General features: G+C 39.0%; 6 protein-coding genes and 1 long non-coding RNA gene across 13 annotated transcripts; 4 read left to right on the top strand and 3 right to left on the bottom strand.

The window, feature by feature from the left end:
- Positions 1–24,122: 24,122 nt before the first annotated feature.
- On the bottom strand, positions 24,123–28,748 carry LOC101174167 (E3 ubiquitin-protein ligase RNF128). 2 transcript variants are annotated; one of them, XM_078944271.1, is made up of 2 exons: positions 28,665–28,748; positions 24,123–26,739 (listed from the first exon to the last, which is right to left on the bottom strand). In XM_078944271.1, exon 2 carries the CDS (start codon positions 26,426–26,428, stop codon positions 25,343–25,345), a length of 1,086 nt encoding a protein of 361 aa, XP_078800397.1. In that variant the 5' UTR covers positions 26,429–26,739; positions 28,665–28,748; the 3' UTR covers positions 24,123–25,342. The 2 variants fall into 2 exon arrangements, with proteins under 2 accessions (XP_078800397.1, XP_004066953.1); XM_004066905.5 differs by lacking the exon at positions 28,665–28,748 and having other exon boundaries at positions 24,123–28,452.
- A 1,199-nt stretch (positions 28,749–29,947) lies between these two features.
- On the top strand, positions 29,948–35,418 carry slc24a5 (solute carrier family 24 member 5). Of its 2 annotated transcripts, none has more exons than XM_020712481.3 (9): positions 29,948–30,277; positions 30,969–31,148; positions 31,571–31,654; positions 31,848–31,951; positions 32,050–32,150; positions 32,504–32,787; positions 32,896–33,105; positions 34,557–34,658; positions 34,732–35,418. In XM_020712481.3, exons 1-9 carry the CDS (start codon positions 30,121–30,123, stop codon positions 35,052–35,054), a joined length of 1,545 nt encoding a protein of 514 aa, XP_020568140.1. In that variant the 5' UTR covers positions 29,948–30,120; the 3' UTR covers positions 35,055–35,418. The 2 variants fall into 2 exon arrangements, with proteins under 2 accessions (XP_020568140.1, XP_011486683.1); XM_011488381.4 differs by having other exon boundaries at positions 29,961–30,277; positions 32,899–33,105.
- Positions 35,419–35,793: 375 nt separating this feature from the next.
- myef2 (myelin expression factor 2) lies at positions 35,794–44,659 on the bottom strand. 2 transcript variants are annotated; one of them, XM_004066903.5, is made up of 17 exons: positions 44,469–44,659; positions 43,058–43,260; positions 42,276–42,328; positions 41,393–41,400; positions 41,207–41,300; positions 40,195–40,383; positions 39,923–40,076; positions 39,800–39,849; positions 39,660–39,720; positions 39,186–39,287; positions 38,840–38,884; positions 38,667–38,756; positions 38,458–38,553; positions 38,215–38,274; positions 36,765–36,949; positions 36,299–36,350; positions 35,796–36,149 (listed from the first exon to the last, which is right to left on the bottom strand). In XM_004066903.5, exons 1-17 carry the CDS (start codon positions 44,576–44,578, stop codon positions 35,986–35,988), a joined length of 1,716 nt encoding a protein of 571 aa, XP_004066951.1. In that variant the 5' UTR covers positions 44,579–44,659; the 3' UTR covers positions 35,796–35,985. The 2 variants fall into 2 exon arrangements, with proteins under 2 accessions (XP_078800396.1, XP_004066951.1); XM_078944270.1 differs by lacking the exons at positions 39,186–39,287; positions 42,276–42,328; positions 43,058–43,260; positions 44,469–44,659 and having other exon boundaries at positions 35,794–36,149; positions 41,393–41,667.
- A 4,419-nt stretch (positions 44,660–49,078) lies between these two features.
- LOC144990938 (uncharacterized) lies at positions 49,079–53,730 on the top strand. The gene is made up of 3 exons (XR_013654813.1): positions 49,079–49,233; positions 49,344–49,602; positions 49,998–53,730. It is a non-coding gene; the product is annotated as an uncharacterized LOC144990938 (long non-coding RNA).
- Positions 53,731–57,538: 3,808 nt separating this feature from the next.
- Positions 57,539–69,922, top strand: slc12a1 (solute carrier family 12 member 1). The gene is made up of 26 exons (XM_004066900.5): positions 57,539–58,091; positions 58,737–58,874; positions 58,979–59,054; positions 59,434–59,529; positions 61,144–61,283; positions 61,382–61,492; positions 61,589–61,700; positions 61,796–61,923; positions 62,082–62,166; positions 62,633–62,790; positions 62,872–62,979; positions 63,087–63,210; positions 63,763–63,864; positions 64,036–64,191; positions 64,264–64,363; positions 64,445–64,556; positions 64,722–64,862; positions 65,392–65,498; positions 65,588–65,670; positions 66,796–66,915; positions 67,397–67,522; positions 67,998–68,109; positions 68,225–68,311; positions 68,409–68,544; positions 68,661–68,728; positions 68,840–69,922. Exons 1-26 carry the CDS (start codon positions 57,834–57,836, stop codon positions 68,973–68,975), a joined length of 3,120 nt encoding a protein of 1,039 aa, XP_004066948.1. The 5' UTR covers positions 57,539–57,833; the 3' UTR covers positions 68,976–69,922.
- A 757-nt stretch (positions 69,923–70,679) lies between these two features.
- dut (deoxyuridine triphosphatase) lies at positions 70,680–72,990 on the top strand. 2 transcript variants are annotated; one of them, XM_011488366.2, is made up of 7 exons: positions 70,680–70,835; positions 71,445–71,604; positions 71,748–71,839; positions 71,929–71,973; positions 72,075–72,149; positions 72,379–72,449; positions 72,835–72,990. In XM_011488366.2, exons 1-7 carry the CDS (start codon positions 70,721–70,723, stop codon positions 72,889–72,891), a joined length of 615 nt encoding a protein of 204 aa, XP_011486668.1. In that variant the 5' UTR covers positions 70,680–70,720; the 3' UTR covers positions 72,892–72,990. The 2 variants fall into 2 exon arrangements, with proteins under 2 accessions (XP_011486668.1, XP_020568127.1); XM_020712468.3 differs by lacking the exon at positions 70,680–70,835 and having other exon boundaries at positions 71,257–71,604.
- A 359-nt stretch (positions 72,991–73,349) lies between these two features.
- fbn1 (fibrillin 1) lies at positions 73,350–141,259 on the bottom strand. 3 transcript variants are annotated; one of them, XM_078944265.1, is made up of 67 exons: positions 141,214–141,259; positions 140,952–141,045; positions 140,496–140,775; positions 138,941–139,023; positions 137,402–137,500; positions 136,329–136,424; positions 135,434–135,529; positions 124,053–124,250; positions 123,140–123,265; positions 122,279–122,404; positions 119,954–120,106; positions 119,642–119,848; positions 117,991–118,143; positions 117,800–117,919; positions 117,591–117,716; positions 117,202–117,324; positions 116,321–116,443; positions 115,798–115,950; positions 115,246–115,299; positions 115,007–115,132; positions 114,806–114,931; positions 114,584–114,703; positions 114,164–114,301; positions 113,973–114,023; positions 113,752–113,877; positions 113,442–113,669; positions 113,234–113,359; positions 112,182–112,310; positions 111,224–111,349; positions 110,267–110,392; positions 110,054–110,176; positions 109,450–109,575; positions 108,812–108,937; positions 105,661–105,783; positions 104,845–104,967; positions 104,633–104,758; positions 103,432–103,554; positions 103,182–103,304; positions 102,906–103,073; positions 98,948–99,016; positions 98,733–98,858; positions 95,791–95,913; positions 95,532–95,690; positions 95,371–95,442; positions 95,168–95,293; positions 94,913–95,035; positions 93,784–93,909; positions 93,570–93,686; positions 93,360–93,485; positions 93,158–93,277; positions 92,481–92,606; positions 87,511–87,663; positions 85,818–85,880; positions 85,620–85,739; positions 85,398–85,517; positions 85,196–85,318; positions 84,095–84,226; positions 82,904–83,029; positions 82,149–82,355; positions 81,660–81,785; positions 81,335–81,457; positions 79,372–79,488; positions 78,158–78,286; positions 77,954–78,073; positions 75,981–76,212; positions 75,709–75,892; positions 73,350–74,951 (listed from the first exon to the last, which is right to left on the bottom strand). In XM_078944265.1, the coding sequence occupies exons 3-67, from the start codon at positions 140,696–140,698 to the stop codon at positions 74,568–74,570; spliced, it is 8,694 nt and encodes a 2,897-aa protein (XP_078800391.1). In that variant the 5' UTR covers positions 140,699–140,775; positions 140,952–141,045; positions 141,214–141,259; the 3' UTR covers positions 73,350–74,567. The 3 variants fall into 3 exon arrangements, with proteins under 3 accessions (XP_078800391.1, XP_023808941.1, XP_023808942.1); XM_023953173.2 differs by having other exon boundaries at positions 140,952–141,238; XM_023953174.2 differs by having other exon boundaries at positions 73,350–74,948; positions 140,952–141,236.
- Between the last annotated feature and the right edge of the window lie 2,163 nt (positions 141,260–143,422).

Here is a 143,422-nt window from a genome sequence, read left to right as displayed (position 1 = left end):
CCTAAATGAGCTGTAGAGGAATGTGCATATGGAGTAGCACTAGTATGGCTTTAGATGCACGCAGCACAGACTTCAAGTGCATGATGTTTTTTGCAGATAGAGCTCTGATGAGATCGGTTGCAAACAACAAAGGACTGATGAAGGGATAAGGGATAATTGCTTTTCATCTACACAAATTGGCGGTGTAGTAAATAAAGGAATTGTCCACCAAGTAATTCCCAGTGATTTGGCCCTAAAAAGACTTGAACACCCACAAAATCACATGCAGCACGTGCAGTAGAACTTGGCACAATTAGGGTCAAGATAATTGGACCCACTTTATGAAATCAAACGAGGCCTTTTCACGGAAATGACATTAACTTAAACAGTTTATACCAAAGCTGGTGCCAAAAGATCAAATACCAAAAACACATTAAGCTTTTGTATCATATTTTAAGGCGACTTTAATTTGATCATGTTTTGTTACTTTCCAATGATCAACCAGAACACAAATTACTATCTGATTGTCTGCATTTGATATTTAGGTAAGTTACAAAGAATAAACGCAGAAATGTTTCAAAGTTGTATTTATGCTTAGATGGCTCCGGGTGTTGTGTGTCGTTTAAGCTTGGGATGCATCACAGAAAATTCTGTACCAGTCTGCAGGGCAGTCTGAGGGCAGTCAGTACGGAAAAAAACCTTGGTTCACACATCATGTCAAACATGTTTACATTTTTTTGGCTGAAACTGGAGCCAGTCATTGCGAAATGTTACTGACCCAAACCATTTACCAAAGTCCAACAACAAAAAACGGAAGGTGGCACACAACAAGAAGTAGGGGAAATTAAAACACAACAAACAGGGCTACATTCACACAGTGCATGTTATGTGCATTGAAAATGCCCATTCTAGAACACACTTTCAGCATACAGTGTTCACACTGGACTGCTACTACCCAATATTAGCGCATTTAGCGCATGTGAAGATGTTTTTTCTTTTACATCATATAGGAAAGACTTGGTGTCATATAGGCACAAACTCCGATTATTAATTTCTCCTCAATAATCAAATTTCAAACAATTGGCACATCCTGGGTTTGAACTGGACTGACTACATTTTCTCCTCATTTTTTGGCCAACATAGCTGTCCCTTCCAGTGGTCAACAAAGTCAACATCTCCGTACAAAAGAAACTCAGGTTTTTCCTCATAAATGTCTGTGATACTCTCCATTCTCGACTCTGATGAAGGGGCCTCACACTGGACTGTTTTGGTAAAACCTCAAGACCAGAATAAGCAAATTCAGCAACAATCACATTAGCAGATGTGCAGGGATTTCGCTGACATTTCTGTTTCCCCCTCTAATCTTTTTAACGTTCTTTTGCTCAAATAGAAATATTTAACTTTCAAAGGTGTTCCTCTGCAGTCTATTCTGCCTTTGTCTCCTCTGTCTGTTCTCCATTAGGAATTTTTTTACATGATGAAAGCATCACAAAAGTTTACACAACAGCTAAAGTGTAAACAAAAAAAAAGTAAATTTGCTTCAGTTTTTAATTTTTACTTACAAAATTCATGGGGAAAAAAAAGTCGATGAAAAAGTCTACTTTATTGTTTTAGTTTACATTGTTACAATTATGTTATCTATATTTTAGAAAAAAAGCCCAGCATTTACAGACAGTAACATAAAGATAATACAGCTACATGATAGAAAAACTACTTGTGTTAGAACACTAAAAAAAACGTACTTTTTTGCAGAGTGGTGTCACAGTTTTCAAATGTTTGGTCAGGGGGGCGTTGAGACTCATCACTGCCATCATAATGTTGACAGAAGTAAACCTTTATTTGTTGGCAGGAACTTCAGAAAAATCACAGGTCTTTGAAGCCTAAACACACACACACCCAACAGTGTGTGTGTGTTATATTTCTTGGAACGAACAAAAACCCTTTTAAATCCAGGTGGATAAGGGAGAAACTGACTCAGAATACAATTTACCTTCAAACTTTAGTCCTTAAACCGTAAACTAAACCAAATGCCAAAGTATAACAAGTTTAATTTAAAAGTTGTAGTAAACTGCTATTCTGAGACTTAGAACAACCATAGTCAAGTGGAAAAGAAGAAAAACAAGAGTTAACTGGGTGACCTTGGGAGTTTTTGTCAGGCAGACTACTCCAGCAGTGTTTTACACGGTTACTCCCGTAGGGAGGTTCAGTTAAACAACTCACCTATTCAGGGTGTCACCAGCCTTTGACCTTAAGTGGCCAGTATAGGCTCCAGCAGCCCCATGACCCTGAAAGGGAACAAACGGCTTAGAAGATGAAAGATGAATAAATAACTGTGATTGGCCAAATTACATTTTATACCATTGTAAACCTATGGCAACACTGATCGCATGACAGTGTTGCCACAGGTTTACAATGGCATAACGTGATCTTTTTGTGACGCTTTCTAGCTCATTTCACTGTAAATAAAATAAAAGTTTACAGTGAGGGCCACTGCTTCCAGGACAAGTAAAAAGAGGCTTTTTGGCTAAATATGACACAACTGTGCTAAAAGATATAATTACTTCTGAGAAATATGTTTAACAAACACTCGAGTGTCCTTCCTGGTGTTGCCACTAGTGTTATTTGGCTAATTTTTGACTTATAAATAAGGGTGAAGCTTAGAGTGATAGATTTATGTTGAAAAGACTTATCGAGCAAGGCATCAAACTCCTGTTATCAGTCACTTTGTGTGAAGAAAGCAAGAGAGTTAGGTGCAGGTGAGGAGATGAAAATCTGTCCAATGTGGTTCTTTAAGATTCACAGAACATGCTCCAGCACCTGCAACTAAAGGTGCTTATCTGTCAGATTTAATCTGTTCACTACACTTTATATGTGTGTGTTTTTGTGTGTGTGTGAGAGAGATGAAAGGAGGTGTTTTGGAGGAGAGTTGGGCGAGGAGTGCAAGCTGCAGCAAGCCTGTGAGGTGCCTATCCACACTCTGAGTCTAAGATACTATCCTTTTTAAGACTTTCATGACAAAGGTTTGGAGTGTTCATTGTCGTGGGATTATCACCTCAATGTCCATCTGATACCGACAAAACCATCAATCTGCTGTGTTCAGAAAAAAAATAATATTTCTAATCCTCTGCTCCATTTTTTTTTTGTTTTGTTTCTCTGGTGTCTTTCCCTGGCCCCCTTTGAAGCCTGACTCACATCCTTTTACAGTGTGGGTGTTCTGGGAGCTTTCCTGGTAAACCAGTGGATTATCCCAATTGCTTTATGGCTAAATCCTACCCTACTATTACGGTACTTTTTCATTGGGAAACGCATATTCCCAAACATGCACCCTTAGACACACCCCAATTCACACCCTTGCTACATAAGGGTTGACAAGAATATACATGTGCAAGCAACAGCTGTGAAATACCTAACATAGGGAAAGTATCATAAAATGTTCATACAAATGTATAAAAAAGGGCTTTCAATGTGGACTTCGTCTCAGCCTAAGGGTGTATTTAGATGGAACACATTTGGTTCACTTAAAGTGTACCAGGTTTCGTTTTATCCTGATAATCCAGAATATGTCTTCAGTCTGAATGCACCCAAGTGACTGACCCTGGTCCAGGACCAGGAACCGCTCTCTGACCTATCTTTCAAGGTGGTCTTGATTCAATTCCAATCAGAATGAGCTCCAGTTCGATCTGAGTTTTTCAGAGTCTGACTAGGCTCTGTGCTCGGAGCAGAGCAACTGAACCAAAAGCGCAAGGTTCAGGACTCAATCTGGACTAAATTAAGCAGACCCTGTCTGGACCAACAGACCCTTTCGGTCTAAATACACCTTTGATGTAATAAAGAAACCCTGATAATGATAAAAGGCTTTCACTAAAGCACAGCAAAAAAAATTGTTCGCGAAAACCTACTCTTATTGAGTTTTGGGTGTTTTCAGCATTTCTTGTGATATTATTTTAATAAAGGAGGACATTTAAAAAGAAAAATAAGATTTAAATGACATTTTTGAGTTTTTCACCGTTAAAAATCATTGTGAATTAGGAGCAGATGAAAAAAAGCCTTTAGCAGTGATGTAGGTGCAACAGTTAATGGGCCACAAGCTAGCAGTTCCGCTCCATTCTGATGCATTCACTTGTAGACAAATAGATCCATGTACATCTCCGTTTTCCTCATCTGAGCTGGCATTTGGCTCAAAACTGTACGGCTGGATAGCTCCAATATTGCTCACAATTTTTGTCACAATGTTAGGCAATGTTAGGTTGGGTTTTTGAGGGACTGTAAACTAGCAGGAGAGACTGTAAAAGATGGATGTCGGGAAGTAGGGACGGACCAACACCCCAAAGGTCCCATCCAAAGCTCATTAGCGGATTTGTAATGAACTACTGCCGCTCTGCAGAAATCATGTCCCAGAAAACAATACTCTTTTTTTTAATTATGGCTAAAAATGACAATCATAAATAAAAGATCACAGGGAATGCTTTTAAAATAGATCAAAAGATGATTGGAGTGGGACTTTAAATGCAAACATGCAGTTTAAATCAAAGCACTGAATAAACACAACGATACCACAGATGAGATTATGTGGGGCAGCTGCAAATGGATCCCTTTGCCTTTGTTGCCAGGTCTAATTGAACAGCCTGGATCTGACATTGGCTAATACTATGACGTTAGATCCCTCCCACATTAGTGCCAGAGCAAATTAATTCTCCCTTCAGATCAATGAGCATATTGTCTAAACACACCAGGGCGGAGATTTCACAAACATGTGCCTGTTGTCAATATTTTCCCCGACATCAATCTCCTAGGAAATCATGGTTAGCACTGGGAATCAACATGATCAACACATGGAGGCAGATGAAGCCCTTTTTAGCATTGGTTTAGCTGCAAACATTAACTTGCGCTACCAGAGCCTCCGAGCCAGATCAATACGTAATGGGCGTCACGCTGAGCAGATGAGCTCTCTCTTGCTGTTCCCACCCCAACGAAACACTGTCTCTTTGTGCTGTCAAGGCACTTCCACCGCCTCAGAGATTGCAAAGGACTGAAGGAGGGTAGCTGGAAGGAGAGGGAGAGGGAAAAACGGAGTGACGGAGGAAAGAGTGTGGCACGAAAAGGAGGGAAGAGCTGAGCGCCAAGATGTTGCACAACAACCCCTAGTCTTTCCAACAGGCAAAATTATCATTCAGGGCAAAAACACATCGACAAGGATCCAAAACCCTGAGCACACAGGATACAGATTAACACCACCCCCATCCCCAGCAGAAAATACCCACACAAAACCTAAAAGAAGCTTTACCTCAACTATTGTAGATAGGAAAAAGGGACTTCCTTGTGTGGCAGAGACAGAAAAGGAAATTCATCCTTTTGAAGAAAGTGTTTTTTGATTTTGGTTCACAGTTACACAAATCAAACCTTCACAAAAGCAGATTCCTATCCAGTTTTGAAGTGCATACATGTTGGACATTTTGTAGGGAACCAATAATTTTATATTACAATATGTATATATTTTTTAAAATATAAGTTGTGTTTTTTTTGCGTAGTTTGGCCAGGAGTGTGACTCATACTTAGGAGCAACTTTTCTTTATTTATTTATTTTGAAATTGTGGCTTAAATATTTGTTTAAAAAATCGGTGGTCCTTTAGCGGTTGTTTCCCATTAACAACCACTAGAGCGCAATCTAGGTGTGTATCAGTATTTGCTTCTGACAGCAACGCAGAAGAAGAAGTGCCGTCCAAAATAAACATGGAGAAACTTTATGATATTTTTGTCATTTACCAATGTTTTCGTTGAGCTCTTTGAATATAAATAGACCTAATCTCTCAACATCATCCGTGTCTTCCATGCATTGTAAATGAGATATACAGGATTGCTTTGTAAAATAAACATTTGCATCAAAATACAACAAAATAAAAAGGTTTATCATTAATTTTTACATTTAACTTCACAAGTTTATTTGTCATTTCATATGCAATCATATCACCTAGGTTGTATTCCAGAAAGCAGGTTATGCTAGCTCCCACGGTAAGTTTGAGGCTAAGGAAGTTGATAACCTCAGCTTTCGGTTCCAGAAATGGAGGTATGTTTCAGGATATGTCAAGTTGCCATAGTAACTCATGCTCTAAACATAACCTGGTTTGGAGCAGGTTTAGTTGAAGGTTAGTTTGTTTTCAGAGAGGTGAAGCAGCATGGCATGTCCATTTGAAGACGATTTAGTGGATGAAGAAGCTCAGATACTTCTTCCACCGTGAGAGGGTGATAAGACCACATATGGATGTTGGAAAAATAAACTTTTCTTCCTTTGATCTAACTTAAGTATTTGCTTAAGTTAAGATAAATCATTTTTTTGTTAAGTCAGCTTAAAAATAACACGTAGTTTTCAGACAGTTATTTTACTTTCATTCAAATTAATTCAATTAAGTAGGTGTAACTTTGGTGCTGCTGTTAGATCGGCACCGCAAGGGATTGTGGAAAACCATTCCCTTTGCCTGTCTGGACGGATTTGGGTTTAAGTTTGAGTTTTTAACCAAATGTGTTTAGTTGTTTAGCTGTTTTACTGTGTTTTGCAGAATTATTTTGTCCTACTATGCTTACGTCTCTGCACCATGAGTGAGAGTGAAGGAGAGGATGATGAGTTTAGATAGCACCCCTACTGTTAATTACTGTAATAACAATGATAGAAAGTTCTTAGATGAATTTATACACCTCGTGCATTTTTTTTCCCATCCTTTTTTTTTTGTTATAAAAATGAGTATATCTGCCGGCTCAAACTTAGACATATGAGAGTTCAAGAAATATTATTAATTAAGATGGAAAAAATATTAATTGAATTGGAGTAATATGACATTTAGTTAGATAATTACGTAAATTAGAGTTGTGTAAACAATTATTGAGTTTTATAGACGTAAAAAATTAGGTTGAATAAATTTAACTCAATTATTTGTTACCAATAGAAGTAATTCATTTAAGTTGGCAAAATTGGTTAAGTTATATATATATATATATATATATATATATATGCGTCACAAGGAAAATGGAAACAAGATCAGAAACTCGTGCGTTTACTTTGTCTGTTCTTCTACTACAAGCAGAAATTCTTTCTTTTGATGATGCAGCCGTGTTACTTTTTTGATAGACGTATAATCTTCATACGCCGTCATTTAAATCTCAGACTCCGTCTCACTGAAGTGTAGCGCTTTCTTTTTTTTCACCACGCGTTTCCATGGTGACTCCAGAAATCGGCGATCTATTGAGAACGTCTTTATGTACCTGCTGTGCACGTGCATTAACCCAGCTCAGTTTGCAGCATCAACTCATACCCGGTCTTTTGGAACCGACATACCCAGAGTAAGCAAGTTCAGGCGGATTTCAGCCAGAGTTCAGGGTTAAACTCAGGGTAGTTTAAACATACTTCCTGGAATACCCCCCTGGATTTTCCATTTATTTGTACATAAATAAAAACACTCCTGCCCTCAGTTATAAGGCTAAGTGAACTAAATGTTCAAAAAAAGGCTTTTGTTCCTGAATTAGAAGAATTCTTTTTGTGTCAACACCTAACATTATCAGTCAATTATTAAAAATTGAACTATTTTCCCACAATTGAACTATTATAGAAAGTATTCCTGTTCAGGGTATCCCGCCTTTGCCCATTAGTGGCCGGGACAGGCTCCAGCAGCCCTGCAACCCTGAAAGAGATACAGTGGGTTAAGACGATTGATGGATGGATGGATGGATGGATGGATGGATGGATGGATGGATGGATGGATGGATGGATGGATGGATGGATGGAAAGGATTTCCCTCGTAAAGTATTTTTGCTTATAATTTCTATATTCCTGCATGATTTAGCCCTTCTGCTAAAGTTAGACAAGCAGGTTAAACTACAAGACTGTACACTTTTTAATAATACAACTCTAAGAAAAAACTTATTTGCATGTTCTCATTAATAAAAGTTCTTAACCATCCAATTAAACAAACTGCAATTTCTAAAAAAAAACACTTTTTGTAAATGATATGTGAATTTTCCTGATTAATTTACTCTGCTCAGCTTCCTGACAGTACTCAATTACTCATCTGGATTTGCTGCATTTCCAAAATGTTTTTTTACAAAGATCAACAACGTCTTGCCAGTACAGAATAAACATAATATTCATCATATGATGGATGTGTCACAGTACTGGACACCCTACCTCATCATTGTCTGAAGTAAGACTATCGTCCCGCCTGTTATTCAGCTTACTGAGCTCACATTGTATCAAATAGAAAAAATATATAATTGGAGTTTTGTTAAATAATTTAGCCTTCAAATGATAAATTGGTCCAATGATTTGTTTGCTTGTGACATTAATCCCAACATAAAATAAATTACAGATCTTGCCATCCATGCTTAAATGGGAAATGAGTAAGAAAGTAAAAGAAAATAAAGGAACATTCATTTATGTTATATGTTTATTCATACAATTTCCACTCGTGCCTTTCCCAGCTACTTTAGTACAAAGGCGGAGTACACTCTTGATAACTCCCAAGTCTATCACAGGGTCAAAGACACAAATTAACACTGCTAGGCATACTACATTCAAGCAATTTGACAACAATTAACATGTTTTCGGACTGTGGAAAAGCTTAAGTGCCCCCAAAAAAGCGTGCGCACAGGGAGGACATGCAAAATACACACAGAACAGATTCAGCCAGGACATGATTAATGCGTAAAATATCCAGTATGGCTTCATGCCGAATAATTTTTGGTCAAAATGATGGACAAACATCATCCAATCAGCAATGTCCCATGGTACCTTTTTTTTTTCTTTTGTTTCATTTTTTAACATTTCATTTTATTTTTACCGAAACGTTTTTTGTTTTTTTTTAATGGAAACAAGAAATACTTCAAATGACTTATTAGATAAGTCTCAAGTCATAATCCCTAAGTCTTAAGCAAATGTGAAGTGGAGAAAATTTAACAAGTCAAGTAAATGCTCAGGTCATTCAGGTGACCCCAATAAGCAACAAGACAAGTTAAAATGACAAAATGTGACAAATTCTCTCCATTTCCAAACGTGAAGGAGTGGTAGACAGTGGGAAGTTTTACACCATAATTAGAAACAACCTAAACTACTGAAGTGTGCTTACAGTTACAGAAATTAATTAAAATCTTACTTTCTCCCCAGTGGGCTCGTGTCAGTTCTTGTTAGCACTCTAACTCTGTGCTTCTTAATAATCTAAAATTAACATTTTCTGTGGAAACGAAAACAAGCATTTCAGAATAAATGTTCAGTCATAAACATTATATCCAACTTTGAAAATGTATTCACAGATGTTTTCATGCATGCATGAGCCACTCTGAATGGTTTCCTAGTAGCAGTGACACACCTAGTGACACTCTTTTACAAATGTTTCAAGTTTAGATCTACAAGTTTAGCTGTATTTACATCACATCGCGTGTAATGACAGGGCAGTAATTTTTAATTACCAAGGACCTATAAATTCAAAAGTTTGTCAATGCTATTTAACTAATCAACTTATCAATCTTGAAACTTCTGGATGATGGTAAATAATTGGTAAATAAAGCTGACATCAATCAGGTCTTTTCAACCCCCTTTTGCATCTTTTTTTAACTTGGATGCTGATTTTATGCAGTTTTGTTGCTCTCTTCCACTGAGCATCTCTCGTGGATGCTCACTATAACTGCTTGACTCTGGAGGTGTTGGCATTAGGAGCTCCCACCATTACATCTACCCCACCTTTGATTCCTCCTTTCAGAACATACTGACCATCATCAGCCCAGGCTGACCAGCAGCACAATGGCCCAGGTACATAGGTGGGTAATTTCCGACCATCATTCAGGGCACCCCCAAAACTTTTCTTTTTCCTCTATAGTGCATGCTGTCTTCTTATTTAAACACTGCTCTATTGGCCTATTATTGATAGCAGTACTCATTAGAGATCCCAGCAAATCAGCACTAAAGCATAACTCTGTTTCCCTTTTGACAAACTCAAGTATAATCTTTGCTTGTTTCAGTGGGTATAAATGTTGGCATTCTACAGCCATAGCAAAAAACGTATTGTTTTTACTTTAAAAAAATAACTTTTTCTTTTTTAATTAGTCACTTAGTTCCCATTTGGGGAGCGCATAAAAGCCAGTTCAAATAACAGTATTGAATTGAGAAAGCCTCTCGGACAAGAGGCAAAATATCTTTTACTTAAAAAATCTAAGTCCAGGTGGCTTTTTAAAAGCTTTTTCTGCCATGGAACCATACTAGATGTGAATGAGTGTTTTTACAGATATTTTTCTACAGCCACAGTTAGGTAAACAATACAACCTTGGTGGATTTTGTGGTGATCATCACTTTTGAATAATTTTTGTGTAGTTGGCTGCTTGACTCCTGCTCCCCTGCAAACTGCTGTTTTTTCTTTCATGCAGGGTGCTTTGCAATATCAAATCATAACATGCAGCACATGTATTAAAAGAAGGTCAAGCTCCTTCAAGTCACCTGTTTCAAGTCAAGTCGTGTCTTAAATACCAAGTCAATATGATGTATGTCAAAGTTAAGTCTTTTATTGGTGTCAATTATAAAGACTCAAGTCTTTAAAGACCCGTTGATAAAAAATTGTATTTTTGGTGTTTTTTTACATGTTCTTGTGACATTTGTCTGAGGACCGAGAATGTGTATAAATAAAATGAAGCTTATATTCGCATTTCTTTATTAAGCATTTTTTTTATTAAATTGTGTGAATCAAGAGCAGATGAAAAAATGCAGTTTGAAAAAGATTGTAGCTGTGTTCTTGAAGCTAAAACGGAAAGCCACAAGTTCCCTGCTCCCCTCCATTCTGATGCATCTACCTCCAGATCCATGAACGTCTTTGTTTTCCTCATCTGAGCTGGAATCTGGATCAAAACGGTTTAGCCGCATAGAACCAATATTGGAATGTGAGGAGCTGTAAGCAAGCAGAAGGGCATGTAAACAGATGGCTAAAGGGAAGTAGGGAGCGAGCTTACTCCAACGGTCCTGCCCAAAGTTCAGAGGCAAATTTCTAATTAATTCCTGCCACTCTTCAGAAAATATGTCCTAGAAAACAATGATTTTTTGATTTTGGCTAAAAATGGCAAAGTCTTAATTAAAAGACCACTGGGAACGTTTTTCCAAAACATCAGAAGATGATCAGATTGGGACTTTACATTTATTTCTTAGTAATCAGAGATCCAAAAGCTTGAGTCTGCATGTAATTTTTCCTGTTTTGTAACCCGAATGTCCATGCAAGGAAACTGCATCCAGCTTGAGCTACTTGATTTTAAAATCTCCTTCATGCTAAATCGTCCTGCTTTAAGTGCTTTTAAGAGCTACATAATGTGGGGAAAATGACCAGGAAGCCTCAGTCCCCGACAGTCTTCCCTTGAGTGCTGGTCATACAATACAGGCAAGTTGAGTAGTAGATCTAGCCGAGCAGTCTCAGCCCTGCATGTTGGAGAAATAAAAAGGCTGTCGCCCGGCCCTAAAAACACTTCAAAAAGGCCCAAAGCAGTGTGAGCAGCAGCACAAGTGACAGACAGTCACACACGTGTGTGCGCCACTACTACACAGGTGTATGGATGTTTGCACGTGGATGCGAATGCATGTGACTGTGTGTGCGTGGGGGCAGGGGGGGAGGGGGCTGCTATTAAAAAGCTGCCTGAGGAGAGGAGTTTCAGTTGTGAATCTGTGGGGGGGAGCAGAGAGGATGGCAGGGTCATTGTGTGCCACAGATCCATCCTGAGATCTGGAATTAGAGCCTTTCTCCACTGCTCAGCGGGATGACTGTGTACCATCACCGACCCAGTATTCAATTAGAGCAGCTCCAGGGACAGATGACCGAGGAGGCAGAAGACAGGGAGGAGCGATGAAAAGTAGAGTCCAAAGTCCAAAAGTATTCCATTTTACCCCCCCCCCAAAATACACAACCATGCCGTTTTCTCTGACATAGTTCCTGTAGCAGAAAACCTCTGAGTTGTGGCTGGGACCACTGACGTAGAGCAACCTGACCCCTGCTCCCTGTTGCAAAGACCCCAGAGCAGGGATCTTGAAGACCGTCCAGATTATTTTCTACGTCACAAATACGAATTTCTTCCAACTATATTTTTTTCCTCTGCTCCTGATTCACAAAGATTTGAATAAAGAAAATCCTCAGAAAAACAAATTTGATTTAAATTTTCTTCACATATGTCCTCCATTAACAGAAAAATGCTCAAGACCATGTTAAAAACACCAAAAACACAATTTCTATCAGAGTGAGTCTTTCAGGATTACTCAAACAAACACTAGAAAAGTGCTGAATATAGTATTGTGGGCGATATGCTTCCCCTCCGCGTTGCTGACAGCCCTCTATTAACACACTTTTCCGCTAGCTAAGCTTAACCCTTAATGCAACAATACCAGTGCATCAAAAATGGCAGGCAATAATGTATTGTGTGGGAGCTATTCAGCCGTACAGTTTTGAGAAAGATGCGAGCTCAGACGAAGCTATGTTATTAAACTTGGATGCAGTATTTACGCAGTTTGGTCGCTTTCGTGCATACTCACCATGAATGCTGCACCCTGGAGGTGCTGGCATAAAGTTTTCCCACCACTACTGATCCCTCCCATCAGAAAATGACGTTCTGACGCCAGCTCAGATGAGAAAAACAAAGACTTGCGTGGATATGGTCGTCTACAAGTGGATGCATCAAAACGGAGCAGAGCCGCAATCCTGCTGGGCGGGCAACTTTCTACAAAACAAATATGCTCTTTTGCAAACTGCATTTTTTCGTTTAGTCCTGATTCACAAGGATTTGAACAAAGAAATACCCAGAAATGCAATTTTAAGCTTAAATTTCTTCATATATGTCCTCCATCATCAGAAAATGTCACAAGAACATGTTAAAAAACACCAAAAACACTATTTTTTTAATCGCAGAGGCTCTTTCAGGATAAACCCTAGAAAAGTCCTGAATATGCATATAGAGGTTAGAGTCCAATCAGATGAGACAAACAAACATTAGTGGATGGTAATAAATGTGAGCGTTATCTCATTATAGAGTTGCCATTAATATTGATGAGTGCTTTTATTCCATTGCATTAAAACAAAAAAACAAAGCAGCGTTAATAATTGTTAGAGCAAACCAAAACAAGGATGTAGACTTAGGAATGACTGGATGGCTAAATAGATAAACGGGGCAGATAAACACGCCCTGGCTGTTATCTCCATTCCTGATTATCCATCCCTTTAGGCGTGTAAAGTTAATTTATGTTTGACAGCTTGACTGTCATGGTTAACAATAATACTCTGGTGCAGCTCGCTCTGCCAAACTCTAAATGCAAGTAAAGCCAGCTGTTGAAACAAGTCTCTAAAATAACTACTGGTTAGGGGTACCCGAAATAAAAATGCAATTTTGGTTCAGCAAAAATTATCGCATTTTAGCAAAACAGTTAAATAAAATGAAAGGAGATCCCCAGCTCACACAAACAAAAACAGCATACTAGGATGTGTCCTGCTCCGAGCTATGTTTGGGCTTTCCCTCTCCAGTGTATTTTAATCCTACTGTCTGCCGTGTTCCACCTGATTAGTCTGATCAGTCACTTCTGACAGGCCCTATTTCTTAAGACTCTACAGGCTGCAGGCGCACCAACACGAAGACGCACACACCACACATCACATGCAGACAGTCATGCTCTAAGGGGGGCAGCTCAGCATGGGAGAAGGAAAATGTCCCATCATAGCCTGCAGCTATTATTGTCACACATCAGTTCACAATGCCAGCAACAAAGCCTGTGTAAATGCAGGGTGCTCCCTCTCCAAAACACACAGGCAGGCATGATTAAGAGTGATCGATATGCTCTTTAACAGCTTTTTAGACCAAAAATCTTTTTTTTTTAATCTGAGAAGCAACTCTGAGTACAGCTGTGGGTTTAAAGCTACCTTAAACTAATACTCATCTATAAGCAGCTCTCCTCATTACTTCGTCAAAACAAATTGAGATTTTCTTTTTTAATTCTTTTTTTTTGTTGTTAAATATTCTTTGTTTAATTTTCTCTTATAAAATAAATAATTATCACTTCTTAAAAAAAAGAAATGATAAAGAATGCAGGAAAACTCAATCTGAATCAGCTGAAGCTTGAATTTATTTCAATCTATAAAAAAAAATTACGTACATTTTTTCTCTTAAGTGGGTACCAGATTAAGTTAATTTTGGAGGCAGAGTGGTTTAATGCATATTTATATCAATAGGTTTCAAGGGGTTAAAAACAATCAAAGACAAGATAACAGACATATTTTTTTTTACTGTAAATATCTGTTAGGAGCAGGATAAGTCTGCTGTAATTGTTAGTTTGTTACCATCAGGAACCTACACCAGGAGTTGTCAAAGATTTACAGTCACAGATAAGATGCTCTCATTTCTGGCGTGGTAGGTTAATGGATGTTATTAGATAGTAAAAAGTTTACGTACTAATAGTTGGCAGGAAGTGTTTGTTAAGTCTACAATTATAAATGTGGATCATTTATTATTAGCATTTGAGAGTAGTTAAAGAACCGTACATAATTTTTAAAAAAATACACATTTTTGGCAGAAAGCTTTTTCATTTTAACAACTGCAACTTCATTCTAAACAAAGTGAACGACTGTATCAAATTTATTAAGGATGTTTAAGTGTTAAATGATAAAATCTGTTAATTAAATATGTTAATTATTTAAATGTGTTGCAAATGTATGGGATCTGGACCCGGTATCAGCACATACTCTAAATTAAATGATTCGGAATTAGATCGAAGCCAAAAAAACCTGCTTGGGACATCACTAAAGTTTATTTCTGACAGACCAATGTTGAATATTTTTATAAAACGCAGATCCCAGTACAGTCCAGTCAACATGTTATTCAATCAGGGCTGTGGCTGTGTCTTAGAGAAAGTGAGCCCAAACAAACAATGCAAAAGGGACTCCTTCCTTTTGTCTCATCGGCTGTAACAAGTCCATACTAGCTTGAGGCCAAGATCTCCTTTGTTAATGTAACATGCACCAGATGACCTGACCTGAAACTATCTATTTTCAAAATCTTCCTGCTTATCCCTTCCCCTGCTTCAGCTTCAACAAGAAATTCCTGTTGGAACGAAGGGTTTCCCAGAATGCTTTGGAAAATGGAAAATCACTACTAGTACCTCAAACCCTTCTCTAGTAACAACATTTCTCTAACAATGCAAAAACACAGAGAGGAAGCGACAGTGTTAGATGCAAACAGGGATTTAGCTCAGTGGAAAAGATACCCTTCATGAGTCAGAGCGTCAGAAGTCTAACTTTAGTCTCAGACAAATCCAGTTTGCTGCAATATAGATGTGAGCGAAAACTTTAATATAATTTAAGTCTATAAAAAACATGTTGAAGCACAGACTGCAGCTGTGTATATTATTAGAACACTGACTTAACAGAAGCAAATATGCAAGCTCTCTTTTTAATAATGGATGAGGGTCTTTTTTCTCCTTTTAAACCTTTGTGAACCTTGTGTGTGTGAAAATGTTTCCCAAAATTCAAATGGTATGAATGAAAATAACAATACAGGACATAAGATTAAAATGCATATGTCTAATTTACAGAAACACAAAAACATATACCTTCAATTCATAAAAACCTGTTAAACTCACCGGTACATCCTGCTGTCAAACCCTGGAGTTTGTATAACGATCCTGCGTTTTTAATCAAATAGGACGACTCTCCATAGCAAATAATTTTCCCGGAATTTCATTTTGTCTTGCAATCTGCTGGACATACTAATATAAATTACCCAGCTTGGCATGCTGACCAAGCATGAATGTCAATGCAGAGAAACCTGAAATTGCATTTAGAAAGCCATGGCACATGCAGAGTAAACAGACAGGACTGCAGAGTGATGGTTTTGTGGATGCATACTGCACACTAATTGCAGTCCCACCTTACCGCTTCACCTTAAGCACTGCACTGATAGTTAAATCAGTCACAAACAAGCATGTTTTGATCTTATTGAACTCCAAAACTGCACAAACTTGATTGTGACTGGTTCATTATCATTTACTGATGACCTTAAAATTTACATTTGCAACAGGAAAAAGCTTAAATTGTTAAATACTCCGGCAGGTATGTACTTCTAATGGATTGGAAAAATTACCTTTTAGCAAAAAATTTGGAAAATAAAAAAAGATAAATGCAAAAAAACGTAAGATTTGAGATTACATGTGAATGTTTGTTCACCACAAACGTTCTTTGCTTGATGTTCCTAAAGGACACCACTTGATTTGATTTTACATGCCTTAAAGATTTTGCACTTCTTTTCATCCATATAGAAAAACAAACGGCATTCTATTCAGCTTGACTCTCTTGTTTTTATTGTTTTGTGCATTATAGTATTAGCCAAGCGACATCTGACTAAGATCAGTCATCATGATACCTTTTCAGAGCATAAAAACAGACTTGTTTGTTCTTGTTTACTAAGTGCATGTTAAACACGAGTCCTTCCAAGTGCAGAGGAATAACCGACATGACTTGAAGTGGATCAAGCCTGACGTGTGTGCCTTTGAAGACCCACTCCAATGAAAATTATGCTTCTGGTGTTCTTGGAGCCTTTTTCTCATGATGGAGGAAATATTTAAAAGAATTTAGGCTTAAAACTGGATTTCTAAGTATTTCTTTATTCAAATTGGGGTGAATCCGGAGTAGATAAAAAAATGCTGTTTGAAAAAGCTCTCAGTTGTGATGCAGCTACTGAAATGGGCGGGGCACAAGCTCCCTGTTCTGTTACATTCTGACGCATCCATTTGCAGACAAAGAGATCCGTGTACGTCTTTGTTTTCCTTGTCGGAGCTGGCATCTGGCTCGAAACTACAGTTACGACATTATTCCCTTTTTGTTGCTCCATTAATGTTAGTGTGGGGTTGTGAGGGGCTGTAAGCTGAACGATGGGCATGACAGGAAATCAACAGAAGCTTACTTCCATGCCATCAATCCTGCCCATAACTCAGAGACAAGTTTCTGAAAAACTATTGCCGCACTGCAGAAACTATGGCCTAGAAAACGACTGGAGTGGGAATTTAACAAAGAACTCAGTCAGTGCAGTTTGAATAAACCTTTTTCTTAGATTTTTTTAAGCCAATAATTCACTATGTGACGTGTGTAACGGAAAAAAAACTTACATTTAACCTTCAGGTTTGTTTATGTAGAATTATTTGATTTTACATTGATTTGGTCTTGTATGTTTTTTTTTACCATTTTAATAATAATTAATTTAAAGGCATAAAGAAAAATGAGTTTTGTACATCGTTTTGACTGAACTGGAGCTTTTCAAAACAGCAAAATTTAAAGGATCATTTGAGAAGAAGCAGATTGCTAAAAAGCAGTAATGTCATGAATTTTGCAATACTTAAAAACATGTTTTAAAAAATAAACTTCATACATGCATTACAAAAGTAAATGCCGCATTAAAACATGTCTTCTTACAGTCTCGGAATCCTTATGAGGCAAAATAATTTTCACACTCCTAAAGGACACACTTTGTATGATTTATTTATCCCTTTAATTTTATTTATGGACCTTTAAAAGACCTGACAGTCACTTTATCTAAATAGAAGAATATCCCATTCCTATTAACGCTAATTCATAAATAATACTTTTTACAAAATTTGTCTTTATTACTAAACTTTATTTTTCCATTTTTTAATAGCAAAAAAAATCCTTCTGGAAATCCAGAAAAGGTTCTAGACTTCTGTAAGTAAAACCTAAAATCCCAATTCTTTCAGTCTAAAATCATCTTAATTGGATCATAAAACTTAACCAAAAAGAGGGTCACATTTGTTAAAGCAATAACATCAATGACTCTATAGGTCCCAGATGTTTTTTTATATTTTACATTTATTAAAATAATATAGGAAAAAAAACAGACTTAGACAGTGTGGCCTAATTCTTATTTTCTGTAATGGCAACATATTGTTTCAGGAAAAAAAAAGTATTTTACTGATTGCTTTCGGCAAAGAGTTCAGTCAACGTTTCAGCGCAGACCCTTCATGAATAAAAGACAAAGAAAAACCTTAAAGGGACTTTTTTTTTCCATTGTTGAACCAAATAGCAGCCACAGCTTGTGGACAAACTACGGGGAAGCCTGGAAAGGCTTTTGACAGATGGTCAGAGGGAACTGATGACCTTTGACAACGTGGAAGAACACACTCAGCACAATGTCACACAAAAGGACAAACAAGTACCTGAAGCTTTTGCAGTGTCCCAACAGGGAATGCCACACTCTGCATTGAAGAAGACAAGCAGAAACCCAGTTTGAGGGACTGATATATCTTCATGCGCCCAGGAAAAACTCTGCAGGCATTTGCTGATTTACAACCTTTTTCCATTTTTTTTCTGTTTGGCAAATGTGAGTTTGAGTTTTTACTTCAACACAGTTTCCTGCTCTGTCCTTTACATCCAAACCCTAAGACAAACATTACACATCCACTCCCCACACAGCAAACCCCTTACTTTCCTCTGCGTCCTGCTGGTTCTTTGCAATTAAGCAAATGGGTCATTAATTAATCGCTGCAGGCAACAGGACACACGAGAAGTTAATCAGACTGGATGGATGGACTGTGGGGGAAAGACAGTGACACACATTAGCTGGCACAACCATGCAGTCGCACAAACAACTGACATTTTGAAAAAGTAAACTTTCAGAGATGTGCATGATTGAAATAGCAGGAGCTGGTGAAATACAACTCCATCACTGGGGTATTGTTTCAAACTGGGGTAGCGGTTTCCAGTGACTTTTCCTCCTTTTGTATGGAAAATTTCATAGCTGAGAGTTCCTAATAAATAATGCTTAACTGTAATTTTTAAAAAGCAATTAGGGGTAATGATGGGGGGTCTACAGTGGATCAATGGTGCAGAAACTAGAAGGATAATAGGTTTGCAGGCAAACAGATGCACTGTCAGTGCTGACATATCACTTTTAGGTAAGAAGAGTTTTTTTGGCAGAGAAGATTTCTTAAAACTTTGTTTTTTAACTTCTTTAGATACGTTCAAACCTTTTATTTTTTTGCTCTTTTCCCCTTTTTTCTGCCTCAAGTGTGCATTTGCGCAACACGTGTTTGATGAGCACAGAGGTTATAACACAAATGTATGGAATGTTCGGAATCTGCCTCAGAAAAAGTCTGATTTTCTGTACCACACACGGGTAAACATTTACTTTTTGGAAACTAACTAAAGTGTGGCTGCAGTTATCGACGCCCCAGTTCCAAGAATCGTGAAAATATGAAATATAAATAAAACGCAAACATAAGGAATAACTTTTATCACATAAAATATGTATTATTTGTTAAGAAATACCAATACGATAAGTTAAGAAAATAGTTTCTCTCTGAATTTCTATGTTGACAAGTCTAGGCGGGACACTGCATTGCTCTAGTCTACCATCATGTCTGACAAACATCCAAACACACCTCAGAGGCTCATTCCTCAATGTAGACGGCCTTACTTTATCCAAAAATGAAATAGCATAAAAAAAATATATAAACATTCACTCTCAGGCCATTTTTAGGCACACCTGTCCAACTGCTCATTCATGCAAATTCTGAATCAGCCAATCACATGGCAGCAAATCAATGCATTTAGGCATGTAGACATGGTCAAGATGATCTGCTGCAGTTCAAACCAAGCATCAGAATGGAGAAGGAAGGGGATTTAAGTGACTTTGGACGTGGCATGGTTGTTGGTGCCAGATGGGCTGGTCTAAAGATTTCAGAAGCTGCTGATCTACTGGGATTTTCACCCACAACCATCTCGCGGGTTTACAGAGAATAGTCCAAAAAATGAAAATGTACAGTGAGCGGCAGTTCTGTGGGCGGGAATACCTTGTTGATGCCAAAGGTCAGAGGATGGTCACACAAAGTTGGGAGATTGAAAATTGGAAAAACCTTGTGTGGTCTGATGAGTCTCCATTTCTGCTACAACATTTGGATGGTATGGTCAGAATTTGGCATCAAAAACATGGATCCATTCTGCCTTGCATCAATGGTTAAGGCTGGTGGTGGTGATGTAATGGTGTGGGGGATATTTTCTTGGCACATTTTGGACCCCTTAATGTTAGCATTGTTACAACTTCACAGTCTACCTGAGTATTGTTGCTAATCAGGTCCATCCCTTTATAACCACAGTGTACCATCTTCTGATGGCTACATCCAGCAGGATAACACGCCATGTCATGAAGCTGGAATCATCTCAGACTGGTTTCTTGAACATGACAATGAGTTCACTGGACTCAAATGGCCTCCACAGTCACCAGATCTCAACCCAATAGAAAACCTTTGGGATGTAGTGGAATGGAAGATTGGCATTATGGAAGTTCACCCAACAAATCTGCAGCAAGTGTGTGATGCTATCATGTCAATATGGACCAAGCTGTCTAAGAAAGGTTTCCAGAACCTTGTTGACACCAAGGATTAAGGCAGTTCTGAAAGTCAATGGGGATCCAACCCAGTACTAGCAAGATGGACCTAATAAAGTGGCTGGTGGGTGTATACCAGACAGTGTGACTGCAATTGATTAGATATAAGGTCCAGAGGGTTTCACGTTTTATCAAGATGCAGAAAACCAGGAGCGAAAAAAAGTGGCTATGCATTGGCTTCAAGCAAACTAGTGAGTCCTGTGAGACCACCTGCTTTCTACACAATAGAAAACGGTTAATAATGCTGTAAAATGAATGGTGTTTTTCTCAAACACGAAACATTCATAGCATTTTTGCTTATAGCATTTTTGCTTGTTACATCACAGTTTTGATATGACCTGTTCGTGCGTTTGACATTTGTGTTAACTAAATCCCATTAAGACTACTTATTACCAAAAAGAATTCAAGAAGGATCTTCATTTTCTGGTAATTAACCTTTTTTTTTTTATTTGACCTCTTCAATTAATACACTTGAAGAAGACTTAAGAGGCAGGCATCGTCAATAGATTAATGGACAGGAAGGAAAAACTGGGAAAGCAGTTCTTTACTTCATAAAAGCATGGAGAAAGTGGATCATGCATGGCAGAAACATGTGTTGAAGACCCCACCTCAATCTGTCACTGATATTACAGGCATGAAGGGAAACCCACCAGCCTTCACCAAATAGAAGCAGCTGGACTTCTCTCGAAACCAGTCTTGAGGGCCCTTTGCAACAACATCCCAACAGAATCTAAAAGCTGACAGCCAGGAATTTTTTTAGCAATACTTATATTTGTTTAATTCCAACAATAAATCCAGAACAAAGGGTTTCTTTTATAGGGAACTTTGTGTAAATGAGTTGGTATAAATTGCATGGATTCTGAATTATTCTAGATATGAAATATAAATAGTTAGATGAGTTTATGACTGTAAAAAAATCAAGACAGTTCACAGCTTCTCCTATGGTTTCAGTTGATATATCATGCACAATCACTTTTATACTATTTCTCCAGCAGAGGGCAGTCTTTTTAACCCAAACAGCCTCTTCGGCACCAGGGCACATATTTAACAAACTATTCTAAAAGGGGAAAAAAAGATACAGAAGAAATGACAGTTTTTGTCCGGTTTTAACTGATGATACAGTAATCTTGGAATGCTTCCATCCAGCAAGTCAAACAGAAATAAAAACATTTCAGAAAAAGGGATTTTGTCCATGGACATCCTGTTTCCCTCCAGCTTTTCCGATATCCCTGCTGATGTCAGCTGGAAAGTAAAGAAGAAGAGGATGAGCGTGGCAAACACGTCAAAGGACAAACAGGGAGTGGGAAGTCACAATGATGACACAGGATGGTGTTTGTTTAGTCCAGAAAATTGAAAAAGAGTTTAAACTGTTCAGCCCGTCTTTTTTTATTTTTATCTTTTTGGACAAATCCAAAACACGATTGCTGTGGTCGGTTCTAATGAAACAACACATTTGTACCAAACAACTGAGGGCTGTATTTCACTTTTCTATGGAGGGAGGCAGTTCAAGACTAATTTAATTTCTCCACTTAATTAATAAAAAAAACCTTAGAAGTGATGGGACAATAGAGTCTGGGGATTTTATTTAAGGACATTCTCCTCCAATATGTTTACAGCTGCAACATGGACAGGGAGACATGGATTGAGTTTGTGTGACTCAGTAAAAGGCCAGCTGCAATAAAGTTTTATGAGAGATCGAAGTCAAAGAAGATCAGTGAACTTCCCCAACTGTGCCATAAAGGTTTACAGCGAATGACATCTTTGATTTTATCATGGAAGAAAAAGTTCCTCTATAAGTTCCAGTTAGGAAAGAAGTGCCTACATAAAAAAAGAGCTGAAAGTCCAAAAAAAAAAAAAAAGAGGCCCATGCACCACCATCTCCAGCAGATGGTGCTCCAGGGCAATCATACATGTTGAATATGTTAGGTAAGCATGCACTTTTAAGTTCAATGAACGATGTGTTTACTGAACCAAAAGCTGGGCCTCAGCACTTGATTTTACTTTTCACTTACAAGCTTCCAGCAAAGTCTATTCGCTGCCACAGAGAACTTTTCACATTTCCTCTGGCTCCACGCTGCAGGAGTGGGTTGGCTCGCACATGATTACTGTTGTTAACTCCTCTTTGGTTCCTATCCTGCACTGAAGGTCAAGTGTGGCACTAAGAGCACAGCACTGACTGGCAATCCATTAAATGAAAACCGTCTGACTCAATTCTCTCTGAAACAACTGCAATAAATCAGAGAAGCGCCACCGCAGAGAGGAGCGCACTTTTGAACGCAGGGCGGGCCAGCTGTTCCCAGCCAGGCCAATTAGTTCATTATTGATCGTCTGTCTTACTGTTATGCCACTGTAACTACGTAACCTATAAACGCTGGGCTGGGAGCACAGGTCTGAGAGTTAATGTATGTTGTAACACTCACCCTCTGTGATCTTAAAAATAGTGTTTTAGCCAGGAACACCTTGTTGGATTAATCTGTAACCTTTACAGCCGATCACTGGTAAGTCTTTACAAGGAAATATTCCTCTTAAATCAACACAATAATCAATTCCCAGAACATGGAAGATTAAAGCTGGTGGGGCTGGGGGCCTCAGGCCAAACCAGTTCCCTGCAGGCACACAATACAATTTTTAAGGAAATGACAAAAACGAACAAATGACTCATTCATGCCAGTCACGTGACAGCATCCCTGACCCAGGGTTACAGAAATGCCCATACGGGTGGATGGTCACCCTGGTTTCTAATTTGATTCCAAAAGGCCTGTGAGCATTCATAGCCACCGGCCAATCATCAAACATCGAGCCGGGGCCCCATGATTTAGCAGGTGTTTGACATTGGTAACCCATTCGCCAGCCCCTGCACCCACAACCCATCTCAGATGTTAACCAGGCTTCTCCTCTGATCCAGATGCTTTGTGGGCCAGAGAAGCCCTTGATCAGTCCCAGGACAACCCAAAGTGCTTGAACATGTCCTGGCTTGAAGGTTTCTTCATCTTCATCTCTGCCATCATCAATCTATTAAGAGCTAATTGGACTATTAAATGCAGCGACAGAGGCACATGGTATACCAACCTAAGGAAGGGTATTCAAGCTGATACAGAGGCAAACCTTCAAAGATTGAAATAACTGCGCGGCTGTCCACCCACTGATGTCTAATCTCATGGTAAAACCGGATATGACTGATGCCTGCCAATGGCGTGACAGGAGGATTTAGTTCAACAGATGTCTGTGAGATTGCTCAAGATATTTTTTTAACTCTTATTGCAAAATTAAAAAGAAAAGTAAAATGCGTCAAACATGTTTGGATGACTAAACTTTGGACTTCAACCAGAGCAACTGCTTATATGATCACATTTATTTTTAAGGCTTTAAAGACATTTTTGAGACAATGAAGGATGAGCCCAAAGTTCTCAAAAATGATAATTAGAAAAAAAAATGTTTTCAACATTTTATTTTGAAAAGCACATGACAAATCCTGGGTTTTTTTCTTTTTTGCAACAGAGCTGCATAGCTTTGCTTGCCTGGTCAAGCCCCCCAACTTATGATGATTATGTAGCTCAGGTTCAATGGAATTGGCTTCCATCTGGATGGAGGTAACTACAGCTTAACCTCCCCCTCAAGTGCCTGAGGGAATATCTCGGAGAATAAGGAGAGACACACTCACAAGCACATCCCTCTGTCCCTAAAACACACTCTGACCATCACGCATGTCCCAAAGTTTGCCTCATTTTGAGGGATTTATTATATTCTAACAAACATCAATGTGATTTAATACAGAGAGTGACGTATAGTGTTTTTTTTTACAGTCCAATTTAAAGACTCCTGGAATCTGTGAAAAAGATGTGGAAATGATTTCACATTTAAAAATATATTTTAGGTACCATAATCAACATATATTCTTCGTATCCCCAACAGCAAACAAAGAAACAAAAATAATAATAATGTTTTTTTTTATACATTTCTTTCTAAGGGACACCTAAATCTATAGATTTAAATGAATTCAACCACAACACAGTTCAGAGGTAGACCACTAAATGAACTACATTTCAAATAATTCCGAAGCCACAACATGGAAGACAGGCTCATTTAAAACAATTAGAGCTTAATTGAGAATGGAAATGCAGATAAACATTTAAAGTCTTACTTTTTACTATCAAAAATAGCTCTGATCTAAGCATATCAAATTTACAAAGAAGGAAAACATTCAGTTCAAAGTTGTGCTAACATTCATCTTCCTGGTGTTTCACTCCCAGTTCACAGAAAGGGCCACACTTTTAATGTTTTTTTGTTTTAAAAATGTCCTTTAAATACCCTGAGTCCTCCAGGTCATTTTGTTTGCATGGTTTTTACTGCAGTTCCTGTTAAGGGTGTGTTCATTGCAGTGTTTTGTTTTTTTCAAATCCAGTCTGACAACTTCACAATCACCTGGTAAAAGCGGGAAACAAACCTCACCACAGTCTGAAACCAGGAAGCAGAAAGACAGAATCAGCAAAAATGATCATGGGTTTTGTGAAAGGCGTCTGAGATTCAGAGAGAAATTTGGCCACAATTTTAAATTAAAGTCCTGCTCTAGCACTAGCACTCCAAATGAGTATTGGCTGTTTTGCCAATGCAAAATAGAAATGTGACAAAGAGTCACTCCACCCCTCTTTAGTGTTGACATCAAAATCACAACCAGCTGAAGCGCGCTTCACCAGAACATCACTTCCTTATTTTCCAGGAAATACTCCGAACTTTTCAGATCAGATCCATTAAATAAAGTTTTTTGAATCTTGTTTTAAATCAATGTCAGCATAAGACATGTTAATTATTTCATTGAAACATTGTAGATCCGTTTAACTTGTTGGTTTTAATGAATGTAAGAGCAATATCTGAGAAAAACAAGAAATTTAACTGAGTTCCTGGGTTGTTGTCATTCTTTAGCTGTCGTTCACCCCCTTGCGGCTTCCGAGTCTTGCTCAAAGGCAACGTTGTCATAGTAATGCTGATTCTGGCCCGGGTTGGGGCTGCCTGGGTCATTCAGAGGGACTTCATACAGTCTCTCCGCTCCTGCCACTGTGATCACAGCGACATCTGGTGGTGGTACTATAGACACAGTCTCCTTGGCCTCATCCTCAACCCCCAGGGCCTTCAGGATGTCGCTCTTGCACATGGGGCAGGTTCTCCTGTCGAGCAGCCACGGCTCGATGCAGGCTTTGTGGAAGATGTGGTCACACGTGAGGACGGTCACCACATCGCCTTGCTTGTAGGATTCGATGCAAACAGCGCACAGGTGGGAGTCGGAGGTGATCTCCTCGTCCCCTCGCCTCAGCGTGCGGACCTGGAGGCGCCCGATGGCTTTTTTGGCCTCGTTTTTCATTTTCCTCTCGGTGCGCCTCTGCCGGTTCATGTTGTAGAGGCGATTTGCTGAGATGAACACAAAGTAGGCGATCGAGGCCGCGGTGACGATGAAGAAGGCGATGGACAGGAAATACAGCCAGTATGTGTCCATCCAGGGCCCGTGGGGGCTGCCCACTTCGATCAGCAGCTGAACTTCTGTCCCGTTTTGCACCAGCCGGACAATCTCCGACCCTTGAATGTTGCCAACCATGATAGCCACGATCCCATCGGCTTCTGCGTGTGCCATGTGAGTGGTGCTGTTTCCACTGCCTTCCACGTTATACACCACCACAGCAGCTGCTCCTTGCCGCTTGGCAGCGTTGATCTTTTCACTGAAGGTGCAATTTCCCCGCTTCACCAGGGCGATCCATGGGGGTGAGCTGAAGTTGCGGTCGTAGACGGGATCTGAGCCACAGCCTTTAGGGTCTCCTCTTGGAAGCACGACAATCCCGGAGGCTTTGTCCACCACAGAGTTGCGACCGAAAACACCACACTCGCAGTACTTGTCTACAGTCTCGTTGTTGTTAGCGTAGCTCATTTCCACCACTGCTGTCCAAAACACTAAGGAAGTGGAGCGGCAAACAAGCGCCGACAAACACAGCAAAAGCAGCTGACGGTGAAGTGTCTTCTTACCCATGGCAACGCTCTTCTTCAAACAACAAAGCAAGTCTTTTTTACTCCTTTAAAAGTCCTTTTTCTCAGTCCCAATTCCTGTGTTGTTTCCACTCACAGCGAGGTGAACGCAGCTTTGGTTTCACCCAACCTGCTCTCTGCTGTAATATGATCCTTTGGTAACACAACACGAGCTATGCGTCAGCCTCTCACCTCTCGTTATCTTCCTGAACCTTGAACGCTGAGCGCTTGGCGGAGGGCAGGGTGCTGCTATTCAACAAGTTGAAATGCGCAAAACACACACACCTGCTGTTTTAAGAGGCAAGGAGCAACATTCTAGAAAAGAAAGGGATGATAAGCAGACGATAAGGTGGATTTTATAGTTCCAATAACGCAGAGAAACTCCAGAAAGACTACTAAACACCGCCTGACTGGCTTTTGTAATGATGAGGTGAGACGCACAGCCAGTTTTTCTAGCTCTACTTGTTTCTTCCCCTTTTTCTGAGATGACGATCATTGCTATGTAAAGTGACCCAACAAGTCAAACTGCACAACCCTCCAGCTGTTTACTAGCAACAAATAAAACGTGCCTAAAATTTGGAATTCTCTAGAATTAAACCCTCAAAAGGACAAATCATTGTTTATATACACAAAAAGTTATGCAAAGCACACTTTGATAAGGATTTTGAAATTCTATTCCAAAGGCCCAGACACAAATGAGAAGAGGAAATGGAAGAAGGGATTGTCAAGTTTCCACTGTGTCTTTTTTTACACACAAAAACGAAAGCATGTACACAAGCAGGCTTTAGGTGCAAATAGAAGCTCTGCTGTCCGTTTGGTCCTGTCCATTGATTTTCATACACTGACTAAAATATTAAAACACAAGAGACATTTGTGTGTATTTGTCAAGCTTTTGAGCACATCGCGGTTGATCAAGGGAACAAAGGTGCTTCTATGAGCCTGCATTCCTGAAATAACATCCTGCACAAAGTCAAGTGCAAGACAAACATTCAAAATCCAATTTTGTTTAAAAAAAACAGACATTTATTTCCTCTAATTACTTAAAATCAACATTTAATGCGATTTATTTTAAAAACAATTTTGTTCAAATCATAATTTGTGATTGCTGGTACGATTCATTGATCCGATTCACTGCCCTAAAATGGATCTAGGACTTCAACCAGTGTGACTCAGAGATAAATTCCTGGTACTGAACAGTGCAAGTGAAGTTTTCCAGATTCCTTGAATTTCTTGCAAAATAATCAAGTGTAAATTAAAAATGTGTACAAACAAACAAGTAAACAAGAATGAATGACAAATGTATTCACTTTTTAGTTTCCTATGTTCAGCCCACTGTTGTTTTTCCAGATCAAAATAATCCAAAGGGAACATTATTAGAACATTCTACCTCACTGTATGGTCACATGTTTGCTAAATTCAGTGTTTACACACATTAGACTGGAATTATGACTTAATAATTTCAGTCACGTGTGTTTTTTCTACTGTGATACACTTTGTCGTTTCCATTTAATGGTAAAATAAACCTATTGTGGCTCAATCCAAATGATATTTTCCAAAATTGTTATAACTGATTTATTTCATTTTGAATCATTGTTAGAACGGTATAACTTGCCTCAGACAAATTGATCCTGTTGGATCATAAGAATATATAGATTTATCAATTAAGTTAATTAAATGTTACACCCTTAATATAATTACAAGCAAAATACACTTCAGGTTTGAACCACAATAATCAAAACAAAAGTTTTATATGTGCATTATATGTGCAGTTTTTAACATTTGAAATAAACACAAACAAAATAAGAATAAATGTACGTATTTTCATTAATAGTGTACGTTTTTGTTACTTTAAAAAGTCTAGATAAAATGTAATATGTATTAAGTACCGGTATTTTAACTTTTTTGTATTAAAAATGTTGACTCGTGTGCAAATCTGAAAACAGGACTTGCAATAACACACTCAGAACATAAGAGGGCGCCATTACTGCACTTAGGTTTTAGGAGCTCCTGACTAAAAATAAATAAATAAATAAATGCGCTGCCTGCACTCACGAATATTATCCCGTAAAGGGCATAAGACGCATGTACACGCTCACGCTCAAAACTTGTCTCTAAACGAGGAGTTGAGGGTTAACAAAAACCTTCATTAATAGACTATTTAAAGACATTTTGCTTGCTCATTTTTGGTAAACTCAACGTCACTTGGAGCAGTTCTTAAAAAAACAAGCAAAGCCACTCACCACAGAGTAATGCAGGTTTCTGTGCTTTTATTTTCATGCTGAGCGTCCTCCAGATGACTAGACAGAGAGCATCAGCCTTTAAAAGTGGGAGCGCCTGCTGGAAACATGCCCCAACAAGCCCAACACCACAAACGCACTGCTGTGGCGATCCCGCTGCGCCAAAGTAACGTTTGTCTGCTAGGAATTATGTCCGAATTCCCTCACTAGTGCACTAAATAGTACGCTCGCTATTTTTTAGTCCAGTATGTCATAAAAAAATTGAGTGCCCTAGAAATGCCCAATAACTCAGCTAAAAACCAGTGAGCACTAATGCTTAATAAATGCAGACCACAATGCATTGCGTTTGAACATTTTTTGTGGAAAAAATGTATTTTTATGTTGTTGTTTTTTTGTTTTTTTTAATAAATAAATTATTCAGGTTTTCATCATCAGAATACACTATGTCTGAATTCCCTCCCTATTTCCAAAAATACTGAAAAATCTATATAGTACAGACTATTTAGGGACCTGGGTTTTAAAAATAATTTTGATATCTTGTTTGCTATTTTTTTTAAATGGTGCATCTGATGTCACCATTTCCCAAAGTAAAAACTTAGTCAAGACTCTCTATGAATCCACTGTGTTCTGATTATGAAAACATGGATGATTTATTTGAAAAAATCTGGGGGAAAAAACAAAACAAAGTTAAATCAATTTTTAACAAAAATGGTTCAAACGCAATATATTGTGGTCTAATTGATGATGTCATATTTGCCGTTTAAAAAACAAAGTAGTGAGCATGGTGTCCTAATTGCTTTCAAAACCCAGGACACTTTACTCCTGCACTAAATAGTTTTTAGTAGTAAGGAAGTAGGGAGGGAATTTGGATATAAGCTATGTCTTTGGTCCATTGTCTATGCCTACTGAACAAGTTTGTGTTTAATTGATTGATGTGTCACTCTGACTCTCCCCTAATGCTGCTTTTTCCACACAATTCAATCATGTTTTAATGTGCTTGCAGCCATCAGGACAATATGCTATATTTCCACCCCCCTTGTTGACATTAGCCGGCATAACATTATTAGAAAAGCTTTTGCTTCAGGCTTTCAATGAGTACAAATCCTTCCCCAATGAAGAAATAAAACCCATTTCCTCCTGTGGTGGAGCTGTGTTAAAGTGCGATTATGATAAAGAACAGTTCTGATGCGCCTCAGGCTGGAGTTTGTTCAAGTGAAGTGGAATGACTCACAACTCGTGATCCCCCCCTTCTTTCTTAGGAGCTCCAAAGCTTAAAAGATGTTTTCACCCCCCAATAATCTCCCTTTGCAGCTTTTAGTCGTAGTGTAGTGCTGCAGCTGCATGTAGTGCTTATCCAGCCCACATGCATACCGTCTTTGCAAACTAATTACGCTAAATTGATTAATAATTTTTCCTAAAACGTCTCGAATTTTAAACATTTCATACTTTTCAGATTAATATGAGTCAGGCTGCAATCTTGAGGAAAAAGACAAGAAAGGATTTTATACCATATTTCTTGGGGTTTGTCATTTTTTTGTATGGCACCTTTCATCTTATTTCGTTTACAGCAAAAACAGCTGAGTTTGCTCCCACTGTGAGGGTGCGCCGGGCCCTGGGTAAGTGCACATCCATGGAGAAGTGCAGGAAAAGAACCCAGCTTTTATGATTATGTTTGCGGACATAGGATGAAAAACAAACTGCTTTAACCTGTTATTTTGTTGTTTTCTTTTCACTAAGGTCTGACTTTCACATTATGGAGCATCACATTGCTAATAATCTGCCCAACGTGTCCATAAGCAAACACTGTATTAAACTTTTGGCTATAACTTGATTTAATGATTTAAAATAGGACTTTTTCAATTTTGGTAGTTTGGTTGCTGGGAAATAACGTCAATACCAACATGACCACATGTCGGTTTAGTTTTCACCTTTTTTCAAAAAAATACCATCCACTATAAATCTTTGTTTTTTACTTTATATTATAGCGTAAAATACATGTTAAGTAAACTCTGAGAAAACTGCAATTCAACAGAGTGTTAGACGTAAGAATGAGAGAAATGCTAGGACCTCAAACTTAACCAATAAGCTCAGACAGCTTTAACCTTCTCAGCAAATCTGAAAGTACAGATCAGCAAGCAAACCAGCCTGTAATTGATTGTGGCTTACCAATCATGGAAATGTTTGCAGTTCATTTAATTACTGTAAAAATGTCCTGACCACCGATGAACTAGAAGAACACAGTTTACTGTCAGTCATGGGGGGAATGGATTTTGTCTATGATGATTCTGTCTTTTTATGCTGGTTTAGAGAACGAGACAGAATGCATTTCACCCCAAGCCTCCGAGTTTCCTGATGGCTTCTTCACCGTGCAGGAGAGGAAGGATGGGGGGCTGGTCATTTACTTCATGATCATTTTCTACATGCTGTTGGCTGTTGCTATAGTTTGTGATGATTACTTTCTGCCGTCCCTGGAAGTGATCAGTGAACGTAAGTGGCATAGGTTTGAACTGTACCTTGACAAGATAGCCTTGAATTGATTGACAGCCTGTAAAAAACATATGATAAAATAGCTGCATTAATCCATTTTTTTTACATTTGATCCTAATTAGATAAAATTAAAAAATTAAAAATGTAATGCAAAAGCATTAAAGTCTTTTGCTGACCTGGAACCTTCACCCTAGAGTCCGTGACGTGAATCTTTAGCAAATGAAAGGGGCCAGATTATATCTTCTAAGTGACACAAAGCTTATTGAATAGATATTAATAAAATATAAAATAAATATTATGCACATTTTCTGACATAAATATATTTCTTAGTATCATTTTTAAACTTTGGTTTAACATGTTGGTAAATGAGCTAGTGGCTCATGACATCCTCTCTTTTTTTCTTTTTCTTGGGGCTCCCTCAGGTCTGGGCCTTTCTCAGGATGTAGCAGGAGCAACATTTATGGCAGCTGGGAGTTCTGCTCCTGAACTTGTTACTGCTTTTCTAGGTAAACATTCAACAACTCAACAATGTTCGTGACATTTGCTTCATGATTATCTTGCTTTTTTTTTGAAATTATAGATTTTCTGGCTGCTACCATAACCCTACTTGTCTCCTCAGTGTCTTCTCTCCCATCTCTCTTTATACGCTGGTCCAGTTTTCAAAGCTAAAATGTCGATTTTGTGCATTCTGTGTGTCAGGTGTGTTTGTAACAAAAGGGGACATCGGGGTCAGCACAATTGTGGGATCGGCTGTCTACAACCTGCTAGGAATCTGTGCTGCCTGTGGAATTTTGGCCTCAGTGGTATGTTCTTGCATACTCTGAGGGGGAAAATGGCTGCTTTTCTAGGCGAGACTGATGTAAGCTGTAAACTCTTTTTTGTTATGTGCTTCCTTTATCAGGCGAGGCGTCTCACCTGTTGGCCTCTGTTCAGGGACTGCCTGGCATATGGAATCAGTGTTGCCGCTGTTATTGGCATCATTTCCGATAACAAAGTGTACTGGTGAGGGTATATTTTTGTATTTGTAGGCAATAATTCATTGTTTTATGGTTGCATGATCTTCAGACCTTACAACACTTGCTGGTAAAGTAGTTGCTTATGAAATACAAAGTTTAAAGCAGTTCTTTATAGAGTATTGTGAAAGTTAGGAACATGAAAAGAGACCACAAAACAGCCACGCTTTATAGGACATTTATTGCACTGACAATTGAGACAATGTGTACTATCAGGACTTTATTTGTTGTACAAAAACAGATGTAGAGTGAATCCGCATGTTGGTCTGAAATTGCTCTGATAGATAAAGTAACAGCAAAAAATGCTGAAAAAAACGTCTACTATTGATGTCTTTCTACCAGGTACGAGGCTGCCTGTCTGCTTCTAGTCTACGGTGTCTACATAGTTGTCCTGTGCTTTGACCTCCGCATCAGTGAGTTTGTCCTGAGGAAGCTGAGCCCCTGCTGCACCTGTTTGAGTTCTGGTTCTGCTGACAAAATGGAAACGCAGCCTCTGACTGGCTGGAACGACGACACCAGGTTGAGAATCTGCGGCCGTTCCAGAACAGACAGTGGGATCTTCCACGATGATTCAGGGTACTCTCACTTGTCCCTCAGCCTGCACGGCCTCAACGAGATTTCAGATGGTATGAGACACTTCTTAGCCTCTCAAGTTACTGTTTGCTCTTTCATTTAATTTTTGTGTACATTTGAAGTCAGTATGGTGGAACCCTGTGCATCTGCCTTCATCACAGCAGAGCAGAAAAGTGTGTTTTCCGTGCCGGAAAGCGACCTGAAGAGGATCCTCTGGGTCCTGTCCCTGCCTGTGATCGTTCTGCTTTTCCTGACTGTTCCTGACTGTAGAAGACGGTTCTGGAAGCAGTGGTTCATGATAACGTTCTTCATGTCGGCTGTGTGGATCTCTGCTTTCACATACGTACTAGTCTGGATGGTGACTGTTGTTGGTAAGACACTCCTGTGCTTTTTATAGTTTTTACTCAATTATAAACCATTCCAACCTCAAAACAAAAATAAACATACTTACACCCTAGCTCCCAAACTTTATGGCTTCTGTAATCAGGTGTAACATTTAAAACTGTTAACACTAATTATTTTATTTAATATTCTGCCCTCAATTAAATACAGCTTAGCTAGGGTTGGGGTCACAGGGGCAGCAGTCTCAGGATGCCCAGACTTCCCTCTGATAGATCACCTCTTCCTGCTTTCTTCCAAAAGGATACAGAAGCAATCGCAAGGCCACCGTGGAGGGTGGGGGGCGGTCTGCATCTGACTCTTTCTGGGGTAACATCCCAGTAGTGCCTCACTTGAAAGGCGTTACCATCCACTTTGTTTATGTGTGTCTCAACAGCTGACTGATGTTTGTCTTTTGCAATTGGATTAAAATGATTAGGATTGATTTAAGTCATTTCTAGCCACTGTGGCAGTATTTTTTTTAATTTGCATAATTTAAACTATGGGCAAGATCATACATCCTTGCATTTCTTTATTAAGAGTGGGTTTTAACCCTTGTGCTATCCTATGACCCCACCCTTACATTGACGTGTTCTCCCTACCATGACAAAGGTGGATAAAGGTGGAAAGATTTCATGTAATCCATGGACACCAGTAAAGATCACAAATCATTGAAGAAAAAAGGTTCACAGCACTGTTTAGTGGGTCTAGATGACCCAACTCCCAATGTTAAAGTGCCTAGGATAGCACAAGGGTTACAAACGTTAAGAATTTACCAGTATGTTTCAGCATTTAGCGCTCATAAACTGTTTTTGTTTGTCTACCAAATTGCGTCAGAAACCATTAAAAAAAAAGTGTAGTGTGATCTGTTTCACTGTTCATCTTGCAAAGTCTGTCTGATCCTCAAGTTTAAAGGTAGGTGGAAATCACCAAAGCACCCCCAGTCCATCACCGTGGCTCACAAGTTTCTGCAACTTGTGGGAGAGAGAGAAAAAAAAATCCATTTTACAGAGTACAGTCACATGCTGGTCTGCTGGGCTAATTCCCGAGATGCCATTGTCTTGGGGAAGGAGTGGAGGGTGGGGGTGTGCCTAGCCATTCCCTGCAGGATTATAGCAGCTTCACCCCTGAGGTAATGCAGTCATGTGAAGGCCAGGCTTACGTACATAACCTGGGTTCTGAGAACAGCGTCAGCGCCTGTCTATAACAGATAGAAACTGTAAAGCTGACCTAGGATTAAGCTCCACATGCATCATGTGACGCCGCTGCGTCTGATGAACAATGATGCGATTATGCCACAGTCATTAGATAGCTCACGCCGAAGCAGGATGTGTCATATGAACAACAAATGCCAACAATGGTGTTAACTGAGAACCAATAAGCACGTTTGATGCTGTTGTTCCACAGTATGTTTGCAGACGAGTCTGACTTTGTGTCTGTTCAGGGGAGACACTTGGCATCCCCGACACAGTCATGGGACTCACTTTGCTTGCTGCTGGAACCAGTATACCGGACACAGTGGCAAGTGTGATGGTGGCCAGAGAAGGTAACTTGTTTTTAAGACACATGCATGCAAAACACTCAGAAATCTGTGTCTAATAATGCTTTCTGTTCATCAGGTAAAGCTGACATGGCCATGTCCAACATTGTAGGCTCTAATGTGTTTGATATGCTTTGCCTGGGCCTGCCTTGGTTCATCAAGACTGTTTTTGTCGACACCATCAACCCTGTGGAGGTCAACAGCTCCGGACTGGTCTTTGTTTCATGCACACTCCTCCTTTCCATCGTCTTCCTTTTTGTAGCAGTGCACATTAACGGATGGAAACTGGACTGGAAGTTGGGGCTGGTTTCTCTGATCTGCTACATCCTCTTTGCCACATTATCAATTTTGTATGAACTGGGGATTATTGGGAATAATCCTATACGACTGTGCAGTGACTGAAAACACAACCTTCTCTGGACGGAAGCCATCTTTTAAGCCTTCATATAGAGTCAACAATGGATCCCTTTCCTTACAGAAGCAAGTTTCACTGAACTGAAGACTTTCAGTTCCTCGGATCAACCTTTTCAAGTCCAGATGGCCAGAAGAACATAACCTTGTGATAGCATTACATGAATAACACCATCTATACAAACTACACAGGTTGACTGAAAGTACAAGATTTTCTTCAGGTATACCTGTGCCTGTTCTGATCCACTACACACTGTTACAGTGAAGGCCAGTCATTCCTCGTTTTGAGAAATGGAAAAAAACCATACTTGCAGTTATTACTGCTGAGTGAAATAAACATGCCAACTGAACTGAACTGGTCTTAAGATTTGTTTAGTTTAATGTAAGGCAAAAATACAATAGGTAGAGTTTTCCTGCCTATAAAAACTGAACTACAAGAGCCATAAATGACTGTCCTGCAGGCACACTACATGTGTGTAATGCATGTTTAAATGAATGACAATCTTTTGGAGTAAAACTAACACCTCTGCCATTCTGGAAAAGCTGCTTTACACTATCCCTGAAAAGAAATGTTTTTCCATACATTTTCTGTACTAAATATATTCCATTTTTAATAAGCCACTGCCGAGGGGCAAAGGGTTCAAATAGCTCAACAGAGCAACACCCCTACTGTAACCAGTGAATATTATTTGGAAACCTTGATCATAGAAAGATTTTCAGGACACAGGTGTAAAAATTAAAAAGTTTATTCAAATGAACTGACAAAATTTAATGGGTTTACAAAACACAAAACACAGATAAAATTGCTAACAAAAAATGACAACGTGGGGATGTCAAGTCATTGTGTTTTTAAAACAAAACAAAAGAAAAAGGCAGGGAAGCTGGATAGATTAGTGTGATTCTTTGAGCTTTTACAAAATCTTTAGGCATTGCGGTCGATGCGGACGTCCACCTCACGACCATTGATCTTGGTTCCGTTCATCAACCTGCAGGCCTTCTCAGCGCTCTCCGGAGAATCAAATCTGACGGTTCCGCATCCCTTTGACCGGCCATTCTCCATCTTGATTTCTGCAAACATTACCTGACCTGCAGAAGGACAGCAAGACTCATTTCTAGCAGAAGCTCGGAACAAGTTGTTGATTCAGCCCACATGTTTACAGCCAAATCTTGATGAAATACCAAATAAACAATTCTGTCTGAGCAGTGGATTAATGAAACAAACAGACCAAACTTACCACAATGACTGAACTTCTCTTTCAGCTTCTGCCATGTCAGATCATAAGAGAGCTGCAGGGAAAAAAAAACTCCATTAGTGAATAAACTCCTTTAGATTTGATTAAAAAAAACCACTTCTTATTAAATTACTTTCAAATTAAATTAGAACAGACAACATAATGCATAATAAAACTGTTATTATGAACAAATTCAAAAATGTGGAAGTGGTGACTATATGGGGAATTGTCTTTAGCGGCAACAAACCTCTCAACTTTAGTTAAATGTCCATAAAACTGTTTGTAAATTACAGTCAAAGTTAAAATCAAACACTTGGTGACACTAATAAAGTTAAACCAAGTGTCACATTGCATAAAGAAAGCTTTAAAATACAAGTCTTGACTTAGTGCAGTTTTTACCAAGTTTTCCAACAAAAACCATAAAATAAACAGTAATTCTTTAGGGTTTCGTCTACTAAATCAAACTTACATTTCGCACAAAAATTTGACATCCTGCTTTGGGCCCAGAACCTCGGTCAGACATGCCTCCACCCATGTGCCCCGATACTCCACCCCCATAGCCGCCAAAGCCACGGTTCATGTCCATTCCTGACATGCCAAGACGGTCAAAGCCAGAGCCCATCCGGTCCATCCCCATGTTACCCATGCCCCCACCTGGAAAACACACACCAGTGTAAAGTGGTATGTTGTTTACAGGTTCACAGATCAAAAACCGTAAATCCTGCTCCCATTTAGAATCACTAATTAACCTGTGAAGCACGTTTTAGGACTGTAGGAGGAAGCTGAACAAAACGTATGCAAGCACAGGAAGAACATGCAAACGCCACACTAGGGCTGGGGATCACCTATCATTTCCAGAATGGATTCTTTTTGGTTCATCAGAGCCTCGATCAATATGATTCATGATGAATTTTCTATTCTTTCAATTCACTCCATTTGATTTGTTACAATTCAATTTGAAATTTACACGGTTTAAACATTTAGACATTTGTATAGAAATATATTACTAATCTATATATGTTTTGGAGATATTTATATTAATCTGATACAATTCACGTACTGCCAGAAGTATTAGTGAAATAACAAACCATTTAGATTGTTTAGACCATACAGTGTTACCTGTTTTTTATAAGAAGAAGCTCCAACAAAAATGTGCATCAACATTGTAAAGGCTCTAAACTGGCTTATATTAGCAAAAATAAATGTTCTGCCTCTCCTGGAGGGCATTTCAGTTTGGCCAATAGGTGGAGCTCGTGCTGTAGCATTGCACCTTATTCCAGAAGATTTGAGCAAAAAACTGTGCTTTAGACCACAAATGGTTACTTACAAAAAAAAAAAAAGTTACCTTAAAAGAGTTGGGAAAATTCATGAGTAAATAAAGCTGGTCATTTAGTCAGCAATGTATGTTCAAGTCAAATCGGCGTTAGCATCAGCCGTCCTATGGGAAATTCCATTCTAGGTTAGCATCCAGCTAGCAGAAGTTGGCTTTACTGCGGTTATGTGTTAGGTCACCGGAAAAGGAAAGGTATAAAAGATCAATCTCTACTTTTATGGATCAATCATTGATACATTAAGCTTGGATCAAATCAATTAATCGATTTGATCAACCCAGCCCTACTTCACATTGAAAGGTACCAGCTGGGATTTGAACCAGGGCAGTTCTAACCACTACATGACAATACATCTCCATCAAATTGTATTCTTTAAAATACTTCTTGCTGCAAATATTTTTGTATTTTTCCAAGTTCTTTCAGCGTCACAAAAGAATAAAATAATGCAGCAAAGAACAAAAAATGTTAGAATTTCTTTTGTGAATCTACAATTATCCTATTCAAGACTGCTTCCGGAGCACTTAGGACTCCTTTTGATATTTCGATATATCACACATCTAAATAACATTTGTGACATGTGTCCAGTACCTAGTCCAGCTCCCATGTGGCCCATGCCACCACCGCCCATGCCGCCACTGAAACCTCCACCTAAAGCAGAGAAAGCAGGTTACTACAGATACTATGGAATTTTACAACAGTTTTACAGCATCTAAACCAACAATAAAGAGCAGAACAGCACATAAAGCAACAAGTAATTTTTATTTCTGAAAAGCAAATACACAGAGATGTGTAAACCTCTGTATGTGTATTTTAAGTGCAAATAAAACATACTCATCCCTCCAAAGGAATCTGCAAATCCTCGATTCATCGGCATGTCGTTGTGGCCAAAGTCTCGATCCATCCCACCCATTCCCTGTCGGTACATATCTTAAAAAAAAAAAAGTCTAATTATAAATAAATTCTCTGAAAACATAAATAATGTTGATAATTGTTAATATCTGTGATAATGTTTTTGAGCTACAAATATATGGATCTCTTACCTCCCATTCTGCCAGATGGTGCCATGTCTCGGCCTCCAAAGCCACCCATGTTGTTCATGTTATCCATGCCTCCAAAGCCGCCTCCACCTCCTGTCAAACCCAGTGTCAAGGTGAACTATGACTCCTAAACATTTGTGTCTTACAGGAAATGAAAAGATAGCTGAAAACCTCACCTCCGCTGAGTCTGTTCATCCCACCATAACCAGAAGCATCCATACCTGGATTACAGAAAGCACCAATGAGAAAGCAGCACAATATGTTGGTTACTTTTTAATGAATTTTAATTCACAGGACAGCATTTCAGCCAAGTCTCATGTATGAAGCAAAACCAGCTAAAAACATTACACTTAAGTTTATGTTTCAGGACCATATTGAACCCATTTCTGTTAGGTTCAGACCCACTGGCAACTATTCACACCTCCCGGCTTATGCATTTGCCATCATGGCATGTTTTTAAAACTGTGTTGTAATGGATTTGAGGGGTTTTTCATTAATACAGTAAATCAAAAAAAGAATGACCTCCAGGTCCCATAGACCCCATCCCTCCACCTCCACTCAGACGGTTTGCATTTATGGGCTGGCCTCCTGGCCCGAGACCCATGCCAATACCACCCAGACCCCCTGCAGGGCAAAGATAGAAGACAGACACATCCACTTTTAACTATAATAGATAGAGTGAATAACTTTTAGTGATCACAGTGATAGATTTTTTTTAACCCAAAGTCATAATAACTTTCAAACTCAAACTTTTTCTATAAAAGGAATTTTTGATTATGCTTTAATGCAAAAAGCAAAATCTTCCCATCTATTCAACAGATAAGAAAACAAAGATTTAAAAGAAAAGATTTAACATCACCGTCAACACAGAAAATGTCCTACAAACACATTAAAATACTTCAATTATTCCAGCAGGGGGGCAAAACTCTGAAAACATTGCTATAATGTGTTCATGGAAGTTCATACAAGTATATGCAGCTTAATAAGTGTACCCACGTGGTAACTGCGGGGCTTTCTCAATGGGAGGGAAATCATCAGGAGGGAGAGACTTTTCATCCTGGAACAATGAGATCAAATGATATCTGGGCTTGTTTTTACTGCTTTACGCATTTCAAAAAGAAAACAAAAAAACTAACCATTTTAACATGCATCTGCCTGTCGAAGAGCATCTGTCCATTAAACATAGCTGAGAGCAGAGTCAAGGAAACTAACATCAAGGAATGTTTTCTTTTGGAAGAAATATGTTTTTTTAAGGATACAAATAGCCTGCACAGCTTCTAGTGGCTGATCAAAGGTCACGGTTCCCATCCCACGACTCTTGCCATCTTTATCCTCCTTCACATCTGCTCGTTTCACCACACCTGCCATGCCAAACACCTCCTTTAACTTCTTCCAGCCCACCTTGAAATCCAACTGCAGATGAACAAAAATAAGTAAAATTTGTTGGAGAGAAAAAAGGATTGATTGCTTAATTTAAAAAAGAAAAAAGAACAAACTACAACAACAAAGAAAGAGAGAGGCTTGTCCTCACATTAGCAACAAACACTGTGTTGCCAAGTCTTCCAGCCTGCAGACCATGGATAACCTCAGGTGGGATATTAGGGTTGTTTGCAATGGAAGGAGGGAGGTTCATCCCTCCAGGTCCCATATCCTGTCCACGACCTCCCTGTCCACCTCCTATGCGCTGTAACGCACGCCGAGCATGCTCCCCGTCAGGGTCCTGAAACAAAACAAGTAAAAATTGAACACATTCAATATTATCGAGGAACAAACTTAAGATTAAATCTTCCAAATACTCTGTAGTCTATTGCAATTAGAATTGTTGCCAAGAAATCCTTAGGCATGTGACTGACAAGTATAAAATACCTTAAAAGGGAAACTGTCCAACATTCAACAGCACACAGAGTAAACTCTTTTTGAAAGATGGAAACCTGCTAGTAGTTTCATTCTTAACATTAGTTAAAAATTCCTCCTGTGCAGTTGAGCCACAGACTGTGGATACTGATCTATTTTTGAACATCACTTTCAACTAGACAATATTGTAGAGACACTTGAAAGCAGAAGATAGAGTGAAGAATCAATACACATTTATAGCTAGTTACAAGCATTTTTGGTGCACCAGTAAATATTTCAATATCTTCAGATTCCATGAAGTCTAAACTTCTAAATTCATTTTTGTTTTATTATTAATCAAACATAAGACGTCTCTGCCAAATGTTTTAACAACATTGCAATTATTATCATAACATAAACTACAAGAAAAAAAAAAAAAAACATTCAACAACTTAAAAGCAACTGCAAAACCACCACTGTGTCTATTTTCTAAAACTTTTAAAGTTTACACGCTGCTTATTTTTGAATATTTGCATAACTGAGTTAAGCATATGACATCATGCATTACCTGCTAAAACAAAATAAGTAAAATATCAAAAAGAAGAAGCTAAACCTTGTTGTAATTATTTCATATATTAAGCCAAACAGCAGATAGCAAAGATTAGCTTCAAAAAAGGTTTTGTAATATTTAGCTAGAATCTCATTCTCACCTCTTTTATGTTGAGTGGTCTTCCATTCAGGTCATGCTTGTTCATTGTCAAGACTGCTTTCTTCACAAACTCATCATCTTTGAACTCCACAACACTGTTGATTGAGACAACAGGAACAAAATGAGCAAATGAAAGCCACAAAACCAAAGTTTGCTTTCAAATCAGAATAATATTGCTGTGTCTTACCCACAACCCTGATCGCAGGACATGGCAGTTGAGGCGGCACACAAGGAACAAATAAAAATATGTTTAACATTAAGACATGAGAAACCATGACAACATTTGAATTGTAATGTGTTAAACATGCTTCTTCTATTTCTTGGGTGCATTTTGGCCATTATCACTAGCTTAAGCCAGCTAGCTTTTAATTAAATTGTTCAATTTTAATTGTATTAATTTTAATCAAATTAAAAGATAAAAAGCTATTTTCTAAAATAATTTAAGACAAATGTTTACCTAGAATACATTTTTTTAAAACACCAAGTTATGCATTGGAAATTAACTTATTATTTTTCTTTCTTTTTTTAATGGCAAGAAAAACATGCCACCATTTTACTGAGTACATTGTTCAGTTTTAACCAATTTAGTCAAAAGGGAAAGGAAAAACGGTGGTTCACATTTAAATAGATACAAGAAACTTAAGCAGTTTAATGTGAAACATAATGAAAAAACACTAGAAGATCTTTCAAGACTGTTTTGATATTGAAAAAAACTCTGTTTCAAATATTTTTGAAACATGAGGGTCAATCAATCAGATAAATCACACACCCCACATTTCCATTTGGAAAATGGCCAAACAAACAAACGTTTAGGTCAATTGAAATAACAACAGCAAAGCCAAAAATGTTCTCTTAGAGGAGGAGTTCATTAGGCTGCTTTTCCAAGATCAACCAGACATCTCCCTTTCATAAAGGTATCAATCATTGTCCATCTAAAAGGATCTAGACACAACATAAAGTAACTCCAGTTCAGGTGACCCAAAGGATCAGAGCCTAGAAGAGCACTTGATTATTAAGAGCCTGCTGAGGGCATTTAAAACCTCGTGCAGCAAGTTGGCCACATCACTTACCCTTGACTTTCCTTCAGCATCCTTAAAGAGCTCCACGTATGTAACCTCACCAACTACATGAGACATACAAGGGAAAAATACCAAAAGAACAAAGTAATTTAAGTCACCAAGTCTTCGAGTCGCCTTTGGCCTTGGCAATGCATCTACGGATGGAGATGTCCCATTAATGATCAACAGTCAGCCCAGACCAACATCCCACCAGACAACACCACACCTTGCTGAGCAGTGACTGAGACACCCAAAGGCCAAGGCAAGAGAGAAACACAGCTACATCAAACCTGAGAAATTCAAAAGACTTCAACATGATGAGTTTAACAGCAATTCCGTTCATGATTAAAGAGTCTTACACTCTCCTTGGAGCACAAAAGGCTTAATGTGACCTCGCTAATTGAGAAAGTAAGACATGAGCATATTTTCATTCAATGACCTTGAAGCAAAATACAACAAAAACATTCAACAATCAGTGCTTCAAATGACTTGAGGTTGCAATTTGGAGCTGACAATTCCAAAGAACAAGTAACAATTTGACTGTTTCTTTCCTTTTCTTGCATAGATATCAGCCCAAACTGGATTGGTGTCCATCCAAAATTGTTTGAAACACAAATAACCTAAAAATCACAATGCTGATTCCTTAGAATCTGCACAATGAACATCCAAGTAAGACTACAAACTAGCAAACAGGTGCTAGAAGCACAACACTATCTGTAGGACAAAGATGTAGACAAGTCAAGGAGAAGAAGTAAACAAAAAAGAAAGACAAACCACAATAATGAGGATATTACCTTTTTCTCGCATTAGGTCTTTGATTGCCTGCCACTTCATGTCATATGGGATGTTGCTGATGAACACCCGGTTCCTATGAGAACTCTTCTTTTCTCCACCATGCTTGTCTTTGTAGGGATGATAGCGGGCTCCTCCTCTTCTGCTGCCAGGCTTTTCTTTAGCATCATTTTTTTCTGTGTTGAGCTTATTTTCTTCATTGTCTCTGAAAAGTTCACAAAGCTACAGGTTATTGATCAGCCCAAAAGATGCAGTTTTTTAGCCAAAAAAAAAAAAAAAAAAAATCAAGAAACCTGCCATTTTCTAGGCCATAGTTTCTGCAGAGCGGCAGCAGTTCATTAAATATTTGCCTCTGAGTTGTGGGCAGGACTGTTGGGCATTAAGCGTGCTCACCCCACCATTTCCCATCACCCATATGTTTTTACGCTGTGAATAAGGTTAGCACTAGTTTACAAGCCCTCACACCCCAACCTGACATTACTTGTGCAACAACAATGGCGAGCAATATCTGAACTATCCAGCTGTACAGTTTTGAGCCAGATCCCAAGTAGTATAAGGAAAACAAAGACATATCATATACGTGGATCTGCCAATTGTAGTTTCTACATCATAACTACAACCTTTTTTTAAACTGTATTTTTCGTCTGCTTCTGAGTCACGATTTAAATAAAGAAAAAGATCAGGAAAAGCCAATTTTGAGTTACATTTTCTGTTTATATCCTTTATTATGAGAAAATTGCCAGAAGAACATGGTAAAAACCCAGAAAACAAGATTTTTGTACAAAAAACGTAGCTTTCCAATCCAATCATTACATAGAATATTAAATAATTTATTTTTACTTGTAACCTGTTTTTTGCGAACCGAATGCAGAAAATCGTTTTAATTGTTGTGTTTTAATTATGCTTTTCTTTTGCGAGGTGCTAATTCGATCCCGGAACTTTAGCTAGCAGCAGCATAGTTTCCTCCTAGCACAATGAATGGCAGAACAACTAACCCTCACATTACAGTGGATGCTTAAATATGGTAAAGAAAAAGCAAACGTGTGTGTGTTATGGAACACATAATTTATGATTAAGTGTCAAATCTACTCAACGGTTTCGTTTCAATGTGCCTTTTTGTTCAGATTTCCATATTCCTATCCCAGCTAACTTACTCCAGCTAACATTGCTGCACAATCTTTTTTGATAAGACTGCCGCGACATTTTGCAACCTATTGGGCTTGCCTACGAATTAAATATGATCGAAAGTCCAACACCTTTTAACAGATATGTATTTGTACTTTTGTGTTGATTGCATAGCGACATTTGCTATCCATTGGCTAACGATAGTTAGCATCACGGGACTCCATTTTGGCTAAGCGTGCTAGCAGCCCACCAGATGGAGCGAAAAGGCTATATGTTATTGTTACTTACGTTTTCACGCCATTTGGTGTTTCTTGGGATGTTTCGTCAGTTTCAGATTTAATAGATTCAACCGTCTCCTCCAGCTTTATCTCTTCTTCTTGAGTCGTAACATCTGCCATAGTAAGGTTTGTCTATCCGTCTGGTACACAACAGAAGATGCCGCTACGCAGTTGGGAAAAGGCTTTATTCCGCTATCGCGAGATTTCCAAGACGTTGCTAGGCAGCCTTGCAGAACAGAACAGAACAGAACAGAACAGAACAGAACAGAACAGAACAGAACAGAATAGAATAGAACAGAAGTTTAGGAAGAAACCCTGTCCACTACGGATCATCTTAGAAATACTAAAATAAGTTTAGGAAAATATTTTTGTGAATGAGATCGCATAAAGTTTGAAAATTAAAAGACAACAATTTAAATAAAAAGGTCCAGAGTTAGGAAATAACATAAAATAAAATAAAATGAAGCATTTAAAACAAGGTTTTAAATGTGTTCTATTTATAAACAAGCAATAACTTTGTTATTTATTATTGATCTTGTAAATTAAAAAATCCCAAACTCTTTTTCCTTCACCTTTACATGTTTGTTTTCACCATGTTATAAAAGTAAGGAACAAAAAATGTGGACTATGACGTCCTTACCTCATTTTACTAGTGGAAAACAAAACAGATGAACAAAGACATAGACTAGACTAGTTTAGTCAGGTCTAGTCTAGTCAAGTTAAGTCCAGTCTAGTTTGTTCCTGCTTGTCTTAACTACAGACAATATAACCAAGGCAGCAGTAAATATACACTGACCAAAGATATAAACCCAACACTTTTGTTATTGCTCCCATTTTTTATGGTATGAACTCAAAGATGTGAAACATTTTCCACATACACAAAATAACCAGTTCTCTGAAATATTGTTCACAAATCTGTCTAAATCTGTGATAGTGAGCACTTCTCCTTTGCCAAGACAATCCATCCCACCTCACAGGTGTGCCATATCAAGATGCTGATTAGACAGCATGATTATTGCACAGGTGTGCCTTAGACTGGCCTCAAGAAAAGGCCACTCTGAAATCTTCAGTTGTATCACACAGCACAATGGCACAGATGTCGCAAGTTTTGAGGGAGCGTGCAATTGGCATGCTGATAGCAGCAATGTACACCAGAGCTGTTGCTAGGGAATTGAATGTCCATTTCTCCACCATAAACCGTCTCCAAAGGAGTTTCCGAGAATTTGGCAGCACATCCAACCGGCCTCACAACCGCAGACCACGTGTAACCACACCAGCCCAAGACCTCCACATCCAGCATGTCCACCTCCAAGATGGTCTAAGACCAGCCACTCAGACAGCTGCTGAAACAATTGGTTTGCATAACCACAGAATTTCTGCACAAACTGTCAGAAACCGTCTAAGGGAAGCTCATCTACATGCTCGTCGTCCTCAACGAGGTCTCGACCTCACTCCAGTCCGTCATCGTAACCGACTTGAGTGGGCAAATGCTCACATGCGATGGCGTCTGGCACGTTGGAGAGGTGTTCTCTTCATGGATGAATCCCAGTTTATACTGTTCAGGGCAGATGGCAGACAGCGAGTGTGGCATCGTGTGGGTGAGCAGTTTTCTGATGTCAATGTTGTGGATCGAGTAGCCCATGGTGGTGGTGGGGTTATGGTATGGGCAGGCATACTGTATGTTATGGGCGACGAACACAGGTGCATTTTATTGATGGCATTTTGAATGCACAGAGATACCGTGACGAGATCCTGGGGCCCATTGTTGTGCCGTACATCCAACATCTTCACCTCATGTTGCAGTATGATAATGCACGGCCCCATGTTGCAAGGATCTGTACACAATTCTTGGAAGCTGAAAACATTCCAGTTCTTGCATGGCCAGCATACTCACCGGACATGTCACCCATTGAGCATGTTTGGGATGCTGTGGATCGGCGTATACGACAGTGTGTTCCAGTTCCTGCCAATATCCAGCAACTTCGCACAGCCATTGAAGAAGAGTGGACCAACATTCCACAGGCCACAATAGACAACCTGATCAACTCTATGCGAAGGAGATGTGTCGCACTTCATGAGGCAAATGGTGGTCACACCAGATACTGACTGGTTGTCTAAGTCCCCTGACCCCCTCAATAAAACAAAACTGAAGATTTCAGAGTGGCCTTTTCTTGTGGCCAGTCTAAGGCACACCTGTGCAATAATCATGCTGTCTAATCAGCATCTTGATATGGCACACCTGTGAGGTGGGATGGATTGTCTTGGCAAAGGAGAGGTGCTCACTATCACAGATTTAGACAGATTTGTGAACAATATTTCAGAGAACTGGTTATTTTGTGTATGTGGAAAACGTTTCACATCTTTGAGTTCATACCATAAAAAATGGGAGCAATAACAAAAGTGTTGCGTTTATATCTTTGGTCAGTGTAGTTTCCAGCCAGTGTCATGCTGCTTAAATGATTGCAATTCAATACCAAGCTCTTTATTATTCTCAGTTGTATTGACTCATTTGTCTATTCCTCATCCTTTTAAATGTGTTTTTATTTATTTGCATTTTATCTTAAAATTATCAGGAAATCTGATTGGAAAGTATGAAAAGACCTTTTTCCTGAGAAATGTTATTACATTCAATCATTTTGATCAACACAGCAATCATTTTTTTTAAAGCTGTATTGCTAGAAGTTACAGTGAAATATGTTGGTGATGAATAAAATTTGCATTTGCCTTTTACAAGACGTATCAATAGGTTTTCACTCACTGTCTGCCTTTCTAAAAAACTGAATGCTGCAGACATTTTTCTAAACCAGTGCTCCCACTAGCTTCACCAAGGTAGGGAGGTTAATCTTTAACTTGTACTATATGATGCACTTATCTGAAATCCAAAAGTAGGCCAACAAAGTGGTAAAACGTTTTCTGGTTTAAAAAAATGAAACAACAGCATTTCTTGTAGTTAAAATAGTCAGTTAAAACTGTAAAAAAACAAACAAACTTTAGTTTCCAGCAGAAATACTATTTGAATCCCTTAGGTCCATGACCAGGCTTGGTTCAAAATGAGCTTTCGGAAATCTCTGTAACTTCTGTGCCTTCTTTAACTTTGTACTATCACACAAAAACCCTTTTCGTGTTCCTTAACCTTTTTAAAGGGATCTTGTCAGAGCATGTTAAAGAATTATTGTTTCATTGTTTCCAGTATCAGTTATGCTTCTGACCTGCTGTGTGAAGACAGATAAACATTTAACAATTTTTAGTCTGCATGTACTCTGGACACTGCATAATATTCAAGTAGGCTTTATGCAACAGGTATATGTCTCCGTTTCACAGCCAAGAAAATTGTTCTTTGCTGCACCTTGTCACAAGGAAAGGCACATTTGCTCCTTCTGCCCATTGACTGATACAAATACAGAGGCACACGTGCTACAGAGTCATTAAAACCTAATCAGTTTTACAACAATTTTTTCATAGGAATTTCAGTGATGGCAGTTTTGCTGTAATGGATTAATGAGATAGCGGCAAATCACAAATGGCCTTTTTTTACTGCGGAAATATTCCATTTAACCTTGCTGTCATGGCAGCAGTGAGGGCTGATGTCTCGTGCCTTAGTTGCGGTCTCTCATTTGTGTTCTCAGTTTGTCTAACATTCATTCATTCATTCATTCATCTTCTTCCGTTTCTTCCCTTCCGGGGTCACGGGGCTGCTGGAGCCTATCCCGGCCACTTGTGGGCAAAGGCAGGGGACACCCTGGATAGGTTGCCAGTCCAGTTTGTATAACATTTTAATGAAATAAGCAGTGAAGAAGAATATGAAAAAGTAGAAATAAAAACCAACAACACACCACTTCTAGATAAGCTGCTGACCCATAGAAAAACCTACAGAGAAAATGCAAAACTTTCAATAAGAAGACTCTCTCTGGGAACGGTCCAGATGTTAACATTACTGAAAAATAGATGATCCCATGAATTATTTCACATCACACACCAATTATGACCACCTCCTTTAACCAATGCCTTGGAGTCAGCATTCATTTGATCTACGTACACGATGCTGGACGTTTCTTGGCTGTATTCCTCTTTTGATGTCCAGTCGTATGTTCTGTTTGTTTCCCTTTGCAGGAAACTGCACTTTTCTCCTTCAGTGTCTTCTGAGAGCTTTAATTTGTAAAGCCTTAAAGCACATGTGCTAACTGAATTTGTCCAACAGCAACAACCATAATTTATCAGGCTGGGAGGATAGTGCTGCACTGCATAAAAAATACCTGTGCAGCAGCATGCAGTGACCAAGTGCGCAAAGAATCTGAGAAAACCCAGAGATACCTGAAAAACATGAGCTGGGGGAGGAAAGATTAAGAAAATACAAAATAGAAGAGCTGGATTGCTTGTTTATCCTGCAGCATCCATCCTGGTGTTGCTGGAGAGGTGGAGGGGTGTGGGCACAGTTGTGAATGAGCCAGCGGAGCAGCTGAGAAAGACTAACAAGTGGTTGCCATGCAGCAGGAGCCAGCGTGCATGCTTCTGGAGACAGAGAAACAGAATGATAATGAGCTGGAGGGAGCAGCAGGAAAGGAGCAGCATCTCTCAAAGCATATATAGTTGCAGCTTCTCCTTCATGGCTGTGTCTCCTTTAGTCTCCCTTTTTCCTTTGACGAGCCGTTAGCCCAGCCCAAGAAGTGATTCCAGCAATGCCTGGATTGACGGATACACGTCTGAGAGCTCTAAGGAGGAGGAGCTCCTTCCAAGAAACAGCAGCAACAGGTCTATAGGATGGCATGATGATAAAGGTGAGATGACTGCTTTTTCTTCTTCAAGCAGCCTCACTGGAGAATATGTCAATGCAGTCTTTCTCTTTCACCCTGCCTCACACCCTCCCTCTCTCTTGTCTCCCTCTCAGCATACTTGTGCAGTGTCCTTCCCATCATTTTACTTCTTTCCCCATTCTGTCTTGATTTCCCCCATTCATACCCAACATATCAACTGACCCGCTCTTCTGAATCGAGTGTGTTCACATGAAATACTCGGGAGGAAAAGGATGACAGAAGCAGACGTCCACTTTTTTGACCGAGGCAATTTTGGGATTATGTGCTGCCAATTACTATCGCTTTCTTGCTGCCTAATGGAATTACACTGTCTGGCAGGCTCACACGCAACAGGTAGAGATCTCATTCTTTTAAAACAGACATACAGGACACCATGTCTCATTGAGATGTTTCCATTTACACAGTAAAGCTTTGTTTACATTTAACAGCTGGCTGGGCACTGCGGCACCCTTATTTTAAAATGTTTTAAAGGACTAAAGTCCCATCACTGATTTATTTCTTGCACTCTTTGTCAGCTAGATTTCATTTCCCCTTCAGACATACCCCTTGCAGTATTAGGCACAATTCCTAGAGGAATTTTCACCATCTTTACCGCATCAAGACTCTTACACCTTACATTCTATGCTGTAATTACATCAATTGTGATAGCACAGCTCAACAGAGTAGCTGTTTGTTGCACCAGACTCAAAGCAGAACTAATAAGGAGCCATGATCTGACTTGTGTCCAGGTAACATGCAGGCTTCTAAACACCTAACCCAACCAGAGGAGAGATGAAGCATCTAGATGTTGGCGTACCATGAGCAGCGTCCACTTCAATCACTCCTTTGCTGTCATGAGCGGGAACGACATGATGGCGCACTCTCTGACACTGGAGCAGAAGACCGCATTTGCCTTCGTGGGGATGCTTATGGTGTTCTTGGGGCTGCTGATAGTAAGGTGTTTCAGGATCCTGCTGGACCCCTACAGCAGCATGCCCTCCTCCAACTGGGCTGATGGCATTGAGGGGCTGGAGAAAGGGACGTTTGAATATGCCCTTACCTAACACAGGGACACAAACTGGACACATCCTCCTCCCCAACAGAAGTGTGTTCACACACATGCAGAAACCTTGTCCATAGCTGTGCAGAACCACTGCACCTGACACTCTTTTATGACATATGTGTGATGCACTGAGCCAAGGCACTGAAGCTCTAAGTGTTGTTCCACGTGTGCTTTCTTAGGTCAGAGTCTCTCACCTGTTTGTGGTTACACATTGGTTGTGTGTGCAGATGCTGTGTCATATTCTCTGCACTTCTGCCAGGGATTGTGTTTCAGCTCATCGCTTGGCACAGAGCTTGGCAGAAGTTCCCTTTAACCTGTACCTACAAGGTTAATGTCTTCAGATGACAAAAGAAGGTTGTTTAGTGGAACAGGCCAGGACACTAAGGTGCAGTGGGTCTCTTCAGCGATGTTTTGAAGACTCAGGGTAAAGATTCCTTAAATGAACTCAGATTATAGGACAGAGTGATGGCACATCTGCACAGCAGAACCGTTCAGCACATGAATGTATATGAATGGATACAGGGTATCAAGTCTACCTACCCATCCTACCGATCCAGAGGAAAAGCTAGGCTGCCGCTCCTGCAGACCAATCCGTTCTTGTGGTGTCGCACTTTAGAAAGTCATGCAGTGACAGGCAAATGAACATACTGTGATTTATATAAAGCTGGTACTTTTTCTAAATGCAAAATAAACTCTCAGTTTTTACTGCTGCTGCTTTTGAATGACGGTACACTGTATGCTGCTAAAAACTACACAACGGAGGGTTTGAAAAAAAGAGAAGGAGTTTTTCTTTTCTTTTTTTGACAGCATGTTTAAAGAAGTTGCATCCTGATATTTCCTCTAACAAATATAGTGTTACTCCTGGGGCGACGCAAAAGGGTTTTTAATAGAAAGAAAAAAGACTTTTTATTCTCAGCACTCTCTAAATGACATGGGAGAAACTCACAACACTTCCAAAGCAGAAAGGGTCATCAGAATAACAGGTGGGATTTATGTGGATTTCATTTTCCTCAACCACCCTCGACCTCTGTCACCAGCTTCTTTCCTTCCAGACAGAGGAAGTCATAGCATCCTAAACACTGATTCAAGATACAGCAGACTGCTCGACACCTGGACTGTTCCTTTGCTAATTTTTACTATCTATACTTTCTCCTATAGTGCTGTGAATCTGCCTTACTGTGACCTTCAATGGGTTTATGTGCCTTCATCTAAAAACATTAGAGCACCTGTTTATTAGTGTGCGTGTGGGTTGTATCATAATGACAGACTTGTTGCTTGTGGTAGAGATTTCATGTTGATTTCATGTGTGAAATAAAAAAAAATGTTTTTCTTCACTTTAAAGTATTGATGTTGAAGTCTTTGCGTCTCAGCTGTCTTCACTTCAGTCTGCGCTGCAGCAGAGGTCCCGTTTATCTTAATTTTTCCCCCAAAACATTTGTAGTATATGACTTTGCTGGAACACCAGAGGAAGAGGAAGAGGAAGCATGACTGAAATAAAGCCCTTCTTGGGTTTCCTGGAAGAAAACGGAGTAAATTAATAAACATTTATGATATGTATGTACCGTATGTAGGTCTAAAAAGGGAAAGTGACGAATGCATCAAATTAAAATTAGGACACCGTGCACATCCGTCTTGACTCATGTCACTCGTCTGGAATGCAGTTGTTATTGCACCACTATTGCCCCGTTATCTTTGTCACCAGTGTCACATTCTTATCTACAACTATTTTTAGCCTGTTTTTTTCCTCTTTTTGTGGCCATTCTTACAAAGAAAAGTGTCTTTTTCACCATTTGTGTTGGCTTCCTTTTTAATTTATGTATTTGTTCAAAATCAGCATAAAGTTGTAGTTTGTAAAATTTCATAATGAATCGTTTTATTTGCAAGTTTGAGCACTTGTATTTTATGGTTATGTATACTTCCATCCCATTGCAAAAGAACGTCTTAACTGATAGTTTGGGTGACCAGTTACTTTTAAAAGGAAGTGTTTATGAATCATAACAAGCCCTTAACACACAAAACAGTGTTGAAGATTAAACCAGTGATCTTCCGACAGTTTTCTCAAACAACCGCATGTTTTTGAGGTCACTTTTAGAAGTCTATTGCGTCTTGCATGTTCCAGCAAAGTCATGATTCTCGCAGGATGTTAATGAAAATACAGAGAGCTTATGATTCAGCTTCTCATGAAGAATCAAAGATTGGAGAAAAACCTTGCAAAATGTGAAAATAGATTTGTGGATCATTTATTTCTCTCCCACTTTCATCATTGTATCCAGTCATTCCTTCTGTGAAGGTCAGACATTGTTGTATTTACATTTTTCTGCAGTTGATTTATTTAATAAGTCTCCAGAAGCACGATTTTGATACCTTACCTTTGTTTTCTAACTCTGTTAAAAAATGTAGATCTTCACTACAACAAAGGTGGCAACAGCTAACTGAACAATACGCAAGCAAGTGAATTATAAGGTTATTTTGTTGCTCTCGATTAAGCATCAAACTGATATAAGTCAAATGAAAGTTAAATAAAAACTCTTTCATTTTGACAAAGAAATAACTATATTACAAAGACCCTCTGACCTGGGTGTCCACCATGCCGGTTTGTTAATACAGGGTGGATGAAATGGGACGATAAAAACGGACCTTTACTATGTTGATTATCTATCATTAGTTTGATTGCGTTTGATCTTTGTACTTGACAAACTATCTCTCTTATTTGTTGTGATAAGAACAGTGGAGATATTAGACTTTTTATTACACAACTTTAACACAGTTCCATGATAAATCTAAATATAACCATAATAAATTATTTTTCCCAAAAAAGCCTAGTGTGAGACTTCAGTTATGAGTTCACAATTACAGCTCATTTGCTTAAGTTTGATTGTCATAGAACCAGGTCTAGCAGCTAGGTTAGAGAAATCTCATCTTAGAGCGAAATTTTCATATCTAAGGGTTTAGAGGTCACTGAGCAAAGTCATTGTCTGGTTTGTTTAACTAGTATGATTGACTTGTTCTGCATTCAGAAATGATTTAACACACCTTGCTGTGGAGATGGGCCAGACGTGGCTAAATTGGACTCTGACATGACATATATCTGGTGGGGTGACTAAATTTGCATGAAAAGGTACTTAAAGTCCCACTACCATCATTTGATCTATTTAAAAGCATTCCTAGTGGTGTTTTAATTAGGATTTTGCCATTTTTACCCAAAATAAAAACTCACGTGTTATTATCTAGGACATAGTTTCTGCAGAGCAGTAGTGATTCACGTACATGGATCTATTTGTCTACAAGATGCATCAGAATGGAGCGGTTCACAGAGCTTGAGGCCTGCTGTTGTGGTTTTCAACGTGTGACGCTTTGAAAAAAGCCTATTTGGAGCTGCTCCTGATTCACAACAAATTGAATAAAGAAATATTCAGACATGCAATTTTGAGCTTAATTTGTGTCCTCCATCATGAGAAAAATAGAAAAATGCCACAAGAACATGTTAAAAGCACCAAAAAATATTTTCCTTGAAGTGGGTCTTTCAAATGTATGTTAGGAATTATGCCAGATCCCATGTCGAGTACAATAAATCGAAACAGCTCCACATATACAGAGCAAAACGTGCAATCCAAATTTTGTTTGATAAAACAGAACACATTCGAAACTTTCGAAAAGATTTATTCAGCTCCACTCAACAGACTACTCAGATAAAATACAAAAATTATACATTATGGTAATGTAAGCACCAATTACATAAAACAAGGGATGAAAAAACTATTTTAGGTTGCTTTGTATTGGACTCATTTATACTCAGTCATTCAGCACCAAAGTTGTTGCCTCTTCCATTGCCAAGACGTAATCACACCTCAATTTAGCCAAATATGAGCAAGCAGGAAGAAACAAACTTGTCTATTTTTGGAACATCCCAAATAAGAATTTCCTGGAACTGATGTCATCTGTTTATCAAAATATCACATCCCTGTTTATGTGGAATTATAATCATAAGTACATTATTTTAATAGTATTAATGAAATGACAAGTGGATAAATGTGCACTGCTAGTGCAATTGCATTTAACCGCTCGACGCATTTTGATGCGTCAAACCACTTTGGCTCCAAAATTACCTTAATCTACCATCACATGAAAGCAAAAACATAGGTGAATTTCTTTGTTGTTGTTTGAAATATTTATTGAATTTTCCACACAATGACACATAGGACAAACAATAAACACCCCCCTTCCCCCCTTTCTGCTGTCAACAATTACAATTACAGAATTACATTAAGAAAAATATACAAATGCATATACGTATAGACATTTAAAAGCAGAAGAAGAAATAATAATAATTGTACCAACAACAGTCACACACAAACAAGATAAAGAAAAAAAGAAATTGTCAGACTGCTTGGATATAGTGCTTAAAATAATAACAGAAGAATGATGTAGATGGATGTTGTGAAAAAGGGCTTCCATACCAAGTCAAATTTTCATGGAGAACCTTTCAGTCTGTGCTTCATTTTCTCAAGTTTTAAGTGCACTAATAATACTGTGGGTGGAGCCATGCCCTTCCATTTCAAAGGGATCAAGCGTCTTGCTAATAGTGTGGAAAAAACAATGATTGTCTGACCCCCTGAAGGCAAAGGTGACCCTTCATCAATAATCCCAAACAGAAGCGTTATACCAATCCCAAAAATACAAGCAAATGTAAGATCTCTCCAAAAACACTGTATTTTAGGACAGAACCAAAACTTGCGAATAAAGGTGGCTTCTGATGATTTACATATGTCACATGTAGGATCGATTTGTGGATACATTTTAGATTGATGGAGGTGTGCACGGTGAACTATTTTAAACTGTATAAGACGTTGTCTCGCATACGTTGAAGATGTGTTAAGATTGGTCATGATTTTGTCCCAATCTGTGTCTTTTATAATGATTTGGAGATCTTTTTCACAAGATGTTTTAATGGTTTAAAAAAACTTTTTTTTTTGGTTGGAAGTAAATTCTGGTGTGAAGTGGTTAAAAGACCAGACAAATCAGGGTTTAGGTACATGTTAGCTGCTTGTGAATGTAAAACACACATGGAGGAGGTGGACTTGTTATTAGAAACTCAAACATATGCAATGAATTAACTATACATAACAGAACCAAGGAACCAGAATTAACAAAGTAAAAACCACATGTTTGAATCTTCTGCAGGTACACTGAAACAGATGTGGATTAATAACTAACAAAACCCGCTGTGACCTTTGTTGAGTCAAAACACAAACCTAAATTGAGCACACTAATATAAAAAGGCACCAACTCTCTCAATCTCAACAATCATAGGTTTTCTAAGTCCTTCTCCTTACAACTTGTTGGTGGCGAGGAAAGCAATGACAGAGGTACGTCCTGCCACCTACTGTTTTCTTGTTTGCCGAACCATGGCGTGGTTGGAGATGGAACGTTGAGTGCAGGCCAGCATAATGCAAACATTGGTGCTCATGGACTAGTGTGTGTCCGCCCTCAGTTTGACCAGATGCATGGCTGTAACTCCCTACAACCACCTCCAGAATGAAGCTTGCATAAAAAGGCAAATACATGCAGGCTGTAACATAAATTAATGTTTTATAATGACAATTAATAATTACAAGGACATTAGGTTTAATCATTTACTTTCAATAATTCAGAAATGTACTTTTCTTTGTGCTAACAGATTCAGTTCTTGGATATTCATTTCATGGTTAATTGAAGGTTAGTGTTTGTGTAAAAAAACAACAGAAAGAAAAACAAATGAAAATTTACGTTAGCAGCTGAAGCTTAAAAAAAGCACCTAAAGCCCGCCTGCTGAAATGTCTCCTCGGTGTTGACTTAAGCAGATGATGTTGATTCATAAAATCATTTTCTACTGAATTCCATAGTCAAATATCATCCTCTTTTTACTTTAAGTTCCCATTTATCTTGTTGAAATGATGCATGCAGGTTAAGCTCTGATTGAGGAGATCAATACTGACATGGATATGAGGGTGTGCTCTTGATTTACAGGAGTCAATGTCCTAATAACAGTATTAGAGCATTTGGTGACTTATATTATTGCGCCAAACAGATCAAGATTTGATAAGTGCTACAAAGGAATTTCCATCTATTTTGGGCCCTTTTGGACTTTAGAGAGCAGATTTCTTTACATGTTGGACCCTTACGCGCCTGCTTCGATAGGTTCTTGGGGCAAGCTTGGTTGCCCTTTGAGGAAGGCTTCATCCTCTGAAGTGACCACAGCCTGTAGAAGAAAAAAAACCAAACAACATAACCTTGACCCAACGCCTGTTGGTGTGAAGTGAGTGTGGCCTCAGGGGAACAAACAAGTTTGGAAAGTTTTCAGGACAATTCAAGAAATCCTTTCGCTTTGCTTGACAACAAACCAAACTCCAAATCTGACAGTAAACATGAGTCACAGAGGGGAAACACACATGGTTACTAGTAAAAATAAACTGTTGTTATATTGCTTAAAGGATGAGATGTAAGATTTCTTATTTTTTTAATCGGAACATAAAAACACGTGCTTTAGAATTTGTCAGCTGGCAATACAACCAAGGTCAGATTTCAAGTCATTAGCTTGCCTTTCACTGCATGCATAAATCACTGTGGCGTATCAGTAATAAGGAAGTTTACCTGTTAAGAGGTCTTTTAATGGCTCTTTAGAAGTCATGTGGCTCCAGCAAAGTGCCTCTAGCCTATTCCTGTAACCCATAATCTTATATTAACTCTCATTTTCTCTATAAATACGTCCATTTTCTCCGTGCAAGTTACTTTTCTCTCTCATTAAACTGTGACAAAGAGAATTATTAGAGATGCCCATTAAGTCAGTTATATAACTTCAAATCGGTCTGATACATTCGTCAGGGTAAAATTTCTTTTTGTGCTTGGTTATAAACACCATACAAACACCAAAATGTCAGGAACCTTGAAAATTTTCCTTCCTTTCAGAAGGAAATCCAACCCAAATGAATCCTTGTGATTCATGCAAAATGACTGCAGGTGTAAGGAAATATTTTTCTTACTCCCATAAACAGCAATCACAGAACAACATGTGCTGTTACCGTGCGCTTCACACAATAATATTAGTAATCAATTCTCCAGAACTCAGGCAATGAGCACCTTTTATCTCTATCTTTTGTGGTTTATGACTTGGTTAATCGTTAAGCAATGCCTTTGTGTCCCCTAGGATGGAGCAAGGACATTTCTGACACCCCTTGTTGAGATTTCTGAGGGTTGACCCAAGAAGTTAGCCAATAGCTGACAGCCAGTGTATGACCCTGAGTATAAAGGTAGGGCATCAGAGGCAAGCCAAGTTCATGCAACAAGAATCTCAGTGCAGCAATAATCTTTCTTCTGTGGCCAGCCTACTTTATTCACGCATAAATAAGGACAACTGTGGCAGTTGGTGCAGGTTTTTGCTCTTAAAAAAATAAAAACAACTCTTGGATGTCCGAAGATTGAGGAGATACTCTGCTGTTTTGTTTTTTGACTTGAAAAATTCTGAGACTCTCCTCCAGCTTTAAAGATGGAGAGGTTCAAGTCTAACCGAGGGGCACACATTAACTCCGGGTATGATGCCACTCTGGATGAACCTCCAGTCTACGAAGAGACTAACTTTTCAAACGAGGAGCACCGGACTGTCCGGCCTTCAGTGATGAGCGCCTTCGGTCATGACACTTTGGACCGGGTTCCCAACATTGACTTCTACCGTAATGCGGGCAGCTTGAGCGGCCAAAGAGCTGTGAGACCATCCCTGCAGGAGCTCCATGATGTGTTTCAGAAGGTGAGTACATATCGTCCACTTTTACTTTTTCATTTTGCTGTAACATTAAACAGGGATCATTTACAACTGCACAGTTAGTCCAACTTCCTCCCTGTGTCCACAACTGTAATCTTTTTATTACAAATGTGTAAAACTAAAGAAAACACAATTAAAATAATTTACCCCTAGCAATGATTTATTCAACTGACAATCTCAACGAGTTTTAGTGCTCTTTTTAGGGCTGCTTTGCCAAAGACACTTCAAATTACAGCTTTATTTCTGGTTCATAGCTTGCATTACCAAATTTGAAATTATTCTATTGTTAAAGATAGTTTTTTCATATGTTTGACAAAAGTAAAAAAGGTAAAGGGTTCCGTCAATCCCCAAACTGGCAAAATGTGCAAGCCTGCAGCCTTTTTTCATTCTATCAAGCATCTAGTCAAGAGAAAAAACTTTTTTTCAACAAGTGTGACTGAGTCTGCAAAAGATACAGTTGTGTAAGAAACAAAGAAATCCAAGGAAATGTCGAAATTCTAAAATGCTCCTTGTTTGCTCCTAAAATGTAGACTATTTGTAAATGAATGCAAGCAGCACTGGTGATAAAATGAAATACAGAAGAAATCTTTTTATAATTTGTTACTTTTGATTCATTTATTTTTTAAAAAGGGACCAATCTCTGTGCCAGAGACTGTGGAAGATGATTGTGAGAAGAGTGACGGGACCCCCTCTGAAGATTTGGAGTCTGCTGTGCCCCTTGACAGCAGCAAAGGAGCTATAAGATTTGGCTGGATAAGAGGAGTCCTGGTGAGCCTGGGGGCTGAGGCGCTGAATTTGTTTACCTTTTTGTTGTAATAAATGATCATCTTTATTCATGTTGTTTTATTTTATTTTTTTCCTTTAATTCACAGGTGAGATGTATGTTAAACATCTGGGGTGTCATGCTCTTTATCCGCCTGTCTTGGGTTTTTGGTCAGGCAGGCTGGGGTGAGTGAACAATTTTCAATAGGAAAATCTTTCCGCGGGTGGTGTTCCATGCAGTAATGTGTAGTAGAGAGAATTTTGAAATTAATCTGCATTTATCCACTAGCAGGGAATGACTGAATTGGGGCAAACTGAATTTAGTTGGCCTTTCTTAACCCCCACGCAGAGTCTGCAGGTCTATTTCTAGGAGCCACATTTTTGCACTTGTGATGGAAAGAGAGATGGAAGTCTTTTTAAAGGACTTCACAGCAGCTTTTATCCAGGGAACGATGCCTTCAGGGCCCCACAAGGCTTAAATTTTTAGAACATTTGAAAGGAAACTCAACCCTAACAGCACCTTAGTGGAATGTAGGTTGAAAATCTGATATTTTTGCCCTCTCAGGTTTGGGAATTGTGGTCATTCTCCTCAGTTGTGTGGTGACCACCATCACGGGCCTTTCCATGTCTGCCATCTGCACAAACGGTGTGGTCAGAGGAGGTAGGTTAACACATTTACAAACATCCAAAATGCACAAAATGGGTATCTGAGCTCAGAATTACATATTTACACTATTGTTTTGTTCATTGCATAACAGTTAAAACATTAATTAAAATCAATATTCTGAGATAAAAAAGTCTCGTTTTTGACAAAAAAAAAACAATGACTGCGGTCTGTACTGATAAAAAGTTCAACCTCAATGTCACCTCTGGTGGCTTGCTCTCTGTTTTACAGCATGTCCAGAGATAAAATCAATCAATCAGTAATGTGGGGATTAATCATCCACTGCAGATATTGTTCTTAAGATATATAATGATGACGTATTCTTCCATGTGAAGGTGTTGCACAAAACTAAGCCACCCACCTGTTGGATGCATCCTTATTAAATACCGAGAAAACGAAGCAATTCCATTTACTATTAAAGCAAAAAGCCAACTGCTGCAGAATATTTTCACATCTTATATGACCACAGTTCTAGAAATTCACTATTAAATTTATATGGCTTCTGCGTAACGGAGCGTTAAAAGACGTAAGGAAACAAACTGTCACATTGGGAATGTAAATGTATAATCTCATGAATTGGAGTTTATAGTAATTGCAATTATTTTTCATAATTGTTATCACTCCCCTTTACAAGAAACAGAGGAGCAAAAGAATTTTTACAACAAGAAATTGTCCAATTAAATTCTTTATTTTCGAGTAGCACTTTACGTAACACATTTTTAATAGAGCACGAAACCGGGTGCCTAACATGCTTCTGAGTCATCATCCTAGAAACATGTTTTTGTCAACATTTAACCATCAACCCACTCCTAGGGAATATTTTTATATTTTAATAAAACACTTATACTAATTTTCATACCTTGGACAGAAGGCTGCTTTTAATGGGCTATGTTCACTCCTTTTTATACAGGGCTGTACTTCCTCCAAATACCTAACATTTTACATGGTACAGAACAAGCATGTCCAAAGCCCGGCCTGTGTTCCAATTTCCACCAACCCACAGGCTTCTTTCATAAAAACAGTAATACGTCCCTCCCCCAACAGTATTTTCTAGTAACCTGTTGTGTGTCAAGTTCATTTCTAAAATGTTAACCGAAAAAAAAAAAGAAAATTTAACATTGAGGGCCCTTCGCTTCCTGTACAAGAGGAAATTGGCATATTGTTTCAGTGAAATATGGAACCACTGTGTCTGCCTAATATGCCAAGAGATTGTGGCTGTTTTCAGGGAGTTCAGTATCAAGAGCCAGCTAACTACGACAGGCTAACTAAAAACGAATGCTGCGGAAAATTGACAAATTGACAAAAATTTTGGTAAAAACATAACTTGATGTATCTGTTTTCCATGTGAAGAAACAAAAATCATGTCAGTGCAATAAAATGCTCGTTAAATAAAAAGAATTCAGAGAATTCCAAAAATTCAATGAATGTCAGGGCTAATGATTGGCCCTGAAACCATTTCACCTCACCAAATCTGGCCCTCTTTTGGACACCTCTGTTGTAGATGATCAAATATCTTCTGGGGTTAACAAGGATTTGGTGTTTGACTGTTTGCACTACATCAGCTCCATTCAATAAACCAATGATAAGAAAATGTATTTACTTTTATTTCAGGGGGAGCGTACTACTTGATATCCCGCAGTCTGGGTCCAGAGTTTGGAGGGTCGATTGGTCTCATCTTTGCATTTGCCAATGCTGTGGCTGTGGCCATGTATGTGGTGGGGTTTGCTGAGACAGTGGTGGACTTGCTGATTGTGAGTGGCAACTTAATTATCAAGTGGATGCGGGAAAACAATGCAGAAACCTGTCAATCAAAGTTATGACTTTGGCTTTTCTCTGCTGCTGTAACCAGGAACACAATGCCATCATGATAGATCCAATTAATGACATCAGAATCGTGGGATGCATCACGGTGGTGTTGCTTTTGGGCATTTCTGTAGCAGGAATGGAATGGGAGGCAAAAGTAAGAAGTGCAGTTGTATTCTTTTTAACTTTGAACCAATTGAAGTGGAGCCTCTCACCTTAACTTTTAACTTGTTTTATGCATCTGTCCCCATAGGCACAGATTCTTCTTTTAGTTATCTTGCTGGTGGCTATAGTTAATGTCTTCGTTGGAACTGCCATTCCCGCCACAGAAGACAAGAAATCCAAAGGCTTTTTCAGTTACCAATGTAAGGCACTTATAATCCCAACAATGCACATTTATAGTGTAATTGTCTCACTGCCTTGTCAAGTCTCCCGTCCTCTTCTGTTTTCTTTTTCACAGCGAAAATATTTTTGGAGAATTTTACACCGGATTTTAGGAATGGTGAGACTTTTTTTTCAGTGTTTGCCATCTTTTTCCCTGCGGCAACAGGAATTCTGGCTGGAGCCAACATCTCCGGAGACTTGCGGGTAACTTTTACACGCAGAGATTCTTGTAAATAGGAATTTGTAGCTTCAATGATGCAAAAATGATAAAATTAGGTTGTTTTTTTTGTTAACTGTTTTTACATTTTAGATTGTTTTGTTGTCTCCTTTAAGTTTCTGATACTCAGACATATTAATTACAGGATCCACAAGCTGCCATACCCAAAGGTACCTTGTTGGCCATCTTGATCACTGGTGTCACCTACCTCGGCGTTGCTCTTTGTGTTTGTGAGTGGATAAATTCAATAACTATTTCCAAAAATCTTTGTACCAGGACCTTTGGTCAAATTATTCAACACCAGGTCACGTTTGCTTCTCAATGTTCTAAAAGATCCATGCACTTTTCCGGCCTTATCAGAAAATCTGCTTTTAAGTGACTAATTGTGGGAAACTGAAATAATTCTCTGCTCTGAAATATTTCAAAGTCAAATTTGAAACTGTATTGCCCATACTGAAGCAGTGCATCACAGATCAGAGGTCGTTTGTAAGAAAAATGTTTGTGTCTTATTTCTTCATCAACTTTCAGTTACATAAACCCCAATTCAAAATGTGGTAAAGGTGTGCAAAAACTTTGTCCTTATATCCAGGGATCTTTTAGTACAGTAACAACACACCTCAAGGCAAACTGTCTTGGTCTCACATAAAGGGGGTACATTGAAAAAAATAAAACGTTACTTTTCTTGTTATTCTATAGCCGCCACTGTTGTTCGAGATGCCACTGGAAACAGGAACAACAGCGTTCCTCTGGGCACGGTCTGCAATGGTTCTTCAGCGATCGCCTGTGACTTCGGTTATGACTTCTCATCCTGTGAAGTAGAATCGTGCAAATTTGGGCTGATGAACAACTTCCAGGTACCCACTATTTCAAATGAATACAATCCTAAAGAAAATGGTTTCTTTTCACACAAACTAATCTTTTTGGCTCTTCTTTAGGTCATGACCATGGTGTCCGGGTTTGGTCCCCTCATCATTGCTGGAACGTTCTCCGCCACTCTTTCGTCGGCCCTTGCCTCTCTTGTTAGCGCGCCGAAAGTTTTCCAGGTGAATTACTTTGAGATCTGAAATGTAGCAAACATGCAACACAAACCTCGCCGGCAGAAAAAGTATTTTTCAACAACTACTGTAATTTCATCCCTGTCCCTCTTCAGGCTTTGTGCAAGGACAATATCTACAGGGCCCTGCACTTCTTTGCCAAAGGACACGGCAAGAACAATGAGCCCATTCGCGGATATGTCCTTACCTTCATCATTTCTGTGGCCTTCATTCTCATTGGTCAGTTCAGTTTTTGAGTTACTGACAAAAGTATTTGTTTAGATAAATAAATCTGGACAGATTAATGACCTAAATATTCCAATTACACATTAAAATACGGATTACACCCTTCATGAAAACAATATACCCTAAATTTCATGTTAAACTACAAGGCGAAAATGGACTTTGTACAAGGATTCATTGAAATGACAAAGCAAACAAAGATTCTTTAAAGGGAGACAATAAATCTCATGTTTCTATGGCAACAGTGCTTGATATCAGCTAATGTACCTGAACGTAACAGTGTACACAGTTTCTGCTGCTTCACACTCGAGAGGGAGGATTTCCATCACGCAATCTGTTCTGTTCTAAGTTTACGTCGCGAGCAAACACTACAAGAGTTTTCTGCAGAGCATCAATGGAAAGTCAATGCAAAAACTGAAATTAAAATGAGGAATTTGTGTCTCGTGTGGCCTTTTTGAGCACACATTTTTAATTGCATTTCCTTTCTGCTATGACTCATTGTTCTCTTAAAATGTGAGTTTAGAGGTTTCCATTTTTTTCATTTCACAGGCAACCTCAACACCATTGCTCCCATCATCTCAAACTTCTTTCTGGCATCCTACGCTCTCATCAACTTCTCCTGTTTCCATGCCTCTTATGCTCGGTCTCCAGGTGAGATTCCTGTGATAGGACTGCCACAGCACCTTTATAAATTCTAATAAAAAAAAAAAACTTGCATGCATTTTAAGCAGCAGTTCAGCTTTGAATTGAAAGAAACGTTTTGTGTGCATCCTTTTAAGCGTTATTCTTGCCTGTTCCCTTCCTTCATCCTACCTCTGTTAGGCTGGCGACCAGCATATAAATACTACAACATGTGGCTGTCTCTGTTCGGCGCTCTGCTCTGCTGCGTTGTCATGTTTGTTATTAACTGGTGGGCTGCCCTGCTCACATACGGCATAGAAATCCTGCTCTACATCTACGTCACAGTCAAGAAGCCAGGTGACCTTTTGCACGCTTGCAGATGCTTGGTCCACGCTGGCACGTGTAGCTAACCTGTTGCCTTGTCTCCAGATGTGAACTGGGGTTCGTCCACTCAGGCGGTGACGTTTGTGAGCTCAGTCAGCAATGCACTCTCTCTGTCTGGCGTGGAAGATCATGTGAAGAACTTTAGGTAAAAGTCCACATGAAATCATCTTTCAGAGAATTTTAAAATGCGAACTGTAAAGTGACACATTTTTGTTTTGTTTATAAGGCCTCAGATCTTAGTTCTGACAGGATCTGCACAGAACAGGCCTCCTCTTCTGGACCTTGCTCACTCTTTCACAAAGAACTATGGACTCTGTATCACTTGTGAAGTTTTTGTGGTAGGTTTACAAGTAATCCATCTGACCAATTAGACATTGAATTCTTTTTTTTTATAAATCACATAGCATGGTAATGTTTAGTCAATTCTCTGAATATCAGAAAATCACATTTAGGTTCGTGTTTTTTAAAGGGTTATGAATTCAAGTAAGGTTTTGACATTTCAGGGCCCAAAATCTGAAGTTCTTCCTGAAATGAATGCTGGAATGGAGTCGAACCAACTTTGGTTGGTGAAGCGGAAACGCAAAGCCTTTTACGCTGCTGTGGCCTGTGAAAATTTCAGGGAAGGGACTGAGACCCTGCTGCAGGTCAGTGTCCACACACGCTTTGCAAAACATCTCAAAACACTAACCCAGATGATTCCAGTTTATCAACCTATGAAAGTTTTATGACAGGACTGCAGAAACAGCATTATTGGCCTATATCTGTTTCCTGACAGCATCTATTGCTCTGTTATAGCTTTGACTATAACAGGCCATAGGCCTGGACTTGTTTTTAGGATGTCGTCAGTCTATTAGCCAGGTGGAACAGGACAGAACAAGGAGCAGGAGAACAGTCTTTTATCTCTGACTATTGCATCTTCAAGATAAGGTCACATTTATTGCCTGCATTGCTCACTTCAAACGGCTTTCGCAGATTAAAAGCTATAATTGTTTAACACATAATGAGATGAGTCCCTGTAAACAACAACGTATCTTCTGGGTGATCTGGTCATAAATTACAGCCATAAACTGCTTCAGGGCATCTGTATACGAGACAGTTGGAAAGTTTTCACCAGTTAATGAGGACACCAGGTTTTATAACTTCTTCATGTGTAGTTTTTTTCTTTCCCTGCAGGCTTCTGGTCTTGGACGCATGAAACCAAACACATTAATGATTGGCTTCAAGAAAAACTGGCAGACGGCGGGCAAGGATGAAGTGCAGAGTTATGTGGGAATACTTCAGTAAGTCCCAAACAGACTAACTGAATAAGACATGTGGGACATAAACAGAGAAAAGGAAATTCAGAGTTTTCTGATTCTTGTCATGATAGTGACGCCTTTGACTTTGAGTATGGAACAGTGATGCTGAGAATGGATGAAGGTCTGGATGTGTCGCATATCATCAAGGCAGAAGGTTAGTAAGATGGATCTTGTAGGCTGTGTGATTTGAAATGCAAAAAAAATTAAAAGAATCAAAGCATATTTGAAAAAAAGGTAGAATTTCATTTCAAGACTTTGGTTGCAAACCTGTGTACACTAAAAAAGATCTACACATGAAGGAATATTATACTAATAGTTTCATAACTTAAAAAACGTGTTTTTAGTATACTAAAATAGATCCTTTCCCATTCTAAAACCTAAATCAGATTTTTGTGACATATGATGTATGAGCAGGTCTTCTCAACACAAAAAACACAACAGCTGATTATCTTCAGTTAAAAATCACATTCTAAAAGCTTTGTTACGGCTTTTCACAACCCACTTTAAATGTAGGCTAACGTAAAGCTGGGAGGAAAGACAATGAGACATGCTGGGTTGTTTTACTCTATCCTAATTTGTTATAAATAGTATCCCATACATTCTAAGGTTCTCTCTGCATGACACATTTTTTAGCCCTTCCAATAGTTTTTGGTGCAGGAATGACTTATTTTTTTTTTTAATAAAGTTTATAGATTGACCAAATGTCTCTAACCTTGAAATAAATTTGTGTCAATCGAAAATGTTACTTGAGTGACTAAGTGAGAATAGAATCAATAGAAACATATCTCTACCTCTGATGAAATCAAAATTTAAAATGTCAACAGTAACGATAAAGAGCAAATGATTGTAAATCATGCTAGCAGGGTTGATCAATAGAAAACAGTTAGCGGATGATTTAATCAACGCCTACAGGGTGAAAAACAAAAATAAAACTCTGTTTCACAGATCTGCTTCTGGGTTTCCTTTATCTATTTTGTTATCAACTGCAAGATTATGGAATTTGTCAAAAAGAAAATCTGGAAAAAAATGCAAGAGTTGGAGAAATTAGGAGAAATTCTGATTTAACTTTACAACAAAAAAATGCATAGATTTTATTTAAAACTGTATGTTGGGATCTCAAATTTTAACATATCCCTTGTTTGTGTAAAATTGTAACAGCCAGATAAATGTAAAAAAAAAATATTTTTGCTGCTGCAACATAGGGTCCAGAAAAAAGCTATAAGTTTAAATTGTGTGGTGCCAAAAATTGTGATGACGTCTGTTTTATTTAATTTTTTAGATGAGATGCTTAAAGCAGCAAAGGAGCAGCGTGAAAATGAAATGATGGCAAATGGAACGAAAGGAAAAGGACTTTTTAGGAAATCCAGAAAGCCATCACAGCAAGTGCTCACAACCAGAGGTACATTCACTCATATGAAAGCTGAAAATTCCTTTTTCAACATGTTTTTTTCTCATCCTTCGTCTATGCATGTGTACACAAAGTCAAAGGATTAAATACTGTAAATGTACACAATTTCAACAATAACTTACGTGTTTTTACATTCATGTTGACACACAGAAAATCAGCCATTCTCCGTGGATGTAATTTTTTAATTCCAATTTAAAAAGAGGAGCTGTTTAACTTGAACAGCAGAGGGAGATGGTAGCCTCTCAGTGCATCTCATACTCTCACAACAGAGCTGCTCATTTGTATACAGTCAGCCTTCCCATTACACCAGAGAGACGGCTGTGTGTGTTTGTGTTGAGTCAGCTTCTAATGTCAGTTTGCTTCTAAGATCAGACCTAAGGCTCCCCCACGCAGCTCCATTTGCTCCTGCTGGTGTTACCCCCGCCCCCCTCCCCATCACCTCATTTACTGCATCTTTTCTTCTTTCTCTCAGTTTCAGTGAACGGCGTCCCACCACAGATTGCAAAGATGAATGAGAAGCTGATGGAGTCCAGCAGTCTGTTCAAGAAGAAACAGCCCAAAGGCACCATTGATGTGTGGTGGCTGTTTGATGATGGAGGTGAGTTTGAGATCCCTTTCAGAGTCAAATTTGAATTAACCAACACATCCCGCCATCACTATCAATATTTTCAACAATATTGGCTAAACAAATAACCTTTTACCATCCTGGGAACTCTATTGCCCATATATATGCACATTTGCATGCATCTACTGGTGCTGCAGACACACTTATTTGTAATTCCAGCTCCTCCATCCTGTTGTGTTGCCCTTGTCTTGCTTCTCCGCTGTGAGAAATCAAGGAAACATCATGAGTGATGAAAGTGTAGGGACAGATTAGAAATTCTGAAGAAATCCAGAGGTGTTCCAGGGAGTGAGAAACACCCAACAATCAGAAATCCTATATGTATTCTGAAGATAAACATAAAAGGCATTTAGGTCAAACATGTTTGATTCCTTCTTTTGCAGGGATAATATAAACCAGCTTTGTATTTTGGACAAAATAAAATCATGTTCAATTTGTTGTCTTTGTTCAGGTCTTACCCTGCTGCTCCCCTACATCCTCACTACCAGGAAGAAGTGGAAAGACTGCAAATTGAGGATTTTCATTGCAGGGGAGCCCGGGCGGAGTGAGGCAGATAAAGAGGAGTGAGTGGACACATCAGTATTTCATCATTAATGACACTGAGGTTCATAAACTGCTGGCTGAAATGCAGATGTGAGACATCAGGGGTCAACCATCTGTATAATCATTCAATTGCAGGATGAAGTCTCTGCTGCATAAATTCAGAATTAAGTGCAGCGACATCAACGTGATCGATGAGATCCACATCAAACCCAGCGGTGACAGGTAACAGCTGCTTTAAAGACACAGAGCGGGCAACAAACACAGTTACATTTAATAAGCTGGAATGATGGTGAGAGTGAAAATGTCTGTATTGCAACAGCACGAGGACGTTTAAGGAGATGATCGACCCCTTCCGTCTGCACGAGGGATCAAAAGACACGGCTCATGCTGAAGCCATGAAGAAAGAGCACCCCTGGAAAATAACAGACCAAGAGCTGAGCAATTTTGAGGAGAAGGTAAAGCCACAGATGAAAAATAAAAGCTAAAGATAAAGTGGAAGTGGGATAAAATATCTTGTTTTAAGTGGGCAGTCATTTTCTTTGGAAAATTAAACCATTGTTGCTTTTTACAGACCAACCTGCAGATGCGACTCAATGAGGTTCTCCAGGAAAACTCCAAATCAGCCAATTTGATCATTGTGTGAGTACATGTAGTAGAACTACAGATAAAAGGAAAATATCATACAGCAATCTAGTGTTGGAATAAGATGTGACTAATGCTCTGCTTGCCAATTCCTTTGACTTTTGACAGGAGCATGCCCATTGCTCGTAAGGGATCCGTCTCTGATTACCTCTATATGGCTTGGCTAGACGCTCTGACAAGGAACCTTCCACCTACTCTGCTCATCAGAGGCAACCATAAGAGTGTCCTTACTTTCTACTCATGAGTAGCTTGAACCCTAAAAGGAGAGCTGTGGCCAAGACTGTGGAGGATGTTCAGTCTTCCAGTTCGACACCAAAATAAAATTCATCAGACATTGTCTTTCGGAAAAAAATTGCAAAAGATACTATCAAGCACAAAAGAAAGTTAAATATGTCAAAATGGAACCAGTAACTTGGTTTGACTTTATGGTCTGAAGTCGTTTTGTCACAAAGGCTTGAGGCAATTTATGTAATAACATTCATCAAGAATATTATATTGTAAGACATTGCAGCCAGCTCCTCAACAAGCTCTTCTGCACAAGCATATTGTGTGACCTCAGAGAAAAGCAATCCTGCTTTTTCAGGATTTCTTTATTGCATTTGATCCCAGTCAAAAACACCTAACTGGATAGGTAGAGTTAGAGGCAAACACACTGTGCATTAGTCACTGTAAAATACATGTATATATAACCCTAAAATTGATAATTTTTGAACAAAGAAAGCTTTCACAAATGATTATTGGCTAAGGTAATGCAAATTCTATGAGCACTGTGTTAATGATGAGTTAATTTTCTTTTCTTAATTTTGATGTTCACTGGATGTAGCGTGCATTGCCCTCATGCAATTGTTTACCTGAGCCACTTTAGTCACTGTCATGTTTTCAAGTTACAATCATAATCCATATTTTTTAACCAAATCATCTGATGCAAAAGTACCAGAAGACCAACTATGCTGTATATTTCACCAATTTCCTTGTTCTTCTTATTTAATTAACAGATGTGATTACCTGAGATACAGCACAACATAATGTATGAGCAGGTGTTCTTTCAAATCTTGCTTGCTGATGTGTTATTTTATTAATGAAAGTATGTGGGCATTTTGTTTGTTTGAGTAAAAGTTTGTTTGTTAAGTGTAACGTAAAAATCCCTCCCCCCACATTTATAAATATATTAAACTTTTATGTAACAGACAAGTATTTTGTTGTGTGAGACTTTCTTTCAAAATACTACAATAAAAAGAAAGCCCGTGGAAAAGATTCACCAGATTAAGCATACAACTCTCAATAATTATGTGGGGTAATTTGGGGGAACAATTGCACAAAATTCTTTTGCATGAGACAAAACATGAGCATGAACTATCTGACAATGCTGCTTTTCTTAACACAGAGCAGTAATGTGGGCTACACCATTCAGAGAAACATTTTATGATTAAAAAAAATAAAGAAAGAATAGAATAAAAAAAATTAAGAAAAAACTTTGATAGTGGTTTTATGTATCACAACAAACTTTTGCAATTTTTGGAAATTTGTGCAAACTCTTTTATCTGAACTTGTCCAAATTATATTTTTAATTCTAATCTATCCAGATAGTACCACTAAGGATACAAAATAGTAGACAGCTAACACATTAGGGGTCTACACAGTGAGAATTACACTACATTATACTCCAATTATAAGGTAGATTGACGTGACTACTGTAAAGATTCATTGATTGCTTAGATACAATCTATCAATAAAGTATAGTTAAAAAGTCAGAAAGAAATTTAATAGCAAATGAAAAGTTGTAGATTCTGGCGTTGAGCACAATGGATTAGAAAGAAGAAAAGTCTATATTTACACGTTTGCAAGGTAGAGATCACAGATTTCTTGGTATGTCAGGCTCGCCTGCATTATCCTCCGCAGCACACGGTGGCGGTAGTGAGCCGTAAAAACAAAATCCCATTTTGGAAGCACAAGAAGATGCTGCTCGGAGAGGTGAGCTGTTAGCTAATAATGTTACGTATATTACCAGCACTGCGATATTCTCAGCGGCGATCTTTGTTTTTTTCTACTGCTCCACGTTTCCTGGGAAACAACTTTAGCACTCAAATGGTCACTGAAAATAAAGGCAAGATAATTTTATGTCAAGAGGTTACTGACATCATTAGACTAAGCGAGCTTTTTAGTCGCTGTCTGTGTGTCTCCCCGGTTGGTTTATTTTTAGCTAGAGTGTGTGCTAACAGGGTGGACCGACGCGAAATCTATTTTTATTTTTTATAGGACGTAAATGCTAAGAAATTAATCAACACAGAGCTGTGTTTCGCATGCCAAGAAGAACTTCTTTGTCACTCTAATCTGGCAAACATCTTCATTGGAAGATAATTTTATGGATGAAAAGTGCAGTTATTTGCCTATTTTTTTTCTTTTTTGTTTAAATGACTCTGTAAATAAATGTGTATAAAAAACACGATTTGATCTGTTCGTTTTGCTGCTTATGTATGCATCAACCCCGGTAGTTCTGTCTCCGTTTCCTGTTTGGGGGAGGAACTATTTCCTGCCCGCGAGCGCTTAATTCAAACAGTTGCTTTCCCTCCAAAAAACTGGAACGGAAGGTTGCAGAAATCAGCGAAGCTGCACAGCGAGTTGCACATAGCTTTTAGTTTTGTATTACTTTTGGTATTTTTTTAACCGTCTTCTGGTTCTTAACTGTAATACTTTGCTACCATGCCTGTGTTAGACGTCGTCACGGATGCTTCAGCAGTCTCTCCATCAAAGAGAGCTCGGACAGAACCTAGAGCAGAGGAGCAAAGAACGGTTCTTAGGTTTGCTAAGCTCTCTGAGAATGCCACGACCCCCACGCGAGGCTCATCCAAGGCAGCAGGATATGATCTGTACAGGTTAGTCGGTTTTTATTGTACATGCACAGGTGTTTTGGTGTGACAATCATTCCTAAACATTAACACGAATAACGTCAAACATGTTTTAGGTTCGCCTGTGTGGAATCAGAATGTTTTAAATAACTTTATTTTTTGTGAAACAGTGCATATGATTACACCATTGGTCCCATGGACAAGGCCATTGTGAAGACAGACATTCAGATTGCAGTTCCTCATGGCTGCTATGGGAGAGTGGGTGAGTTGAACTGAAGAGCTGCTCTTTTATATCCTTGTACTTTTTTAGCAACACAATTTAAGACTATTATTACCATTTTACCTTCTCAGCCCCAAGGTCTGGACTGGCTGCCAAGCATTTTATTGATGTTGGTGGTATGTTTCTTTTTCTTTTTTTGAGCTCATTGTCACAGCCTAACCTATGTGTTGGTCATTTCAATTCCTGTTTTTGTGTGTGTGTGTGTGTGCATTCTCAGCTGGGGTTGTAGATGAGGACTACAGAGGAAACTTGGGTGTTGTGCTTTTTAACTTTAGCAAAGAAACATTTGAAGGTGAGTTGCCGTCAATAAACACTACATTTATGTCACTTGTGCCAGCAGTTACATGCAGCTGGGAAGTAAAAATGCCCTGGAATATTAGGCTTACCTGTAAACATGACATAATTGACTATAACAAACAGTGGATATGCTTGTTGTTGGAGCATTATACAAGGGAAGTAGAGAGGTGTTTGCTAAGGCAGATGCAGATGTCCATATAAATGTCTGGTGTTCTTCCTTGCAGTGAAAAAAGGGGACAGGGTTGCTCAGTTGGTGTGTGAAAGAATCTGCTACCCAGAGCTGGAAGAGCAAGAGGTAATCCAACACATTACAGCTGTTTTATTTGATTTATGTTACTAAAAGAAATGTTTTACCCAAAAAATAAACCTTTAAATTGTTTTTCTTCATTTAAAGTTGTGATAAAATAACTGTGTGAATTCATTGTGTTTGAAAAAAATACTTGCATCTCTCAGTACTAGTTTTTATGCAATCTTTGTGGCTCTACAATGATCAACATGTAGTCCTGCAGGTTTCACGACAGCCCTACAATGAAAGAAACGTAACACTCAGTTCACCAAAGCCCAGCAATACTTGTTTTCTTCATAAACTGAAAGTTGAGGGTCTTTTACCATCTAAAAATACAGATGTCATTGCTCACTGTAAAAGTTTTAATTTACTTGGATCTGTCATGCTTTTTCAGACACTTGATGATACGGAGCGAGGGTCTGGAGGCTTTGGATCGACTGGACGCAACTGAAGACCTCGAAACAAATTTGAAGTGACAATACACTGATGAAGTTATTTTATGTTACCTAGGTGCTAATAAAGTTTATTTTTTACAGTTTCATAAACTACATTTCCTTGTTTGGATCCACTTTTTTTAAACTTTAGATCAGTCTTAAAGTTGTAATACTCATAATCTCCACGTGGTGGCAGTATAAGACAATTTCCCTGCAGCCCAACTCCTGTTACAATCCACATTCCTGCAGTAGTGTAGTGTAATTATCATAGGGGTGGAGGTGTGAAATTCTCCAGCATCTGGAAGGCGTGTGCTTCGGTTTCTCAGAGCCCTTTAACTGCATTTGAAATGTACTTAGCCAAAACATTCGGGGACACTGCTGCACCCCACCTTGGTCATGCACAACTGCAGCTTTGGTGTAGTTAGCGTCTGTCTCGGGTTTCAACTTTGACGAAGGGGAAAAGCCAAGCAGGGAGTTCACCGTACACCAAAGTTGTTTTTATTGTGAATTTCTCAACTTAACCCTCACTTGATGTGAACAGAGAACACAGACGGGTGTCTCGCTGGTCCGTGGCAATGCGGCACTGATTTAACTTGTGAGAGAATGTGCGGCCATGAAGACCTCAGTGCATAATCATGAAGGCCCAGGTTTGGCATCATCAAATGACACGTGTGCAGGTGTGTATGAATACACAGTGTACAAAGGAAGTAGTTGGTCATTATAAGCACCGTTACAAACCCCTGTATTCCAGGGGCTTCCTCTAGTTTACAAATGTTTCATGGATTAAAAGTGGCATGGATTATTACAGTATAAACACAATTTACATGTAGTATAGAAGGAGCAGACAGGCTTGGACGCTAGCTGTTGGACGTGAAATCGGAAGCATGACTGATGGGATCGCATCTCAGTCTACTGAGTTTTGTATAACAATGCAGTGCATTCAGAAGTCTATGCAGACATGTTGGTAGCACCAGTAAGAAGAAGAAATCAGTAGAAAGTTGGGGAAACTGAAGTGAAGATACGCAGCAGGGGTCATTCAAGCTCAGACATGGCTACATCTCAATAGTCCATATGGGGCTCCTCATAAACACTTGATCTTTCATTCTCTCTGCTGAATTAACATCTGGCAAAAGGGTCGTGCGTGTTAACTCCCATGTGTCCGGGTTCGTTCAGTCACAGAGGGTATGCGATTTGTTTCTCAAACAATTGTGACTATTTTTTGTTCTCCACATTCATTAAGTTCTAAACAAACTTAGCTTCGAGCTTTCTGCAGCCCACCTGCTCTTCAAAGTGTCAATGTGATTCCACATATCATTCCTCAACAGTAAACTCCAAATGGAAAACTCATTCACGTCCTCCGTGTTTTTAAAACACAGCTGGAGTTTGTGTCGCAGCTTTAGGTGTTGGATCGGACTGAAGCTAAATATTCAGTCGTCCTGGAATTCTCACAGAAAACATTTCCATGATATGTAGAATCATCTTTGGTAATCAAATAATGCGCCCCCCCCCCCCCCCCCCCCCCTTGTCACCCTATAGTCTCTTTGGTGATAAGCCCTGCTCTACGTTGGAGTGAGGAGAGGTTGCCCCCTAACTACTGACCCAGGGTCAAAAACATTCGGCCTTCTGGGTAGAGTGAGCCCAATGCTGGGTTAGCAGCTGCTGGCAACATCTGCCTCCCTCAGTCTTGTGGTGGTTAATGGAGAACGAGCTGCACCCTCATCATCAGTATGTCTCCCAGCTGTCCTGTGAGGTAGTCTTTGTCATGTTGGTCCTCCAGTTTGGCCAGCTCCGTCTTCCCGTAGAGGGGTATGCTGCTGATCTGAAGGTGATACGTCCCCGGAAGCGGCGCCGCCTTTTTGCTGAAATGCAGGTAGCTGACGCCTTCTCTTTGGTTGATTCTGAAGAAGCCCTGCTTGTTTCCGGAGTCAATGCTGTAGCGCACGTGGTCGCTGAGAGTAGACAAGGCCGGGGTGAGCTCAAGGATGTGATCACGGCTGCTGACATCGCTAATGTTCAGGTGGAATCGGAGAGTGTCTTCGATGTCCAGACTGGCTAGGCTGACCACCTCAGTTAGCTGCTGAGAAAAGGAAGCCAGGAAAAGCTTAGTTTGAAAATAAAGTTCAAAATAAATCAGCTTTATCAGATTTCAGTAAACAAAGTGAAGGATGACTTTCTTTGGATAATTTAACAGTTTTAAGACCTACTCTGATCATCTTTTGATCTATTGTAAAAGTGTTACAAGTGGTCTCTAAAAAATCCAAAAACTTGTCATTTTCTAGGACATAGTTTCTGCAGAGCAGCAGGAGTTTATTAGAAATTCACCTCTGAGTTGTGTGCGGGACTGTTGGCACAGGGTAAGCCTGCCCCTACTTCCCGACATCCATCTGTTTACTCGCTCTCCCACTAGCTGACTGCCCCTCACATCCCAAGCTAACATTACGGATGCAAAAAAAAAATGGCGCGCAATATCGGAGTTATCCAGCTGTCCAGTTTTGAGCCAGATTCCAGCTCAGACGAGGAAAACAAAGACATACATGGATCTATTTGTCAAAAAGTGGATGCATCAGAATGGAGCTGGGAGCTTGTGGCCTGTAGGTTCGACATCACAGCTACAAGCTTTTTTTCATCTGCATTTTTTTATCTGCTCTTGATTCACAACGATTTAAATAAAGAAATACTTAGAAAGGCAATTTTAAACTTAATTTTCTTGACATATGTCCCCCATCAGAAAAATTCAGCGAGAACATGTTAAAAACGTCAAAAACACAATTTTTATTGGAGTGGGTCTTGATGGACGTTTTGAGAGCTTTAAGATTCTGCTAAAAATGCAGCACCTGCATCTCCTCGTGAGGTTCCTCTTCTGTTGAGTTGGAACTGCGCCGCTTACGTCCTTTCTTGGGGTAACCGTTGATCTTACATTCATAGCAGGCTTCTGGAGAAAGTGAATTGTCATCCATCTCGCTTCCCAGTTCACCATTAGGGCTCCCACTCGTGAAGCCCACACCAGTGACGCAGTGTCTGAACCAAAAAAAATAAAAAAGTCATCAGTCGAACAGAAAAACAAAAAAAGAGTTGTGGCTTTGTACAGACAGTGGCTCTTACACACCCTTGTCCTGCACGGAGGTATCCAGGAGGACACCCACACAAGTAGCCCCCGTCTGTATTTGAGCAGCCGAACTTGCAGGGGTTCTGCGTGGTGGAGCACTCATTGATGTCTGCGCAGCCTCCACTCGTCTGCTCGTAGTCGAAGCCTGAGGGGCAGAGGCAGCGGAAACTTCCCAGGGTGTTGTGGCACGATGCTCCTCCACAGATCTGGGTGTTCAGACACTCATTCTCATCTGGGTCACAGGAAGTGGACGGGAAATAAACAAATAAGAAGTTCTGTCAGTTAAAAGACACAAAACTAGGAAAGCCATCCCCGCAGGATGGCACATAAGGGTAGAAAGATTAAAAATAAAACTAATTAAATAAACTGAAAGATACATTTTCTTTAAAAACTGTTGATCGAAAATAAAGAGAAATAGCCTGAAAAACAGTCATTAAATGAAAAACAGCTTCCTTCTAGCAACATACTATAACAATCTCCACACTAATTTGAGTTACTTTTTATTATTGTGCACACTGAAAGTTAAAAAACAAACCTCTTTTATTTATTCATAAATTATAATTTTAAACCTACAATTGAAGAGTCAAAAGCCTCCTACAATTTTTTTAAAATAAACCTGTTTTTCTAGCTTTAATGCTGTCTGCCCATGAAAGCATAAGGAACAATAATTTATTTAATATTTATACAGTTCTTAGTGGAATTAGTACATTCTTACATCTCATATCAAACATATTTTTGCAAAAAAAAGGTGTCAAATTATTCAATCATGTAGGGTCTTAGTATGAGACAAATCCCCACAGTCATGAATATTCTCGATCAGGGGTTTGTAACCTGAGGCCATGTAGCCACATGTGGTTCTTTTACCCCTTAATTGTGACTCTCTGGTTAAAGAAAAATAAAAAGTTTTTAATTTTAGGGTAACTGTAAAATAAGTAGTTTTTCTGAACCGTTTCAAGGATTTTAACTTTTCAGTGTGGTTCAAAAAATTCAGTAGGGGTCACAGAATTATTGTAAATTAACTTTAGTTCATTAGATTTATGAGGTTTTTGGGGCAGAAATGCCCCCCATTGTAAACTGTTGTTTATTTTTATGATTATTAATCTTGAATGAACCTACTACCACATTTGCTGCATTGATGATCCTATGTGACACAAGATGACTTTTATTTTGAAAGGAAGTCATGTGAACCTCTGCCAATAATTACAAAATATTTCTCTTTTTGAAAAAAAAGGCTACTATCTCTTTATTTTTTATTTATGCCGAAACAAAAAAAACAACAGTTTATTTATATTTAAATGGAACAGTAAAAAAAATACAAAGCAGTCTTATTTTTCTAAAGGGTGAAGTGTGACTCAGACTGGATTGGGGTTAGTGAAAAATCGCTCCAAATGGCTCTTTAAGTGTTAAAGCTTGTGGACCGCTGCTCTAGACCGATGTCACATGCCCACCTAAAACACAGGCCCAGTCTAAAATTTTAAGCTAACACAAGTACCTAATATTGCAGTTCCTCAAATGATCACTAGAGGGTGGTTTAAAAGGGAGCAGTTTTCAGTTCACTCCCAGATTAATAAGACAAATGTTACACCAAAAATATGTATGCACAGGCTGGTTAACAAAGCATTTTTTTTATTGTTGTGTTTATTTTTATTAATGAAAACCACTTCAGGTTTAATTTTGTTATGGATGACCGCGATTATTGGGCCAGTGTATATTGATAGAGTTCTAAAAATCAGTTCATTAAGGGTTAATTAATATATTTTACCATATATTTTCCTCTCAAAGACAATAGAAGCAGCAAAGGGTTACTCAGTGTTGACCATGGTGGCACGAACAAAGCTTTTTGTCATTTGTCAGAAGTTATATTTGTTTGTTTTACAAAGACTGCAAAGCATCAAGACTCTGTTGTATACATTTCAACAAACAGTTCTTTAGACGTTCCAAAAAATCTGCAGTTTAAAACGATGGGTGCTCACCAACACACTGGTTCCACTGGTAGTGTTGTAGGTAACCTTGGGGACAGCTGCACCTGTATCCTCCCACTAAGTTTTGACAGCCATGCTGACACCTGTGGTTTCCATCACACTCATCCATGTCTAGCACAGGATAAAAGGAAATCAAGATGGCTTAATGCGACTATTCACCCAAATCTGAGGTATTGGAATTAGTTGTTTTCAGACCTTCACATGTTTGTCCATTTGAGTCCAACGAAAATCCCCGCTGGCACTCGCAGTTGAAGCTCCCTGGGGTGTTCTGGCAAACGCCGTTGGAGCCACACAGATTGGGGTCTGATGAGCATTCGTTGTTGTCTACAAACACAGGAAAGAAAGTTCAACCAAGGGTAAAACAGGAAAAGTGATACAAAGGCAGATTGTGATCAAGATTCAGAAAGGCTGGGTTATTTTTGTAGTCGTATGAAAATGGGTCAAAACCCCATGCAATGTTGCCAAAAACAACTCATAGGTCTGGGGTTTTAGGGGTAAAAATCTTCACCTTTTAATCCACTGTCAATCCAGTCATGGCAGCAACAGAGTTTAAAAGTTCATTCTGGGGAATTTGGGTTTGGAAAAAAAAAGTCAAAGTAATTTTCTGGCTTTGTTTCAAAAAGGCTTGTATATCAGCCTTGAGGAAATTATTTTGCCCAACATACTTAATTATTTTGACTGCAAATGATAAAAATCTTATGTTGCTTAACCTGTCAGACAGCTGAAATCAAAGCACACAAGAATGTGATCTCAATCGGAGCTGTTGCATGTGTGATCTTGGGTCTTTTCACAGCTGGTTGAAATTTTACGTTTCCTGAAATGTTCCCAACTTAGATTTCCGCTTTGTGAAACTGTGCTGCAAAGCACAGAGGGAGCTTTGATTGCCACAAAACGTGTGAATTTTTAAACAACTACGGCTTATAAAAAGGAACATTTTTCACCAGTGGTTAATTAAACATTAAAAATATTATTCTTCTTGATTAGAATATAAACTTCTTTCCAAAAAACATTCTGCCTGATGGGACTTGATATTCTACAGGTTTCACTTGTGCTGTAAAACAAGTGTTTTGTAACACAAAAGTGTTTCTAAAACCTTGTAAATCTTACTTTAAAAATCAAACTAAACTTTCTTTATTTAAACCCTCACATTACAGACATCTGTTGTGGTCTGACCACAAAAAGAAAAACCAGTTGGACCCACAAGAGTCTACAGATGTCTATAGGAAAGCATTTTCAACTGCCACCAAGTAATATTAGTAAGATTTTTAGTAATTAAACAACTGGAACAAACTAAAAAAAATATATATTGTGTGAGGAAAAATTATGATTGTATTGCACAGTCATGGTAAAAAAAAAAGTAAAGTTAAAGCTTTTTTTTGAGTTACTACATTCTGATTGAGTCTTCTTACCAATGCAGGCACTATGATGTTGGGTGAATCCAGGAGGACATTTGCAGGTGAAGCCACCGATGGTGTTAATACATAAGAACTGGCAATTATGCTGTTTGGTGGAGCACTCATCCAGATCTGAAAAAGGAAGGTTTATTAGCTTCAACTTTTTATTTTTATTTTTTTTTATATATATTACCCTATGTTGGACTGAATGTTTTTGAGTTCAATTCTAGACCATGTACAGTCATTGACCTACAAATAAACTGTAAATGTACCAGACCCCGGACACAAACACGAGAACTGTGGAGGGGGAAACTAAAGCAATGGTAAATAAAGATGAAAGAGGTCCTCTACATCCCTACAAGCTTGATAAACAAATGCACTGCATACTTCTGCACAAGCATTTCCGCTTATTCATTAAAAGGAAGAGACTAAATAGTATGACTAAGGTGATTACTGTGGATCTTTGTATCCAAAACTAGACCCACTTTGATGAAAATCATGTTTTTGGTGTTTTAACATCTTGTGGTCTTTTTCTCATGATGGAGGACAGATCTAAATAAAATTAAACTTAAAATTGCATTTTTGAGTATTTCTTTATTCAAATTGTTGTTAATCAGGAGCAGACAAAAAAATGCATAGAAGCTTCTACGACAGAAGCTCCTACGGCAAGCCACAAGCTCCCTGCTCCGCTCCATTTTGATTCATCCGCTTGTATTTCTATTTATACATTTATTTATGTAAAGGGACATTACATATTCATAAAAATTAAACATCAAATGTAAATATGCCAAATTTTAGCCACAGGCTAATTACCATCTGCAGTTCCCTTGCAGGTTGATGTTATTGAAGGAATAAAACTGATTTTAAGTAGAAGAAATTACAAAACATAAAATAAAATAGACATAAATCACAGAAATACAGTATTCAAAAGGCCAAAACAATATTTTAAAAACAGTGTCTGTTTTTGGTGGTTAGCACTCTCGCCTCTCAGTGAGAAGGCCCTAGTTCAAACCCCTTTCTGTGTAGAGTTTGCATGCGTGGGTTTTCTCCAGGTACTCTTCCAAAAATATGCTTCTCTAAATTGTGCCTAGGTGTGCATGTAAGAGTGTGTGTGGGACTGATTGTGTGCCCGACTACAGACTGGCAACCTGTCCAGGGTGTACCCCATCTTTGCCCAACAATTCTCCAGGACATAGGGGTATAGCGGGTTAGGAAAATGGATGGATGGCATCTGTTCAGTTATAAAATGTTCTGATTCCTGGTCACATAAGTTTACACATCTGAGATTTCTAAAGGCACAGTTTCAACTGTCTTTAAAAGATGACAAATCTTGTACTTTCTCTCTTTTTGATACAGATACTGTTCCAGAAAGTTGAACACTTGTAATACAGAACGTTTTGTGAGGAAGACGTTTGTCTGAATGGGAGCTCACAGTCACCTCTAACAGTGGCTCCAGTTACTCTTGAAGAGTACCTAGAAAATTTCTGTTTAATGACTTCATTTAATCATGGAGGGGCTAAGCCATGGAAGACCCTAAACACCAGACAAGCTGATTTCAAATGTTTACAATATTCAAAACCCAGGCATTTGTATTAATTAAGAATGTGGCAGTCAACTGTCAATGTATGTCTTTGTTTTCCTTGTCTGAGCTTGTATCGGCTCAAAACTGTACAGCTGCATAGCTGCAATATTGCTAACTGTTTTTGTTGCTCTGGTAATATTAGGTTGGGGGTGTGAGGGGCTGTAAGCTAGTAGGAGAGAGTTTAAAAAATGGATCCCATCCACAATTCAGAGGCATATTTCTAATGAACTACTGCAACTCTGCAGAAACTATGTTCTAGAAATGACACAGTTTTTTTTGGGCTAAAAACGGCATAATCATAATCAAAAGACCACGGGGAACATTTTTGAAATAGAAGATGATCAGAATGGGACTTTAATGTTTCTCTCCTGTCTGGCTGTATGTTCTGAACGTTACCTCTGCAGCTCTTTCCATCTTCTTGTAGGATGTATCCTCGAGGGCAGGAACAAAGGTAGCTTCCTTCTGTGTTCTTGCAGATGAAGTTACAAGGCTTAGGCGCCTGTATGCACTCATCAATATCTAGTGGACGTATGACAAACAGATAAAAAAGAAGGACAGAGAAAATTTAGGTGCTTTTGTTTCCTAAGGAGAGATGATGACGCTGCTTTTCTTTTTTTAAATGAAGCAGCCCGCTAACAGTTTCAGCTCTTTACTTGGCAGAAGAAGGTCGGAGCAAGTCCAGTAACAGACTGTAGATAACAGGAGTGAACTTCAGCCTTACCCACACACTGAGTGGATGTGATGTCAGTTGTGTAGCCAGGTATGCAGATGCATTTGTACGATCCTTTGGTGTTGACACACTGACCATTTTTGCACAGGTTTCCCATCACACGGCATTCGTCAATGTCTGCATGGAGACAAGAAGTGTTGGCCTCAGATACAGTTATCATGGCTAAAACACCAGTGTGTTTCCTGTCTGGGAATGACACTGTGAGCTAGGTTCCTCTTCAAAAACATTGATGCTAATGGCTGGACTAAAAAAAAAAGAAAAAGAGAAAGCTTAAATTGTGCAATCCACATTGATGTGTCCTGTAGAGAAGCTTTACAAGTAAATCAACATGTCTTTGCATGCACTTTTGCTGCCTATAATCATTTGTTACAGTCTCCTTAAAACTTTGAAATATAAATTCTAATAATGCTTTCATTCGGAATCTACATGTCAAGTATTTCATGTAAAAAAGGTTCAGTTGTGTTGGGCCTAAAAAACTACCTCTGCCATCTGTGGTGTAGCCTGGTCCCAGTGGACACATTTTCTTGTACTGGGAGGTCCCTGGCAGGGGGCAAAGTTCACAGTTGATGCCCCAGCCTCGGCCTCCATCACAGCAACACTCGGATTTGGTAACCAAGTTCCTGTTACTGGAAGACATCTGACACAGAGTGGTCAGAACTTCAGTGTAACAGAAGTCCTCACGGTTATCTGGAGGGGAGAAAACCAAAAAAAGACACTTGAAGTGACGTTAACAGAGCCTGAGAGGAGCAGACGATACCACCCAGACGCAAAAAGATAACCCACACCACTTTATCGCTTCTGTCTATGAGGAAAAAAGATAGCCACCAAAAAGAAGGATGACTAAGTCGTTCTGGAGATTTTCTCACCAGAGCTCAGCACATCACGGCTGTTCAGATGTATATACTTAGACAGGGGAGGAAAGCTTTTCCTTGGCTCTGTCTTGATAATGGTCTCTGCTTAAAATCCCACTGGTTCAACAATCATCCCATTTTAACAACAAATGTGTCAATCAAATGACATTAGCAACTCTAAACTCTTAATTAACTTGATTAACTTGAAGGCAGGCCTGCCACTAAAGCTTAACTTCCCAACCTTGTCAGGCTCAGATAAAACTAAACCACACAAGCTAATGAAATAAAAGAAAAAAGTTGTGAGGACACAAAATAACCTTGAAATTCTGTGGAGCACAGTGAAAATCAAACCATGAAACAGAAGTGCATGGTGGAAAAACCTACCAATACATTCGGTCTGTGTGGGGTTAGCGACGAATCCTTGGTCACATTTGCAGCGGTAGCTTCCCACTGTGTTTTCACAGCGGCCATTCCTACAGATTCCTGGCTTGGTTGCACACTCATTTAAGTCTGACACACAAACACACACAGGGGAGATTAACAAAGATAGTTGTTTCATTTCTACTTAAAGTCAAACTTTATTTAGTATCACACAGAGATGTGGAAGATACTTCTGAAGATTTGTAAACATGATATTTGTACATTTCTACAATGTATTGTGGAGAAAGTGCTCAATCTGGCCAAATAATTCAAAATTCTCAAGTTTTGTGAACTTATTGTTATATTTTCCAAAACTGAACAAAAATGCTTCACAACCTTTTTCACAGTAGCCACAGACTGATTTCATGTATGTTCTCAACCCATTTCAAACAAACTGTTCTTGATTTAATTTACGCAAATCAAAAAATCCAACAAATACAAAAAGCTTGTACATATATATATATATATATATATATATATATATATATATATATATATATATATATATATATATATATATATATATATATACATACCTATTAAACTCAAATGGGATTGACTGAAGAAAAAAAACATATTTGAAATTTCTGATACAAACATTCCCAACACTAGTGGCATACAAATATTTGTTTTACAACACATTTGCCCCCCTGATGAACTTACAACATAGCTAAGTTCCCAGGTTTAAGTAAAAATTTAGCAAAAACAGTGTAGTGCAATTTTGAGGAAAAATTTAGTCAAGATTACGTGTTTTTAATAATTAGAGAACTACCACAGCCAAGTAAAATACTCTAACCATAACAAACTATGTTACTAAGTAAAACCTCTTCAACATGGCACATTAATTAATTTACACATAGTAAATATTAACAATTGTAAAATAAATGGGGAAAAAAATAGTAGAATCCCTGCATCCTGTCTCAGTTACTGAATAAGCAATACAAATAAAATTATTACTTTTGTCTGACGTTTAAATTTAAAATAAAAGAAAACACTTTTAAATGTCACTAATTGGCAGGACAGCAATTAGCAGGTCCTCTGATTTTATATATATATTATTATTATTATTATATTTCTTGGAGAAAAGTAGATTTGCAACAAACAACTATTTAATCCTAAGAAAATACACAGTATTATATCGATAAAAAGGATCACCTATGCAGCCATCTCCACTGGGATGACGAGTGTATCCAGGAGAACAGATGCACATGTAAGTGCCGATCAGGTTCTTGCAGGTCATTCCCCTGCTGGCACAGTCGTCTATGCCGTCCTCACACTCATTCTGGTCTGGAAGACAAACATCAAGAGGTTGTTTGAAGGACTCGTTCTGTGTATGTGAATCAGTGAAGTACCGTATTTTTAGGACAATAAGTCGCAAATGTCAAAAAATGCACAAAACAGAAGAAAAATAATTATATATAAGTCACACTTTTGGTAGAAAAAAAAGTATGGGAACAAAAATGGACATTTAATCTTGAAATGCAAATCTTATTAACAGAATAGTTAACAAAAATAGAGGTAATATATGCACACTTCACTACCGAAACCATATTTAGCTTTATAAAATATAGGAGGAATCTAGTATATTAGTGGGAGGTAAAAAACAACTATTGAAATAACCATAGCATAAAGAATATAATAACAAGTCAACTAAACTCTTTATATCACTTGAAATCACTAAATATGTTGAAATTGTCCTTCTGTGTTGCTTTTATAAACTCCGCCAAGATCTATGCTTCTTCTTCGGTGTCACTGTTAGTAGTAACTACTGATACACCCTCTAGCAGTTGTTAGTTTGAAAATAAAAACATGAACCTATATAAAAAAAAACACACACACACATATAAGTCACACCTGAATATAGTGACTTAAACACCCCAAAAATATGGCAATACACTCATGATTAGACTTCAACTGTTTCATGCTAACATGGGTGAAGCTGGAAAGCTGGTGTGTTCTGTGTGGCACTCTGCACCTCACAGTGATGCTCGATGATTCTTTTTTAAATTCCTCTGTTGCTGTGGTGTCTTCTATCATTTATTAGAGAGAAGCTATAAACTCTTAGTGGTTCTAGCTTTGAGATTGTTTTAGGTTTATCGCAGACCCTTCCTAATAGTCTTTCAACTGATGGTCAAGGAACTGAACAGACACGATAAACATGTCTGCCTTCCTTAGATTAATTTTAAGCAGGGACTCCTGGTAAACATACCCTGTCTGGTTCTGTCAAAGCTGAGAATATTTAGCAACTAAAAGTACCTTTGCACATTCTCCTGTCCTCGCGGAGTACATATCCCGTGGGACATTTACACTCGTACGAGCCCACCACGTTCACACAGCGGAAGGCACACAGCAAAGGATTCTGGGAGCACTCATTGATGTCTATGCAAGAAAAAAGAAGTATCAAAAACCAGTAACAGCTGCACTAAAAATACATTTTTTCAAGCACAGTCTCACATACCTTCACAACTCATCATTGGTCCAGGCTCAAAGCCTTCATCACATGTGCACTCAAATCCTCCGATGGCATTGGTGCACGTGCCATTGCCGCAGGGATTGCCGATGTCACATTCATTTATGTCTGAATTACAATAAAGCAATAAGTAGTCGAGTAACTTCAAAAACTTGACTTAACGAGTAAAGTGGTGTGGTAGATACAGACAAGACAAAAAATAATAATAACCTATACACGTGACTCCGCTGGTATCCAGATTGTATCCTATGGGACATTCACAGCGGAAGGAGCCATCTGTGTTGATGCACTGGCCATTTACACATGGATTATTGAGGCATTCGTTAATGTCTAGAATAAAAAGATACAATTAAAAAACATTCTACAACAAGAACCCATGACAGTGTGAATTCAGTGTTGTAAAAGTACCTGTTGGATTGTCATCTTTCCCACGTTCATATCCCTCATTGGGACAAAGTACACGGTATGCTTCTGTAACCAAAAGCCATCATTTTGGGTTAAATAAACATGTAAATTCAATTTTAGGTGTAGTTTAACTTTTGCCTTTTGATGAAATACTTTAGAAGTCTAAACAACAAATCATCTGCCTGCATCTATCTCTATTTTCTGCATCTTCCTTGCTGACACCAACATCCTTCACTATAGTAATTAATCTCTTTGGTCTTCCTTTAGGCCTCTTTACCAGTAGCTTCAATTTATCTATCCATTTACCAACTCAATTACTGTCTTTCATCTAAACATGTTCAAACCTTCTCAATTTGCTTCCCAGGAATTTCTGCTGCCTCCAGCTCTGCTTCCTTCATCTTTGTCAGAGCATCTTTCTATAAACCAACTGACCACAGTTTTCTAGACATTTCCTTTCATTAATCCTGACAGTTTTTTGTCGACCATAACACTTGAAACCTTCCTCCACCTATTCCAACCTGCTTGCACCACCTCTTTCCCACACACTCAATTGTTCTGGACTAGTGAGCATAAGTACCTAAAGTCCTCCACCTTTTTCATGTCTGCTTCCGGTAACCTCACAATTCTACTTAAGTCCCTCTCATTTACTAACAGATACTTCTTTTTGCAGCTGATCTTCAGTCCTATCCTTTTCAGAGTAAAATTTCACCTCTCTAGATGTTCTCAACCCTTTACCTGCTCTCACTGCAGACCACAATGTCATCTGCAAACATTATGATCACAGAGATCCCTGTCTAACCTCATCTGTCAGTCTATCCATCACCACAGCAAACAAGAAGAAGTTCAAACCGGATCCTTGGTGCATTCCCACCTCCACCTCGAAATCCTCTGTCACACCCACAGCACATGTCACCACTGTCTTAAAGCTCTCATCCATGTCCTGCACAACTCCAAATTATTTCTCTCCTACTACAGGAAACTAATAAAGAGGACAACACAGCTTCCCTCTGTGCATTCTGTCATGGATCTACAATGCAGCTCCTTCTGACCTTCTCAGTACTTTTCCACAAGTATTTTCAAAGCAAATCTCTCAATATTTGACTATAATGCAGCAAATCTTTTTCTTGCACACAGGTGGGTTAAATTGACTCAAATATTTAAAATAATAATAATTTCTGCACCAAACCTTTACTCTAACTTTAGTTCAGTTGTAATGAATAAATTATACTTTTGCTTGGTTTATATTAGTCAAGATTGACCACTTTTTCCTGTATGTCGTAAATATTCTACATAGCAGTGTGAATTTTAGTGTTTCCAAAAAAACTAAACAAGAAGTGGCCATTTTTTCCATTAATAATCAAAATGTTATTATAATATTCATAAATACAAAACATTGTTCATACATTTATATTGTATGTGCATCTCATTTTAAAAAGTGTACACAAAAATTTGATGTTGTGTTGAAACTTTTACTTAATACTTGAATTTTTTTCTTTGTTTGAGTTACTTTTTAGATTTTTATTTGAGTAAATATTTAAATGTCAACTTTGAATTAAATATTTAAATATATTAAATTTTATATTATTATTTCAAAGTAACTACTACTATTATTCTTAATTTAGAACAATTTCTTTGTGCTATACCAACCTCCACTCAAGGAACTGTGTTTACAGTATGGAATGGGAGTAATACGCACCCTGGTCTTTAGCAGGACATAATTCACATGGATCTCCCCAACCTTGACCAGGCATCCTAGTGCAGCAGCACGCTTCCTTAGATATGTTCTGAGGCTTTGGCACCAGGCAGCGGCCATTTTCAAACTTGGTAAAACAGTAGTTCACACGAATATCTGAGAAAAAAAGCAAATAGAAACAAAATAAACAAAATTGACCCATAAGAAATGACATAATCAACATCACACTTGGCAATTATATCCATCAATCGGCAGGGTACTTCTTGAACATGTTACCAGTCCCCCAAGAGCCACAGACAGACAGACACACACACTCACTCCTACAATGTATTTTAGAGTCACCAATCAACCTATAAAACATGGTTTTGTTAATCAGAGTAAGCTTAAAGTGAATGGAGAAGTCTAACACATGCGATGGAATATCATCCACACAGACAAGACCCAGCTGGGCTTCAAACTTTTGACACAGTGAGACAACAGTGCTAACCACTTCACCACCATGCAAGCAGGCTAAAATACAGGGAAATGTTAAAGAGCACTGTTTACAACATGAGATCATACTAACAAAAACCGCTAAATATCCTTTGAACAAGTCCGTCAAAACCCATTTCAGCCAGCTGCCCATGTCAGCATTCACTGATGAAGAAATATTTTGGGGCTGGCAGGATTGTGTGATTCAGCAGACACAATCAAAAGAAGTCATAGTAAAAAAAAAAGCTATTTTCAAAAAGCCCAAAACGATCTGTGGATAAAAAATAAGGCCAGCAAATGCATCACTGCAGAAAACAGAAAAAAATGTCAACTGATCCTCTGAATTTTTTTTATTTTTTTTTCGAAGAAAGTGACTATTTGAACGTAATTTTTAAGACACATGTGGCTAATGCTGAACTTTTCTTTTGCCCACACACACCCAATATATACAACCGACAACAACATTTAGCCTTGGATGCACTTAAAATATGCGCGGGCAAAGCAGCAATGTGCATCTTGACCACACATAATTCGTGTGGTCAAAACCAATTTCCATTAGATTTGTGTTTGGTCATACGTAAATACTTGCGAATCACACCTGCCTTTTTCGCATGTGCTTTCCAGTGCTGACAATGTCCCTGAAACTGTTCGAGAAAACCTAACAAATGATGGAAGATCTAATGCTGGAGCTGAAGTTAGGGCTGTGGTCTCCTTTCCTCATATGTTAAGAAAACATAATTTGCTCATAAAGGCTTTAGACATTCGGCTGAATGTTGGGTTCCAGGGTTTTCCTCACTTCCTCAGCCAGATTGTTGTCTTATTATATCTTGAACAAAAAGTTATCAAACCAGAGCTCTTTGAATCTTGGCCATCCTTTGATTACAGGTATCAAATGCCTGATGTTAGAGCTTTTCGTGTTATGAAGGAGATCAGCCATTTCTATTGCCAGTGTGCGAAAAAACTTCCCCCGTTTTCCCTGAGCACCTGTAATCTGAATGAGACCTGATCCAGTCATCTAGTCATTACAGTCTTAGCCCAGTCAAAGGTTTTTTCCCTGCTTCCTGCAAGTTAGTTTCAGGAACTTTCTGCTGGGTATGGCTCAGTTTTTTGACAGACTACTAATCTAACAAATAAAATTGCGAAGCATGCTTGCGTTGAGGCTTTTGGAGCTGAAGACTTTATTGTAAATGTATGTCAATGCTAACATAGAGTCCCAATAATAAAAGACTAGGATTTTCTTTTTGTTCTATGCTCAGAGATTGGTATTTTCTTGCTTCAGGACTGAGCAGGCACTTCTTTGTAATGAGAAGCATATGGTTGTGCTCTCGTCTAGCACTGGCCTTTAGTGAACTCTATATAAATAAGCCGTCTTACCACCATAGATCACACATGTAGGCACAGACACACACACACACCTGGCTCAGAAGCAAAGATCACATACAAGAACACCTGGCGCTGTAAAGAGAGCGTCAGAGTGTTACTTTCCACCATTTAACCCATTTGTCAGCCTTTTGATTGAGGAGATGGATGTTTTGTCTGTGCACAGCTGGTGTGAAGTAGATGTCAGCACAGGCAGATCCACCATAATACCACACCACAAAAATATCTGGTGAAAATTAACGTTTCAGAATGTAAAACATAATTTTACAACCAAACAATTTGACAAATTATGATTTGGACAACAGTATAAATGTTGATGGAAGTGTGGAACATAGCCTTGACTCAAATAGAAAACTGCAACAGCTTTAACTGATAATTTACCAATAATTGGAGAGTCATGGCAGTCAAGTAGGAGTACACAAATAATTTTGAACTAAAATGATGCAAGAAGTTTTCTATTGCGAATATGGAGATGCTAATGCATGCTTTTATCATGAGTAAAGTTGATTATTGTAACGCCCTGCTTGCCGGTCTTCCAAAAACAAACATTAGGAACCTTCGGCTTCTCCAGAACTCTGCTGCACGAGTTCTTACAAAGACCAGGAGGCGAGCCCACATCACCCCAATTTTAAAATCCCTGCATTGGCTCCCCATATGCTTTAGGATTGATTTTAAGATACTTTTAACCGTTTTGAAATGTCTTAACGGTCTTGCGCCTTCTTATTTATCAGATCTTTTAGTAAGATATGAACCCTCGCGGACCCTGAGATCCTCTGGCACTGGTCTGTTGACCATTCCAACTGTAAAAACTAAAAACTATGGAGATGCTGCATTTCAGCACTATGGCCCCCGTTTGTGGAACAGTCTGCCGGAGGACCTGAGAGCCGCAGAGAGCATTGATGCTTTTAAGAAAAGGCTTAAGACCTATCTTTTTAACCTGGCTTTTAGCAAATTTTTTACTTCTTTTATTTATTTATTTATTCAGTTATTTATTTATATGTACTTTTTAATTTTATTTTATTTATTTATCTATCCATTTTATCTTGTTTTATGAACTTGAACCTGATTTTTAACGTGTTATTTTAATTAACCTTATCTTAATGTTTTATTGTTTTTATCAATATGTTTACTTTTTTATTCTCATTTTTATTCATTTTTATTTCCGGTGCTTCCTCAGCTGGAACCTCTCCCTCTGGGTCGGCTGCCGTTCAGCCACTGCAGCTCTCAATGGGGACCTGCATCACCGCTTAGCTGTGGTGGAGCGGTCCCCGCCTGTGATGCTGCATTTGGCTGTCTATGCGGCTGTTCACGGAGGGGGAGGTTCCAATTATTAGCGTTTCCTGCATCCTGTTTTTGTGCTCAGCCTATTTCTCATTGTCCTTGCCATCACTTAAGGGGTGGGAGGTGTGAAAGGAGTGGGGGGCTAGGTACGGGGAGGGGGGCCCTATTTATTTATTTATTTTTATTTTATTTATTTTTAATTCGTCAATGCTTGTTTTTATATTTTGTTGTGTTTTAATGTAAAGCACTTTGTGTTATATTTTTATATGAAAAGTGCTTTATAAATAAAGTTTGATTTGATTTGATTTGATATAAATATCTACCCAAACATTCATTTTCTAAAATTGGTGATCTGTGGAAGTCTTCTCTGGCTTTCTTTCTCATAGGCAGCACACATCTTAAATAGGGACATTTTAGTCATTTTGAACTGTGGTAGTGGGGTGGTGTGGCCTGAGTAGGTTCACATCTACCTTTACAGAGAGTGAGGCAGCAGCTGGGATTTGAACCAAGACCTCCTAGATATGTATTAATCACTGTTGCCAACACACAGCCTCCAATGTAATACATTAAAAGAAAATCATTTCTGGGGTGCCAAAGTCATACGGACTGTAATCCTTCTTTGCCAACAAACACTACTCATTAAAATGAAGCCAATTGTTGGTTAAAATTAAGAACATTTATGATAGAAAAGGTGCTGACTAGGCTCACCACCTCACCTCATGGGGTTGCCAGAAGAATTCAGCTCTCTAGAACACCAAAGTCAGTGTAGAGAAGCTTAAGATGAGCCGCAGCCCAGACTGGCTCCCATATATGACAATAGGTAGTTGCATTCTTTGTGGTTGTATCTGAATTCAGTCACCAACCACTACTTAGAGCACTGTAAAGTGTGTTCGCCATTTTTTTAGAGCTGTACAAATTACCGTAACAATTCCAAACTCAGTGTTTTAGAAACTTCCCAGAAGTCTCTGCAAAAAATCAACAACCCAAAAAACTGTTTGGATCAATACTCACCAGATTGGTGAATTTAGAACACAGAGCATTGCTTTCAAAGAATGTTTCATAAGAATTTTTTTTCTTATAAATAGTAATTTTTTATAAACCATCCAAGTTTTCATTTTCAAGACACGATGCATCTGTAAATAGTCTTATTAAAATTTCCTATTTATTAGATTTTTACTTTATCTTACTCTTAAACTAGACAGTCCCGCACTATATAGTTTTTTTAGTAGTTAGGAAGTAGGGAGGGGATTTGGACATATGCTGTGTCTTTCTTTTCCTTACAAAGACTGATCTTTAAAAGGCATGATGGATAAAAGAGGATTTACAATCAAAAAATGTTCTTTAAGTTCAGGGGATTCACTTTGGTTGAGAAACTTTGAACCCTTTAACTGACAATGTAACTCCCTTTCCACCCAGCTCCTCCAGTTTCTCCTTCAACCTTCAGCCAAGCATTTCTAAGACTTCAGAGAAAAGTGAAATGCAAACTGTAAACTGCCTCACTGAACTGATGAAGTCATCACTTCAGTGTTTGGAGAGGGAACTCCCTAGCAGGAGGCTCAGCGTGCCCCCACCCAACATTAAAACGCACATATTGCAAGCACATAAACACACATAAAAGTGAGGAAATGGAAAAGCGATCTGCTCAGAGCCACCCTTGGCCTTGTTGAGGCAGCAACACTGAAACCAGCTGGAACAAAGTGTGCTATCATGAAAGAGGTGGAAAAGTCCAATGCCACTGCCTGCTGGCTGGTGTCCACTTGGCACTTTAAAATTAATGCATAAGATACTTTTATAGTTTCTTTTTCTCCTTCTACTTAACCCACACAAGCGCTCACAATTACCTAAACATCTGCGTCCGGAGGCAGAGAGCTGGAAGCCTTCAGGACACTGGCATGTGAAGCTGCCCTCAGTGTTGGAGCAGGTTCCAAATGTGCAGATTTCAGGCGACTGAGAGCACTCGTCAATATCTGAAGAGAAAAAGCATCGTCCACATTTACAAATTAATAGCATGCATTTTTCTCGTAACTTTCCCAAGTGCTGGGATTGTGTTTAACTACATTCTATCAGATTATAATACAAGATGACATAAAAAGCTAATGGAAAGCAGGAAGGCTTATTGTCTGGGACAGACTCAGTATAAAGTGTTTCTTAGCCTATCTAGTCTAAATCTAAATGAACAGCTGCTGCTTCTGCTCCCAAGCAGTTCATTGCTATTCCTCCATGTTTCCAGGAACAGAGCACAAAGCAGGAATGAACCTAAGTCTGCTGAATATCTCTTCATCTGCCTCGCTGTTTAAACAATCCAAGTGTTCCTGGCTCAGACTCACTCACGTGTGTAGAGAAGAAAAGGGGTGTGTGTGTGTGAAGTTAGGGGCGGGATACTTTCTTCTCCCTAAAGTTTGTTTATCCTGAGGTTTGCACAAGAATACATACAAGTTTTGCATGCAAGCAGATGTTTTCTTTGTCACTTTTTAAAATGTTTTACTCTTTTAAATAATGCCCATTTTCACAGATATACCTTCACATGTTTCTTCATGCAGGTAATAGCCTGGTGGACAGATACACCTGTAAGATCCATCCATGTTCACACAAGTTCCTGCACCACATGTGCCTGGATTCACTGCACATTCGTTGATATCTAAGAGAGAACAAATATGCACATGATCAAAGAAAATGAGCTGTCCAGCTGGCAAAAAACAGAAACTATAGAAAGAGCTTACCTGTACAAACTCTGCCATCTAATGTCAGCTCATAGCCATCATTGCACACACACAGGAAACTTCCCACAATGTTCCTGCAGTTGCCATTTCGACACAAGCCCCTCTGAGTCGAACACTCATCAACATCTGTGGAAATACATCCAACAGTAAGTCAAACCTGCTGCAGCTTTCTCACACCTCCCTTTTTTCTCTTCTTACAGTTTCACGCACCTATGCAGTCACCGTTGTGCGAGTTCTGAAAGCCAGGGTAACACAGACAGTTGTAGGATCCCAGGGTGTTCTTACATGTTCCATTTCCACACGGCTGCCTCTCGCACTCGTCCACATCTGAAACACCAGAAAAGCCTCACAGTTCCACATCGACTGATGCATTTTGGTCAGCTAAGGGGGCACATGGAGGCAAACAGAAACCAACATGGCTTACCAACACACATGGACTGGTCCCTGGTTGTTTTGTAGCCATTGGGGCAGACGCAGCGATAGCTTCCTAGTATGTCAATGCACTGCCCGGGGTTGCAGATGCCAGGGTTCTCATTGCACTCATTACGATCTAGAAACAAAATAACAATACTAATAATGATAAAGAAAAGTTTTAAAATTCCGATCCAATAGATCATGTTGCTCTCTTAAGTTGCAATTTCAACTTCTCCGTAATTTTCATCCGCTTGTCTGTAAAGCTCAGTACAAAAAGATACATGAATCTACATGATCATATATGTTGACCCACTTCTTCCTTACCCACCAACAAACAGACAAAGAATCGGCATTCAGGTCAAACAAAAATTACTTATCAGCATGGCAAACACATTTCTGGACTGTGAAAGTAATGGAAGTATTAAAAAATATATTGGAGTTACATAAAATGTACAAAAGAGACCAAAAAAAACCTTTAAAGAAAAAACTTGAATATAACACTAGAAGGTAAAGTATTTACCATTGACAATAATGTGGAACTTTTACTGTCTAGGAACAAACTTTTGCATTCTGAACATAGTGAAGTACTTGCAAGATGCCCATTAAATTGTTTTCTATGTTTACCCCAAAATACTTGAGTTGCCTGTGGTGTCCCTGTAGCAGGTCACTGTGACTGCCAGTAAAAGTCGTGTTTTTATCTCTGAAGTCTCGACCTGTTTTGTTCACACTGGTCACAAGAAAAGCAGGAAGCAAAACAGGATGTTGATCTAACTTTTGCTTATCGTTAGGACTCTCCGGACTGACAGCAACATGTTGCAGATATGCTGGTGCACATGTTTAACAGCTCTACAAATGCTTTGCATTCCCCCATTCTTCATAACAAACCCAACCAAATTGCCCCGGAAACATCTCAGAAGCTTCATTTACAGCATAAATGTGGGGGCTAGGTGTATTATCCTCTAGTTTTTGTCAAATGTTTTTACCTGCTCTTATTAATTTCAGCAGGTTCCTTGCATATTGTGACTAATTAGCTGCAGACTGAATAGACACTGGCAACTAAGCATCACTATAACAGTTTCATCCAAGCAAAGCTACAACTCTTAATACATTACAGTAGAGACGATAGCTGAGTGGCTTACCTAGACACTGCCCAGTGGGGGTGAAACGAAATCCATGTTCACACTCGCAACGGAAGCTTCCGGGCATATTCAAACAGTTTGCATTTTGTTGGCACACCGGACCATTCTGACACTCATCAATATCTGATTATGAAACAGAGGCGTTACAACACATTTATTCAGAGACGCTAACCAGCCTTAAATTATGTTTTTTTTAAACACAAGTTTGTTTGTTTTTTCAGAAAATAACTTTTTATAGGACCTAAATACCTTTACCTTCACAAATTAGCAGTTTATCATTGTAGATGAAGCCAATGGGACACTCGCATCTGAAGCTGCCAATCATGTTGATGCACACTCCATTCTCACACACTCCTGGGATCTCCCTGCACTCATCGATGTCTGAAGAAAAAGATAAAAAGACATGTTAAAAAATGTCCAACCTTATATCACGCGAGGTTTGAAAGATGAAATCTCACCAATGACCCGTCCAGTTGTGATGTCGATATAATACCCGGGTCTTTCACTGCCACACAAGATCGCAAATTCATCTGAGGGAGTAAAAAGTATGAAAACAGGAGAGCTAATGCTGCAGTCTTTATACTCCACAGACTGTCCTTTAGCATGTGGGAGACCTCACCAGTGCTGGGAACGGGACACTGTTCACATGGTTTGTTCCAAGCACGTCCGATGTTGTAGGAGCAACAGCACATTTTTTTGGTCATGTTAAAAGTGAGCTCCCCATCGCATGTCCCATTGTCCAAGTAAAAGTTTCTGTAGCAGTAGCTCTTCCTCATGTCTGTGCATAAGCAAAAAAAATAACAGTCAGACATCTGTTTCTGCATGACGGTGATATACTGTTGGTCTGTACAGTCAGTCAAAGAAACCTTCAGGCCTACCCATGCAGTTGTTCCCTCCATTGACGGGCATGTAGTCAGCAGGGCAGATGCAGGTGTAATTTCCGATGGTGTTGTAGCACTGGCCTGGACCACAAATTCCTGGATGTTCACATTCATTAATATCTGCAATCAGAGAGACAAAGGAAAATGGATGCATGGGCTTTACATTCCATTTAACCATATGGTACGTGAGATATACAAGCATTTGATGTGTTTGCAACTTTCAAAATACAGTGGCTTCCAAAAGTGTTCATATTTGAACTTCTCCCCATTTCCTCACATTATGACCACAAACATAAATATATTTTATTGGAAGTTTATGTGAAAGACCAACACAAAGTGGCACACAATTGTGAAGTAGATAGAAAACTCTGAAAGAGTTCAATTTTTTTAAAACAAAATAATCTGAAAAGTGCAGTAAAGTATTCAGCCCTCTTTTCTCTAAGTGCATCCAATTGACTTCAGAAGTTGCTTGATAATTGGTGACTGATCAAATGCTGACTCAATGACTAAATAGAGTCCACCTGTGTGTAATTTAATCTCAGTACAAATATAGCTGTTTTTTGACAGTCTCTGTGGTTTGTCAAGAGAATATTGGGGAGAAAATAGCATCATGGAGTCCAAGGAACTCCATAAAAAGTTATGGAGAAATTTAAAGCAGGGTTAGACTAAAAAAAGATTTCCCAAGCTTTTAACATCCCACGAACCAATGTCTATCATCTGCAACTGGAAAGAGTATGGCACAACTGCAAACCTACCTAGATGTGGTCGTCCACCTAAACTAACAGGCCGAACAAGGAGAGCACTGATCAGAGATGCAGCCAAGAGGCAAGTGGTGACTCTGGATGAACTGCAGAGATCTACAGCTCAGGTGGGGGAATCTGTCCATTGGACAACGATCAGTCGTGCACTGCATAAATCTGGACTTTATGGAAGAGTGGCAAGAGGAAAGCCATTGTTAAAAGAAATCCACAAGAAGTCCCATTTGGAGTTTAACATAACACATGTGACTGACCCAGCAAACATGTGGAAGAAGGTGCTCTGGTCAGATGAGACCAAAATTGAACTTTTTGACCTAAATGCAAAGCGCAATGTGTTGCGGAAATCTAACACTGCACATCAGTCTGAACACACCATACCCACTGTCAAACCTGGTGGTGGCAGCATAATGCTCTGGGGCTGCTTCTCTTCAGCAAGTCCAGACCTAAATCCAATCGAGAATATGTGGCTGATCTGAAATCTAGAAGATGGAAGATCTGAAAATAGCTGTTCCCAAACGCATGCCATCTAATCTACGGTAACAGCTTGAATTGTTTTGCAAGGAAAAATGGGCGAATGATTTCAGTATCTAGATGTGCAAAGCTGGTAGAGACATACCCCAAAAGACTTACAGTTGTAATTGCAGCAAAAGGTTCAACAAGGGATTGACTCAGAGGGGCTAAATACTTTAGCACACTTTTGCAAGATTTGACCCATTTGGAAATAGCTGGACTGAATTGGATTATAACAATTATAACAGTCATAATTAATAAAGCTCAGTCTGATATTTTCTGTTTTTATGTAGCGGTTACCCTGCGACAGACTGGCGACCTGTCCAGGGCAAACCCCTGCCTTCGCCCACAAGTGGCCGGGATAGGCTACGGCAGCCCCGTGACCCCGAAAGGGATTAAACGGAATAGAAAATGAATGAATGAATATAGCGGTTAAATACAAAGTTGGTTATGCATTGAAACTTTGTAAATAAATTAAATTGAAATATTATATAAATTTGATATTTATGTATTAAGTAGGATCCAGACATGGTAGCATTTAAAGCCCATTACATGGGATTAACCAACAACAATTTAGGATTCTTGAGTATAAAAAAGTCAAATTAAATAGTCTTTTATACTAGATTTTTTGAATGTCTTATGTTAATTAATGTACTATGGGGTGGCCATTGTGCAGTGGTAGGGCAGTCAACCTCTGATCGGAATATTACAGGTTGGATTCCCGCTTTGCCCGCCCATGTGTCAAAGTGTCCTTGGGCAAGACACTGAATCCTACCTTATCTCTGGTGGAAGGTTCGCGCCAGTGTTAGGCAGCAGAGCCGCCATCAGTGTGTGGATGTGTGTGTGAATGGGACTGTGACTGCAAAGCGGTCTGGGCCTTTCAGAATGGCCATTTACAAGAAATCAGCTAAGCTACAGACCTGCCATTTTCCCCCTCTATCACAGAATCAGCTTTATGTCAGATAAATGACAAGGATAGTTTGTTTGGTTTGTAAAATATCTAACTGAATGGTTAAAAAATGGTTGAATCATAAAATTCCCAGAACTATCAATGTTATGAAATTTTTTGTCAATAAAGGTTTTGCTCTGAATTCTGGAATGTGAATTGAACTGGAATTCCCATTATTGCTGGTAATGGGTTCTTTGTGTGTTTTTAGAATTTTCGTTTTACCAGCATCACTGCACCACAGCAAACACAGCACTTAGTTCTTTCTACCCAGCTAACAAAAAATGACTAGACTGGTCCTCATGCCAACAATCACACACCAATTAAAATGCCTCTAGCCAGATGTCTCTCACCAGGCCTTATCCTCCTCCTTCTCTACTCTCTGGTTCTGTTTCTTCTAGTCCAACACTCTTGTTTTTCAGAGTATTTCCTTAAGGAGGGGCCAACCACATCAGAGCCTGACCCTTCTGCACACATCATCCTTTCTGACACACGGGAACTGGAGTAGACATATCTTAGAACAGAGTGAGGTTGAGGAGATCTTGTCTTTTTTACTCTCTGTGCTTTTCCCCTTTTCTCCATGTGTCTGAAAATGAAGAGCTCAACAGATGGACTCGATTTCCTTTCCACAGAAACATCCCAGGGCAAGAAATCGAGGGGGATAGGTCACCCGTGTCTTTATGTGGTTGTGAGGCAACACATAGATGCAAGCTAGTGATTAATACCTTCACACACTCTGGTGTCCAGGTTGAGGGAAAAGCCTCGGGGGCATTCACACTGGAAGCTACCGAAGGTGTTGATGCACTGCCCGCCCTGGCACAGTCCCGGCAGTTCCTGACACTCATTGATGTCTGCAACCGAAAAAAACCCCAGTAATGTTAAGTTGTGTGCCTGTGTGTGTCTATAATTGCGCACACAGGATCCCATGTCCCTGTCTGACCTTCCAGTATGACAGTAATGGGGTTGGGTCTGAAGCCTTCTCCTCCAGGACACAGCGTCTTGTACCCAGCTGCAACACAGAAGAGCAAAATCACAGTAAACAACTAAGAAAGTTCACACAAAACCAAAATCAAGTTTTGGTTTTTATGGTTGCATGGTGTTGACACTTTTAATGCAAACAAATGGATAATCCCTGACAATGGATGAAATTATCCTTTTTTTTTTGCCTGATCCTCTTCACCGGAAAAGACTACTCACTATAATAATGTCAAAAGAAATAGTTTCTGCTTTTGTCACCCAAACTAAAATTTCTTGAAAAGGATTAGTCACTGCTTGTGATGATATGAACCATCTGTAGGCAATCAAGCTGGAAAAGGTTGTCTCATGTTTACCAGCTAACTCTGATCGCATGACAAGAAAAGGCAACATGTGAGTCTATTTGTTGGAAGGAGGGTTGACTCATGTCTCAGGAGGCTTTATAATGTCACTGGTCACTGTCACAGAAAGAGAAAACCTGAAAGCACTTTAAAAGGAATTAGAAGCAGGACAGTTTATTCTACGTTGTACAAAAAAACAGCTATCAGAGTTGTCACCCTGGAATTAGTGTGAGTCAGAGTTACGCTCAAGTGTTCGGCCTAACTTTTAGAAATGGAAACTATCTGATCCTCCAGCTTTAAAAGCTTCCATTAGTCTCTGCTAGAATCCGTTCACCTTTAGTTATGCAAGATGAAGTAAAAAGCAAGAAACTCAGTTTTTGCTGCAACTAAAAAATGAAAGAACAATATTCAGGTATGCATCTGAGTTACATGGCATGAAAACGATACAAATAGTTAAATAAAAGCTTTGATTATTGCTGTTGGTAAAAAGCAAACGGAGTCAGAGACAAAACAGGGTCAGGAAATCAGAAGATAAGGTTGGGATGTAACGCTCAGTAATGCAGGCAGAGTGGCACAAACAATACTTTGCACTGAGTGAGGCTCAGTACAGTGCTACAGTGTACTATGAGTGATTGCACATGAGAGTCAGGTGTGTGGTATCCAGACACTGGGGGTTGCTGGGAGATGTTTTTAGAACTCTGGAAATGGTTCCCGCTGGTGACCAGAGCGGGAGACAGAGTTCTGACGTCTGACACTTGGTCAAAATCTGATTTTGTTGATAGTGGTTAAAAGATGAACGTGAAAAAACAACTCCAATGAAAATCGTGCTTTTGGTGTTTTTAATATGTTCTTGTGGCATTTGTCTCATGATGGAGGACTTATATGAAGAAAATTAAGATTTAAGTGTCTGAGAATTTCTTTGATCAAATCGTGGTTAAACATGAGCAGATTAAAAAAAAAGCATTTTGAAAAAAAGCTTATAGTTGTTACATAAAATCTACAATTAGCGGGCCACAAGCTCCCTGCTCTGCTCTGTTCTGATGTATCTAGTTGCAGACATGTACATCTTTGTTTTCCTCCTCCGAGCTGGCATCTGGGTGAAAACTGTATGGCTGGATAGCTCCAATATAGCTTACCATTTTTGTTGCACAGGTAATGTTAGGTTGGGGCAGTGGCGGTTCTACACTAACTTACTCCCTGGGCGAGTAACCCCACCAGCGCCCCCCCCGCACACATACAAAATTTGACAACATCCTGTTGTGTTCCCTATCTTCTATTTAGCCATTTTACTCAAAAAATGCATGAATTTTCTAGACTCGTATTACAGGGGGGTCAAACTCAGTCACACAGGGGCCTAAGTTAAAAACACGCTTAAGGTTTTGGGCCGAAGAAGATAAACTTACTGAACACACTAAAGCTAAACTTTTAAACCTTTTAAACTAAACTTTTTGAACATAAATATGAATAAAAACAGGAACATTAATCCAGAATAACTCAAGTTAAACCTTAAATAACTTGTAATATTTTGCTCTCCATAGAAATATATTCTGTCAAAATTATCCAAATATGAACATGCTGCAGGACAAAACAAAGAAAGCCTGGAAATATTAATAAGAAATTACAAATCAAATAATTCCTTTTTTTTTGCTCTTTTATCATTTTTTAGAGCATTTTTTTTAGAGCTGGACTCCTGCTTCATTTTTAGCAATAATTTCTTAATGTGAGACGTCCTGTGTGTGTCTTTGTGAAATATATCAGAGGGATTAGATCTAAAAAATAAAACTTATTGTGATTAATATGTTTAGGTCTTATAAAACATTAAAGACTAAATCTTAGAACTCATCAGTGGGATTACTCCAAAAATATTTGGCATTTCCCTAAATTTGTGCAACACCAACAGTAGAAATCCTCCAAAAAAACTCAATCCATAAAAAATGGTCTGCGCTCATCCCCCCTCCCCCTCCCCTTCCCTCTGACACACGCGGCTCCGTCTCTATGACGGGAGGCGCAGCTGCGGCTCAGAGTTGATTGTCAGATAGAAAAAGACTCCCAATCATCTGTTAGTGTGATTCAGCCAGCCACCAGCGAATTGCGCTCCCCTCTCGAGTTTTTTGACTTATGTTCCAAACACCACCGCAAAGAGGTGTGGCCGCAAGCGTCTTGCAGCAGAGGGCGGTGGTCACGTGCGCATCGGGTCTGCTGTGTCGGAGCAAAGAATTGTGGGAAATAATCCCCATTGCCTGCTTTTGTCGAAATTGGGTTGAGCACGGGTGTTTGTTCTGCCTAATTCCTTTTCATGTGCCTGTTTTACATTGATTCACTCTGAGGTATCCTTTTTTTTTTTTTTTTTTTTTTGCACCTTAAGTGTGAAGAGGACATAGGACGAAGACATTCTTAAGAGTCTGATGTGTCAAAACAAAAGCATTAAGTGTCGGCTGCTGAAGCAACTTCAAATTAAAAGCTCCAAGCTGCCTCTTTGATTATAGCAAGTTAGCACATTATGTGTAACGCATCAGGCACGGCAAATGCCGCCCCCTGAAAAGTGCCGCCCTGGGCGACCGCCCACATCGCCCATATCAAAAACCGCCACTGGGTTGGGGTTGCGTGAGGCTGTAAGCCTCAGCATTTGTAAACAAAGGGATGTCGGGAAGTCAGGGCAGGCTTTTTCTGCGCCAACAGTCGGCCCACAACTCAAAGGCAAATTTCTAATAAACTACTGTTGCTCTGACAAAACAATTATATGTCCAAGCAGAAGACACAGAATTTTTAGATTTTGCCGAAAGCGCCATGATCATAATTAAAAGACCACTGGGAACGCTTTCACAATAGATCAAAAGATGATCGGAATGGGACTTAAAGTGACCACACAAGCAGTTAGACATCAAATCTCCATAAATTCTGAATGCTGCCTTTATTTAATGATCCATGGTCATGCACAATGAGCCAAGGGTTGTTCAGAAATGAGTTCCTCTTGATATGACTATTAATCAGAACATTGTTTTGGGAAATGGGGACATTTTTAAGTAATTTTTGCAAACTTGCGGAAAAAACAAGTTTCAAAAAGTTTCAAAACTGTGGCTTTAGAGAAATAAAACAAGGGAGATTTAAAGGTGGAGGAGCACTACCTCCGCTCACTCAAACCAAGCTGGTGACCTTTCAGCATAAAATGTGCATGCATTCTCTGCATTTTTGGCTTGTTTGGGGGTATTTTTCCTGCTTCCACATGTACTGTTGCATGTGGATTTCAGATGAAGATCTAAATCTCCTTTTCCACAAAGATATTTGATCTGCTTGAGCAACCCACATTGAGATGAAGCTGATTCTTAAAATGTTTGAATAGAAAATAAAATAAACAAATAAAATCTAGAAATGATTCTTCTTAGAAGCAGCTTTCTATGAAATAGTTTTCCAACAATTGACTTAAAACATTTAACAACAGTTTAGCTGTGGTGGCCAGCAAGTGCGTTTTACACCCCCAACTGAGCCTTCGCGTTTGCTCTGTACTTTTGACAAGAAACAACAAACATAGCAATTTTACAGAGCCAAAAATTAAAGGGAAATAAATCATTTCAATGTGCTCACTTGAGTTAACATGAGGACATGCTTCGCATGGAGATCCCCAGCCAGCGCCCTCAGAGCAGCAGCAGGATGCCTTGGAAACTCCAACTCCAATCTCTTGGGAGCAGACATAATTCTCTGATGCATCTCCCCGAGCGAGAACGTTCAGGTAGCAGCTCCCAGAGCGAATGTCTACACGCATACAAACATACATTTATTTCTGAGCAGCCATTGTCTTAGACCATTAGACGTAGAGAGCAAACATTTGTCCCTGTGCATTTGAGGACAGTTGAGTCTCACCTACACAGCCCACTCCTGTGGGGTTGAGTTCAAAATCGGGTGGGCAGTTACAAAGGTAAGTTCCCGGGATGTTGACACAGATTCCATTAATGCAGGTGGTTGGGTCTGCACATTCATTTATATCTAGAAAAACAACAAATGAATGAACAAAATATTTTCATATATTTCACATCCTTTCAATAGTCGATTAATAAATTCCATTTCATTAAGTGTCATTTTTTCTTTTTTCATTTTGTCAGTCGTCCATTACCTGTGCAGTTGCCTCCACTCGTGTCTCGTTCATAACCAATGTTGCATTCACATCTGAAAAGTCCTGGGAGGTTCTGGCAGCGTCCATTGACACAGATGTCTGCGAAGATGCATTCATCTATGTCTGCAGCAGAAACAGAGGGAGAAGAGCGGCTGTGAGGGGCTTGTAGCAGTCAGCAGTTTTTATTTTAGCATACAAACATGAAAGTTCAAGGAGTTTCTTTTCCTTTTGTATTGCTTCACCGAAATGATGAGTTTTTCATAACCTACTCTATGTTGCATCGTGTTGCTAACTACCAATCAGACAAGGTTTGTGATGCCCATGCCATTGTGATGAATTGGGGCTTTTTCCCTTTTTTTTCGTGACAGTACGAAACTTTAAAGATGTGCGTGTTTACAGACGAACTGTACCATCAAAAGCACCTGCGAAGCAGCATCTGTGTTTCTTCACTTAGTGACTTGACGTTTCTTTCAACTTGTCAGGCGTCTATGTATCATCAGGGTTTATTTGCTGCTCTGATTATTGTGGTTTAGAACTCTGTCTATCACTTGGGGGTTTGACAAACATCTGTACATCCAGGAATGTTCCTGGAATGTGTGTGAAAACCATTCATCTCAAAGAAATACGTAAAGAAATAGAATATAATCAAGATTGGATAGTAAAAAAAATATATTTTAGATGAATGCTGCATGGTTTTTCTTTTACTAATCTGCTTTGTTTGTATAGGTGTTTGAAATAAGACATTTATTCGCCCTGAAAAATGTCTTACAGGCACTAGCACCTTCTGCATCAACTCAGAGAAATTAGCTATGCAGAAACAACAGCATCGAAAAAATAAGTCAAATTATAAAAAATCGATCCAGATGCTGTTTTGAAGTCATAATTTTTATTTCCACTTTGATATAACTATAAGCACTTATTGATCAACTGTTTGTCCTTCATTCAATGCATTTAACATATTAAACAAATAGAACAGTAGTTACATAGTATAACCTCCAAATTTTAAGACTTCTATTTTAAATCAAAAGTAAATTGAAAATGAGGCTTCAAGATGGAGAGCACATGCTGAACTTCCTGTGTTCAGCATGCTTCTTTTCAGATGGATCCTTTTTCATACAGGAAACACTAAACACCAGACTTTTTTTAGATGCTGGGATATATTTAGGAGTTTAAGGAACAGCAACAGTGAGCAATGCCTTACCCTCGCAGGCTTTGCCATCAGCCGTGGTGATGAAGCCCATGTCACATTCACATCTGAAACCTCCGGGTAGATTCAGACAGTGGCCATTTTCACACAGGTCGCTGTTTTCTGCACACTCATCGCTGTCTGAAGTGGACGTCACACGTGCACAGTTCTTAAACACAATACGTGCTCCAAGGTAAAAGTAGAACTAAATGTTTTGTTTGTGTGACCTGAGCAGAAGAATCCATCTCCAAAGTACCCCTCCTTGCACACACAGCGATAGGAGCCCATGGTGTTCTGACATTCTGCATTGTTGTTGCATGAGTGTGTGCCATTCGAGCACTCATCCAGGTCTAGAATAAAATGTTAATGAAAGTATGATTAAAATTATCAAACATTTCAAGAAGGAACAAAGTTGTATAGTTCATGTTCTTACACTTCTGATACTATGTTCACACCTGGCTCGGAAATGCGTGTTCATTCATCCACTTCCAATTGAAAGTCTAAGTAAACACACATAAATGCGCGTTTCGGGCTTATGCGTTCTCTCGCATTTGCATGTTTTTAAGTCTGTTTTCAGGCTGTGCGTACAAACGCGTGGCCATTGAACTTGCGTCAAAAGTTAAACCAGGTTGAACTTTGACCAATCAGGGACTTGAATTTGGTAGTGACATATGGGTAGTGTCGTTTTCAAAACATGCAAGTATCAACCATTTGAAAATTGATCGTGGAGGAGAAATTATTAATTGGAGTTTGTACCCGGTTGGAATTCTGACACAAAGTCTTTTATGTATTGGAATAGGGCTGTGATAGAAAAGCCTGGAACAACATTTGTATCACTTCCACATTTCGGACCAAGTCTTTTCAACTGTAGGTACCTGTACAAGTATAGGGTAGCAGCAGTCCAATGTGCAAACCATGTGCTAGAACGCATTCAAGAATGACTGTTTGGTATGTTCTTAAATCGCATGCCTGGTGAGAACATAGCTTAAAAACATCCAGCAGGTCATTTTCATAACAATGTCAACATTGGTTGACGCTTTTACCTGTGCACTTGAGGCCATTACCAATCCAACCTGGAGCACAGTTGCACTTAAAGCTGCCCGCTGTGTTGGTGCAAGTTGCTTGTCTGTCACAGTTATGGGCTCCAATCTCACATTCGTTGATGTCTATCAGAAATGGAAATAAAGAAGGGACAGAATTAAAGATTGTGTCTGTTTGCTCATCAAACATGTAAGAAAGAATTCATTCTACTCTATGAAAGTAAAGCCATGTTTTTGAGCGTAATAAAAAAAACAGCTACTAAAATCATTGTGTTTTTACAGGTTGTCATTGGGAGACTTGTAATGTTTTTGTGGATTAAACAATCTTTAATCCCTTTTTTTGGGTTCTCATTGCACTTGGTGTCTGGGAATCTCAGATAAACACTACTTCAAAGCAAAACCAGATCAGAAATGTCTAAAATGTAGATACATACAGCATGTTGCCCTTGATTTTAATAACTAAATGCCAAATAATAGTGAGAGCTCTTCTCTCTTCTTTTGCAGTTGTTTGCAGCTAGATCTCACAGATGCTGTGCAGATAAAATCCCCTGATCGTGCAGAATTGTTTCTCTTCCTGAAAATCACAAAGGAAAAACTCTATGGAAAGTCACGACATAACAACAATGGCTGCAAGTTTTAGTGAAAACAACTACGACAAACAATGACCAAAACCAAACCTGGCCTTGAGCCGGATAAAAACATATTGCAGCTTCTGTAATATGGCTGTGCAATCAAGAGAAGCCATGATCCCCAGAAAGATGTAAGTAATGTTCAGGCACTGAGCTCCTAGCTTTGTGTCAGTCTCTGCAAAAGCAGTATTTCAAGAGCTCTGTCAATTAGAGATTACAGTCCTCCTAGTTTACAGTCTTCCTGAGGAGAGGCTATATTTACACCACATTTGATGATGAGGTTAATATGAGGGCAAGAGGAGAACAAATCTTCCTGGATTACAGATGGAATTAATGACCCCACCAGCCTTTGATGAAAGAGAGAGCATTGCAGAGAAAAAAGCAAAGCGCAAACAAGGGAACGTTGCAGGCGAGAAGCGTGTCAAGAAACTGCAGCTGGTGTCAAAGACGAGCTTTGATTTTTACAGGGTAATATCTGACAGATGCATGAAAAGTTCACAATCTTACTTTTTGCTGTCTTTATGTTTGCCCAGTTTTTCTTTCATTCATCTTTCTGCCTCTGTCTGTATTGTCCTAAAACCTAAAATTTTTAGATTTTGCAGTACAACACTTGCCCTTTTCACTTTTTAGTGATTTAAATAAATATAAAAGTTTGTATTATGACTTCAAAAAGGCACCTCCCAAACCATCTTAACTTTAAATAAATAATACAATAATTGTATTCTAAATAAATAAATCCAAACAAGCGCAAATCACTACATATGAATTAATGATTGGTCAAGAAAGAAAATTAATATTGTTTCATCAAGACCTCAGTGGGACTGAATTCCTCCATTGGGAGAATTTAGGTCACATGGAGTCATGTTAGGGAACAGATCCAACTCATGAGGAGATAATTCAATTGAATTCAGTTATATTAAAAGCACTTTATGGGACTATTGAAATAGGCAAAAAGAACCATAAATAAGACAAACACAAATATAAAAACGAAAGACCCACTCTGATGAAAAAATAGTTTTTCTTGATTTTAGCATCTACTTGTGGCATTTATCTCATCGAGGACGTATTTAAAGAAAATTTGTATTTCTTTATTCAAATCACTGTGAATCAGGAGCAGTCGAAAAAATCCCATTTGAAAAAGAACGTATTTGTTACATAGAAAATTCAATGAGCAGGTAACAAGCTCTCTGCTCAGTTATGGGTGATGGGAAAGGGGGGCAGAGTTGCTCCATGCCAACAGTCCCAATCACAACTCAGATGTGAATTTTTAATTAACTTCTGCTCTGCAGAAACTATGTCCTTGAACAGAATACATTGGTATTTTTTTGTTGCTAAAAACAACATAATCATAAACGAGAGACCACTGGGGAAGCTTTTAAAATAAAAAATCTGTCTAGATGTTATTTTTGATAGTAGTTTGTTAAAACACAAAGTTTAGTCAAGTGAGGGACTGTGCACATTTCCTCCATGACATGACTGAAAATGGGGAAAAAGGAGGAATTTTGGAAAGGTAGGATCTGGTGTGGAAAAAAATGAGGCTGTTCTCCTGCAGAACCTATGTCTTGCTTAAAACAAATTGCAAAACTATAAAGAGAGAAGGTAGACCCAAGTTTGGTTTATTTTAAATCTTAAATTTGTTAAACATACACAAGTGTCCGGAACTGTAAACTTTTAGCATGAGTTGTTAACTTTAGTTTGCTACAAAGTTTTTATTTTATTTTTTGGTGAAAAGTTCACTTGTTAAAAAAAGTACCATGGCACTAGTTGTTTACTTGTCTATTAGACAACATCCTGTCTAGCTTAGAGGAATTAGACTGTTAATTCCTTGGTCTGGGACTGAAATTCCAAACAAATGATTCAACACTGGTTGCTGTGCTGCAGGACTAGCTTTCTCAACACAAGCGAAATTGACATTTTAATGGAACCAGAATGAGGAGGACTTTGTGTCTGTGTAACTCCTGTTTCTTAGCGAGCGCTTAGGAGGGAAAGAAACTTAAGACAAATTCGGACAAATCTTTATTTGCTTCTGAAGTCTGCTGATGTCTGACTCATTTTCAAAGCAAGGCCAGATAGCATTGCTGACTAAACTTCCAGCTAGCCCTTAATTGCAAAATAAGAGGTGTTATAAATCAGACCTAATTCCCACAAGATGACAAGCGAGTGCAAATGAGCAAAAGACTCCAGCAGCCGGATGGATTTTTGTATTTATGTGTTCTGGAGCTCATTCAGGTGATTACGTGCCGCAGAGAGTTTCCAACCATCACGTAATGTTTAGCTGATCATAATGAAAGAGCAGTGCAGGAATAAACAAAGGTGCTTTGCAATGTGAACATGTGATGACAGGTGGTGCTCCCGTTGTGGACGATATCTGTGAGCAGTGCCATGATGGTGTCACACAGGTGCTCGTGAGTGATGTCAGAGTCGCTCTTTTTTAAGTAATGCGACTGGACAGCACACTGTGCTTACTGAATAAGAAGCAGGAAATTCCAGCTACTGCATGACACAATGACGGCCGTCTGACTCACCTGTGCAGCCTGTGGTTCCCTTACGCACAGAGTAGCCCAGGTCACAGTGGCAGATGAAGGAACCCTTGGTGTTCTCGCAGTTCCCACTCAGACAGATGTTTGAGTTCAACTCACACTCATCCACATCTAGACAAAGAAGAGGAAACAGGCAGATGATTTAAGCTCTTGTTGACTTGGCTGGCCAATTTCAAAAAGCTTGACGTCAGAAAACACCCCTCTAAAAAAATATATCATGAACTATAGCCCAGCTATAAAATGCCTTTATTGTGAATAAATACGGCAAGAATTGAGTGTTTGTGCAGCTCCATTCAGGCAATCTTACATCAACCATGTCAGGTTTTTCTTAACTCCGTAGAACTAGACGTCTAAATGTCACACATTCCTCCCTGCTCAGCCCGACGAACACAACGTTCACTATCTTATAAATCAACAACATGACTCCCCACTCTTGGGCTCAGGCTCACAGATCTGAGTCATTAAACCGCATTCTCGTGACTCATATCTTGGATAACCTTAAAGACATTCATTATGCGTTGTGTGTGTTGCGTGTTCGGAGGGGGTAAATCAAACCTCCTGGTTTTAATAAGGGCAGCCCTGCAGAGTTTAATTCTGAACATTAAAAAATGTGCATCCGTTACCCAGGCACGACTTCATATCCTCAGATGACATGAAGCCGTCAAAGCACAGGCATTGGTAAGTCCCTGGGATGTTGGTGCACTGGCCCCCATCGCAGGTGCTTGGGTTCTCCTCACATTCATCAATATCTATATTTAATAGACAGATATAGAAAAAGGTGAAGGCAAAGAAGATCACAACAATATATTCCTGTCTACATTGGGCATTAAATTACTAGACCTTCCTCTAAAGTAATTTTACAAAATAGATTTCCCTCCAATTGTCTGTAATATTTTGACTTGTTTCCGAGTCCTCTGATTAAACTTAGAGTCAGAACAGAACATGAAAATTGAAAAGCTTTACCGGAACTTTAAAATAAATATCAATAATAGTCTGTCATCATTTTAAAGTAAAAAGAAAAGAAAGGGAACTAGAAAACAGAATTTTAAGTTTCCTGCACACATTTTCAGAATGCTTTTTTTTCTACTATTGATGCTAAAATGATGCAGGACAAGACTAAATGTTGATAATACTGGCAAACTTAGGCAGCAGCGTGCCAACCACAGAAAATGATCCTGAGATAGGAAAGTAAATTCACAAATAAATGGAAGAACCAAAGTTTCTCACCAATGCAGCTTCTTTGATCAGGCATCAAAGCATATCCGTTGTGGCAGCTGCACTCATAGCTGCCCTCTGAGTTGGTGCAAAAAGTCTCACATCCACCATTCTCAATCGTACACTCATCGATGTCTGAGAAGGCACAAAAAAGTAGTGAGATATGTTAGAATAGCAGAAAACCCATTCTGTTTTCCAAAAAACTGTTGCAAGTTATGGACGTACCAACACAATTCACCAAATCCTCGGTAGATTTGTATCCTGTGTTACAGTTGCAGTAATAGCTCCCAACCATGTTGACACACTGACCATTCCTGCACAGCCTGTCGCTCAAGTCACATTCATTGATGTCTGTGACAGAAAAAAACAAGATTATCAAATGTGGTCCACATATACATAAAGTATCTTTGTAGGAAGAACAGGGAGATCAATTGTAGAAAAACTGCACTTAAGGAAAAAAAAGCAATGGAAAAGGCAAAAACTAACAGTGCAAAAACCCAATGCAATTCACTCAATAGCATAGAATATGGAACATTGAAAGTGAATTGAAAGAAATATGCTGATGTTAAAAGTCGCAGCTGGGGTGAACAATCTTAGTAAAGTCTGAATTTAGGAACAAGATTCTGTGTTTAACTGGAACATTGGGATGCTACTGAAGCTTGCATAGGTCCGGAGTCTCACTGCAGCATTGGAGCGGCGGACATAAGAGGTCAATACCCGGCTGCAAAAATCCACCCTTTGAGAAAAGAGCGTGATAATAACATTCCTCATCCAATTGATAAAAAGGGAGGATGCCAGTTTCCTCTGCTGAAAATAGCAAGTGTCCACCACAGAGATGGGGAGTAAAGTGTCAGCAATTTTATGTAGCATGCACGTAAAAAATTTGAATTATTTTAAAGGATATTGTGATCACAAGGAAAATTGTTCAAGTAGACTAAGGTAAAGAAACATTCATCAAGTCAACTATGCTTGACTAAAGTGTTTTGGTTTCTAAAGTACTTCATTTTTCAAGGTTTTAGATACTCTAAAAGAACCTATGTAAGTGAAAAAGCAAAAATTATAACAAACATTGCTTTTTTTCCCAAATATATTTTGCACCTTTTGAATCTTAGACAGTTCCCACATAAATAGTTAAGGAAGAAGAGAAAACCCAAGATTAAAGTAAAATGCATGGATTCTAACCTTGACAGGCTGACCCATCAGGGGTGATCTCATGTCCTGGGGGGCAAATGCACTGAAAGCTGCCTTCCGTGTTTACACATTCACCTCCACGACACAACTGAGGGTTCCTCTCACATTCATCGATGTCTGACAAGGGAAGAAAACACACGAGACATGGCAACAGATAATGTCAGGCGTGGATTACACAAAAACAGGCTCATGAAACATTCAGTAAAAGGACTGCACGAGGAAATGCGGGAATAGCGTCTGTTTTCTCATCTAAAGAAGTAGAGGAAAAATCATTCTTCTGACATCATCACATAATCAGGCAAGTAAATGTTATAATTGCTTATTGGAGTCGCTTAAATATCACGACTGAGTTGTGTTGACACCGAGAATTATTTTTAAGAATGCATTCAAATAAGACCAGACGACAAACAGAGCTTTTCCACAGAAGGTTAAACATTTAGTGTAATAGTTGCATATAAAAGTGCTTTTGAATGCCAGCTGACTGGCTGCATATGCAGACGGAATAAAGGACAATTATCTTTAACATTATCATAAAAGCAGACCAGTTTTATGAGCTTTTGTGCCTGGTGGACTGGTCATTTTGAGCGCTTTCAAACAGCACACACACATACACTCACACACACGACTATTTAAAAAAACAAACTGCCACAGCATACAAATATTAGATCACATCCTCCACTTTTAGAGCTGGTCCCATGTCTAAGCACCTCACTCAGAGTTTATACCTCAACAGGGAGAGTGGAGGGGGAGGCTATGATTCGAGACAGGGGTTGTGTGACAGACTCTCCTTCTATGAGAAGACCTAAACTGGCAAAAATATGCTTCTGCCCCTCCCGGTCATACCCTCAGAAACTTTTCAAAGACATCAAACTGTCTGTACCTAAAGCGTGTGGGATGGCTTCTTGTATATTCAGCCTCTCCAGATGTATGAGTGTGAGTCATTACTCACCCATGCAGTTTTTCATCATCATGAAACCACTCTCGAAACCTTCGAAGCAATTGCACTCGAAATCTCCTGGTGTGTTGACACACGTGCCCTGTCCGCACAGGTCCGGAGAGATGCGGCACTCGTCAATGTCTAGGAAGGAAGTGCAAACAATCCAAGGTGACAACTTTAAACCTCTAGAACATCATCAACTACAGAAAAACAAAAGAAAGATTTATTGACACAATAGTTAAGATAAGAAGCAAACAATCCGAGAGGCTTATATTTAAAGTTTAATTGGCATAGCAAGCAGAGCGTGAACGCACAAAGTATTTGGGTAGAGACTACAACATGAAAGAAGGACTATAAAAATGAGACTGAGTGGAGATTAAGTGGCTCCTCAAGCAGATTCCACCAGTCTAAAACTTAAGACCTGGCCTCCATTCAGTTGTAAGCCACATTCTGAAACATTTAACACAAAGACGTCAGGCTGGAATCTCAGTGGTATGAGGTTAAAAGGTCCCAGGTGTAATTTTCTTACCCAGAGCCTATAAAACATTTCTCAATAAATAAACTGTAATGCAATTTAAACCTTCAGATATGTGTGCACATTTCTGCCAGGCCATAATGCAGCTAACCAGACAACGTGGGAGCAGCTCCAGCAAATCCAAAACAGTCAGACTCCCATTAGACTGAATGAACTGAATGTATGCAAGGGCTTTACACCACTTTACTATAATTAGAGTTGGTGGAGAGAGCTGTACATTTGTAACTGATGACGGGTGGCTGCACTTGGGAAAAGACGATGTAGCAGTGTTACAAGCAAAAAATCCTATCTGTTTCATGTATACATGTATATTTTTGTGAACTAAACATTTAATTGTCAAAATTCAGCCGGCAATAGAAAATGATTTATCAGTCATTACTACACATATTGAACTGATAGTTTAACTTGTGTAATCAACTGATTTTATTATATTTTCCAAGAGTCATGAGGAACACCTTGTAAAAAGATAAAAAATATATATATAGACATAGCATCATACAATATGAAGACGCAAACACTTCTGTCTCACCAGTACAGTTCCTCTCATCTGCATCCAGAGCGAAACCATTGTCGCAGCGACATCGGAAGCTGCCAATGGTGTTCCGGCACCTCCCATTGGAGCACAGGGTGTTGATCATCCTGCATTCATTTATGTCTAAGGTTTAGAGCAGAGATAAACCCGTGTGAGAGCAGATGCTGCAACAATACACTCTATGCTGTGCACTGTAAAGCACTACCTTTGAGGAAAGGTCTGCCGTTGATGAAGTCCCCCCTGTGTGAGAAGCCTGGGCCACGTGGGCAAAGCTGGGCAAATTCCGGAGTGCCATTTTCTGGACATTCATCACACTCGGGACCCCAGGCAACTCCAACTGAGCAGCAGCAGGCGTCCACACGGTGCCTCCCTGGTATGGGTGTTCCACAGCGCTCATCGTCATGGGTCAGATAACAATGCTCTGTGCGCAGGTCTGCATGTAAAAACAGGATACGCGCCGTTTATGTGAATGGTACCACTGATTTAGCAGTGTTCTAAAAGACTGGAATATCTACCAATGCAAGTTCTTCCGCTGACATCAACGGTCATCCCAGGGGGGCACTGGCAGAAAAAGGAACCTTGTGTGTTTACACACTTGCCATTGATGCAAACTCCGGGAAACACCTGACACTCGTCCACATCTGAGGCGGAGAGAAGCAGAATATTTTTGTTCTAAAAAACGTTTACAGGAAAAGAAGAAATCTTTGCATCAAGATAATCTCAAAACAGCTCTTACCCTCACAGACATTTCCTTTGACTCTAGCAAAACCTTTACCACAGATTGGATCTAGATACAAAAAGTTTAAAAAAAGAAAATCTCAGCTGGATTTTTTTTTAGAAAAACAGACAGAAAAAGCAATGTTTTAAAAATAGTTGTAAAACATCACTTTGGTTTTTTTGTCTTTATGAGGACAAATTGGCAGTCACCTTTTTCACATTTGGCGCACGGACTGTTCCAGGCTTCTCCCAGTGTGGCGCAGCAGTGAGACTTGAGCGTGGCTCCATTGATGTTGACCTCACAGCGATTATTCACCATCTTTAGCCAGCAGGTGCTCTTTACTGTCTCTGTTTAACAGGAGTTATTGGACATACAACACACTGATGATGTAATGTGGCTGGTTTTGCTCTGACAGCATGTCTGCATGACGTTAAATACCGGAACCGTTTATAAGACCAGATTATTATTTTATTTTATTTTTTTAGAATAACAGTCTGGGATCAATAGTTGTCAACATGTAGATGAAAAGAAACTCAAGTTAAGAAGTTTTTTTCTTCTTTCATCTATTTAGCACATTTCATTCCAAAAAATTTCCAGTTTATACGTAGCTGATGTTAACATTTCCTTACCTATGCACTCTAATCCAGTGCTGTCTAAAGAACTGGCTGCTGAACAAGTACACACAAAGGAGCCTTGGCTGTTCACGCAGTCCCCGTTGATGCAAGGGTTTGACTCACATTCATTTATATCTATGGAGCAGAAAAATACAGACTTCAGTCTCCCGAATTTGTTAGTGTTATGTGGATAAAGCATCACCATAAGACAAAATAAAGAAAGGGCGATGTCCTGACCCTCGCAGACGTCCGTTTCCGGATCAAATCGGAATCCTTTGAAGCACTGGCAGGTGAAGCTTCCCGGCGTGTTCCTGCACAGACCGTTGTCACAGAGCAGGCTGTTCATCATACACTCATTAATGTCTGAAAAGACAAAAACAAAAAGATGAAATGATTATGGACGGTCATACAAAAGTTCTAAAGAAACATGTCACCTACCAACACAGTTTCTTCCTGAGAGGTCCACCTCAAAGCCTGTGTTGCAGGTGCATTTGTATGTGCGCTGCATGTTCTCACACACTCCATTCTGGCAAATGTCAGGGTCCAGGGCACATTCATTAATGTCTGAGAAAGCAGAAGGAACTTTATGAGCACATGAGCTTAAACAGCACGGCTTGGTCACTCCATTACTATACATTAAAAACCACTGGAGCACACATGGCCAAACTTGTCATTACCTCTTCCATCGCCGGCTGTGCCAGAGCCACTGGGGCACAGAGCCTGGAACTCAGCTGCAATAAAAACACACAAAAACAAATCAGCTTTGCTGATAAAAATGGAAACAGCAGTATTATCTATGAGAAAAGTTCAGAAAAGTAAAAAAAAAAGAAAAAGGCTAAAACCAGCTTTTTTTATACCATGTCATTACCCAGTGAAAGGTTTTCTCGTTGAGCCTAGATGTATAAAACCATCTCCTAATGTGGTGCAGTTCTTTTGATACAGAGAATTTAACTGGCAGGAGTAATGAAAAGTAAATGAATGGCTTTAAAGTCTTCATTTGGGTGGATGTGTTCAAGTCTAAAACATGGGAGTCTGAGGCCAAACAGCTTGACTTCATGACTGATGTTCTGTCAATTAAGAAATCCACTCAGGTATTCTGAAATAATGGGGCTGTTAAACTGAAGGACTTTGGCTTTAACAGGTGTGTTTTGAATAAAACAAGCTATTGTTGACTGGAATTGTGTGTCACGTTTGGTGCGTGAATGCTGGAGCGGCTTGAACATCCGTACCCGAGCTTTCTCGGGGGCAGGGCTGGCAGGGCTCTCCGTAGGCATACTCTGTGCTTGCACAGCAGCACTCTGACTTGGTCACAACTCCAAACAAAGGCCTAACACACTGCCCTCGATTGTAGCCGCCATAACAAGTACTCCGCATATGTGTGTCTGTTCAAGGAAGAAAAGAAAAAAAGAGTGTAAAAATGGGATAAAAACTGAAAAGTTTAAATTCAAATTAACAGTTACAAAGCCATGATTTTCAGTAAGCAACAACATTTGCAAAAACAAATCTTTCCACCTTAACAAGCCATGATTTATTAAAGAAATGTAGGCTCAACCATAGTGATCTTATCTAAGCAGGAAGTCATTTAAAGAACTGCAGTATTTCCGATATCAAACAAAAAAACATCAGATTTTGCTTCCATGAGCTACATGGAGGTGTTGAACAAAATGAAATCTAAAACAAGGATTAGCTGAATGATTGCTTTTAAGTTTGAAGGATGCTTTACAAAAAAAACTTTTTTTCCCTTAAATTTACCAACACAGACTCGTCCATCCAGGCCCACCGCCATCCCGGCCATACACTCGCAGCGGAACGAGCCCTCTGTGTTGACGCAGTGTCCGTTCATACACATGCCTGGGGTCTCGCACTCATCGATGTCTGCAACCAAACGCAAATTTAAAATTTAAAGGAGAAGGCTGGAGTCAGCCAAACTGCAGCCCACATTCACCTCTGTGATCTCAACAAAATAAACATTTTCCTATCTAAACTTCATCGCCTCACAGTTTTGCAAGAATCTTGATAATGACATCAATCAAACAGTAATTGAGTCATGCGTGCACTACCCTGTATGTGTGTTTGTGTGTGCAAGAGCTTTATTTGGGTGTGATGGGGAGCAGCCACACTTTGGAGAGACAATGAGGCCCCAGGGCCTCTTTAGACTACACATTTCATTAAAGTCTGCATACATAAGCACACTTCGCCCACACCCTAGTCTACAATTTATTTATTTTCACATGACTAAACCAGGTCAGTGTCTCTGAGATTAAACGTCTGCACAAACAGGCATTTAACTTTCACTGATTTAATCTGCATTTGATTCCAACGCTTTGAACAATGAGTTTGAGTGCAACAAACGTACAGATCAATTGTTGGCTTTATAGCGTGATTTGCTAATCTCAGGATGGGGCAACATGGCTTGTTTTGCACAAGACAGCTTTGGCAAAGGCCGTCTGTTTGAATTAAAAAAAAAAAAGGCAGACCCTGACTATCAACCAATCCTGATTACCTTCCAGGATGCTGGGGGATTTTTCCAAGGCTTTTGGGGGATTTTTACCCTGCGTGTTTTGGTCTACTAAACAGAAATGCTGGTACAAGAGAAAAGTGACCATACAGTAGTCAACGTTCAACCAACGCACCTACACACATGCGTCCACTGGTGTCAAGCAGGAATCCAGATTTACAGATGCATTTAAAGCTGCCATCTTCATTTATGCACAGTCCATTGAGGCACATGTTTCTGATCAGACACTCGTCCTGGTCTGAAATGAAGAGAATCAAATTAATGGGTGTGAATCAAAAACAGCTCTATAAGTGTACTTTATGTTAGACTATCAAAGATTATTACTGGGTTGATTAAAAATAATAAAAAGTTGATATATCAGCTTCAGAAATGCATGACAATATAAGAAGCTTGTATTAATGTGTTGTCAACTACATATTTGGAGATGCAACACAAAAGAAAGTTTGATCATTTAAAGGCTTGCATGTGTTTAACGTTCTGCGCAGAGGTTTTTATTTGACAAACCTTGACAATTTTTTCCATCTGCTGTAATTTCAAACCCAGCATTGCAGACACAGTGGAAGCTCCCCTCAGTGTTCACACAGCGGCCGTTGTTGCAGATCCGACCATTGGCCACACACTCATCCAGATCTGATGGGAACCAAACCACAAAGGACACTAAGCACACATTCTGTGCCTTCCTTAAATCATGTTTGGGCGTGTGGGGGTGTTACCCCGGCACTCCGTCCTGGTCGCAGTTGACTGGAAGCCGGCAGGACATTGACAGATGTAAGACCCAGGGGTGTTCACACATTCTCCATGTGCACATGGGTTTCTCTCACACTCATCATCATCTGGAGAGCAAAACGAGATGTTTTATGACATAAACCACCAGAATGTAGCCTCTAAAATCTGTCAAACTTACCAATGCATTCGCCCCTTCTATCCAACTTGAAGCCCATGTTGCACTCACAGCGATATGTGCCTCCCGGCAATGGGACACACCTGCCATTCAGGCAGAGGTTTCGGTAGAACTGGCATGGGTTGCTTATATTTTGTGTTTGGATTATAGTAGGAACTAATAAAAAAACGAACAAACATTAGTTAAGAAAAATATATTTAGGCAAAAGACACATTTTTTGAGAATTTTGGCTTTTTTGCAATAGAAAGATTCTACAATTAGGACTCTTTTATTTATTTATTTATTTTTTTTGCAATTGGAACTGCATTCTATTTTTATTCTAGTTTGGGATGTACTTGTTTTATTGACCACAATTAATACTCCAATGACAAAAAGGTGGCTTTACATTTGGTTTTGCAATACTGACCAGTGGGGTTCATGGTTGTCTCTGTGGCTGAAAGCCAGTCAGCAAAGCAAGCCTTAATAACGTTTTTAAAGACCAACTCCAATGAAAATTGTGTTTTGGTGTTTTTAACATGTTCTTGTAGTATATTTCTAATAATGGACATATACAATGAAAATGAACCCTAAAATTGCATTTCTAAACATAATTTAATGCTCCATTCCGTTGCTTGTTAATGACTAGATACATGTACATGTTTGTACCATGATCCCATGTACAGCTGGTATCTGGCTCAAAACTGTACAGCGGAACAGCTCCAATATTGCTCGCCATTTTTGCTGTGCTGGTAATGTTAAGTTATGGTTGTGAGGGGCTGTAAGACAGCAGGAGACAGTGTAAATAGATGGATGATGGGAAGTGGGGAAGAGTTATTCTGCATGAACAGTTTTGCCCACAAACTCAGAGACAAATTTCTAATGAAGTACTGGCGCTCTGCAGAAACTATTTCCCACAAAACTACACATTTATTTTGATTTAAGCTAAAAACGGCATAATCATAATCAAAACATCACTAAGGAATGTTTTATAATAGATTGATTGGAGTGGGACTTTAAAACTGCGTTTGACAATTTTGACGAGAAAGCTGCTCTGATAAAGTTGTTGAGTCATTAGGATGTTTAGTTTTTCTCAAAACCTTAATCTTTGCTTTGGTCTCCTTCTTTTGGGATGCACTGTACCAGAAGTCTTAGGATTTTTTAGATACAACTTTGCCAAATAAAAAACTAACCTGCCATGTGACAAACTTAAAGTACTTCAAGAATTTCTCCATTCACAAAGGTGAACTCCAACTTTCTTTTAAATGGCTTTACAGCATGTCCTCAATAATTAAGTACAAAGGACTTTTCTTTTTTAACTGTGTCAACATACACCACAAAAAGATTCCAAATCTGTGAACTACTAACAATTTTCTTTATTAATAAAGATAGTATAATAAACTAATCAAGTAACAATGTTAAATTCTTATTAAAGTATAGTAGGTGTAGTTTTGCTGCTTCTCTGATATTTTCCATTTCTTAAATCTTGTGAAGACTAAAGTTTTATGTCATGTCATTTTTATGAAAACACTCAAAAGTGAAAGAGAATAACTTCAGACAGTAAGAACAAATTTGTTTGACTATAAAACTTAGATAGTAAACTATGAGTTCAAATTATAGTTGACGTTTTATTGGCAGGAATGTTTCAACCAAACAGAAGTAGTAGGAAGTGGGATACCGTGTGGGGGTGGCTGTATAGGAGTTTGCTCAGGAATATAATCAGGGATCCGTTCCCTCTCCGGGATTGGAGGGGGTCCATAAATCTCTGGCCGATCTGGACGAGGAACCGGATAGATATTGGGCACTTCCGGCCTTGGACCACGACCAGGGAACACAACTGCTTCATCGTTATCAGGTATCTGAATGCACAGCCTCTGGTATGCCTCTGACACAAGCACATCAATAAACAATGGAACGTGAGCTCGGCGTTGAGACATGGAGACTCATGAGAACAGAAAATCTAAAACTATGTGACGGTGAGCCACTCCACCTGTTCCACGAATGGGGCACATCTCAGGGGTAGAGCCGTCAGACCAGCAACGTCCACTGTCGCAACAACACTGCATTTTAGTCAGCAGCTGAGAATTCTGGTTGGCACAGCGCCCATTCAGTAGGCTGGCGTAGCAGTATCCGCCACGGCCGTCTGTGGGAAAGAACGCAGAATAGAATCCGTTTTGAAAAAGCTTTTACAAAGAATGGCTCATGCAGTTCCAATGTTCACCAAACTGTCAAGAGTTAAATCAGAAAGAATGTGTTGCCCCTGCAGAGAGTCCATCCTTGGGAAAATGAAAGCCATTTGAAGATGAAATATTTCATATAAAGGTGAGAACTTGTCTTTTTTTTCTTCCTACCTGCACAGCTTCCATCTACATCTACAGCTCTGGCAATGATGAAAATATTAGAAGATATTTCAACAGCAAATAATGAAAAGAAATATTTAATAGGGGAATTTATTGATTTTAAAGAGAAATTGGATACTGTTGATCCTTCTATTTCAATTTCAAAGTTATGTCTGTTTGGATTAAGAGTAGTGGCCCTCAACTGGTTACTTACATAAAAGACAACAATGTGGACAATTTGCAGGTCACGTCTCAAAATGCATGAATGTTGAATGTGGACTTCCAAACGCGTCAATCTTGGGTTCTATTCTTTTTCTCTTATATATATAAAAACAACATTTGTGACATGCTTAAATGTATTGAACACATGACACAAAAAAAATTGTGCAGGAAAAAATGTAAAAATTTAATAAAAGATATCAATATTTGCAATGATTAAATGTAAATATAATGGCCTGTAATAAGCTTTAATTTAATTAGGAAAATACTAAATTTCTGGGTTTTGCTATTGCTATTTTGAATAATGTTAGGTATTAGTTACCCTGTAATGTGCTGAGAATGTTATAATGTTTAATGTTGTTACCTTGTTTTACGTTCTGAAGTATTGAAGTGTGGGGCAATAAATATAAAACCTATTCCATATTGTTACAATTACTGCAGAAAAAGGTTATTAAAATAATACATGGATATAGGGAACATTCAAATGTATTGTTTAATAATTCAGGATTTTTAAAATTAGAATATGTTGTGAAAGAGCAAACGTTACTAGGTATGTTTAAAAATAAGAATAGAGAGGTGCCAGCAAGTTAACAAAAGTTATTTGTTTTTACTTCGGAAGATAAAAATCACAGGAGGAAATATGATTTTAGGTTTCAAGCTGCTTATACTACTCTAAAGCAAAGATTTTTCTATTGTCAGGGTGAAAAGTTTGGAATTCTTAACAGAAGGTTCTGAAAAGTTGTTCCAATAAACTTTTATTTGAGAAAATGGTTGTAAAGAAGAAACTTGAGGAATATGGTATGCATGGTTAGTGTTGTGTGTGGTACATATAGGCCATATAGGATTGCCTTTTTAATTTTTTTTCTTTAGGATTTGATATAGGGGAAAGGAATAAAATAAGACTGTCATTCTTCTCACTGCTCCTTCCCTGTCATAAAGATGGCTGGACTTATGTTGTAAATTGAATATGTCAATGCAATGTGGAACTCTTCATGAAAAGAACAAATAGAACCAAAATAGAAGGGAACTGTACTCAAGTGCCTTTCTACTAAATAATAAATTATGTTGTAATTTACACACAGACAATATATGTAATTGTATTCAGATCTCTGACATCCTTTCGGGCAAACTGACTGATGGAAAAAGGTAAATCAAAATTAAGTTTGCCCCTTACGAAGTCTAGACTGTCCGTTTTTGGGTGATAAAAATGGACTTGATTGTTTGCTGCAATACTTTCTGGCACAAAACATGTCACATTCCTCCAACACATAAGTCTGGATATGTTGGTGCATCCATTCATGCAAGAATGTGAAACTGAATGTTTATTAATAACATCCATTCCTTCCCTGATCCTGGTAACATTTAACTAGACAAAGAAGCTCTGTGGCTGCTTTTGGGTAATCACGATGACGATCCCTGTTCATGCAGGCTGAAGCGCAGATCCACACAAACTTCCTTTCTTCTAAAATTAAATGTTTACTGGAGACCAAACGGGTTTGTTTAGTTTCTTTCATCACATGTTCCCCTCAGTTCAAAGAAAAGTCATTTCAATTTTCTGGAACTGCAAACATGCAAGTGACTACTGACCTAATTTCTACCAGCTGGAACACTGAGAGGAATTTGACTTTATCTGCTTTGATTGCCAAACATAGAAAGAACCAAAAAAAATGTGGGAAGAAGGACAAGCTGCCTCTTAGCTTTGATTACTTTTCCATTTATCCAAGTGGAACAAAAAAGTAACAATCAGCACAACTTACCTATACATCTAGATCCATCAACAGAAGTGTAATACCCCTGAGGACACTTGCAGAAATAGCTGCCAACAGTATTGGAGCATTCACCCACTCCACAGAGACCTGGGATGTTTGAGCACTCATCCAGATCTGGGGGGAAAGGAGGCCTGCATTGTTAACAAAATCACTTTTGATGAAAAACATAACAAAATGTAGAAAAGGTCAATTTATTTGTAAAGCACCCTACGTACACAAACTCAAACTGTGCATGAAATTTGAATTATTTTAACTTACCTAAACATGCTGGTTAATGTCTTAAATGATCAAAAAACTATTTTGAAAAATGTTTTATTATGGTCAAATATTTTCAGCTTAAAAGTATTCAATTTTTGTAAAAAAATAAACTGAAGTTAATGTAAAATTGGTAACAAGACACTTAACGATTTTTGTGGTAATGTTTAAGAAATATGTGAGAACAGTTAATTTCTATTAAAAATTAGTAAAAGCTGAAAGAAAATCCCATTGTACAATGTATACTTTTTTTGTTTTATTTGCAACTTGACTGAAGAGTTTATAACTTAACGAAGGAAAATAAAAGTTTAACAAACCTCAAACCTCACATTTAAGAGAGAAAACAGAGGGCTGCTTTGGTTTAATTAAACTTTTTTTAAAGGGAAGCGCATGAAGTGGCTTATGTGTGGTCCTCCCGCCACAAAGTAATAATCAGAAAACCATGACAGAGGTGAAGCGCACCACAAAGAGACGGATGTGGCTTCAAACCCTCTGAACTTGCTAGAGCTTTTAAGATATTCTTCGGTGTACTCTGTCATTCATACTGACACGGAAAGTCAGGCGGTGATAGTTGCTGGCTCGCTTAATTCTTACCTTCACATTTCTGTGAGATCTCATTGAACTTGTGCCCAGCAGGGCATTTACATTCAAAGGATCCCACTGTGTTGATGCAGTTCCCTCCTTGACAGATGCCAGGAATGGCGTGGCACTCATCCACATCTGAAAATGTACAACATTTATGTCAGTACAGGCTGACACAAACACAAATCTGCACTTTTCTTCAAGTTTGAAAACTTCTTAAAAACTAGGATTCCTTTGAAAATGATGTTACATGAGTGCAGAGAGACTGACTCCTGCAAGAAGAAAAATAAAATGGAGCCAGACTAGGGGAAATAACAAGTCAAAACATGATGCAAAGACTTCAATTCATTTAACCAGACAGGTCCAGCATGACTAACATCATTTAAGAAGATAAAGAGGGAATCAATGACATCAAAAAATTGCGTTTCCAATTAGAAGTACTTTTGTTTTTCAGGTGTACTGAATATAATTCATCTAATGATTTAGCCTGACTCCCGCAGGATGATGCTGTCTCAGGGTACTCTGTGTTCCTCTGGGTGCTGGCTCGGGTTCGCCTCCCCTGCCGAGGTTCTGATGTTGTCGGGTCTGGAGCAGCCAGACAGGGTCGTCTTACCAGAAATGAGCTCTCCCACGTGGCACTGCCACTGACCCGTGTTACTGACTCTGACAGGCCCGCCACAGCGGGTGTCTGAGGGCATTCCATACACATGTGGGAGGCACTGCCACCCACCCAAATTTAACCCAATTAGAATTAATCCTCTGGGGAGAGGATCGCGGACAGAGGTGAGGATAGTGAGGCCAGATAAGAGGGAGAAAGAGTTAATAGAGAGAAAAGGGGTGGAAGAAAATACTACATTCAGAAGTTCAGGCAGGGGTTAACAAGAGAAAAGGAGAGAAGAAACAGACTCAGAGGGGCTGACTTTACCTTGGCAAGCCCCGGTGCGGTGGTTGGGTATGAACCCTCTTCTGCAGGGGTGAGGCTGGGCTGGACACATCTCGCAAGGGTGACCCCACGCTCGTCCCACAGTGGCACAACATAATGTCTTTGTGCACACAATGCCTGAGAGCTGGCCTTGGCACATCTGGTTATTCACAGAGGCAAAGCACGGACCAGTGCGGTAATCTGCAAAGTGAGATTAATGTTTGTGATTTTCCAAACTCAAGAATACATTTTTATTGTTCCTTTAAAGGGCCGACACAAGTTCTTGAAATATTGGGAAATATCTGTGAAATGTTATGAAAGAAAAGCAGAAACAAAAAAGAAAAATAAATGTTTCCACCTTCTCTTTACAATTGTGTTCATGGCAGGCGGTTTAAAGATCCACTCTAACGAAAATCGTCCTTTGGGTGTTTTTAACATGTTTTTCTGGTATGTTTCTGATGATAGAGGACATATGTTAAGAAAAATAGGCTAAAATGTGCATTTTTGAGTATTTCTTCATTAAACTTGTTGTGAATTTAGAGCAGAGCACAAAAAAGCAGTTTGGAAAAGAGCGTAGTTGTGATGTAAAACACTGTAATGGAAGACGGACCTGGTAGCAGACAAGTTGGCACTTGACATCGCTGGCCGGAAGCAGAAATTAGATAACTTACCCTAACCCTATCCCCGACTCTAAAGCAAAAGTGATCAGAATTGCAAAAAAAAAAAAAAACCTTCTATTAAAGCATAAAACAGGAAAGATCATGACTGTTAGTGTCGCCAGTTAAAATAAAGTCAAGTGATGTGGAGTGGTTTTCAGTTTCAGTCGAGGACTTCTGGTTCTGGCCATTGATGTCTGCAGCCAGGTCCTCTTTAGGAATAGGGGGTGGGGGGTTGCGGTCCCACCCGCAACTCAGAGGCAAATTTTTAATAAACTACTGCCGCTCTGCAAAAATGTCCTAGAAAACAACAGATTTTTTTATTTTAGCTAAAAACAACATAATCATAATTAAAAGGCCACTGGAAACACTTTGAAAATAGATCGAAAGATGATTATAGGACTTTAAAGGGTGTTCTTTAATTTAATACGTGCACCAATTGTTCTGAAGATGTGTGTTTAAGGTCAAATTATTTATGAAGAAACTGTACAGGTCAGAATGAACTACATAAAAGTAACATTAGGGTCATTTTCCATAGTACAAATTGGGAAAACTAACAAAAGTCAAAATTTTCTATCCTAAAATAACTAGGGTATAACTAACATAGGACTCCAAAGGCTAATGTATAATATCTGTAGCAAAAACTCAAAAAAGTTCCTTTAAAGTTGCTCCTAATGACAAAACAGGCAGTGTGAATGTATGTCTTGGTAAATGGTAACACACTACGACGATGCCTAGAAACTATCAGAAGAGAAAAGCAGCTGGATGAAAGATGATGTGATGATGTTCCCCGTGAGTTAGTGGAGGGGAAGAAAGCTGTTTACTGTTGTGCATGACAATCTATAAACTGAACACTTCAGGAACCAGGTCAGCCCATGAACTAGAGCTACTTCAGTCGTTGTAGATGCACTGATTTTTGCCTTTACTAATTAACTAATATTAAAATGTTTTTGTTTGCCTTCTTCCTGTCTTCTCTGAGCTAGAACTGCTTTGGCAGGTTGATTCTGGCTCCTCTGGATCTTTTCTAATCCTGTGGATTGCATTAAAAATCCAAATCTAGTTATATGAAAATTTTTCAGTGAAAGTCTCATATTATTTTTTTTCCTGAACTGGCTTAAATTTTACTTAACTACACCAAACAGTTGAGATAATAGGATATTTTTTCTGTTTATTTATTTTGAAATGATCAATATTGACTTCTTTAACACTGAGTAGCAAGATGACACAGGTGAATTTAAATTTTATCGACAGAATTAAAATAGAATTTGATCTAATTTAGTTTTGAATAAGATCTTTATAAATGTTTGGTCTGATGTCTAAATGAGAATTAACTAAATGTGCACATATACTTTAATGCTTTGCATTTGTCTAATGATGCAAAATCCAGTCAAAAGGTCTTGATCCATATGGTCCACAGAAGCTGGCAGGGCGTATCTATGGAACACACAGGGTGATTTCCTCACCAGCTACAGCAGCCCAAAATTAAAGCTAAATAGCTCCTAACTAATGTGATAATGTGAAGAAAGTCCCTCCATTAAGACTTTTCTTTCCCCCCCTCCTCCCCTTGAAGCTGGTTTAAACCTCATTTCCCTGAGCAGACTGCTTGCACAGATCTTTCCCCTCATTTCATTCCTGTTCCAAAGACCACACCTTAGTTTCAAACTCCCAACCCGATTCAACAAAATCACAGAATCTTTATCGAGAAGGATTGAAAAATGGTGAAACACAGGATTGAGAGAGAGGGAACGAAAAACATATTACTCCCAAAAGAATTTGGAAGCAATCCAAAGACAAAAATCATTTCCACATTTCACTGCAGACAACAGACAGCAAGAGGAAAGAGGGAGAGCAGTTCCAACAGAGCAGTCGTTTAAAACAAACGAGACATTGTGCGTTTCCCGTGTGGACCGGGACCCAGCCCAGACCGTCACGTGCACAGCAGTTTCTACAGTCTCCCAGCCTCTGGCAGCAGTGCAGTGTGAGACAGAAATGGGTCATCTTTCTCTCTTCTCTGCACTCCCTTCATTCAAGCTCTACTGGGACAGAAAGGCTTTGGTTTCTTTCTTGACTTCTTCACCTATTGGAGGTGAAACTAAATGAACAAACTCACTTCAGATCTGACTGACTTTAAACTATTGTTTCTAACTTTGTATTACTTATCTATGGCAGCATTAAAAAAGGCATAAAAATGACTTAATGTCAATGAAAACATTTTATTCAAAAATTCTCTTGTAAGGTCAATCACAACCCTTAAAGATGTGAATTAATTTCATATTTTGCACTGCAAAAACACAATCTTAACAAAGTTTTAAAAAAACTTGTTTCAAGAAAAAAAAAATCTTATTTTTCTGACTTGGAAGAAGAAAAATCTTAGTTTGAAAAAGCATGACTAAAATAATTTTCTGAAGTTACAAATTATTCTTAACCTATTGATAGATTTTCTCCTCATTTAAAGAAATGTTTTTGAAATTTCAAGACTTTTTGGCTCATTCCTGGTTTACCTGGAGAAGATTCTTCTGAACACAATATTTCTTTTTAATATTTTTTTGAGTGCTTGTCGGGGTCATTTGTTTCAACAATACTTTTATGTCCCACAAAAAAAGTTAGTAGAACCACTGAAACATCTGCCGTCTTGCTCAATTCAATGCATAAATGTCTCGAACCATAAACGCCATGTTTTAACCATAAAACAAAAAGAATCATGTTCTACTTTTCAACACTGACCAATCACACAAGATGCAAAAAAATGGACCACTCTGCTGTTTAAAAAAAAAAAAAAAAATTCAATTAGAAACAGGACTTTTTCCCCAAGTCACATCATCAGACCCACCAGACTGCAGGACAAGATTAAGTGTCAACTAAACAGTGGATTCATTTTTTAGCAGTAATTACTACGATGAAGCAAAACCAAAAATTCTCCAATAAATTTTAGACTGTAAGAAAGAAATATCACTGGACGTTTTAATATTACACCTATACAAATAAATGGAATCCAAAAGAGCAGCTCTGCCATGAATTTACTTTTTACAAGACTGCCTTGTTTAAGTTTAAACTAGTAAATATTAATTACTCAGGTGATGAGTCATACAAAGTATTGTATTATATTTTTATTTTATAAAAATTTTAAATGTGGGTTGGACGGTGGTGTAGTGGTTAGCACTCTCGCCTCACACCAAGAGACCATCATGAGAATCCCGGCTGGGACCTTTGTATGTGGAGTTTGCATGACATCGTTGTGCATGAATGGATTTTCTCCTTCATCCTGCAGTCCAAAAACATGCTTCCTGGGTTAATTGGTGACTCTAAATTGTGTGTGGCTCTATGACAAACAGGCGACCTGCCATTGTGTTCCCTGCCTTTACTAAGCAGCTGGGATAGGCTCCAGCAACCCTGTGCCCCCTAGGGGAATTCAGAAAAATGTACAGATGGATTTTCATATGTATAGTTTCAGCAAAATTCTTATGTTTAGGTGTAACAATTGTAGTACTGATGGAGAACAGATAAGGCCACATGATCACTTGGTATATATTTAGCAATAAACTCTCAGTAAAGAGTCCTTTCTCCCATTTTTCCGAGATACATATTTGTCTTGTCACTTTTGTAATCATACTTGTGTTTCTTCATGCAAATTAGATTGATTTAATTGTTTTTCCCTTTTTTGTTGTTGTCAACACTACATCTGATATTTAGGTCTTTTAAAATCACCAACGACGATACTATATGGGCCATGTACATCCTGGCGACCGTATATGACCTAAATAAGAAACCAACCTGTCACCCTATTGTTAGTATAAACTTAAAAAGTAAAGTACTATCTACTAAAACTAAAATGTAAGACTCTGTATTGACTTTCTTACATAGTAAAAGGGCGGATAAAAATACTCTATGTGTCGGTGTGTGTGTGTGTGTGTGTGAGTGTTAGTGGGAGAGTTTTATAATACTTGCAAAAACACCAATATTGTTATTGGCCTAATTTAGCAGAGCTCTGTTTAAAATCAGCTCTTGATTGGTAAACAGTGGAGAGTTAAAAAGACTGCAGTAGGAGGAAAAATTTGGCCACTTTTGTTACTCCACTGTTGCTTTATCTTGAACAAGCAGCAGGAGAGCCAGAGCTGACTCACTGATTCCAACTTAGAGAGAATTACTGTAATTGAATGAAGAAAAACTACAGTTCCCAAATCTTTAACAGGCTGCTAAAGGTTTTATTTTGCAGGTGAGTTTAAAGATGCCACACTTATCTGATCTGATGCCTGCCTACATCAGCTTGAAGTGTAATTGAGCACATTTTCAAACGCAAACATCTCAGATGGAATACAGCAAATACCAGCACAGCACTTAAACAGTTTCCAGGAGTAAACAGGGAGAGGCAAACAGCTGTTGAGCGAAAATGATGTCATATCATCCGTCATCTTTTGTCTCTTTGTGTACTGCAATCAGCTGGGGGATCCACCCATGTCCTGTACATCTGGGAGCAATCACACATGTTTTCATTCAACCATACAGCATCTTTGATCATTTCTGGTCATCTATGATCTCAAACCTCTTCAGTTTGCAGAAATGGTCTTCACTAGTTTTTGTTTGATTTTCTCTTGTTTGGCCAAATCCTATAGGAGATGCTGTTTAGAGGAGAGTTCTAAACTTGCAGAGAAGAGTTTGTCTTGATCTTTTTCTGCTAGAGATTCCTTGTTTGTGTCTGTATGCTGAGCTAGAGGGAATGGCACTTGTAAGTAACTTAAAAGATTATCTTCAATCATCTCCAAAATCCAAAAGTTTTGACTTTAGCCACCTTATGCATAAAATAATTTAAAAACATCTCTAATTTTATGGTGGCTTACTTAAAAGCTGTCTGTCATTGTTTGTGACTCCATGACCTATGGAGAGGATAACGGCTGGAACTTGTAACAGCCTGTCTTTGAGTCTAACAACATAAAGCTTGTATGTAGCTATTATGCTAAGGTCACACTGTCCTCGGCAATACACGTTCAAGAGTTCACTTCCAATGAATGGACTGCTCCCGCATTCAAAACTCTTGTGTTCACGTGTACACAAGCTACACAAGTTTTTAAGACCTTTTGGAGCTCTATGTACAAAACGCACTGCCATTGAATGCACATTGCAAGTTAAACCAGGTCAAACTTTGACCATTCAGGGACTTGTATTGGGTAGCGACGTATAATGGTGTCCCTTTTATTTCACTTAGTGTCAACTAACAACTAACTGAGGAGAAATCAATACCAATCAATCCAGTTTGTGCCCAGCTGGAATTCTATGACACCCATTCTTTCATATATTGGAATAGAGCTGTGAAAGAAAAAGCGCTGAGCATAATTCACGAGATTTGCACCACTTCGACAAATCACACAAGCCTCCTCCAACTGTAGGTGGCGGACATATGCTAGTAAACATAAAGCCCCTTCCTGCTTGTCCATGCGCATTTAGCACTCATTCCCGGTGTGTCTGTGGCATTGGTTGTGACGAGCTCATTTTGGAAAACACATTTTGGACCCATTTTCAAGATATTTTTTTAAAACATTTTTAGATATGTATTCTTATATTTTGTTTGTGTTTCTCTGCATGAGTTTATGATTGCTCATCTAGGTGGGGACTTTTCTACTGGCAGGTCATCAGATTTCCTCTGACAAGCTGAGCAAGCTCTGACAGACACTTGGAAACGTAGAAGCTTGATTACATCTGTGAGATTTGCACTGGGATGAAACGCGTCCTTGTAAGGGGAAACGCAAGACAACCCTCTACTGACCGGATGACTTCCCTGTGGAAATTCAGTTTCTGATTTGCTACATTTGAGGCCAGCCATTCCCCCATAGACCTAAGTGAACTAAATGGCGTCATAGCAAAAGCTTGAATTTATTGCCATGTAGCTCCATGACTCTTCAGCAGGAGGAAATAGCTCTGAATGCAGCAGTATTGTGACTGTGGCTGTGTCTCACAAATTACACATTCCAACCAAAATCACATTTAAGAATAAACAAAGACAACATAGATGTACCAGTTAGCTTAGCTTATTGGCGGTGAGTGGTCAGCAGACCACTTTGGCCACATTCAGCTCTGTGGAAGTGATGTGTTCATGCTCAGTGAGCAGCAAATCATTTCTACATCCAAGAAAACTTCTGAGTTTCAAGTGCAACCACTTCTCTCCTGCTTAGATCACATGTTTGTAGAAACCTCGTGTTTTTTGTAATGTGATAAGATCAAGCCATAATGGCACACAGTTCTGCAAATTGCTTTAAAAACAGAGAGGGGTGTGCAAACACATGTGCTTTATGCATGTGTCAGTGTTTATGTGAAAGCACAATGGCTTTTCCCTAGGAGATGATGGATCCCAGCCAAGGAAATTCCAGTGAAAGTAATCTATGCTTTAACGCCACAGTATCCATTTGTCCACATTTTTTACATTTTTTTAAAAAGCCAAATGTTAAGTACGGGGCAAAAAGCATAGGGGTTCAGAAATTAACATTTCAGATTAATAAAATTACAGATTAGTTCTGAATAAATGTTCTCAGTAAAGAATTGGAAAACAAAAAAAAGCAGGACCTGAGGCAGATCCATTCAGAAAGGGTTTTCAAGTATTTGACATGCAGAGCAGGGATTTTTGTCTATTAATTTTCTTATTAAGTTTGTTAATTTTTTTGTTTACACCTACAGATTTTGTGACTTAAACATGGTTACCAAGAAAGAATTTGGACTATGCTTCTTCTTGAATTCTTCAAATCGATCTTTCCATGTATTCTCATCAAAAGACTATATTTCATATCACCTACTTAAGGCAGCAAATGATTCCAAACCCTGAGAAAACAATTCACTCCTTTTAAAGACCATGTCATCAGACTTGGCTGTGCTAATCTTAATTTCAGCTGCTTCACACTTGACTTAAAACCGCCCAAGTCTTGGCTGTGGTTTGCCACTCTATGAAGTACGGTGGCCCAGAAGGGTCGCAACACAACACATTAACTTTACACACAACACATTAACGATACACACAACACATTAACTTAACACACAACACATTAACTTTACACACAACACATTAACTTTACACACAACACATTAACTTTACACACAACACATTAACTTAACACACAACACATTAACTTTACACACAACACATTAACTTTACACACAACACATTAACTTTACACACAACACATGAACTTTACACACAACACATTAACTTTACACAACAACACATTAACTCACAACACAACACAATAACTCACAACACAACACATTAACTCACAACAAAACACATTAACTCACAACACAACACAATAACTCACAACACAACACATTAACTCACAACACAACACAATAACTCACAACGGAAGTAAAGCTGCAATGGAAGTGCTTTTATTCTGAAATTTCCACTGGGCTGAGTGGCTAACTGCCTAACAGAAAGTAACGTCACAGTGAGCTGTGGAGGGAGCATGATTTTCTACAAGAGAAGCTACACAATGTTAACGCAAACTCCTCCGCGCTGCACTCGCACCCCTCTCTGTCGCTGCACGTGCTCCGCTCCGTTCTTCAGCCCCCTCCTCTCACACTCACTCGGTCCCCAACACCCCCCACCCACCCACACACCCTCCCAGTCCCTGCAGCGGTCCTCTCCTTTCTTCCGCTCCCTCTTCGTCTTCCTCTCACACACGCACGCGGTCCCCAACACTTGACACGACAAATGTGGAGAGATCGCACTGTCAGGCTTTAATGAACACAATTTCTAAGAGGCGGGGCGTTGCACTCCCCCAACAACAGGTTAGATGAGAGCCCGGTCCAATAAGCTCTGCCGTTCAACGAGCTTCAGTAGAACTCCAAAAGCCACATGGCCTAACGTAGGCCGCTATTATATATTCATGAGTGGGAAAAAACCCGCTGAACCGACCTTAAAACCGCACAAATTATGCATTTTTGACCGCAAATTTACACCCAAAACCGCCCAATCTGGCAACGGTGCAGCTAGCTTCTCTTGTAGAAAATCATGCTCCCTCCACAGCTCACTGTGACGTTACTTTCTGTTAGGCAGTTAGCCACTCAGCCCAGTGGAAATTTCAGAATAAAAGCACTTCCATTGCAGCTTTACTTCCGTTGTGAGTTAATGTGTTGTGAGTTATTGTGTTGTGTTGTGAGTTAATGTGTTGTGTTGTGAGTTATTGTGTTGTGTTGTGAGTTAATGTGTTGTGAGTTAATGTGTTGTGTTGTGAGTTAATGTGTTGTGAGTTAATGTGTTGTGTTGTGAGTTAATGTGTTGTGAGTTAATGTGTTGTGTTGTGAGTTAATGTGTTGTGTGTAAAGTTAATGTGTTGTGTGTAAAGTTAATGTGTTGTGTGTTAAGTTAATGTGTTGTGTGTTAAGTTAATGTGTTGTGTGTAAAGTTAATGTGTTGTGTGTAAAGTTAATATGTTGTGTGTTAAGTTAATGTGTTGTGTGTAAAGTTAATGTGTTGTGTGTAAAGTTAATGTGTTGTGTGTAAAGTTAATGTGTTGTGTTGTGACCCTTCTGGGCCACCGTAATGAAGTCAAAAGGATCACGTCATCTGCAAAAAGCAGAACTCTAATCCTGACTGGAACTTGTCCATCTCTAGAGCAAAGATAGAAATTCAGTCTGTAAAGAGAATCTGTGACAAAGAGCGGTAAGAGTCCATCATAATGAGCCTCCCATAAATGCCAGCATTGCAAACCAAGCTCGTATACTTTTTGTGCAAGGACCAAATAGACACACTCCCTAAGCGCCCATTAGAAATGATGAGGGAGACGATCCTGATGTCATATGTCTTCCCCAAATCGACAAAACACATGTGGACTCTGCAGGAAAACTCCTAATCACATGAGTTGATTTGACCCAAAGATTTGTGGTCCAAGTCCAATATAGTTTGTTAAAAACTTTAAAATGTTTGAATATAAGCAAAGACATTATTTTGTCTTTATCTCTTTAACTAATTCATTTTTTGCAGCCAGATTCTGTCAAGACAGTTTAAAGCTGGGCAACAGGAAGAAAGGTCTTTCCTGATATTAGCACAACTGCTTTTCATTGGATTAAAAGAGAAATTCAAGATCTTCTATGGAACCACGTAGTATGATGGTTCATTCATTTTCACTCATTTTCTATCGTTTTATCCCTTTCGGGGTCACAGGGGCTGCCGGAGCCTATCCCGGCCACTTGTGGGCGGAGGCAGGGGACACCCTGGACTGTTCGCCAGTCTATCGCAGGGCCACAATCACACACCCATTCACTCTCACACCTAGGGACAATTTAGAGTTGCCAATTGACCCATGAAGCATGTTTTTGGATGGTGGGAGGAAGCCGGAGACCCCGGAGAGAACCCACGCATGCACGGGGAGAACATGCAAATGGTATGATGGTTGTAGCACAAAAACCCATGGCAAGACCACATTTCAGCACTGCGAGCCTCGCCTGTGGAACACCCTGTTTGAGGATGTGAGGACTTCATCCACTGTGAAGGTTAATAAGAAAACAAATACCTCTTTTTAGCTTAGCTTTTAAGTCGTTTTTACATTTCCTCATGTTTTAATTTGATTTTATGGAAAGTTTTTCCCTGTTTGTTTTTGTAGAATGTTTATGTGTGTTGTTTTTTTTAAATTATGATTACTATTTTTACTACTATTTTTATTGTTCTTTTTATTTTATTGTATGTACAACACTTTGAGGTGTTCTGTAGCAGGAAAAGTGCTCTGTAAATAAAGTTGAATTTGAATTTCAATGTGGTCTACTAATGAATGATACAGCATGATGATTGACACTGTGATTTATTCTTGTTTAACTGCAAAACTCATCAATCGAGTGAGAAAGATGCAGCTGACAGCGAATAACCTGCTTGGATTTCTTCAACTTGCATAGCAAATCTCAGTTTTAAAACCAGATGTGGCTTAGTGTTACTTCCTTCCCCCTAAAAACAGTTCCTGTAATTCATTATTTTCCCTGCAAGCTTGAACTTCAAGAAGACAAGTAGGCAGAAAAAAATGCAACATTTGAATTCCTGAACAGTTACACACCATCTGGCCAAATTTCTACATCACCCGATTTCGCATCTACAAGCGTGCCTTACTGAATAAGGTCTGGCACTAAACTGAGAATGACTAGACAGGACATAATATTTGCAGGGTTTAAAGTACATGTAGTGTCATCTCTGTCGGTGCAAACCAAAGGAACAAATCATCCAAATGTCAAGACTCTGACATTTGACGTCAAAAGACCAAAAAGCTTTTTAATAAGATCTCAACTGCCAATCTTAACATTAGTGTTATAAGGTCAACACTTTGACCTCCAGAGGTCATTTCAGCAACAGACATGCGTAACGCATCCAAACCAAATGTGTGTATTTCAATGAAAAACAGCATCAACCGCTGTGCTTGCGTGTGCTTGTATATTTTGGAACCTTTTTTCCCATGTGCCAGAAAGCAACCACAAGAGGATGGGAGGTCTTTAGCTAACAAACATTTAAAAGCAGCATCCCATTCCCAAGTGCGTCGTCTCAGAGCAGATGTGGAAAAAAAATTGTAATTTCTCCACATGTTCCACAACAAACCATATTCCTCCAACCAGTGGCATGACACATAAAAAAGTCACTCAACGTGTCACGTGTTAAAAAAAAAAAGCACTTCAGCAGCAGTGAGTCCTAAATCACCTATACTGTAAGGAACTGTTTACAGTAGGATAGGTATTTAGAACTGCAGAGAATTGCTGTGTTGCACTCATTACCTCTCTCACACTGGGCCCCGGTGAAGCCGTATGTACACACGCATCTGTTGGGAGCAACACACCTTCCTCCATTGAGACAACCATTTTCACAGACCGCTGAGGAAAAACACAAAGCATAAGAAACATGAGAAACAATAGTCTGTTGGACACTTTTTTGGACATTACTGAGAATTTGAATGAAGTTGAAAGCCCATATTGTAAATAAAAAATCCTGTTTTTGGTTTTGCATCTGAAACAAGCAAATGTGACCCATAATTAGCAACAAAAAACTTGTAAAGTATGTCATGCAATTCAGGCCTTATACAAATTTAACATATTGCTAAATTCAAATTTCATTTATCCATCCATTTCCTAAACCAACTTAGCCTCTTTTGAGGTCAAGTGGTTGCTGGAGCCTATCCCAGCAACTTTTTGCTGAAGGTGTGGTACTCCTTCGATGGCTGGCCAATTTAATTTAAATTAATAAAATCAAAGTTTAGATTTTCTGCTTATTGTTTCAACCGTCCCCTCCCCTTCCCCACCCCATTGCTGAGAGCTCAGGGCAGTAAAGTTGTGGCCCGCCCAGCATATTATCTTCATCACAAAGATCACAAAGAAGCTCTTTATCAAACTCCATTTTTTTTGTTTGCTCCTGATTCCCAACAATTTGAATAAAGAAATACTCGTAAATGAAAATTTAAGATTAAATTTCTTAATACATGTCTTCCATTGTCAGATAAATGCCACAAGAACATGTTAAGATTGTAAAAACATGATTTTCGTCAGAGTGGATTTTAAGTCTGTGTTTAAACTAAAGTAGATGTGCTATAGAAATTACATTAGTGGCGGTGTTTTTTTGTCTTGTCACATGTCATTAAATATTGTAATATTGGAGTACATCCCAGTGATAACTTACGCTGTCCACAGTGGTTTCCTACATATCCTTTTTGGCACAGGCAGTGGTCCTCCGCACATGATCCTCCATTCATACACCGAATGTTACAGTTCTGGACTGTTGATGAAAAATGTAAAAAACAATGATACACACAGATTTCTCCAAACCTTGTGCAACTATAACATACACTAAAAATTCATCTTTACAAAGAACCAATCAATAACCCCTCTGCTAATTTAAAGCTTAAATACAACTTTTGATCATTTGTTAACAGATAAGCACAGTAGTTTCATGTACTGTTAGCTGAAATATTTTAATTTTCCAACCGTGCTGTTACTTTTACAAATAAGAGGTTTGTATTTTGCCCGATCAAATTCCTTGATCTGCATCATGTGCCCTATTATCTTTGGTATCAGTGATAGGTGGTTCTTATTGTAAAGTAATGAGAGGAGAAGAGCAATAACAAAAATTAGTTTAATTCTATAGTGTTACGGTTTGGCCGACAGAATTAACCCAAAAGCAGGAAGGACACGACACACTTCCTCGAATAAACATAGGATTTACTGATCCTTAGGTCCCGAACGACAGAATTTATCTTTTTAGGAAAACACAAGGACACTCACACAGAATTAAAAAAGATAACACCCTATATATGAGCTGGATGGCAGCTGTGACTCTCAGAAGACTCTCAGAGGACGGGAGGGCATTCAGGAGAAGTCACAGCTGCCAGACTAAACTAAGAAAAAAACATAACATGACATATAAAAGTTCAAAATAAGTTCTCAAAACTGAGAAATAGTAGAGTACATGCATAATTTCTATTGTGCATCATTTTTTCCTGCTTATCAAGTTTGGAAATGATTGGTGTTCTTAATAAATCAAATGTAGAGAATGCTGTAGGATATGGGCTAAACTGTCTAAGAAATATTCTGTACCAATAAACACTCCTATTTCCATCAATCATTCTTATCTTTTGGCTGGGTGCCAGTCAGCCCTGAACTTATGTGCAGAATATAACCATGAAAGTACATTACTGTGAATCAGAGATGTTAGACTTAAACGATTTGAAGGAGGAAAAAAGGAGTTCAAACTACCTGATTTGGATCCACAGGTAGGGGCAATCTGGCCATTGGGGCAGGTGCATAAATTAGGTCTTGAGCAGAAACCATCGCCACACATACTTCGGCATATTGCTGCAAAACGCAATACAACAATTAATAAAGCAACAATACATAACAAAACAAAAAAAACATCATAATGTCTTTTGCCAAAAACACAAAAGAACTTATGCTAAAAACAGAATTTTCCAGTACTGGTTTTCACTTTGCATGCTTTATAGATATTTTTGCATCACTTGATTCAGAAAAGGCTGTCAGTTTCTGACTTCTGCAGACAAATATTAGAAACTCCTATTGTAGGTGCCATGAATTAAGTGTGGTCTTTCTTATGGTGAATGAATATAGATTTGTTTTGCTTATAGGTTCTTGAGTAAGGTAATCAGCTGGTGGGTCACATGTTTGTGGGCGGTGACATTAATTGACTTTAACTCACCTGTGGGTTATCCCTGTTTAAGATGGAAGGGGGGGTGAGCTGGGTTGCCATATTTTTTATTGACCGCTTTATACGCTTTATACGCTTTTGTGCTTTTTTCTTGATTCCTTGTTTTTTCTCTTTTGTTGATCACAATATAATAAGTGGATTCAATTACCTTCATTTTTCATTATTAAAACTTCAAAATACAAACTTCATTATGCTTTATGGTTTTCAAAATCCGGACCCACCCAGCATCAGCCTCTCAGCGACAGTTTGGTTTTGAACAATTGAAGTCGCTACACCTACTGTGTGACAAAGTGTAAGTGCCACCAGCTCCGCCACCTCATCACCATTTGTTTGATACAGACAGCCATTAAAATATTGTTCCTCAGCCTGCCTTATGACCTTTTACTAAATGACACATGAACCAACATCCATCCATAATCCACTGGTTGGGACCTTTGTTATAGACTGTTCTAATCAAAATTTTAAAAAAAGTTGTACTTGATGATGATGCTCCTTCACCATCACTTTCTCTAGAACATCCCAGTGTACTCAAGAGGGGAGGGATTGAACAGTTTTGGTAAATACTACTATGCAAATACTAACTAGACATTAAAATCCAATGTAAAATAGCATTTTCAAATTAAATCTAGCCATGTAGCCATGTTCATGGTTTTATGGTCTTTCCAATGTTTTTGGCATATGTAAAATGCATTTAACTCTGAACAGACTTTAATTAAATGTATTTTAAGCAAACTCTTTCTAACTTAAAATAATTTTAAAATAACTTTACCTTCTTCTCTTTTAACAATCAGGCCAAAGTTAACTCTTTGTACAGCAAAGTCTTTCATGCAAATTCTACAAAGTGTACTTAAATGGGAGAGTCAACAAACAGTACAAAAATGAGTCACAACTGTCAAAATTATTGCTCCAGTCAGAACTGCATGGACATAATAAAAGGTTTTTGCTGTTGTAACACAATACTTTAGAAAGGAGTATAACTCCATACCTTGTTAGTTTTGAGGGGATTGTTTCCCCCTTTTATAGTAGAATTTAGCTCTGAACAAATGCAAATAAATAATGTTGGTGGTACTCACGAACAATGCACTGGTTCCCTCCAGTAAGAGTCTTCCAGCCTGGGCAGCAGAAGGCATTGTTCCTCGAGCCACAAACATTTGGCCTATGAAAGATGTACCACTGGAAGGTCAAAATCCACATAAACAAGCACAACATCTTATTTTGTTTGTTTGTTTACCACATACTACATTTTTTAAAGTATTTAATCACTGCAGCCTTAAAGCATCTTTAAGCCTGCTGTCACTTAGCTTCCCTACATAATGCCAACATTGCAAAAAAAAAAAAAGAAGTGTCTAACTCAAAAAGATAGTAAGAATTCCCACAATTTAATAGATTAAGAAATAAGACCCTTCTGAAGTTCTTATTCTTCCCTCTGAGTTTTTTCCAAACATTTTGGGCTAAGATACCGCAGTATTTGTCCTTGTAGTTCTCATTCTTCTTTGTTTTCTCTTGTGACCACATAAACAGTCCCACTCAAATTATTTCTTCTTTTTTTTTGTACTTTTAAACTTGGTGTCATTCAAAAAACTTTAGGAATGCAAGTTTCTCATGATACTCTACCCTTTATTTTGACACTGTTACCTAATTTTTTAGGATCATTTGTCGCCTCACAGACAAAGGACAGTCTTTGCGTGCACTGAAATCTAAAGCATATTTCGGCCACCATCAGAGCCCATTCTCCCGCCTATCGGTCTGAGACAGGTTTACATATGTGAACTTGTGATCACCCACTGAACATACACCCATCCATAGGTTTGTGTAAACACTGTGCAGTCAGAGCAGATCAATGAATGATGAAGCCATTCAAACTGTGGTGAGTCTGCATTACACAGTTATGCTCTTCCTGTCTCTGGACCCAGATGATGTGATAAATGAAAACTTAGGATGTCAAACAGAGATTCCTGTGGAGAACGCTCATCAAGCCCTCAACTGTGTGACCTATATCATCTGTTTGCCGTCATCATTGGACAAAGTCTTTTTTTTTTCCTTTTCGTTATTGCTTATGTCTGTCTTTCTCCCTATCTCTCCACACACACACATATGCACACGTGCACACACAGTCTTTCCTCTATCCAGCAGTGACCCACTGTGTACAGCTGCAGATGTCATTTATCCACAACTGGGGTGTGGTGTATTTGGCTAAAAAGGGGATTAGGCTGTTAGTCTCTTTCTCTCCCCCTCTGCCACAGACGCAAGACCAATGGCCTCCATTGTTTGGATGTAATTTATTATTGCAGTCAGCAGGAATGTGGTATTCTTGCCAGTATTTAATTACCAAACTTTGCTGCAAACTTCCCATCACACACCATGTCACTAAGGGGTCTCAGTCTGTCTTATTAAAAGACACACACCCCCTATGAGAGTACACATACTCACACACACATTTTTTGACCTTCACATTCCCAGAAGAAAGAACCAGTAAAGGCACCTGCTCCGAAACTAGAATAAAGTATTTTTAAAATGTGCCCATCTTAGGTTAATGCCAAAATAAAAGAAAAAGAAAAAAGAAAAGAATAGAAAAGTGGAAAATAATCTTCTAATGTTTAACCATCAGAAGATATCACTGCATATTACCCTCTCAGGACGTCTGTTCCTCCCCTCCTCTTTGCCCGGTTGGCTCTAGTGTCGGTAATCTTGGTCACCGCCTCCCTGTCCTCGGTGTCCACCACCTCAGCAGGGTCTCCAAGCCCAGCAAAGAGCGACAGCACAGCCAGCAAAGCAACGGCCAGCTGCGGCAGCCGTTCTCCGCGCGCGCTGTCCCGCATGTCCACCCACATGTGTGCAACTCCAGCGCTCAGAACAACACAATTAAGTTTTCCCCGACCCGTCTGACCTCTGTGGTCTGGAGTCAGAGCTGGAAAAAAGTGAAAACATGTTTAACTTTTAAAATAAAGACATAAACTTTGGAAATTACGCAGCAATAACGCAGAAATTACGCATATGATTGTGCGCAAAATGCTGCGCTAAAACTCCTTTTAAGTTAGTTGGAGTTTGGATTTCATAAATTTTGAGATGAGGTGGAAGTACTACCTTGTCTCCCGAGCAGGAGATTTGCAAAGGACCCGACCGAGGGCTCCTGTCCTTTGACTTGCAGGTACAGCTGAATAAACGCTGAGAGGCAAAGCTGTGGAAAAGAGGAAAAGTCACTCAAGCCTCTCGCTGAGCAGCTATAATAAACAGATGCGCATTGTAACTTTTGCAGTCTGGTCGTGCTCATCCAATGGGGCGTCTGCTTTTGCACAGAGCAGCTAGAGGAGCTGGCGTAAGGATGAGAACACCAAAACTCACTCACAGCGTCTGTCCTGCTCTGCAGAGCTCCGTCCACATCCCTCCTCCACTTTCCCCCAAAACGTTTTTTTTCCTCTCCCTCTCTGTCGCTCTCTCTTTTGTGCGATGCTCTCGCGATACAAAAGCCTGAGTTCAAAAATGCGCTTTAAGTCTTCGACCTTTAACAGAGCTTATGGCTGTCATGGGGATGCTGAATATACCAGCCAGAAAAGTTAAAACGTCCATTCATCAGTTCCAAGGCTCAATAAAAAAAAAATCACCAATATGTAGTTCAAATGGATTTTGAAATCTTCATATTGTAGGTTGCTTTTTTATGCACAAGATTTTTCTCCCTAATACTTATCCTGGCATGCAGCTAATGTTTACATTTAAATAAATTAATGTAATGTCTGCATTTTATGTGAAAAGTTCTGCTGAAGTACATTTTATTGAATATCTTTTTGTTTAAATTGTTCACTGTGCATACTTTGTGACTTTAGGAATGTGGTGCAGTGCAGTGATAGTTTTCACACACCCTGCCTCATGTCTGTCTCCACACCCTAAAAACATACAGTCAGTCTGGCTCTTCTCTGAACTTTGCTATCACTCCAAATCCAACAGCCATCTCACTTCATCTTTTCCTCACCTTCCTAACACAAGTCTAAACATATCTTCAAAGTACTGGAAGATTTTTGACTGATACATAGCTGTGACCAAGCTCACATTTTTATGTTTACTTTTCCCTCACAAGGTTACATGTAAAGTTTCACAGACTTTTTTGAGCATCAAATGTTTGCAATCTTAAAACCACTTTTTTTGGCAAAAAGAAATGATCATAATTGTATCTCTTGCACGGGATATCCTAGGAGTTTGACTAACCAGACGATTTCTCATCGTCTGATGCTCAGGTTGAAATATGCATCTCCTTTAACCTTGCTGACTTCCTCACTTGGAAGTCTGCCCACCAACTCTAACATAGTTACAACAATGCTGCGCGGCTCTCTCTTTATAAAGTCCTGCCCTTTGCAAGGCCCCTCCATTTCCGCTGACAAAACTGTGTTTACTTCTTTGCATGTGGCCAAAACTCTTCATCTGCCTCCAGACAGCCTCCTGTCAGGCAGCATCCTGAGTTCAGCCACTGTCACTGCGTTCTTATTTTTTTTTTTTAACAGAGCAAGCATAGCAGAGCTGAAGGCTCTTGTGTTGGACAAATTTTACTGTTACAATAGGTCTTTATGGATATTCAGACAGAGTGTGTATTTGTATAAACCCCTTTTGTATTTGAGGCTAAGAGTCATTTATTATCATTATTATGATGTTTATATGCATTCCTTGTTGGACCGGATGGAAAAAGAAAAAAGAGGGAGAGAGTGGGATGTCAGAGATGGGGGATAGGGGGGAGATAGAGGGGGGGCAGTCGATAATACAGAGTCATAACATAAGAGTGTCATAAGTAAATTGCATGACTTTGTTCTCGCATACACACACCAACAAACAGTCTGCACAAAACTATTTACAGGTTTTAAGTAAAGTCATACATCAATGATGGAATATTTATCTCACAAGACTCTCACATTGACTTATGCACACAGACAGATACCCACAAGATTTGCATAACCAATAGTCTTAAAGAAGGGTGTGAAAACATTACCCATGCCCATTTTTGTGCAAAGGTGAATGAGCAGGTGGGTTGAATGAATGTGTGCTTCTTAGAGTGTGCCTTGATCACATTGAATGCTCCAGCAAAGCCAGAATGCCCGGCACCCCACACCCCAAAGCCAGCGGCAGACAGCGCAGCACTGTGACCGATCCAGGCATAAGAGTCCCACCATAAGAGAAAGACCCTCACGTCATCCAGACCCTCACCGTCGAGACAGAACCGGAGCCCCCGCCATGGCAGAGACCCATCCCACCCCAAGGGCGGGCCCAGATCCTATACCCCGACCGCACAAGACCTACGCCAGCGCCCAGATGAGAGGTACGCCACCACCGGGGGTCATGCGCCCCCACCCCCCACAGGCTGGTACCATGGTCAGCCCACACTGCACAACCGGGCAACCTGCCCGCCAGCCCCACCAAGGACAAACCAGGGGAAGCAGCAGAGACCGACTGCCCGACTGGAAAGGCGGATGCCGGCGACCAGCAGAAGCCCCAGACAGGGCCAGGGGACTATCACTGTCTTCTAAATGAGATTTGTTTGCATTTGAGTCCTCTTTGGGCTGTAACATGCACTC

This window comes from Oryzias latipes, chromosome 3 (assembly GCF_053564925.1).
Source record: "Oryzias latipes strain Hd-rR chromosome 3, Olatipes_Hd-rR_3.1".
NCBI lineage: Eukaryota > Metazoa > Chordata > Actinopteri > Beloniformes > Adrianichthyidae > Oryzias > Oryzias latipes.
This window is presented reverse-complemented; position numbering and strand designations above follow the sequence as displayed.

Excerpts from the sequence above, each read along its gene's own strand:
- dut (XM_011488366.2), top strand. The coding sequence starts at position 70,721 with ATGTTACGTATATTACCAGCACTGCGATATTCTCAGCGGCGATCTTTG. Across the intron at positions 71,840-71,928 it reads TGGCTGCTATGGGAGAGTGG|CCCCAAGGTCTGGACTGGCT; the intron begins GTGAGTTGAACT and ends TTACCTTCTCAG. Across the intron at positions 72,450-72,834 it reads CAGAGCTGGAAGAGCAAGAG|ACACTTGATGATACGGAGCG; the intron begins GTAATCCAACAC and ends ATGCTTTTTCAG.
- slc12a1 (XM_004066900.5), top strand. The coding sequence starts at position 57,834 with ATGGAGAGGTTCAAGTCTAACCGAGGGGCACACATTAACTCCGGGTAT. Across the intron at positions 62,791-62,871 it reads GGCTGATGAACAACTTCCAG|GTCATGACCATGGTGTCCGG; the intron begins GTACCCACTATT and ends GCTCTTCTTTAG. Across the intron at positions 63,865-64,035 it reads CTCTTATGCTCGGTCTCCAG|GCTGGCGACCAGCATATAAA; the intron begins GTGAGATTCCTG and ends TACCTCTGTTAG.
- slc24a5 (XM_020712481.3), top strand. The coding sequence starts at position 30,121 with ATGAGTCAGGCTGCAATCTTGAGGAAAAAGACAAGAAAGGATTTTATA. Across the intron at positions 31,655-31,847 it reads ACTTGTTACTGCTTTTCTAG|GTGTGTTTGTAACAAAAGGG; the intron begins GTAAACATTCAA and ends TCTGTGTGTCAG. Across the intron at positions 33,106-34,556 it reads CTGGATGGTGACTGTTGTTG|GGGAGACACTTGGCATCCCC; the intron begins GTAAGACACTCC and ends GTGTCTGTTCAG.
- fbn1 (XM_023953173.2), bottom strand. The coding sequence starts at position 141,138 with ATGAGCACGACCAGACTGCAAAAGTTACAATGCGCATCTGTTTATTAT. Across the intron at positions 95,691-95,790 it reads TGGAGGGAACAACTGCATGG|ACATGAGGAAGAGCTACTGC; the intron begins GTAGGCCTGAAG and ends GCTTATGCACAG. Across the intron at positions 93,486-93,569 it reads GCACAACGGTGACTGCATAG|ATGTTGATGAGTGTTCGACT; the intron begins GTGCGTGAAACT and ends GTATTTCCACAG.
- LOC101174167 (XM_078944271.1), bottom strand. The coding sequence starts at position 26,428 with ATGGGTAAGAAGACACTTCACCGTCAGCTGCTTTTGCTGTGTTTGTCG.
- myef2 (XM_004066903.5), bottom strand. The coding sequence starts at position 44,578 with ATGGCAGATGTTACGACTCAAGAAGAAGAGATAAAGCTGGAGGAGACG. Across the intron at positions 39,721-39,799 it reads GGCAGATGCATGTTAAAATG|GATGAAAAGTCTCTCCCTCC; the intron begins GTTAGTTTTTTT and ends TCATTGTTCCAG. Across the intron at positions 36,351-36,764 it reads GTCAAATTTTTGTGCGAAAT|CTCTCTTATGATCTGACATG; the intron begins GTAAGTTTGATT and ends TTTTCCCTGCAG.